Genomic DNA, 144179 nt, shown 5'->3' with positions numbered 1-144179 from the left:
ACCCTAGCCTTTCAGTATACAGTATTTATTTGCTGTATCCTGACCAATTTGTTGTCCCTTGAAATTATTCGTTTTAACGAGATGTTGGTCATAACGCAGCATTTGTGCGTTTACATGTAATACTCTTACCCTTGGATAACGCACATACACTCACTGTCAACACCGTTGGCGTTCAGCCACTGAGCATTGTGCTGGTGCACAGTATTGTATTGAAACCAATCTCGGCTATTTATTATTTTATATTTATGTCTGTGTATACAGTTTATACCGATTTTGTTGGTTATTCCTTCGATTATGGATCATACGTTTTGGGATGATATATCTCAAACCGAGTAATTAACCAATTAGGTACATGCCTGATACTGTATCATATCCAGGGTACTTTATGGTAGCGTGGATTAGTTTCGTGACATGACCTTTGTCAAATTTCTAATTACAAGACTTTGGTACATTCTCGCCTAAAAGTGTTTAGTAATCAAATATATGAATTTTTCTGTAAATGAAAGGTTTGAGTACTAATTGGTGATAGGTAGCAGAAATACGGCTTTGCTTTGCGTAAAGCTTAATCGTACCAATGTGAAGTATATCAAGCACACAAACAAAGCAGAAGAAAAAAATACAAAGATAAAAATATGAATTGTTAATGTGTGCTTCTTAATTTGATTGGATAAAAATCAATTTTTTAAAAAAAATCCTCTTTGTACAACCCTTTTAATGCCAATAGCTCTTGTCTGGGAAATACAGACGAAACATCGACTTCAGGCCATAGACACGACGAGTATTTGACAACGTTTTTCTTCGCTCGGTCTTGATTTAAGCTTATATTCTAGCTGAATTTTTTTTACCACTGGCTTGTCACATCATGAGAGTCCAAAGTGAGCATTCGTTATAGGGAGAAGTTGTTTCTAGAAAGATTCGTCCCAACAAGTAATAACTATTTGTACTTAAAAATTCTGGGAAGTGAAGAATTTGAGATCAACGATTTTTTGGCTCAAAGAGTATGATGGAAAATATAGACTACATATATATACACGCAGTGAAAAGACGATTGTTTTGCAAAGGAGCTTGTTAGTCACTTGGAGGAGTAGTGTTTGGAGGGTGATGTCATGCAAGCATACGAAAATACAATGATGGATACAAAAGAATTTTGACAGCTTAGACCAGGGGTGCTCAAGCCGGGGGCAGCATCCGGACCACGAACGAGTTCTTTCCCGCCCTCAGGGCAAATTAAAACAACACAGAAATTTGGCCCGTGAACAGTAATTATATTAAAGAAATGTGTTTGTGGCCCTCAAGTGGTCTTAGAAAATGCAATCCGGTCCTTGGCCTGAAAAGGTTGTGCACCCCTTGCTGATATATCTTCTCAAAATATGATTGGGGCCAAAAAGTAAAACCGAACAAACTGAGATGAAAAACAGAGACAATCAGAAAATGTACAGTTGGGTAAAGTAAGAGTTTTGCAAAAAAAATGTTAATAGGTTATTTGAAAAGGAAAATATTAATACTTTTCAACTTTGACGAAATGTATCAGATGTTGAAAGATTTAACAAAAATCTGAAGACAATAATGTGGAAGTATATCTCTCAAAATGGAAAAATGATTTACCCTTTTACCAAAGCTAACTGTTGTATACAATAATACTCATCACGCATCCATTATTATTGTCACTATATGACAGGCAAGAAAACATGTACAAAGTTTAAAATATGTAGAAAACAAAAAATAATGAACACTGAAAAGTATTTATTTGTGAAATATAAAGTATGTGATGAATCATTTGTCATTTTGTTGACAATCAGCAACAAAATATATTCGAATAAATTAATGATGTAGCAAAAGTACACCTCTATTCCAGTGATGATCGAAGTTTAGTACTTAAACTGGAGACATTTACGTGTACAATGAGGGGACACCATCATATCAGAAAGCGAAGGAGTTTACACATACACCGCATGCGATTTTTTCCCCCCCTGAATCCAGATGTAAACAAGAAGTGAATCAAACGTGTAAGTTATAAAGTGAAATGGTGCACTTGAAAAATGTGTTACGGTGACTTTAATAAAGAGAACATTCTGTATTGTTATAAATGAGATCATATAAAAATGACTAAACTTTGTATATCCCTTCTATATTTGTCTCTGATGGCTTTCTCTCAAATTCAGACCCACAAATCTAGTATTTATCGAGTGGAAATATTGCCATTCTTACCTGTATCAATCAAAACTGAACAACGTGATCTATGTCTAAATCATCGTCAGTGACACCTTCCGGTTTGGTGACGTTATGTCATCTACAAAAGAAGTCAATTGCTGGATTATGTTTTATTTTCAGTTTGTCTATTATTAGTCTCGTTTTAGGGTTTCACAAAAGAAGTAAATGCAAAACGTGTAAAAGGTGAAGTCTAAAAAAATTCTAAATGCTGAGATCACGCTGTGTGAACAAAATGAAAGCCAATAAGGTAGTACAATCTAATAATATATGTGGTGACAGGTGGTGACAGGAGGTGACAGGTGGTGACAGGTGGTGGTATAACTGCAGTTGGTATCATGTTCATCTGAATAAACAGTAAAGTCATCATGCATATCATTTCTTTGATTCAGAGATTTATTTTATCTTAAAATTTCAACTCCAGTTCTTTTAAATTACAACCGTGCCTTTTTCAGGCATTGTATCCATCTAGTTGTAAACACTGTAACATATCCTTTTGTGTATTTATAACTTTTTCTGTCAAACAGAAAAATTTCATGTTGATTAATTTAAGATAACACCAATTTATATATTTTTTAAAATTAATATTGCAAAGTAGATTGCCCTATTGTGTCGTCTCCTGAGATGTACAGCATTAATACTGCCTACATGAAATCGGGTTGCATCGGTTGAAGCGTGTTACCTTCTCTGTCTCAGTTACTTTAACAGGTGTCATGCAGTCTTTTTTCTCACCCATGCGACAGAGAAATCTACCTGTTTTGCGAACCTTACTTTTCCTATCTCAGTCTGGTTGTTGTTGTTGTATGATTTAACGCCATTGTTCAGCACAAGATAGGATATACATGGCGGCCAGTATAAATGGTGGAGGAAGAATCAGGGACAACACTGGAAGGAACCAACGACTCACGAGAAGATAATGAGTGGTGTAAAGCGCACACCGTTACGGATTACTGCCATCTCACCTCTGTCGGCGTGGGTTCGAGTCTCGGATTCGGCCAATGTGGGTATGTGAAAAATATTGCCAGTAGCTTCTCGTGGATTGATGTTTCTTTCCGGGGTTTTCATGGGTTCTTCCATCACCATTAATATTGGCCGCCATGTATATCCTATATTGTGCTGAAAAATGGCGTTAAAATCTACAACAACAACAACAACAACTATAGAACGATTTCCAAATTAGAAATGATGAAAGTTAAAACTTAACCGTATAAAAGATATTAATTGTTTGTTGTCAATTCCATATGACATCTATCGATTAAATGTGATAATACAGTACTAATATACAAATGATTTTGTGTTTCTATTTTCTGTGTATAGAACTAGTGTACTTAGGGTTGACAGCTCACCCGTTGCCCTCATTAATATATTCGTTTTAATGCACCGTATATACAAAAGCACGTGGCTCGAGACGCTCATTGCGCAATACTTCCAACACATAATAATTATAATTTTTTTCTAAATTTTCTTTTTCCTTTTCTTAGAACGGCATATATAGCTAGATTACATAGATAATTATTCAGCTTTTTATAAAAGATTGCAAAACCAGATGACCTTTATATAGAGTGAGAAGGAATAAAAGTACCTGATAAATACTGTGTTTTGGGTCTGCTAAATACCTTTCAAAGATGCAGGGTTATTTTAATGTAGTTGGAAAAAAATTGGGTGAGAAAAGGAATCTATCTTGGTGTTTGTACCAAGACAAGGAAATCCCAGTCGCGGAGTTCCACTATTTATATATCTCCTTCACTGGGATTTCCTTTCTCGATCCAAACCCCAACATAGATTCTACTATTCTATAGCTCTGTCTCCAGAATTCAATATTTCATACTCATTTATGGATATATCAAATTAATTGTCCAATTTTCTGATATCGTCTACTGGTATCTGACATATATTAAACCAATTAACTTGTCCGTTTAAACTCTTTTTTGATGGTCTATCTACATGATGACATGGAGTATCTGAGATAGATTATATGGCATAGACAAAGAGCACCTGATCTCTCTATTTTTACCTTGACACAATAGTTTTTTTTATTAATTGCTAGTGTAAATTTATTTACGAGATTTATTTGTGTGATTTTCTTTTAAGTAAGTGAAATGTCAAATGGCAATACTGTCAGATATTCAGTATTTATTTTCGCTTTTTTTCAGCCTAAATTTGATCTGCAAAATGTCAAACAATCATTCAATGACATAATCAAAATTTCCATGTTCATTTTTCATAGGCACACTTCCTTGTTAAACATTCTATACTCAACATCCCTGCCATGTTAATCTTGTTGCAAGTCTTGATTGTCACGTATACCTGCACTTTCAGAGAACCGAATGACGATTGTTGTTTTTAATAATGATTTTGTTTGAATATGGTTAAATGTCATTAACAAGTGCAGAAAATATTGATTCATAATGTTATAAAATATGTACCTTTATAAATATGTATTAGATAAGGTTCTGACGCTTTTGACGATAATTCTGTTTTTATTCATTGCAGACATTCTACTCGATTCTGGACTAGTTTGACTAGCTTCAATGGAACTTATTATAGAATCGGTTGATCTATTATGCAGGATGTCGGTTTTGATCCTGTCTTATTTAGCAAGAGTCAGTCGAATTGCACACTTTGCTCTTTGCGATCCCGGGCGTCAGCCAGCTTTGGAGCTTGTATGTACCGCCCCGCTTCTAGAAAAAGTACTTACTTAATTTAGATTTAATTGGTTTTTGCACATCCGTGCATGTATCACTGTTTTATTCCTACAAGGTAGGCTATTTAATTGCTCCTGGGGAAAGGAATTAGAGCCACTTCCTCCATGATTCTATGTGCTCAAGGAGCACTGTTTAATTGAAGCCGTCAGGCAGTGGGACTAAGATTAGTCCGTAACTGTCTGAATGGAGGGCTTGAAGGCGAGTGGGAATAGACCCAGCACACACTCAGCCTATTCAGCCGCCACTACTTAGCTGCGTTTAGGTATGCATGATTGTAAATGGACTCAGCACACACTCATATGTTGGTACTGAATTTCCAATAGTAATAAGGGCGTGCACTGCACACTATTTGTTTTTGACGTGTGGCCGTGGCGGGAGGAGATGGTGGAAAGGCGGATCCAAGGTCACATGTTGGTGCTCCTAGATTTGAGGGTATGGGGTCCAAATTGTCGTCCTACTCAATTTTGAAAAACAAAACTGTGCTGTTTTGAATTAGAATTTCGCTTAGGAGAGGTATCTTAGGTGACAGTTTTTAGTGAAGTTTGCCACCTTGTGTGGCTGGTCCTGATGGTCTTGGACTTTTGAGACCACCATATATGTAGGATTCGGTTTTTAGGGTCTTACGTGTCTAAATTATCTTTGTTTCATTTGCAGCCTTCTGCTGCTGGGCCTGATGGTCGTTGGTGTTTTAGACCACTTTATAGATGCTAATTTGAGGTCTTTCTTTCCTAAAGTTGTTTATTGGTTTGGCACTTTGTACGGCGGGCCCTGATGGTCTTGGGTGTTGGACCACCTTATATGCTCTATCTTCCTTTATTATAGTGAATTGGGAGGGTTGTCGCCTTGGTATTACGTAAAGTCAGTCCGGATCTCGATTAGTCACTTCAATTAAACATCTTAATTTAAATGTCATGGGAGTCCCTAATTACAAGGGCATGAATGTTCAAAAGTATTCTAGCTGCGATCATAGAGGCTTCTTTCTCAGGAGATTTGAGGAGCATCGTCTTTAAAATGCCGTGTAATCTAAAGTAGTCTCACAGCATTGCTCTGGTACCGATTTAGTTTCATGATCACTGTACTCTATTAAGCAATATAATCGAATGAATGAATGAATCGTGAAGAGAGAACACATGAGCTAAATATAGAGCACAAAAATATCCTGAGAGCAGGATTCCAACTGCAAACTTCTTTATCTGAAATACATTAAGACTTAATAACACAATGAAATTCTTTATAGACTATCATGCGTTGTCTTTACTGAGGTATAACCTTGGCATACAAAAGTACCTAGTTGATGTTGGCTATTCATGAGTGATTATTGATTAAAGATCACCCAGTATACAGAAATCTCCAGATGACGTTGGTTATTTTAGTACGATGATTGATTAAAGAAGAGTGAGAATAAAGAATTTATGCAAATTGTGTTGATTATTCGTGAACCATGTAAATTCGGCAAGTATCTTCATTTTTATTATCAATCACATAGTTTTCTTCTGTTTTAATGAATTTTTTATTTAGACAATGCATCACATTTCGTCACGAAATGAACGAAATGAACTGAACGATAGAACTGACCAAATATTTACTCTTCCAAAAATCTTATGTATACTCTCCAGACAATGATCGAAACACAGTCTAAGGATATTAACTTTTCTAATGAAAGATACAAGGTGAAAATCCTCTGACGTCCACCAATCAAATACGGCAACCCTTTTCTCTGTCAGACATTGAAAGCCACTTCTTGCTGCAAATATAAATCCCAGTTTGTTTGCGATGGCTAATAACTTTCATTACGGTCTGGTAATTGCAAATCATAATAAACATTTGTTATTTTAGAGATAATATTGGGTTTTTCCTAGCATAACTAAGGTTTTGACCGGCCTGTGTTGTCTGACGTCAGAATTGCACATTTGTTGCCAGAAGTCGATATCTATTGAAGTCATCAACAGAAACATATTTCTTTCTCAGTTTTCAATGTTATAAATGTTTAATACTCGTCAGGAAAATAAGCTTAGAAGGAAAGATATGTGTCTTACAAATATCGATAACAATAACACCAACATGCACTGTAATGATGATGGCCATGAGTGGGCATGAATTATGTATGTATGTATGTATGTATGTATGTATGTATGTATGTATGTATAAAAATTATGTCGAACATCAAGGATTATTCTTTATCCTTTGATCAATAATATATTAATAGATTTTCTGCCCGAAAAATCATTGGAGCTATTTTAGGAGCATTCAAGTCATAAGTATTCCTATTGTTTGAGAAAACAATTGTAAATTAGGTTAAAGAATGATATTCTCACTGAACCTGCGACTTAATTCTTTTGAAATCATGTTTTACCGAGATGTGGAGCTTTAAGAAACGTGTTTGAAGTTTAAGCATGGTATGCACTGTAGGAGAAACGTTGTTATTGTTGTTATGGGGTTTAACGCCATTTTTCAGTACAAGATAGGCTATGCATGGCGGCCGGTATTAATGGTGGAGGAAGAACCAGGGAAAACCCCGGAAAGAACCACCGACCCACGCGAAGCTACCGGCAAGCCTTCTCACATATCCATATTGGCCGAGCCCGAGACTCGAACCCACGCAGACAGAGGTGAGATGGCAGTGATCCGTGACGGAGGGCGCTTTAGACCACTCGGCCACTCGGGGCCCCGTAGGAGAAACGTAAGTTATGACTTTGTTGCTTTCTTATTTTGTTACCTGTCAGTGACATTAAGAAGCAGAATGGTATTTTGTCTTCAAAATTTGTTCTGTCACACAAAGCAAGCGTTCATTTTGTAGTCAATTACATTTTAATTGACGGGGAAATTAATCAGGCATTCCTTCTGTTTATTACTTAAGAGGTTAGGGTTAGGTCTGGTCGGCCTGGTGTCAGGATAATGTGACTTGGTGGGACATCATGTCACATGTCTGCCGCATGATGACCCAGTGCTAGACATTACTATAAACTGCCACACTGCAGACATCGTGGCAATATGACTGATTTTTTTTTAAAGCTACGTTAAAAATTCAAATCACACATTCACACCTTCTGTTTATTATTACTTTGTTTGCTACGCACGTACGCTCTACATAAGTGCTTCGGTGCTTATGGTATATTTTGATTCAAAGGGCGTTTATTACTTCTCGCCTATAAACATGGGTGTATCTCTTCAGAGGCGGGACACAATTTTTGGTTTCAAAATCAACACTCATATCAAGGCAAATGAGCGAAACCCGGATGCGATTAACCACTGATTTCATCTGACATCTACCGGAATAATTTGTGGGTTATTCCATCTTCCTAAATGGTTACCAACGTGAATAATGCGTAGTTTGGGAAAACACGTTTCTCCTCGACTTCAATCACGCCTTGTATGCGACTGTATGGTTAAATTATCATTGGGGTTAAAAGATACCAAAACAACAACAACAACAACCTCACCCAAAAACAACCCCTACAAGCATCATTGTGAACATCAAATAATATATATGGAAACTTATACTTAGTATTGTTCCCTTCATATTAGCAATGTCAAAATCTTTGATTTTCATATCATTTCTTCATAACAATTTTTATTTCTCAGCGTCACAGTCCGAGTTAAGTAATACATTTTCTTCCTAAAAGTTTGAAACTATAGCTATATGTAAAAATAAATGAAGTTCTTGTACACGTATCAATAGTTTTACAATTTATTTCTCATGTCTTTATTATGTGTCAGAGTTTCAATGATTTGAAAAAAGTTCATCCAGTTGCATTTTCCAGATATTATTTCATTTTCCTTTTTCGATGATTCTCGTTATCGAAAATAACACTGTTTGTTGCACGGTCAATATCAATCGTGTGACATAGTCAACAGTAGAAGTTTGGATGCTACTTCTAATAGTATCATTCAACTCACAATGATTGGATATTGTTTTGGATTTAGATTTTTTTAAACGTAGCTTTAACGATTTTTTTTCAGTCATACCGCTACAATATCTGCTTGTTTTGTTTTGTTTGTTTGTTTGTTTATTTTGTTTGTTTTGTTTGTTTGTTTGTTTTGTTTGTTTGTTTTGTTTTGTTTGTTTTGTTTGTTTGGCTTGTTTGTTTCTTTGTTATGGTACCAAACAAACGTTAATATACGTTTTGTCATTTTTAAATTTGCTGGTGCCCCTTACTAAATACATTTATTGTGCTTATATATTAGATTTCACTTTCATGGTCAGGTTAAGTAATCATTTGATCTACATTCGTACACTTGTGCTGCGCATTGGTAACTAGACAATAGCACCATATTTGATCTACCTTGTAACTATCTTTCTGAGCTGTTATACAGGATGCACATTACAGTAGGTCTAAAACGGTCTTGTGGCTTTTGTTAACAGTGCAATGTAACCTTTCCCTGGGTAAGGTGCTAGGGAACTATTTCCACTCCTTTAGAAAGTTTGAAAAGAGACTGTTTTGTTTCATAGGTAAATTCAGAACAAGAGTTACATCATTTTCAACAAGTTATAATAAATAAAGATGAAATAATCAATGTACAAATTTAAATGCGTGCTGATGACTATGACTTTGTTCCACTGCACGGTAAAAACAGAGTACAACTTAAAATATTGTGTTCCAAAATAAAGTTAACTGGCCCATGTTTTTATTCTTTGCATACGAAGGTGACATCAAATCTGCATTACTGACTTTTAAGAAATTAAAGAAAAAGTATAGTGTCAGATTTTACGGATATTGGTAATTCCGTAGCTGTTAAATGAGTTAAGAACTTCATTCAGTACGAGACAACACATCGTGAAGATAAGATGTCGGGGGGGGGGGGGGAGTTGTAATAGTTTGCTGTGTTGTCTGCACTGCAACTACTCTAAACAGAACGAATGTCTTAGAACAGTTCACACATTTGTCGGAACTCTGGTTGATTGATACATAAAGGCTTTAATGACATATATATAACCACCATTATACCGTGTTGACTTTGATATGACTTTGATATGACCACTATATTATACCATGTTGATTTTGATATGACCATTATGTTATATGATGTTGACATTGACGACCACTATATTATACCATGTTGATTTTGATATGACCACTATGTTATATGATGCTGACTTTGACGACCACTATAGTATACAATGTTGACTTTTTATATGACTACTATAGTATACAATGTTGACTTGTATATGACTACTATAGTATACCTTGTTGACTTGTATATGACCACTATATTATACAATGTTGACTTGTACATGACTAGTATAGTATACCTTGTTGACTTGTATATGACTACTATATTATACAATGTTGACTTGTATATCGCTACTATAGAATACCTTGTTGACACTGATATGACCCCTATATCAATTCATGCATCAACTGTCAGCTTTAAACCTTGCCTTTCCAAGAGAAGAATAAATGGAAATGGCTATGTGACTATTCTGTATGTTGACACTATGAAGACTTTGTGAGTGGAAGTGTGATTTTGATGTGATTTAGCAAGTTTTAAGTTGTTCCCTTGCAAGCTAATTCATTCAACGTAGTTTGCATTTCACGTTGATTGCTCCTGTTATAAAATGCTATCAAAACCTTCTGATTAAGCATTCGAATATCAGAATGCCTATTTTCCTTTCGAATATTCTCTAAAAGGTAGTCAAATTCGAATGTTCGTGTATTTGTTTCAGTTCTAACCATAAGTATATAAAACAACTGCAGCATTGTTCATACGATTATTGTTCATTAAAAAGGATTTATTCAAAATATCGATCAGCACTTGTTGAACATATAGCATAGTTTTCAGAGTCTGAGATTCAATGCTTATTTATAAATGCATTCTTAAAGTTTTATTTTTTTTCTTCTTCCAAATTTCATTTCATTTTGCATGCTTCCCTTTATCGCACATAATAATGTTTGCGGTACGGTAGGCATAATTTCTGGTATAAGTTTGTATTAAAGCCATATTTATTGGTGTGATATATATATATATATATATATATATATATATATATATATATATATATATATATATATATATATATATATATATATTAACATTCAGAACATCACCTGTACGTAATAATCACATCATATACCGACATCATCTCTTTTGCCACACAACAAAAGTTTACAGTCTGGTACTTTAGCATCAGTAAAGTCCTTACTTTAGCACGATATATGTGGAATAAAATATAGGGTACCCGGCTAATACTCGAAGTTAAATAGTGTGGCTCAAGGTTAAAGAAACGGAAAGGACCAGGTAAAACAAAACTAAACTAAACTAACTCTTTAAAACAGTGGCACCAAAGACATTATGCATAACGTCAAGACCCTTTATATTAAGAAACACTATCAAACAATATTAGATGCAATTATTGTGTCCTGTCGAAACATATGTTCGACGTTCTTTTACCCTGATCTAGTACCTATGGAGACATAATAAGAGATAGAAAAATATCATAATGCAAGCAGCTCGCTTGGTTTCACGCAGCTGAACAACATAGGAAAGTTGATAGCAACATAGGGAAATATATATTAAATTCCTGCATACAATGAAATGCTTCGTTTCCCATGAATATATCTGAGAGCGGATATGTCCGTCAATCATTGATTTTGATTATTGTTATATTTGCATGTACATTACACGCTTATCTCGTTACTTATGGGGTGATATTGTATATACCGTGATCTGTGTTATAGATTTCGCTGGCGATACAGTACATACTGCGATACAGAACTACGTATGACGATACAAACTCTTGCCCTGTCCGTTTCTTTTATTATGCCTGCAATGTCTGTATGTATGTATGTATGTATGTATGTATGTATGTATGTATGTATGTGTGTGTGTGTGTATGTATGTGTGTATGTGTGTGTGTGTATGTATATATGTATGTATGTATGTATGTGTATATATATATATATATATATATATATATATATATATATATATATATATATATATATATATATATATATATATATATATATAAAATGATCATTTTGAAAATTCTTCATGGTACTAATTGAACAATGTGTTGGTAATTATTTGACAATTAAGCCGAAAATATTTCCAGATGAAGGCGTTAAGTGCAGCTGAGGATCCTGCGTTTAAGAATTCGTCTACTACTTTGGTTTTAGGAAAACTTTATTTCTGTTTTGACATTAAATTCACAAACCATTTTTCATACCTGTATTTGTATTGACAAGAATATAAATGTTCAAAATGATTCTGTCGATTTTGCATAGCTGTGTTACTTCAATATTTTGTTGTTGTTAAAGGCTTTGACGTCATTTTTCAGCACATGATAGGCTATACATGGCCGCTAGTATTAATGGTGGAGAAAGAATCCGGGAAAACCCCGGAAAGAACCACCGACCCACGAGAAGCTACTGGCAAGCTTTCTCACAAGCCCACATTGGCTGAATCCGAGACTCGAACCCACGCAGACAGAAGTGAGATGGCAGAGATGGCAGTAACGGAGAGCGATTTAGACCACTTGGGCACTCGGGGCCCCTCAATATTTTGTTACTGAGACTGGTGGCTTGTTCTACTTAGTAAGAGAACTGGACTGATAACTAATGTCTACCAGATGGATAATAATATCAGTCCCGAAATCATTAATGTTTCCAAGAACAGGCAGCATGATCCGCGTATTCTTTATTTTCTCAAGTATAATTCATGTATAACGTGATACGTCACCTTAAAGTGCTATTACATCGATATATTGTCACCATCCCAGTACAATATGTCTTGGGATAATTCGGCAGTATCACATATATTGCTGCAGGATATCGTACCAGATATTATGGCGACAATATGCATTAGTGTTCATGTCCCTTCTGCGTGGATAGTTGTGTGTTCCACTGACGTTTTAGTCAAGGTCATAGCATATGAAGGTACAGGTTATATGCAAGTTCACTAAAGAAACACTTATTATTTATTCTCTCTCTCTCTCTCTCTCTCTCTCTCTCTCTCGTAGCTTGCACATAGGCAAAGTTTAAATTAGAGATTTTAGATGTAAATGTTGTTTTCCTCAGTCATTTAAAATTAACAGGTGCATCTTTCACTGAGCATGTTGAATCTTGATTTATGTACGGAATAAATTTGCATATCACTGAGACTTAAATCTTAAATACCTGTATTTCTAAATCTTAAAGAGGAAAGGCATCCCGAAAAATATTCTAAGAGTCTGAGAACATGGGTTCAAAAACGCAGTTAAATGGCATGTGCCCGTTTATTTGCTGGCTGCTCCTCTACAAGTACATTGACTATCTGTGCAATTTTTAATACGTACTCCTCTTTGACTGGAAAATTGTATGGTCATTCCAACAAATATAATAAGTGAGTTTGTGCTGTAAATGTACTAGTTTCTGCGAAACCCTTTCCTTTTAACTATGTTTGATCAGTAATAAATTTTTGTAGTGACTCTTTCTAGAATAGACCTGTCATTTTCTTACATTTTCTCATTGGTCATAAAAGATCAGATCGAGAAACAAGGAAAATAATGTCCGCAAAAATAAGTTTACTAAAAGCAGTTTCAAATTCATAAATTCATAGCCACTGCCATAAAACATATACCTAGAAAAGTTCATTCAACTATGACAATAATTATACGAGTCAAGATGGGTGTTTCCTTTTCAAATCACTAAATTCAATTATATACATTTTTCTTTTCTTGGTGACGTCTTAGAGATTGATGGGGAAAAAAAGTTTAATTTCTGCTTACTTCTGCTTGTCATGGATAGCTCAACAAAACAGGTCTGAGCCAACCCAAATAAGAATAGTGGATATGCATTAAAATATGCCCATAAGGTTAGATACAATCCGTTCATGCATTGAATATTACTGCGGCAGAACCCAAACACTGTACCAACACGCCTGGTTAATTGTTGCTTTCCACAGTGACTGAACATTATTAGAATGTCTTAGGCGTCAGTCAAGATGAAATCTACAGGTTATGGTTGATAAATTGTTCCCACCCGCTATGAGTTTTAACTGAAAAAGCACCGCCCATTTGTTCGTCTGCTATGGCGGAAGGAATCGTATGCCGTGTCATACACCTATAGAATTGTTTTTATAATTCTTTTCGGATACTTGTTGGAAGAAAATCTACACAAATGGTGAGTAAATAGTTCTCTTTTTAAAAGGCATCGCATAACGGATACGAGTTTTGGCAATTTGCTTTTTTGGTTATTAGTGTGTCCTCGAAGTAGATTTTCTTCTAACAGCTATAAAACACCATACGTCATGAAGAATACAACCAGATGTTTTAACAGAGATACTATCTCGTCGTGTTGAAACGAATTTTCAACTTGTGCATTCTTACTGATATAACGTTTTAACTATAAAGAAGCGTTGTTTAGTTGTCTGTCCAACGTATTTTATAATAAACATTAAATTAGTCATCCTAATTATATTGGACATAAAAGCTATACATAGCGGCCAGTATAGCCTGTGAAGGAAGAATCTGGCAAAACCCCCGAAAGAACAACAGACCCTTGGGAATCTACTGGCAAATTTTCTCATATATCCTTATTAACCAAGCCCAAGACTCGAACCAACGAGATGGCTGTGATCGGTAAAGGCGAACGCTTTAGACCACTAGGCAACCCGGAACCCCAGAGCAGCGCTTAATTTTATATTTTAACAATTTGACGAATATTCTATAAAAATCACTTATTCATACTATCGTCGCTTTTTCTGCAGGAAAGACGAAGCACCCGTTGATGAATGAACACAGTTATGTTATTTGTATTAAATGTTTTGCGTTGATCTAATGTTATCTGATACATGCTGTTCCACGAATAGTTTGACCTTTCAGTTCAGATTTTAATTGTAAGAAAGTACCTTGTGCTAGAATATGGATCATACCATACGTCGTGGTTGTTAACAATCCATTTTTTTCACGAGACAAGGATGGGATGGAGCAGGGCTAAGCATGGAATACTGGACCCCCGATACATCATTTGTCTGCATAGACATTTGACAGCTAGTTGGTGTAATGGTGTATTTTTCCCCTATATCTGTTCCATGCTTCTCCTCAATGAGAGAAACTGGTTCGGTACTCACTATACACTACCTAATCCAAGTTTGGCGTATGCTACGTAACATAGATCGGTTTTATTTTAGGATAAACCACATTTGTTTAACAATAGCTTATACAACCAACACAGCCGATTTTTTAGAAAAAAATTAAAAAATAAACAAACCCATTTTCTTATTATTCCTTAGATGGATTGGAAGCACCAGGTTTCTCTCAACAGCCTTCTCCGCGCTCTTTTATTGGTGAGTAACTGATCTTTAAAGGTACGCATTTCACATGTTACCAACAATGCAATGTTTTGTTGTGTTACTATAACTATACAGTTTTCACACACAAGTTTTCACCTATTAAATTTCTAGAAAGCAAGGCCTATGTCCTGCATAAAGTCCTATTGGTGAACGAGCGTCAATATTGTATACAGAATTTACACACACACACACACACACACACACACACACATATATATATATATATATATATATATATATATATATATATATATATATATATATATATATATATATATATATATATATGAGAGAGAGAGATCAGCGCGAGGTAAATAATAAAGTTTGTGCACGTTTCAACCTAAAAACATGGTCTTCCTCATCAGACAATATAACAAACACAAATACACGTAAGACACACCGACGCAAAGAGTGACACCCACAGAACAAGACATACTGTATTTAAATTTTGGCACTGAGAAATAATGCTATCCAGAATAAAGCAGCCTAACTACAGGGAAAAAGGAAAAGAAAAACACAAAGAAATAACTACTCTTGTACTTTATTATTTTACCCACGCCGATCTCAAGCTTTTATGTTAATATGTAATACATGTTTTTATATTGCTAGTTAGCATTCCCATTTTCTTTCGAGCATCTTAGGAATTTGGCATCTATCCAAGTCTAGGTCATTGTCTACGTCATTTTCCTTTTAATTTTCACTGTCATCCTCTACAATCAGATTATTACTCCATACTCAAAGAAGAGGATAAATTTATTTCGACATTTATCAAGTAATCTCTTCATTCTGTCATAACATGTTTTCGAAGAATAAATTCGACTTGTGTTATGGAACGCCACTAGAAAGTTCACATCATTGTGTGATTGTTCCACATCAAAGACTGTCAATAAATGTTGCACACGTTTAGCCTTTTTTTTCTCTGAGGATATAGGCATTAGCCCTACCACCAGGGGTTAGGCGTAGATTTAGAGGGGCATCGAGTGCTTTAGTAAAAATAATAAACTTTACTGTATACAAACGCTATTGATTGCTTATTTTATGGAACATGAAGCATCTGCTTCAAGCTTGAACACATTATTTTAACCCTTGTTTCTAATTAATATCGACTGAGTCCGGCAACTGAAGATGCCGTTACATTGTCAAATTGTGACCAATAATAATTTTCAGACTCGTGTTTTTTCTTACAAGTACGATTGTTTGTTAGTCGCAAGTAGTGGACAAAAATCCGATACGGCATCCAAAACTACCGAACTCTATGTAACTATTAGAGAAAACATTTGTCAGTAGTTTTTAAAAAGAACTTGATGTTAATCTAAACTTTAGATTACGTTTACGTCTCCAATTTAATAATTGTTAAAGCATGATATTATTTTACATTATTGTATATTATTATTGCATATTATTATTACATATATTTCAGATTCAATATATACATGCAGTACCACAGACGGGTAGGTACATAATATTGACGTTCAGAACATTGTACGCATTCGTTTTCGTTCAACTTTTTACGCTTTCCTTTTCCGCTCGCATAGCAACCAAAAAAAGACAATCAGAGATGATACGTTTAAATGCCGATAAACCTAAAAAAAATTAATTATTGTGCAATCTGCGTTTTAACTTTCATGCCGGTAAAATGACGATCTAACTTTCTTGTATTGCTAAATGTAAGAAGTACATATGGAGGATCCTGTTTTTTAAGAGAAATAACACGTTTCCCGGATAAAACAGCGGTAATGGAAACAATTGTGTTATATCGGCAATCGATAATGAAAAAAAGGACAAAAATCTATGATTTTCCCCACAAAATGCTAACTGATATCACAGTTTGTTATTTATATATTTAATTTTGTATTATTTGTTGGATTTTCCTAGCATACATTTTATACATGTGTATTTTGTATTTGACCTTGACCAAAATCAAGTTCATGATGTACCTGACCAGTGACATTTATTTTGTAGACAACATAATACGTAGCTAATATTTCTCTATGAGTGTATTACATATTCAGGCCACTATCAATGGAGGTAAACATGTTTATGGTCTTGATTCTGATCATAGAAACTTCTAGAATGGAAATTTCCATTACGTGACAGACCATTTCAGAAAATGGTAATTGCAACCTAGGTCAAGTAGAGGGGTTTTACCGAAGGATTGTTCATTCTTGCCTTCACGCAGAATCAGCCTTATTGTTGTATTCGGTTTTTTATTTCTATTTATTCAGATTATTATGCACTGAAATTACAAAGTTCTTTAAAAAAATTTGGGACTGGAACATTTATTAAGAATTGTAGTGAATTCAAACAAGAACATTTTCGAAAATATTATTGAGATACATTAAAATAATGTTAGCGCATCATCACATTCCAGTGTACTGGCACATTAGCACATTTGAGACTACAGGCACATCAGCCCATTCAATATTGGAATATATTTGGAATACCGCTGGAATTCAATTGGAACTTTCTACATTTAGACCTGTGATAGGACTTTTCGAACTATTTGGAATTTATTTCACAATATTGAAAGTTCTTTTTAAATTTTCACTTTGTATTCAAATGAAAGAAATTATTTGCTGAATTGTACAAAATTTATTTGTTTTTGTCTCTTTTCCTTCTACTTAGTTTAAGACCATAAAATTGTAACACAGGTACAGAAACTAATTAGTTAATGCAATTCATGTTCACATTCGCTTTCAACGTACAATCTATAATACTTTTAGATTTACAACCATCCTTATGAAAGTATATAAGCCACGATTAACTAAATTTCTCACTGTCAAACACATTTAAACCACATACCCATAAACTAATATCACTACTACTACTACCACTACTACTACTACCACTACTACTATGTTTTGAGAGTATTGGCTTAGATGAGGCTGCAGCAAGGATTTTTTTCAACTACAGAAGAGTAATTGACTGAGGGTAATATATGAATTTTGCTGATTAATATAATTTTGTATCGGCAGGAATTAAAAGAAAATATTTTTTTAAATTTTTTTTGTGACTATTAATTTACTGGTGACCTTTAGCTGTTATAGTACAGAGACAACAGTCAGTGAATATTGAAATGCATAAAAATACAAAAAACAAGTCGCAGCGAAAGTTAAACAAAATTAACGTATTTTCATTAATAAATCAAATACCTATATGGCTCGAAATGACCATGACCAAAAAAATTGCCAATTTTGAGAAATAATTTTTGTTCTTTTTCTAATCAAGTTATGACCTCAAAACATTTTATCTAAAGAAAAATACTTATACGAAAACAACAGACGAACGGGAAGACAGACATGTATTTATGTTGCTAATTTGGTACATTCTCGAGCAGTCTCTGAATGCAGAACACCGGAAAACAGACGTCAGGCACCAGGCAAGCCGTGGAATCCATAATATAACCCTCGCTCACACGTGAAAGTGGTGTAACATTTAAGCTATGACACTTTCTAGCAATTTAACCAATCAGATAGTATCATCATTTGGGATATTTCTGTGATTATCGAAACCGAACCTCTATGTATAGATAACATTACAATAAGAAAAGATTTCGTTTCCAAGACATGGTCTTGATTTGAGTATAGAACGAATGACACTAACTTCTAACATGCAACGTGAACTCGTGATCAAAGTTATATATACATATATTTTCTTAATAAAAATACTGGCTTTAAAAAAGAAAGCCAAACAGAGGAAGATTGAAATTTAACACATGTAGCTAATTAATAGCTAAAATGGAATGTAAGATCACTATATATTTGTTTCATTCCTATTATTTTATGATTACAATGGAAATATTTTATTTATGTGAAATCCCAAAAGGTTAATTATAAACAGAAACTGGACTCTACTTTTGCCGTTGCTTTAACAGTTACATTTAAAAAAACGTATTTTTCAAAATCCCTTTTGTATGATTCCAGCGGTTTTAATAATTATTATACTTGCACCACACCTGGAAAATGAAATTGGTTGTTTTACATAAAATTTTCGAAGTCATACGAAATTTAGAATACAGTCCAAGATTCTACATAGTAACCATATTTACCCCTGTGTAACGAGCATCCAACCGGCAGATCAGGGTCTATGCACGCAGATGATAGGCTGATAAATGCGGTAGTCGAACTAATTTCGATTCCACTGATTGAAATTTCTCAGTAAGATCGAACACAATTCATGATTATATATATATATATATATATATATATATATATATATATATATATATATATATATATATATATATATATATATATATATATATATATGTGTGTGTGTGTGCAATTTACGAGGAATTCAAAAAGCATCATCACTGTTTGTTTCCGGATCATCCCTCATCATCCTGGACGCTATAATTATATTTATATGGAAGATCCGAATATGTAGGAATATGTAGAGGAGAATAAACAATCAAAATGTACCCAATTTTGTGTTGAGATGTAAATGATTTCCGCTTAAAATGTTTGTCTGTATGGTCTGTGACATTTAACCGCTTGAAAGTTGGTTCAGCTATGGGCATGTGGCAACAAGATAATCTTCTTGCCCAGCTGGAATATTTTATTTACCTCAGATTAAATAGTTCAAAGTAATCAGCTTTCGGCATTTTCCCCGAATATATAGCATGGATCAAAATACGGAAATGGTTTGATTTTGATTGTGATTTAACTTTCTTGAGCATAAAAGTTAAAATATCACTATTCGCACATTGCTGTGTGGATTATGGTCCTCCCTTTCATTTATTTTCTTTTCATTTGCAGGTAACTATAAATGTGGATTAATAAACACATCAAGAATACTATCGACAACATTTACCTTGACTCCCAACAATGATACTGTTACCAAAGTTTATTATGTTAACCCCACCACCAATGCCAAAAGTTGTGAGGTAAACTTTGGAGGAACTATCTACAATGCTAGTCCAGTTTTCTATGTTGGCAACTTAACTTTGAATCCAGTCTGTGATTTCAGCTTCGTAAGTTATTTTATAATGTGTGCTATAATTTAACTTTTTTCTTTCATTTGTTTCTACTTGATGTATATATAACCGAAGCTGGAGCGACCACCCCCATTTCATTGTGCAGTGACACAGGAGAATATATTTGAATGTCGTCTGTTAATCTTTTGTTTGTTTGTTCGTCCTTCCGTTTAACCTCTGACATCCACATCAGGTAAGGCCATTCATCAACAAAGTCGCTAATTTAAATTCAAACCAGAATTAGATATTCGTTTTTTTATTACCAAACTTTAGTTCTTTTCATAACTTAAAACTGGCTTTGAGTCCATCATGTCAATTTAAGAACAAAATACAATGGCACAGGTTCGGCGCCTGAAGAACAGACCTTATCATTTTTCCAGGAAGGGATAATGTGAGTTTAGAATTTTCTTTGAAACCAGGATGTGTTTTTTCTTTACCTTGATATATTTTTTTTAATTAAGACAATGTATATAATTAGTAAATTTGATTTTTAAAATCAGGGTAAGAACGTCTTTGTTCAAGTTAATTAGGGACCGAAAAAGAAGTAAAACAATTCCAAGCCCCACCCCACCCCCGAAAATTAGATAGTGGGTTCCTAAATAATTATGTCCTTATATATCCTTCATGGAAAGAAAATTCGATAAGATAAAGTCACTTATCTCCAAAGATTTGAATGAATTGTGTGGTTTTTTCCCCTTTAGCGTAAGCCCAATGATTCTGAGTGCGTTTCGATGGTCACACATTGATGATTGTGTATCTGGGACTTCATATGGTCCCCTCTTGGTTTATACTAAGCTTAGGACTTTTATAAAATGTCACAAGGAGACTGAGACTTAAGGTAAATACTATCATGTTTAGGACTTAGCAAGATTTGATAAGCAATGTTTTACCATTTGTCCTCGATGAACCTCACGTACTTCATCCCTTTTCAAACTGTATAATGTATTAGTGGCATCTCGTGAATAATTGTGGCAGATTCCATGTGCTTTGATGCTGTGTTGAGAAAATGCAATTTGTAAACTCATTTTTCGGGGTGGGGGGAGTGCTGGGCTGGACTTGTTTGGGACTTTGCTAATAATGAATACTGTGGGGACAGGGGGCGAATATGCAAATTAGTCAGAAAATGTTTTTTTTTTTTTTGTTCAGAATTATTCAAAATGACTGTTTTGATGGTTACGAAATAATTGTTACAACTATACAACCGAAATTAAATCATACAATAATAATAATAATATATTAATTAATAACAATAAATAATACCTATGCGGTCTTTTTTGGCAGTACTCTACAGATGTTATGAACTTCTGAGATAGAGAGAGATAGAGAGGTTTAAGGTCAAGTTGTTTGCATTTGCAACATGCACAGTGGAGAGAATGTTGGTATACGTCTATGTTACCATCATGTGTTGTGACTGAAATTTCTTTGGATATTGTAATTGTGGAATTTTACCTGCTCTAAACACACAGCTTACCAAAATGACTACTCCCATGTGCTTGCAAAATCAGCCAGAATTAGTCCAAAATACATTGTCCTTAGCAGTTATTAAAATAGGGAAAAACGAATTATGTCCTACTAGACAATACTAGCATCTGAAAGTGAATTAATGAATTAGAAAATATATAAAATGTAAAAAGTTATCGGCTCTATTTTTACAAATTACCTTTGAAATCCAGGAAGTGAAAATGACCGGCGGAGCTAGCAATTTTTTTCATAGATGTACATGGAAAGAAGGCTAAGCTATATACTCCATAACCCAAAATACACACATCAATCATACACCAAAAATAAATATAATAAAACGTTATTTTAACAATACTTAATATATAGAAGGTCTATTTCCAACAACCAGTATAAGCAGCGAGGAAAAGCTGGGAAATTCTTTTTCTTTGAAAATCTATGCAAATACAAATCTGTAGAGTGCCATCATTGCTGTATATTACTATGCCACACAATCGTAACGACCTCGGTCTTTTCCGTTAAGTTAAGAAAGAGAACTCCGATGTATTTCGTAACCACTGAGAACTATATCCTGAACAACTTTCGTTTCACATGAGACAATACTGAAGTAGACAAATGTACAAATGGAATAATCCAGGCTTTTCCTATGGCCAAAAGCGAAGCTCAAGCAGTTCCGATTTTCAAAAAAAAGTATCCTCTTGAAAAAAGTAATTATATACCTGTCAGTATTTTTTTACCCATCATATCCAACCTGTCTGATAAATCAATTGAAACCCAGTTAGCATCAGTTTAAGAACATTTATAATCAACATTTGGGTGATTTTCCTTAAGGTCATGGATGCCAGACCACTCTGTTACGTTTGCTTTAAGACTGTAGGAAAGCTCTAAATGAAAAGAAATATATGTGTGCTGTTTTGATGAATTTATCCACGGCTTTTTATCTGTCTCCCTCATGATAATCTTTTCTGCAAATTAAGGCCTTATGGTATGTCAGATTACTCAGTATGACTCTTACTGAGCTATCTGTCAATAGAAAGCATCAAATTAAGTTGCAGGGTGTCTCAAATAGTTTTGGACTGAAATTCAATGTTAATACTTATGGTTCTTTATGTAACGATTCCGACGATAGCACTTTGACATTTTCCTCACCGATCTATAACTATCCTTCAATGGTAAAGACTGCCAGAGTAATATCTGTAAATAGTACCGCCACCAACAACCCTGGCCATGATGATGACAGCAAATGCTTGTGTTTATTGTTTGTGTATTTTTATTTACCTGTACATGTCTTATGTGTAGGGGGGGAGGGGGGCACGCCCCGTTTAACAACTTTCGGTAATTTATGGCATGATTTACATGATTGTATTCGCAAGAGGACAATTTATTTACAGTGTGCTTTACGTCTAACATAATGGAATGATATTTGGTTACAATGAAGAAACTATTTACATGAAAAATGGTAAAACTTTATAAAGGGGCATTCTGCCCCTATGGTGGGGCAACACGTCCCCTACGGGGCATTTTACCCCACAATGCATTCGTTATCTGTAAAAGTCTGTTAAACTACAGGGATACTATTGAACTTTAAAATCAAGTATTATTCCTATATGGACATTTTATATATGCCAAAGATGCTTAAACTTCATACTGTTGCATCATTCAAATTAGCACAGCAATACGGATAAGCAAAGCAGCTACAGCAATGCTCAAGTCTAAATAGTCCCTAAGTTCCATAGCTAATGAAGAAAAAGACAAAGCCCAAAAGGCGTGAATGTTCCTGTTGCATATTGAGGGTGGTGCCACATGATTCATGGCACCACCTGGAACATTCCTTGCACTGCGACCAGGTCTTCTATTAAGGGATCATCACTTCCTCCATATTCAAATTCGCAGTTTCCACAAATGTTGTCTTTATTATATGTTGCGTCTGCTAACAAAGCAAGATCATGTTTACCAGCTGACTTTGCACCCGAAGCGTTTCTTCCCGTTTCATGGTCCTCTATACAAGTTGTCTTCATAATCTTACATGGTTTTCTACCTATTTTTTTTTTTTTTGGTCCTCTCTACATGTCTGCTTCTTTTGCTTCTGCATTTATTTCTTTTCGAAACTTTGGTTTTATTCCATTTGCTCATATTTGCCTGTACAGTCCTATCACATTCGCCTTTTGTATTTGTTATCGTCCTTCTTTGCTTTTCAATAAGCATATTGTTATACGGTGATGATGTAAAGTTCATGGCTGATTCTGCCTTTCGCTTTCTTGTGCGCTGACTGGATATTCTAGGCTTTGGCGAAAGTTTAAGCAATATGTTCATAAATGCTGAATCGTCTGCACTTTTGCAATCGTTATGAGATACCCCCATGGTAGCACTTTCCGTTCTTCCAGCAAGAATAGCTTCGCCAAACATTTTCCGATTGTCTATCTCCTCGACGGTAGAGTGATGTGTTTGTTGATTGCTGTTGTTGAGTTTAATTATAGTAGCGTTCGCACAATTGTGCATGTGCCACTTTTTTCTGACTGCACCGCAGCCTGCTAGTTGTTCCTGGGGAAGGGGATGGTGCCACCTCCTCCAGGCTTTTATGGATTCAAGGAACCCTGATAGTTTGGCCTCAATCTGTGGGTCCATAAAGGTCCCTACAGTTGAATGGTTGGCTGTCATTAGTGGGAAGGAGAGCTCGGGAACGGTCCTGCTTGCTTTACATCGCTGGTTTCTTGTTGCATTTGCCTGGTGGGTGGGTTTTTTTTTTCTTTTTTTTTTCGAGATTTTTTTTTTCTTCTTCAAAATGTTCTAAAAGGAGGGGGGATGTTCTATGCTGTTTATAGAGGTTCTTAGTAGATATCATGTATGAAGAGAGATTTTCAAGGTTATTATGGGATTACTAGTCGAGGTGTTTAGGGTGTGTTTCCTACGTTATGTTATTTATAAGTTTTTAGATATTACCTCTTTAAGTTATTTATTAATTGATGTTTTTAGAGATTGAATGTTATTTATACTTTATTTAGCAAGAGACCGGAGTCCTAGCCGATTACACGGTTCGTTAAGGACATCTAGGACAGGAATCCTAGCTGATTACTCGGTTCGTTAAGGATATCTAGGACATCCGATTTTGCTGTTTCCTTAGTTTTTTATAGGTGCTTCGTAAGTGAATTATTTATTAATACTTTTATAAAACTGAATGATATGTTATGGTTTTTTATGTGGTGGCTTCTAAATTTATTTAGCTAGTTACTGGGTCTTTTGGTTTTGTGGGGATAGTAATTATATTTTGTTCCTAAGTCCTGCTGAGTCCATGAATTGATTTATATTTTTATATGCTGATTGTTTATTTTTATTAGAGTCCATAAGTAACTCTGGGTATGTGTGTGGTGATCCAATCTCTTTTTGGTTTTTGATAAATATTTTCCGAGCGGGTTGATATTTTGGGCATATATTGAATACGTGGTGTAGATCTTCGGTGGTGTGGCAGTTAAAGCAGTTAATGGTTGCTGGTTTGGGTCCTATAAACCTTCCAAAACTGCTTGCTAGTTTAGTTTTTCCAGTTATTATCCTGTTTATGGTTTTCTGTTCTAAATAGGTACCCTTAGGTAGCTGTATGTTCCTATCTACTTTTTTGGGGGGTTTCATGGTGCTTTTTACCTTTTGTGGAGGAGTTCCAAAAATCTTGCCATGTTTGGTTTATATATGTTTGTGCGAAGCTTATTGCTTCTGTAGAACTATAGTTAAGCTTGATAGAGTTTTGATCTCCTAGTTTGGTTTTTGCAACTTTGTCTGCTGTTTCGTTGCCAGAGATTCCAATGTGCGACGGTATCCACATGAGCTCGACTAATTGATGTGCCGTGGTGATATCGTCGATTAATTGGCATGCTCTGTCGAGGAATTGTTCCCTAGAGTGTGTATTGCGATTTTGGATCGATTTGATAACGCTTAGGGAATCGCTTATAATGACTGCTTTAGGTATTTGGTTGTCTTTGATCCATTGTAGTGATTCAAGTATAGCCCAGAATTCAGTGGTGTAAATGGAACAATAGTCAGGTAATCTGGATCCCGTTTGTATATTGAATTCAGGGATGACTATTGCTGCTGCTGTTCTTGGTGGGTTGTTTGTTTTTGATCCATCGGTATATATTTTAACATAGTCCGGGTATTTTTGGTTGATTTCGTTTACCAGTACAGGTTTTAGTAAGTTTTCTTGTCCTTCTTTATTGCCTAATTTGGTAGCTTCATTGTTAATCCTTGGTGGTTTTTGTAACCATGGTGATTTGCTCTGGTCTGTATTGTTTGTTACCTGTTTTTTTAGTAGAGGTATCTTTTCTCTTAGTTCAAGGATTACTTTGCCACTTGGTGTGATAGGTATGATTTTGGGTTTGAAGACAACTTTACACTTATTTATAGCTATTTTGGTGGGATGGTTGTCTGGGTGGGTATCTAATCGAATGGAGTATCGGAGGAGCAGTTCTTGCCTACGTAATTTTAAGGGTAGTTCTCCTGTTAGTGTTTGTAGTTCTTCTAATGATGTTGAGTGGAGTGTTCCTGTGCATAATAGCAAGGCTTTTCTCTGGATAGTGTCAAGTTTTTGTAGTACAGGCTGCTTAGCCGAGTTATATGCTTGGCAACCGTAATCCAGTTTTGATCTAATTAGGCTTTTATATATCGTGAGGAGGGTTTCCTGGTTGGATCCCCAGTCAGTCCCTGTGATGTTCCTGAGTAAATTGAGATCCTTGTTACAATTCTGGGTGAGTTGTTCAATGTGCTGTTTCCATGTGAGATGGTTGTCAAAGAACATTCCTAGGAATTTTACTACTGTTACGTATTTGATTAATTGATTTTGTATATAGAAGTTTGGATAGACTAGGTTGTTATATCGTTTGGGGGTGAATATGATTGCCACAGTTTTTTCATGAGATATTTTGAAACCCCATTTGTCCACCCATCTCCCTATGTTGTCTAGGCTCTGCTGGATTTCTTTAACTACTGTGTTATTGGCAGGATTTCCATTCCTCCATATGCCACTATCATCTGCAAATTGTGACAACTTTATTTTTGTGGAGGCTACATTGAGGTCAAGGTCGTTTACCATTAGGTTAAATAGTAACGGACTTATTACACTGCCTTGCGGTGTTCCATTTTCAAGTGAACATTCTTCCGAATGGGTGTTGCCTATTCTTGTGGTAATTCTCCTGCCTGTGAGGAAATCGCCAATCCAGTTGAACAAGCGTCCAGTTATTCCAAATTGGTTTAATTTGGCCATTAGTCCAGTGGTCCATACTAGGTCGAACGCTTTTTCTAGGTCTAAAAAAACCGCTATGAGGTTGCAATCGGTTTCCCTATGTGCGTTAAAAGCGAGTTTGATGTCTGTTTCCAATCTGAGAAGTTGGTCAGTGGTGGACCGTTTGTTCCGAAAGCCACATTGATTTATGGAGAGTAGGTTATTGGTTTCTAGGTGGTGTTTTAACCTATTTGCGTTTATTGTCTCCATTATTTTGCAAATATTGTTTGTAAGGGAGATGGGTCGGTACGAATTTATGTTGTTGGGATCTTTACCTAGCTTGGGGATTGGTATTACTATGGCCTGTTTCCATTTGGTGGGTAGTTGGCCTTTATCCCATATCCTATTAAAGAGTTTGATTATGGCTATTGTTATATTGATAGGTAGTTTTTTGTAGATAATGTAACCTAACTGATCCTTACCAGGGGATGTTTCGTTTTTGGATCGTAGGGCTATCTTCCATTCATGTACTGTGATGTCGCTATTTAGGTGAGATTCTTTTGTTCCTTGGTCTTGAAACATTTGAGATTGGATTCCCTCCATTAGTTTTTTGTGTTCTTGAAAGTTTTTGGTGTGATTATTGTTGCTACTCATGTTCGAAAAATGCTTCGCTAGGAGGTCTGCCTTATCTTTATTTGTTAAGGCATTTTTAATTTTTGGGGCTGAGGTAGTTGCTTTCCCTTTTATGGCTTTTATCTTGTCCCATATTTGTTCTGAGTTTGATTTTAGACTCAGTTTAGAGCAAAAGGTTTGCCATAGATTAATTTTAGCAGTTTTTATAGTTTGTTTTAGTGCTTTTCCTTTATCTTTATATTGCTGGAAGTAGATAGAATTTTTGGTGCGTTTATATTTATTTAAGGCCCTTTTTTGTCTTTATGTGCGATAGTGCACTGTTTAGTCCACCATGGTACAGGTTTTTTATTTTGGATATTAGTTGTCTTTGGTATGCATCGGTTAGCTGCTTCTATAATTGTGTCTGCTATGTTATCATAATACATGTCAATACTTGGGCTTTCTTGTTTGTTGATTATCAGGTGACTATGTATAAACTGAATTGTCTGTCTCTGGATTACCCGACCTATCCACAGTGGTCGTAGAACTACCAGTTAGCAGAAATTCAACCGTTTTGCTTGGTTCAGTCAATGTTTCTGCATTGTCAGAAGTGATCATAACGTTACTAAGCGAGTGTTCATCAACTGACCCATTTCCCTCATTCGATGTTTCTGTATCTGTATGCATTAACTATAGGAATAGCAAATGATTGTTTGTCAGCTGTCTTGTCCCATTGAACAGATGTTTCTGCATCATCCGACCCCTCTGGCATGTCCATGCAGCCAGTAACCGACAGGTGATCAGCTGTCTTATTTGATTCGATCAGTTGTGATGACATATGTAGTGCATGTTGACACGCATTAATAATAATAATAATAATAATAATAATAATGAGGACTTTGTATAGAGCCTAATCTTTAGAAGCTCTAAGCGCTTTACAACATTAGACAATACCTATAAGATAAAAAAACGTATATAATGATATGATTACAAACACAAACACCATGAAAATAGAAAACATAAAAAACATGCTGAGAATATTTAAGGTAGGAAACAGTATTAGGTCTTTAAGTTTGTTCTTGCAGTCGAAATAAGTGCGTTTTGAGAACACTCTTGAATGTGATCACCGTGTCTTTGTGTCTAAGTTCAGTGGGCAATTCATTCAACGTTACTGGGCCCTAGTATGCAAAAGAACGCTGTTTTTGTTTTCATAGTGGGAATAATGAGTATACGATTGTCAGAAGAGGAGCGTAAGAATCTTGCTGGTGCATACACATGGGTGAGGTCGGATAGGTATGTTGGACTAGAGTCCGTCAGTGAAACGTAGCACAGAGAAATAATTTTGTGTTTGATTCTGGATCGAATGGATAGCCAGTGTAGGATACAGAGCAGCGGGGAGGTCTATCTGATACTGGCTGATGTTCATCAGTTACCACAGAAGGAGCGAAATCGTCATCCGTGAACATATTTGAATTCAAAGGCCCAAGTCCGCAGGTTTCAAAACCAGTGACAGCTTTCTGTAAACTGACAGATCGGTTATATGCTGCAGAAAAAATTGTAGCAACTTCAAATGCACGTATTCGACTTCCTGGATTGCTTGTCATCCAGTGTCCAGACTCCAAATTGAAAGCACTTTTTAGTGACTTGAAAAATGTGACATCAAGAGGCTGGAGTCGATGTGTGCAATGGGGAGGAAAGGTTATAAACACAATCCCTTTCTCGCGTGCACAGAGAACAGCTTCCAACGTTTTATGGTTATGCCCATCAAGAAGAAGAATATGTGGAGAGTCCTTCGTACATTTTACAAAAGAAGTGAAATGTTCCAACCATTGCAAGAAAATATGACTGTCTGTCCACCCACTTGGGTTACACAAACCCAGTGCTCCGGCTGGTGCGGCATTCATCAGTGATGAAGCCATTCGTTTACGTGGGTAGATACATGCTGGTGATGCAAAGGTACAGGCCGCACTCATGGCACCTATTACAGTAATAGTTTGACAACCTTCACCGCTTGTAACTTTACCAACTGATCTAACACCTTTTGATGCAATCATGTTTACTGGCTTGTGGACAGTACTAATGCATGTTTCGTCCATGTTCCGTATTCTGAGACCATCAGCAAGTGTTAAGTCAAGAGATTCTTTACCTATTTGGTAAACATTAACTACCTGTGGCAGTTAATCCCACGGCTCTGCTGACACTGGTTGTCTCTGGGGTTCTAATGGTAGATTTGGATGCCTTTTCATAAAGCCTTTCAGCCAATCAATACCTGCTGCACTGCCTTGAAATGGATGATTTTTAATATTCAGTTTAACTGCTAATTCGTATGCCAAATGCTGTACGTCAATAGTGGTAAGTCCAAATAATGCCTTTTCCATGGACTGGATGTGCTCAACTAGAAGTAACTCATAATATCAGGCTTGAAAACAGTAGTCTTAGTTCCCAGTTTTGACACTCCAGGCTGCGAAGCCTTCAAATCTCTATGTCTGAGCAAAGTTTTAGCTGAAATTCCATAATTCCTGGCAGCAACTTTCGGTGAAGTTCCAGAATGAACTGCTTCAAGAGCAGCTTTTAGAGCTAGTGTCCCATAATTTCTCGATCAGTTTACCTTCTGTAAGTTCTCACCACCTGCAAAAAAAGTATAGACTAATTTTAGGCACATGAACGGTTAGTTAAAAAATGTTCAACATTTACACAATTATGGGGCAACACGAGCCCTGTAGAGGTTTTTTGCCCCTATCGTTCAGCATTGACAATTTAGCAATAGGCGGAATTAACAACTGCTGAGAATGATGAAATATTATATGTAATGCATCTCTACACTATGTTGTTTAAAAACATACGTATCTTGTTTTCTTTAGGTAGATCCAGTCAAAAATACTGCAAACAAATAGATTGAACACTTTTACAGGAATATGCCAAAAAACTAATATTCTTGCGTAAAAACCATGAGTGCGGCTACTTCCAACAATGGCTGCTATTTACAAGGCCTATGTAAGCTGGGCAAACTTGTTATATAAAACCAGTCCATTTTCTAGCGCAGGGGCGTCAGGATGGCTTGGGAGCGTTTTACTCCCCCCACCCCACCCTAGTATCAGGAGCCCTACTGTTTGCTCTTTTTATGTAAGGTGTAAGCTGAATGCAGCTTGCCGTTTAATTTGAACCTACATTTTTACCAATGATATTTGGCGGAGGGGGGGGGGGAGATGAAAGTATCTTAAATTGCTGCTTTAATTTATTCAATAATAAATTCACTTTTAATCAATGCCCATGAAAATGCTTTGCTTGCTCATGATTCAAGTTTGCGATGTGTATTTTGTCCAATTGTATTAATGTATTATGCCGTGATTGTATGTCTTGCAGATCATACATGTTGTAATGATTTATTTGTTTTGTGTAAAAAGCTCATTTGAACTTATGCTGAATTGTTGTTTTAAATCATGTAGACGTTAAATAAATCTTATCTTACCTTATTAAATTCATGTGGCGGAAATGGCCGAGCGATGTCCGGATCAATTACCTGATGGAAAATGCAGAGGATATTCCGATTGCATAAAACTTTGAAGCAGTTCACTTACCTTTTGTAAAAAGAAGGCAAACTGCTTGACAATTAATTACTCAAACTGAGATTTTGCCACATCAGAAAACTGCATATCACAGTAAATATTCTCGTTCAACCTAGCCTTCGCGTGGCTCTGCTAGATCTCCGCCAAGCAACGACCTGTACACAAATAAAATATAATAACGTAACATTATTTTCATCAGGATTAATAAAAGTTGAACAATTATTTAACCATACAGAACCATACTAAAGAGATATTTTTTGTTCTGATCTAGCTGTCAAGCTTCTTCAAAATTTAGTCCCGCCTTTGTTTTTAACTGACTTAATGGAATGACATATCTGAAAAATACTCAACGTCGTAAACATACAAGTATTTACGGATTAAACACCGAGTTGTAGATTACTATTACTGTAATAGTCAACATCGTTGTACCTGCGAGAGGACGTTTCGTTTTCGCGTGTAATGACTATGTAGAAGATATTTTTGGAGAATTTTGGCATAAGAAGAAATTTCATTGTAGCCCCAAATCACACACACACACACACACACACACACACACACACACACGGTAAATTTCCACACATAAACAGACTTTATTCTACTCTAAAGTATGCCTTCTGATTGGTCAGAGAGTATAATTTAGTCAAACAAAACTTCGAGTTCTCAGTTGCAAGTATTTTGCTTTATTCATTTTTAATCTTGGGGCAAGACAAGGTTTGGTAAGAAACAACTCCTCTAGTCCGAATCTGGCCCGGAAGTATGTATGTATGTATGTATGTATGTATGTATGTATGTATGTATGTATGCATGCATGCATGCATGCAAGCATGCATGCATGTACGTACGTACGTAGGTATGTGTGTGTATGTGTGCGTGCGTGCGTGCGTGTGTGTGTGTGTGTGTGTGTGTTTATGCCAAGTCATTTGGCGTTTTCATACAAGCTTTCAATTTTCGTAATATGGTAAGCATTTTACTGCTAGAATGTTCATGGACTAATTTAAGATAAAATACGAATCTATCAATACGGTCAACGGCTTTTTCATAATCAACAAAAATAATAGTGAGATATTCACTTCTAAACTCAGCGTATTCTTCACCTAGAATATTATTTTCACTGACCCAGTTGGCTAGTCTTTCATTTCAAATTGATTTAAATATTTTGCTGAGGACTGGCAAAAGGCTAATCCTTCTATAATTATCAAGCATATTTATATTCCCAATTTTGAGAACGGGTGCGATAGCAGCTGTTGTCCAGCACTTCGGAAAGTATCCGAGATCCAATAATATGTTGAAAATAGACACTGCACTTGTGTGCTTCATTCCATATATATTTCTTAGAGAAATGCTTTCATTATTTTCAATTGCTAGTGTAGTAAGATCAGTTAGACTCAAGTGAAATATTATTGGTTGACGAAAAGACTAAATCCTGTAGATACTTATGACATTCAAATATTTATTGACCTGAAAGTAATTAGTACATTGTTGTTGCAGTGATATCTTGTATACGACTAAACTTTCCAACAGCCTTATCTTCCTCATTTCGGAAAGCTGATAAAACTTTAGTAAATTCTCACCATAGTGATTAAACTCCATTCTGTACACGTTAGCCCTTCCTCTTAAATCTAAATCCCCAACATATACTATATTCATATCAACGATATCATTACTATTAAGTACAATATCATGAGCTTATGTCGAGGCATATACAATGAAATCTCCACCAATAATAAATATATGGTTTTGATTCATAACTCCATAATGCGTAGATTCAATTTCCATAACAGTAAACAAGTCTTCTGGTGCATGAATTGATGAGTGTTCATATATATATATATATATATATATATATATATATATATATATATATATATATATATATATATATATATATATATATATATTATGTAATAATATCACATCCTTATTCAGTAACGTTAATATGGTACTTTAGTAAGGCAGTGAAAATAATAACTCATGGAGTATGATGATATGATTTCTGTGCTAATTTTTTATACAGTAATATTCAGTGATTGTTTCGGTTTCTTCATTGGTTCGTTGCAAAATATTAACAGAATATTTGGTATATTCAAATCTGTCAATATATGGAACAGTAATCATTTTGCTTCCTATCTGCTGACTGATCTCTTGAGAATTTACTCGAATGATATTAGTCGGAATCTTGTATGAATCTGAGAGTTTCACGCGGAGAGAGTTTGGTCTACGCAACCAAATATTTGCGTTGACTTCGTGAGGTCAGCGACAAGCGAGAGTCGGACCAGTCCTATAGATCTGCTTGGAAACCTGGTAAATAGAGGACCCTTTGACAGGAAGTTCTTTTGCTAAAATCCTGGATGAATTATGTTAAGTGGTAACGTTCCCATATTTCAAGATTGAAGTACGATAATGCTGTTTTACTGTCGTCACAAAATGAGTTTTGTTGATGACGCATACCTCCGTTAATATAAATATTGTATATGTGTTTACTACGCTGCATTTGCCTTGAAATTAGTGTTCAACGTATTTGATACTTACAGTATTACATTTTACATTAAAAATTCATGTTTTACCAGAACCGTTGTGAAAGGCACCTATAGGTCAATCATATTTTCAACAGAATAAAATATAAGTGTGTGTGTGTGTGTGTGTGTGTGTGTGTGTGTGTGTGAAATATACGCGGTATTAATGCATGAATATCCAATTTATTTTAATCATACGCTAATTTGTTCCTGAATCGAAGCACAGAAGATTAAATTAATCTTCTCCCACCATTCAACTTATACACCATCCCATAACGTAAGGCTGTGGCTTTATTTATCATCCAGTCATAACAACTAGTCGAAGTGTTTGAGGAAATCAGAGCCGCTACAGTGTAACAAAATAAGTCGCTACTATTTCAGTATCTTTGGTGCTCTACGTTGCAATTAGTAATATTACGGGCAAAAAGTGCTTGGAAACGGATGCTGAAATATTTACAAATAAGTTCGATCTGAGGACAGTTTTCCTTAAAATTTATATTTTGCTAAAACAAGACAACGCACCAGAGACAATTAAGTGGTAGCTATTTGTCCAAACTAGTTTTCTTTGATAGGAACATCGCTCGATCATTTCCGTCAAGTCAAGTAATAACCGCAAATGTCGTTATAGGAATACATAAAGCTGATGCATTTTATGAGTTTCCTCTGGGGTAAGTAGACCACATATTTTGTGACAGAAAAAATGTCCACAAGGCTTCAATTGTGACTTTGTCTTCTTCTGCTGCCATAATGTGTCATATGAACAGAAGTAGTTTTGAATATAGTTCTCAATAGCTGAAGATGTCATCCAAGATTTCTTAATTGCCTTGATGGATATGGTCTATGTTGTATCGATTGTCAGAAATGGAAAAGCATTCTGACCACCTCAGCTATTTCAGCTAAAAATAAAAAAAAATAAAAATAAAAAGTCTTTTCCCCCCAAATGCCCTGGATATATTAGTGTAGTAATTTGCAGGAAAATGATATATAAAAAAAATCACTGGAAATTTCTCAGAAAGAAAGGAACCCACATCGGCTATTCATAGGCTTGAATTGACTGAGAATTTCCGAATGAAAAACATTACTCATGACTTCGTAACTTATTTCTTATTTAGCAGAGGTGATCCTAATGACAGCTGTTGGCATTCACTCCATGACATTCGAATTCATCTCGGCTATTTCTGCAAAATTAAAGTATGCCTCGGCATTCGTATCATCGAGGTAAATTTCACAGATTATACCGTGAAGGTATGTCGACAACTGCCATTCTGATCACGTGGACTATTTACGAAACAATGATTGACTAAGTTTCATATATCTGATACATTTGTTAATCACGCAGAAATAACTGAGATAGTTCTGAATGATGCGTCAGATATATCTCGGCGCATTAATTTACAAAAATTGTACATTTCGTTAGCCAGAATTTCTCCCAAAACTAAACCTCAATCTAGTATGCAATTGTAGGATTGACTGAGATGGTACGAATAGAAAAAATAATAAAATACAATGAATATTCGTAACACGTTGGTCAAAACTGTTTCGTAAATAGCCGAAGTGGTCAGAATGGGAAGTCTCGACTAAATTCAAGTTATCTGGAGGACTGACGGAGTTGCAAATAATTCCATCCATAATCCGTAGGATTGATCGAGTAGTTGCAAATGGAATGGTAAGATTGTAATGTGTTGCAATAAATTACATTTTTCACATGTTTTAAGATATGTTACCGGAACTGGCCGCAGTAAAATTGCAAGTTGGGCTCAACACACCTGCATTAGACAATGTTGACAAGGGACTTCCTAGAGAATCGAGCAGTGCTGCTCAAATATCGTAGGGAAACGATTAATTTCCTACTCCATTTACTCTTCTGAGTCATAAATTGCTCGTTTTTTTTTTCTTCTGGCAGGCAGTATAACTTGTGTACAGTTTTATGCCGCCTGTATTGATTCATTGATGTAAAATGTCAACGATTCATATCTATCGTAAATTTTAGAATTTTGTGCTTTTTATTTTTTTTTACAAGAAGAAATTGGTAAAATAAGTTTACATTTCCATTTTCAGCATGACCCAATTCTCACTTTTCAATGTATTTTCAGAATGACCCAATCCTGACTTTAAAATTCCGATCTTACGCTGTCGATGATGCCTACACGGCAACAGATAGATTCTTTACATACACATGTAACACGAGTGTTGATGCCTTAACAGCGATTACTCCCCTCACTGGGTAAACTACTTCGTGTGTGCCTACTGTGTATGTACTTGTGTGTAGAGGCAGGTGAATTATATGCCTGGTTAAATTGCATCCATTATTTAAATTTTCATCAATTGCATGAAGAATGACGGAATTTTTGAAACATGTGATGTACGAATATGTATGTATGTATGTATGTATGTATGTATGTATGTATGTATGTATGTATGTATGTATGTATGTATGTATGTAGATTTTTCATAATTTTGAAGTTATGTATATCAATATAATGAAATTATGTTTTTACTTTACGACAAAAAACGCACTAATGCCTGATTCAAAATGATACTGATAATATGTGCAGATTTTTATGTCCCGGAAAGATAATGGAAGTTCAAGAAAGGTAATCGATAGATATGCTAAACTGTCATTTTATTCGATAGACTACACTTCAGACAAGTTTCCTGTCGGTCTTTCTACGTGTGAATTAACTTACATAAGAATGTACAAGAACGTATGTAAATATATGATCTTTTAAAAATGCCAATATGAATTTGATACTACAGCCAACTTGTACCTCCGCCCATTGTTACACTCTCCACGACCTACTCAGCGACTCTAGAATACTGGGACGGTGCCAATACAGTTACCTCTGGGAACCTAGGAGACAACGTTCGATTGAGATTTACCTATTATCATTCTTCAAACAAAGGTAAATATAAGGTAACATTACATAGCATTTATATTTTTAGAAAAATCAAATAATGACAACAGCCTATGTTTACAATCCGTCCCCTTTGGCAAATGGATTGCCATGAAAGAAAAGCTTTCTTGCATTCACTTTAGTATAAAACCCACAAGTTGTATTAAGGGCATATACATGTACTTTGACCATTGCGAAGTTTTTCGTGTATTTGGATTCTTCTCCATCTTCTCTCCTCTTCCTCGTCATTCAACGGCCACCACAAACTATTGGTAATGTAAACTGTAACCACCTCCACCTTATCAGCATCATCGCTATCGTTATCAACAACACCATCTACAACAAATACAGCAAGATCGTCTTTCTATTATCCAGAGAAACATACACTGCATTTATATCTATCTAGGAAGGCTGTAATTTAGGACTAATTTTTTTTAGGATGAATTAAACATGCACTACTTTGCGGGACAGTTAGTCTTATAGTCTCATAGAACATATCTCGAAGTACTTAATTTTGTGCATACATACATACATACATACATTAAAAATAACATGGTTTCTAAAATGTTGGTATAAAGCAATTTGATATGCCAAAATATAACTTCTACATACGTGTTACAACAGGCTTGACGCCCGTATGCGGTAGGTGAAAACATACTGGTTTACTGATGTCCAATCATTCATCTTGCTTTACAAGTGTCCAATTACGTCACCATAAAATTTCTCAAAATGAATCTTGGAAAATCTTGGGAATACATTTCAACATAGCATTGGTTATACATATTTATTCTCATATGCCACCTATGTGTGGCCTGAGATTTTATTTCTTAATGAAGGTTTTGTTCTGTTCCATTCTTTAGATTTAAAACAAACATAATTGGCTCGAAGGATTTCCTTCGCTATCAAAGACAAAGGTCTAAGAGGATATAAACAGTCAATCACCTACTTCAATGAGCCAGACAGCGGTGTTTGATTTGTTAAATGCCAGTGATGACGTCAGTGTGCAATTATCAATACAGTTAGTATATCGAATTGGGATCGGCCCATGGTGCATTAATACGCATATATAAATATTGTTTCAACAGCGACTATTCATAGCGACCCGAGTATTCGGCAAAAATATCCGTCTTAATCAAACAGACTTAGCCTGAAAATAAAATAACAACATACTAATAGCTTCATCCACAAAACTAGGAAAATAATAAAACATAAAGATAGATTAGCAAGTACTTAGCCCAACCCTAAACCCAAACATAGAGAAACAAACAAACTGCAATAATCCTTAATCTAAATTTTTAAAAAAATAAAAAAATCTTTCTTAAATTAAAAAAAATTAACTAATTTTCTAGTACACCAGAATCCTACAACATGAAATTAAGGACACTAACATCTTTTCTACCGCAAGGTGACCGCAGATCATCTGTAGTACAACAAACACAACTGCACTAAGGCACAGCCTCTCCTCGAGGCACTAAAAGCAATTAGAACACCGAGATAAAAAATTAAAAAAAATAGAATATATAAGGTGGTCTAAAAAGTCCAAGACCATCAGGCCCCACTTCACAAGGCGGCAAAGTCTATCAAATAGGAAAACTTACTATAACCCAAAAATTAATACCTATAAGGTGGTCCAACCCCCGAGGAACATCAGGCCCGGCTGCACAATGCAGCAACCAAATTCCTAGCGAAACAAGTTAGGAGCCTAAACTTAAGAATATATTAGGTGGTCCAAACCCCAAGAACCATCAGGCCCAACTGCACAAAGCGGCGCACCATTAAGCCTGGGAAAGTTTAAATAACCATATACAAAATGGTGAACCCAAACCAAGAACCACCCCACCCAAATCAGACTCAACAGATAAAGTTTAAATAACCCTACAGACTATCACTAAGCGGTCTTTAAAAAAAAAACAACGGCACAAAATCTATCTCCTATAATCCGCCAAGACGACAATTCGTTAACCTTTTGGCAAGGGAGTCAAATAATTTATACCCTGGATAAACCAAGGTGCCTTCCTAGTGAACAGGCTCCTCCCTAACCGAACCTTCCTCCTCGCCACCGCCGGACATTAGAATAATAAACGCGCATAGCACATAATAAATACATGAAGGAAGAGGCACTTTTTCCTCCATGAACAATTAATTAACCCTCCACATGGGAATAAAAACCTAGGTGTCCCGATGTGACGTCATAGTGATGACCAATCGCTACTTGCGTCACATACTGCTTGGTTGACACCTAACGCAGCTAATGCAGACTGAACTCGAGTGTGTGCTGGGTCTATCCCCACTCGAGTATAGTCTTACATTCAGGTCGCTAGGGTCTATGAAGCCAGTCATATTGACCCAAGACCTGACGGCTCAGTTAAATAGTGCCTTTTATGCACATCAATGCCTGGGGGATGAGGCTCTTATTCCTTCGCCCTGAATTAATTAAATGGTCCGCTTATTGACATTAACCAGACGTACATGACAATATGGGCGAAAACGTCTATAATTTAAATAATGATGATGATGAGGCTGTCACTTTTATACTCTACAGATCAATTATGATTAATCATTAACGATATACAGATAGCGAGAAAAATATGTATAATCTCTGTTGTCTACCTGATTTGGACATGTTACACAATGTCATTCAAAATCCTTCTCTCTCTCTCTCTCTCTCTCTCTCTCTCTCTCTCATACGTAAGAGACAAAATAGGTGCAAATCTGTTGAGTGAGAGAGAAAAAGTGTTATGGCTTTGAAACTGAACTTATAGCCAGATAACCTACAAGAACCTAATTCATCGTAACAGTATGTGTACACCTTCCATGGGATTTTTCAACAGTGTTCACAGTATCAGTGATATGTAAAGTTGCAATAGCCTGTAGAGATACTTCTGGACCATGGTAAAGGGCGAAAATTAATATAAAAAACGAATGTAGTGGCGTTTTGCTTGTGTTATGCCACGATATATCTAGACCTTTGAATTTTTGTGAGATTTACAGACAAACCAACGAATGGAAATGAGAAAAGAGAGATGGAGATATTTTTAAAAAAGCATAATAATAACATAGATCAACTGTAAATAAATTTAAATTTGTTTGAATTACCTCTTGTTGGTTCGTCATTTCGCTTAGTTTAGATTCCCCATTCGTTTCAGTATACCCGCTGGTAAGTAAATGACTGTCTGTTCAGTGTTCAGTAAGTTAATCATACCTCGTTTGCAGTGGTCTGCATTTTTCATTTAAACCATCTTTCCATATTTAAATTATAAATGTCTCCTATATTTACTTGATCAATATCAATGAAAACAGAAGCTCGAAAAAAGAGAAAAGAAGAAACTTGTCATTTTACAAAGTGGACACACTGATCAGGAACGTGAAGAGTTCATTCACTCCTTAAAAACACAGTTGACATTCTTAACTCCATTGGAAATTATTGTATGTAAAATTTTATATGATATAAATAAATATATTTATAGTATATACGCTGTATCTTTGATATAACACTCGTATAAATTGTTCATTAAATGCGACTCGGTAAGCTTCGTTTCTTTTTAGTGCTTCGAAAAATTACAATCTCCTGATGTTATAGTTCAACGTTTCATATGTCAGTGATGGAAAATTTACAGCATACAGAGTTTCTTTTTTAATTTCATAAAAATTAACGAAGAAAATAAGTGAAGGATAGAAATCACAAATTGGATACGTCTGCCAAAATCATACTCATATATGTTATAAGCAAGTGGCGGAGGGTGTTTGGGGTTTTTCTTTCTTTTCTTTTCAGTTATTTCGTTGGTTTGTTGTTATTGTTTGTTTTTTTTTTGCGATGTGATGAAAGTTTGGTAATTTTTTGTCTTATGCAGTTGAGGTGTCGTCAGCTGTACGTTTATTGTGTTATTGTGACAGGTAAAGAACTGACTGAAATGTATTAAGGGCTTATTTACGCACGCAGTACAAAATAGTACAATTTTGACATGATGATAAGCATGTGCTGTGACGTCCATTGTGTTGTCATTGCGTTTACATAGTTTGTATTTATTTGCTAACCGTGGAAGCTATCTACAAATTTGTGTTTAATTATGGGTAGCGGTGCGGATCAAATAAATTCCTTTGCATGGCTAATTTGTGAATTATTCAGCATCGATATGCCGTTATCCCTATACAGTCATATAATATGGAACAGATCATGCAAATCGGTTTGTTGTGTGTATACTAGGAACATGCATTGAACCTTCGGTCGCTGTCTCTTCCCTTATGTCCTAGAAACATATTCACATTGCAATCAGAGAGCGACTCCTATATAAGAACCCATTACCACTAACCATTACCAATAGATAATTGATGTGTGTGTGTGTGTGTGAGAGAGAGAGAGAGAGAGAGAGATCGTCAGACGTTAAGGTAAAGGTTCATTGCGTGGCAACCATCTTTGTGCGAAAGACAAATGCATCCTTCATTCAACGCTGATATATATTACGTAAACGTGGACTCATTTATATTTAATATGAAAATACGTAATACGTCATATGTGATTAGTATTATCGTCAGATTAAAATACATGATGCATTTGAAAAAGTTTACATTATATTTCTGTTAGGTAGACATGACATAAATACACTTATTCATATAGATTTAAAGCCGCTATGAACAAAAGCGTTAATACTACAACTTCATTTCGTAAACTGTCTTTCTGCCTATTAGTCTGAATTCTCTGTCTTTTATTGTCATCTATAAACATAACATATGCACATTTTTATTTCTAGATTATCTAGATTATACGTGTGGAATTATTACTAACTGCATAGCTGCCGGTAATGCTGCTTACTCAGGCAACGTATCTTTCATTGGCACGAACGGGTAAGCTTCTCACGTTATGGACATCCATATGAACTATGAACGTACAGACAAACAGATAAGACAAACAGATAGAATGAAAAAAGAAAGAGGGATGGGCTTACAGTCTGACACAATGACACACACACTGTATGTATATATATATATATATATATATATATATATATATATATATATATATATATATATATATATATATAGATAGATAGATAGATAGATAGATAGAGAGAGAGAGAGAGAGAGAGAGAGAGAGAGAGAGAGAGAGATTGAAGTTGACGTAGCTTTATAGAAGGTTGAAAATAAATTAAAAGCATAAGACATAACTATTTCATTCATCGATATCGGCTTAAGTTCAAATGTAATCTCTGAATGAGACGTGATAATGTGTATGCTTACATGTCCTTTAGTCATTACTGAGATACAAAAATGCATCATTTAAGATTTAACAAAATATTTATAGGAACGGGTTATGTGTTGAACTTTTTCCAGATTAATTTCGTTATCGGGAAGAAGAAAAAAACACAACAACACATAAGATTGTCAGATTGGTTATGGCATATTTTCATTTTTCAGATGCCACATTTCTCAGGATATCATAGCTATCAACAGTGGATTCGTTTCGAATACAAGCCTTAGCAACAGTACTCATTACTATGCTATGACGCCATATTTTGACCTGCGCAGTTTCGAATCCACATCTATTCCTCCCCTGACAGTTTATGTACAGTGTGACGTCACGTATTATTACGGACCGTGTAGTTTTACAGTGAGTATATAAAATATATAAAATAGCCACATAGGTCTTTCGTGTAAAATAAAATATTGACCTAAATTCGTCAAGAGAGGTATTACGTAAACGTTTAATGCATATAATTTTTCTTAACGTCAGCACATTCACTTAGATAATATGAAGATCTTTATATCCTGTTTCCTGAAATAGATTATACAGTATTTCAAAACTTAAATTCTGACAAACGAATCCGTAAGGACAAGTTTGTGATTTAAACGGATTTTTTTTCGGGGAGCAAACTCAAGCCAGCTTTTGCTAACCAATCCGTGTTATTGACGAGTGAGACAATATTTCTTGCTGAATGATTTGAATCCAGACTAAAATTTAAGAGACCCAACATTTTTCCAAATATTTAAATGCTGCCGAATTTGATGGAATAGTGGTCTCCATTGAAAGAAAGGCTGTATTAATGCAGACAATTTTAAAAGAATGTATCTTTTTTTACAAAAATTTACTTTGCTGATCCAAGAACTGAAGTTTATTAACATTCATTTAAAGAGCATGTATAACCCATGTAAATAAATGTCACATGCACCAGCAAGAGTTTTTAAAGAGTACAAACATGATGCAATTGGGTGTAATTTTTAAAAAGTAAAGAAAATTGTAACTATTTCAGAACCACTGCAATGCTCGCAGAAAAAGGGACGTTTCTGAGGATCTCACTAGAACATCAAGAATGCGAACTATTATTATTATAAATGGCCGAGAGTCAGGTAGTTGTCTTACATTTTTTAAAACTTTTCTTTATATTTTTATACAATCTGATTTAGCCAAATCTCCAAAGACCTACTATGCAAGAGATCATAGAGGTACCCTAAGAGATGTTATGAAGACCTTGCTAATTTCCATAATTGTGTAACTTTTTATCATAAGAATGGATAGTAATTTTCCTACAGCTTTAAGCTTTTGTTTAAATTTATTGCAAACACATGTCGAACGGTTGATCCACTTTCAGAATCATAAATTTGAACTTTGATGGATTGATAACATGAATGGTGCTTCTCAGATTTGCATAATATTAGATTGATAACATGATTGGTGCTTCTCAGATTTGCATAATATGAGATTGATAACATGATTGGTGCTTCTCAGATTTGCATAATATGAGATTGATAACATGATTGGTGCTTCTCAGATTTGCATAATATGAGATTGATAACATGATTGGTGCTTCTCAGATTTGCATAATATGAAGATAGGTGCAGATCTTACATCAATCATTTTGCTTTTTATATGATAAAGTGAAACTATTGCTATTCAACCATTATTTAAAATAAATATTCTCGGTAGTTCTATGATTCAGCTGGAATACAATCTTCCATACGAGAGATGTTTTTGAATATAGCATGTTCTAAGTAAGTTTGTGTACGTTTCCAAAGTTCATACGATGACAGAACAAGGTGTCAGGTTAAAATGAGAAAACACTCTAAACACTTAGTCAATGAAGCAGTATTTTGTTTTCCTTCAGGAAAGTAATATTTGAAAGCGGGGTTCAGGCTAACAAGGTACAAGGAACAAGTAGCACATTAGTTAAGGAAATAGTTCATCTACTATGCACCGTTCCGGTGGTCTAGTGGTTAGAGCGTTCTCGAATGCGGTAGGTCGGGGTTCGAACCACGGACAAGTCATACCAAAGACTTATAAAAATGGTACTAACAGCTGACTCGCTTGGCGCTCAGCATTAAGAGGTTAGTGTGAAGACAAGTCAGCCAGGTGTCAGGATGATGTGACTGGGTGGGACTTGATGCAATATGTCTGCGGCATGATGTACTAGACATCACTATAAACTCTCACACTGCGGACATCGTAGCGATATGACTTAAAAATTGTTAAAGCTACGTTACAAATAAAAACACACACACACACACACACACACACACACACACACATCTACTATGCAGACATACCGTAGCGAAAAGGGCTTTATATGAAAACTCCTTTGATAGCCCATCTGTTTCAAGCTCTATATGATTATATAGTCGAATGTTTACTATATATATATATATATATATATATATATATATATATATATATATATATATATATATATATATAGTAAGTCACAGAAACATTTAATAAAGTATGTCAGAAAAGCATGTTGTTTAGGTGTATCAGGTAATGAATAGGTAGGACATGATTATATTCTGCTGAACTTTATCTACATCAATCATCTTATCGAAATTCATCTTTCTTCTTGTCATTTTGCTTTGCAGATAAGAAACCTACGATTCCACAGGACGAAAATACAACTGATAGATGCTTGGACAGCTTTACTTTTACTGGGACAATAAGCCTCCTTAGCACCTTAATTGCAATCTTCTTTGGTATAGGCATCTTGGTATATCTAAGTCTGAGGCGATTTCCGACCAAAGAGAAGATGGTTGGCGGTGAATTCACCACCCCTTTGCAATCCAAATCTTTTCCAAGTCTCCAGGCAGTGACTAAAGCCTCAAAAATGTAACAAAACTTCAGAATGAAGATACATTACAAATTTCAGAAGGATAATCTATTATATTCGGTGATACTACAAGAATGGGTTGGGATGTAATTCGATGGCCATCAAAGGAACGAAAACATTAATACTAAACTTCGCTAAATAAGCGGACAAACTTAATGCATGACTAACATTATAAAAGCCAGAACATGGTTTGCTTATAATGGGCCAGTCGGATGCTTTACCTGCTTTTTCTGCCACCCCACCCCCTTATTATTGTATGAATACAATTGGCCTCCGCTAGAGTGCACCGTGAAAAATGAGACAAAATAAGCCAAAGATTTGCTACCAGAATTGTCCCCTTGAGTCACAGTATCGAGACATGTTATTTAAAGAGGTTTGCATTGTAATTCTGGATGTTATATACCAAGTGCTTGTTAGAAAAGGCCGACGATGTACTGACTGGTTCATAACGCCATAAGGCTAATCTGTGCATATTTTTTTAATTCTGGGAATAATGTTTGCCGATTGTTTCTCCGTACGTATGTACGTCATTTCTGCCATAGATGTCACTTCTGAATTGTCACTACTTAAATTCCTAGACATTGTGCGAATCAGACATTTATACACACATATGCAGTTACGTATGAAAATACATGTATACAGTGTGCAATGCTGCCAGTAAGAAAGGATAGGGTAAGAGAATGAATTTGTGCGCATACCCATCATGCATTTACCCTGTTTGCAAATCAATTAAAACCAATGCTTGCAAATAAATTCATACTGCTTCAGCTGTTATAATATTATAGTTATGAAATAAAATCATATTTTAGCACTAGATGTAGGAGAATTTAGCTATTTGTTTATTTTTGCGTAAGAAAGACTGGAATAAATGTGTAGCAAACATACAATTTGATCTTGCTGCTGGTAAGATTTACAACGTGTCTGCAATTAACACTTTGCGAATATCTCAATGTTTGCTATTAGCACTTTGTGATTATTTCAATGTTTGCTACTAGCACTTTGTGATTATTTCAATGTTTGCTGTTAGCGCTTTGTTAATATTTCAATGTTTGCTATTAGCACTTTGTGAATATTTCAATGTTTGCTATTAGCACTTTGTGAATATCTCAATGTTTGCTATTAGCACTTTGTGATTATTTCAATGTTTGCTACTAGCACTTTGTGATTATTTCAATGTTTGCTGTTAGCGCTTTGTTAATATTTCAATGTTTGCTATTAGCACTTTGTGAATATTTCAATGTTTGCTATTAGCACTTTGTGAATATTTCAATGTTTGCTATTAGCACTTTGTGAATATTTCAAAGTTTGCTATTATGACTTTGTGAATATCTCAATATAGTATTTGGTCAAGCTACTGTGTCAAAAAGGACATTTTTCACGCGGATTTGTTAAATTTTTAATCCATATTCTTTTGACAAAAAGAATTGCAGACTCATAATTTAATCCGAACCAATCGGTAGTACAGATTGTCTTCACCAGATGATGTAAGCAAGATGTTTTCTTATTCCGAATCCTGTCTAGTGATCTGTATCGTTGCAGAGATTAATATTCCTTATATTTCAATTTATTTGCTGATGCCAATAAAATATTCTGCACAGATGCAAGAATAAATAATAGTGTGGGAATAGGATCCAGCAGCAACTGGTTAAACATCAATTGTGCATTGTAAAAGAATACAATTAACAATAGTCATGTTTAAAGTGTTTGCGTTTGTATTTAAGAATATCAAGTAATGTTGAATCAATCAACCTGGATTTATAATGAGCCTGTTTAATCAGAAATGCACAGATGACACCGGGTTTGATTGGAAAAAGCCCGAATTAAGTTCAGAATATTTTTTTCTGAATCCACAATTTACTTATCAGATGTTGACTGTGTCTGAAAAAAAATGCTCAACAATAATTTACTTACTTGGCTCAATGGCGTTTAAGATTAAAATTTCCTTGTTCGGCCGTTTATTTTAATATATAATATCTTTCTTTACCTTCAAAAATGTGCCAGGTTTATAATTTTGCACTTGCTATTAGTTTTACAATAGTGTATAAAAAAATAACATTATATAACTTACGGTTAGTTACACCAGAACTAGAAATAGCTCATGATAGCAGAAAAACAACAGGGTCTAAGATTTACCTCCAATTAACCACTTTTTTCCCCCAAACTAAAATGTAAAGTTCACTGCGTTCTGCTAACTGTTCAATCAAGAAGCTATAATATGGTCTAGTAACTAGAATGTGCATATTGCGTTTTAAAAATGTACAAATGTGCCCATTGTTTCGCTTGAACAAAATTTGTAATTTTGGAACATCCTTCTCGAGTTTATAAAATGTAGAAGTGTGCTTGTTTATGTTCTCATTGTTTCCTTGAAACAAGAATTGCTGCTCAGCAATCGTCCCAAACCCCCTTACAGAAGATGTTAATATAAATCTGGGAAAAGTAAAATATTGTGTGCTAGGAATTCTCGTTAGTTCTTTGAAACAATAGTTCTACAGATGTTAATATACATCTTCATAAGTATTACAAAGTATCACATCTATCCTAGCAGCTTATAACTATGTCATCAAGTGTTTTCAGCCTCATACAAGGAAAACAATGTTACCATTATCGTTAACTGTCTCTCTACGCACTGACGGCTGGCGAAGACCACACAGATTAGCATCGTTGATAAGCAATATACCTTCAACTATGCTGGACCACAGGGTAGTCCCGTTAGTAACCAAGGAGAACAATCCCAAAATCTTCTCGACAAAGTACTGTTCTACCTTTTACAAGTGCAATGCCAGTATGAGGAGTTCCAGTCTTTGACATTAGTAAGTCTGTTTTAGTTTAGGTTGATGATATGATATCTCGGTGGTGACGTGCCAGCACGTTCTTTGCTTTCTCGGTCTTCATCAATGCTGTTTTCAAAGAAAGTATCTACTATTTATCGAAACTAATATGGGGATGGATGGAAGAAAGGAAACATGAAATGCTAAGTACAAAGGTAATAGGCCGATCATTTAATCTTGAGGGTAGGGTTGCGGGATGTGTAGCTCGAGTTTTCTTTCTGAACTAGTCCAGTTTGTTTTCTTTTTATCTCAAGATGTTTTGTCTTTTTCAACTAATATACTGTATAGATTTATTCTCCCTCCCTCCCCCCCCCCAACGGAGCAGGAGAATTTTTAAATTTTTCCAACCCTTTCACCCCACAGGCCCATCCCTTTACCATCATCCAGTGTCATGTTTACCCCGACCCAGAGTAGCCCAGTTGAAACATGTATAATCAAGGTAATTCTGACAGGCCATTGTTTGATGTCGAACATTGCCGAAGGCTAGCACTAATCCGTTACGTAAGATTGTTGTGGCTAGAATAGAAGAACCGGACATCGGAGTTGCAAAGTCACAGACAGCCAATTATCACCTAGGTGTCGAAATGTTTCCTAGATCAAAAGAAATTGCCTGAAGAAGTGGGAGTGTCCTAACTTCTTTCCCCTGCAAACAGACAGACAGGTTGAACTGGCCGCTAAGACGATTGGACAGGGGCACAGCGCCACCCAATCAGAATCGAGATGGGGGGAGACCTTGATTTGGGTAGAATGATATCCCCGCGTTTTCCGGCAAAAGTTAGTTCGCTGAGAGAGATTACCCAGAGAAGAGGTTAGCGTAACTCCGTATAGCCATTCGTTATTGGCGGGAAATAAATCATAAAGAGAAAGAGGGCGAAAAGGAACTCGGAAGCTATATCACCACAGGAGAAGGCAATACAACGTAAGAAAAATAAACAGGGAAAGAGAACTATAGAGGCCGAAATAGAGAAAATACAAGAAGAAGAAGACTCAGAACTGGAAAGCGAGGGAGATGATATGGGACGAAATGAATCGGAACTGGAAACGGAAAATGACACGGAAATGGAGAAAGAGAACGTAATTACAACAACAACAACAGAATCGATACATACCATGAACACAGAGTCAGAGAGTACAATCCAAACAACAGTGACAAGTGCAGGGGAAACACAAAATAGTACAAATACATCAGAGGGGGGTGGGGAAACCAGTGCCCCTCCTACAGACATTTCACAAACAAGTTTATAACACAAGAATTATAATAATTTGTTAAATAATTTAGAATAATAAGGAAAAAGGGACACCCTGGAAGAGACAAGAATGGAAGGAAAAAACTTACAATTCTTGTCTATAAATATAAATGGTATAAATAGGGAAAAAATTTTTAAATTCCCTAAAGATCTAAATTATGATGTATTGTTAATACAAGAGACGCATAACGGTTTTAAAGACAATATAAAAATAATAATGGAAAGTTACCTAAATGGGATCTTATTAATTAGTGATTACGAACACACAGATATTAAAGGAGGGGTGGCAGTTCTAATCAAAAATAAAAAAGGTTTGACATGGGAAAGAATAGAAGTAGATAAGGTTTTTAACGGTAGGATGATACATATTACAATAGAGGATGTGCATATAATTAATGTAGCAGAGAGCTGTTGCCCATTCTTGAATGGTTATATAACAATATATTTTTAAGAAATAATGAAATGTCGGAAACGATGAAAGAAGGGATTATCATTTTAATATATAAAGGCAAAGGGGATAGGGAAGAACTAAAAAATTGGAGGCCCATCTCCCTCCTTAATACGGATTACAAAATATTAAGTAGAATCCTAAGCAATAGGCTAAAAAAGGGGATAGGTGGAATAATAAATGTAAATCAAACGTGTGGGCCCAAAAATAGGGACATACAAAATAACATATTAAGCATAACTGCAATTATAGAACATGTACAAAATAAGGGACAGAAAGCTGCTATGGTACTTTTTGATCAAGAAAAAGCTTTTGATAGAATAGAGCATATCTATATACAAAAAGTCCTGGAAAAATTTGGCTTCGGAGAACCTTTCCGGAAATGGACAAAAATTCTATATAATAACATTACTTCAAGAGTTCAAAATAACGGAGCCATGACAGAACAATTTGACATTAAAAGATCGGTGCGGCAAGGATGCTCACTATCAATGCTATTATACGTGATAGCAATTGAAATGCTCAGTATCAGTGTAAAACTAAACAAAGGAATTAAAGGTATAAATGTTCCAAATATCAAAGAGGAAGTGAAAATGTTACAACATGCAGATGATTGCACTAACTTTTTAGAGGACCCGAAATCCTTTGAGAACCTTATAAAGGAATATGAAAAATTTGGAAGAGCATCGGGGTCAAAAATAAATCATGATAAAACAGAAATTTTAGAGATAGGCAACTGGCGCGGTAGGCTTTCCAGCATACCAGCCCATATGTTTAAAGATACCGTTAAAGCACTTGGTGTGTACTTTGGCAAAAATGAAGAAAAGGAAAACTGTAAAAAAATGGAATGTGAGATAAAAAGAAATATCGATATCTGGGCACTTCTGCCGTTATGTTTAATGGAACGGGCACAGGTGGCCAAAACATATATGTATACAAATTTGAACTATATTATGAAGTCTACTAACATAAGTAACATAATTTTAAATAATATAGATAAACTTATAATTAAATATATATGGGATTTTAAATTACATTATGTTATAAAAGAAACATTATACAAGGCAAAAGAATCAGGGGGAATAGGGTTACCAAGCCCCATAATTTTAAAAGTTACCAATATATTAAATAGATTTAAACGACTGAGTGACGAACCTAAATTACCATGGGAGGGGATTTATATATATTGGTTTGGTTTTGTTTTGCGGAACAGGGAGGGAATATATAAAAATAACAAATTAATGAAACTTTTAGAAACACCTAGAAAATTTAAGAGTATAAGAGATCTATTAATGAAATATAGGGACACAAAAGAATTTTGGGACCAGGACGAAAAACTCTCATATAAATGGATTCGGAATGACATAACCAAAAATATACTAAGTAAAGTTGAACGAAAAAATTTATATGTGAACTGGAAAAAGGCATGGGGGCACTGGTCACAATTAGGATCTTTAAAAATACAAAGCCTCGCCTTCAAATACATGCATGATGCGTGGTTGACGGGAGAGGTTGCAGCGAGACGGCACATGGTCGGAGTACCACCTAAATGTCCGCTGTGTAAAATAGGAATATACAATAAAAAACACGTTATGTTACACTGTAAGGAAACAGAAGCTGATAGGAATAAAATAATTGATGAAATTAACTTAAAGAGTAAATTTAAACCACAATGTATATTATATCTTGATGGTGACTTTAGTAAAGCAACTTTATATAAAATTTCAAGTTTTATTGTTAATAATATTAAGAAATGTGGCCCAATTAAATTTTAACATAGGGAATACCTCAAGAGGGAAAGTACAGATAATGATGCCATGGGGCTATGTCACATGGCGCTACGCGAAGTGAACAGGCCCATGGCAGAATCTGGAAAGGAACCCCTCTTGTAAATAAATATATAAAAACTGAATCTCTATCCTTTCTATCACTAATATCTATAAAATTTTTTGGAATTGAAATTGAGTTTTAAACTTAAATTTAAATTTTAAAAAACTTACCTGAATTTTTTTTTTTTTTTTTTTTTTTTTTTTTCCCACTACGATTGAAACAATTTTGAGATATTTCTAATTAAAAGATAGACCTGCTCCACGGGGGAAAAGCATAATAATTAAAAAAAATGTGAACCCTTCATGGAGCTCAGTCTAATCTAACCAAGAAAGGTGATTTATCACATACATAAGAATCAATAAGATTCAAAAAATAAGGGGATATCACCTTTCTTCAAAATTCAAAACATATAAAAAGAACTTCCGTTATATAATATTACGGAATATAATAGGAAAACTCATGCACTACAAGAATCTGATCCAACAAGCTATCCCAACAAAAACACATTATAGCATACATAACCCATAGCACAAACATATAGCAAACATGGGATGTAGGAGACCCTAGCAAGGTCACAGAGGAAACGAAAAAGAGGAAGTTTAACCGAGAAGGATAATCAAAATCACTCTCGGAGATACTCCTCTATAGAAACACTAGGGATTGAATAAATACCCGAACTCCTAATTTCACGTCACAAAAACGATGAAATAATACACAACAACATATCTGGGGGAATACAAAAACACATAAATAATTTATGTAATTAGGAATGGGGGGGCATCTGTCTGGTGCCCCCAAAAAAAAAAAAAAAAGGAAATAAATCTTAGAGCGGGAAATTCTAAGTACAGAAAGCTTCAAAAGGAAGCTTTGAGGGACAGACCAGTTAAAGTTGGTCCCGTAGTCTCAGATAGAGAGACGGAGGAAAGGAGAAGAAAGGAGAAGAAGGTGAAGTTGAAGTCTGGGAGCGAAATTGGAGGAGATAATAGAGAGGGAAAGGAGAAGTTGAAGTCTGGGAGCGAAGTTGGAGGAGGAGATAGTAGAGAGGGAAACAGAGACAAAGGAGGAGTTAGAGGAACGGAACGAAGGAAGAATCAGCGGGAAGAAATAGATGAGTAGATGCAAGGACAGGGGGAAAATCGAACTCACACTGTAAATCACGGGATGAATTAGGCTGTCACTTGGTCGAGGGAAAGACGAGTGATTGGAAGTTATCGTTTTTAAATTATCACATTTATTAAATTGTTATTGATTGAATTTCATCTTCGTGTTCTCTATAATTTAACCGTCGGCATTGCTGACTGGGGGCTCAGAGCTGTAAATCTACATCGTCACTAATTTAACTTTCTAACCTAACGAGCCAGGGTGGAACTTTCATCATAATTTAATTAAATTATATTGGAAGAACCCCACCCCAGTACGTCAGAACGCCACATCCAGTAATTAAATGGTCGGTACCTATAGTAATAATAATAACAACAGCAGCAGCAACAACAACAACAATAATAATAATAATAATAATAATAATAATGTTTGTGTGCTTTGCTTTGGTTTGAGTCTGGAAAAGGACTTTGGTTTAGTTTGAATGCGGTGTCCTTGAGAAAATGGTGCAGTTGTTCCCAGGTTTTTAGTTCTCTTTTAATTTTTGATGCTGTACAGGATCGAACTTTTACCGTCATCATTTGAATGAGTTGACCTCTTGAGTTAGTAGGGAAGGGGGACAATTTTCGCTAAGTTCTGGATTCTACCCCAAAAACACTAACATTATTTGTTTGCATCGTGGTGCGCGTCAACGTTTTGGTTTGGTTGGTTTAAACCAGCTTTGGTTAAATTTGTTGATAACATGTCCGCCACCCCTGTAACAAATTAATATTGGTGTGCATCACAGATACTCAACATTTCTTTATTTTATGTATGCCCGTTTATTTTTCCTAATGGCTTTGCTTAGTGCTTGTTGATCAATGAAAACAAAGTGTCCTCCAAAGAAAACAGTACGACATTTATTTTCCATACAATAAATTCAATTCTAAAGACATTTCAATGAAACGTGGCATGTATATCATCAGAAGCAGTTTGATTCAGGCATCAAGGTTTTGAGCTTCAGTTCCCCGTTTTGGCCAAAAATGGAGCAAGGTGATCTGTTTCTTTTGTAACAGTTTTAATATGTAATCCTAGCATGATCACTGTGACAATAAATTAATCTGCCTTTCCTGCTAAATAATCTTTAAGTTTTATAATTTTCCATAAAAAATATGCATGTGTGTTCTGTAAAGATGCATATTAATTGTTGTTGTTTAGTTGATTGGGGGGGGGGATCAATGTTATCCATATGTATCTAATGACAAATCCATCCTTGACATCCGAGTCCTATTTTTAAAAAATATGAAACATAATTAAGAAACCAATTCTTTTTGAGTAAAATATGTTTCTTTAAGAATACTAACCAATCAAAATATCTTAGGAGAACTACTACTACCTTGCAAATCCAGCCCTCCCAGATAACACCTATAGCTAAGAGAAGCTAAAAGTTATTTGCCCACCTAGGTGACGTTCTGGAAAAGTGATCTCCCTTTGGTATAGGGAGGGTGTATGTGTATTATGACTGGGTAAGTATTCTCGAAGAAACATATTCCTAGGAGAATTTTGTTTCTTCTTTAAACACGCTACCCAATCATAATACTTTAGGCGAATAGGTAATAGGTGGAGGGAGATACATCCACATAGCCTGGAGATATATTATCCGCTCCCCAATGGTATGTGAGGCAGCTTCAAGATAACCCGACCGGAGGGGACTCCATCTGTCGAGGAGTGGCGAATCCGCGTCTTAAGAAGCTATCAACCTGGAAAGGTCACCTGTTGAACTGCGGTTATAGGTCCCACAAGATCAAATTGTGACTTTTGGGATGACAGATCCAGAAGATAAAAACTAAAGAATGTGGATTCCGATCTCCACCCCCCCCCCCCCGCCGAGACTGAATAATGGCAGCTAGAGAACAGTACCAGTCAAACTGAATGATTGTGGCAACTGCTCTAACATCTCTAGCCAAAATGCATAACAAGTTCTTTTCAGTTAGGTTATTTCTCGATATGCAGAGCAAATAGCCCACTTATCTATAACGAAATTGTCTGATAAATCTTCCTGTTCTTTTTTCAAAGGTAAAAATAGGCGTGATCTCCCTTGACGCAGAGGCTCTGTTCTATGAAGTTCTTACTTCAAAGCCCAAACTGGTCTTCAGGTGGCCTTGCGCTGAAGTGCTCAGACTTTACAATGGCTTCATAACAAAACTATGGTTATCCATGGACGGAACGTGTTCTTGGCGATGAAAGATGATGCTGTCATGAGTGAAACTGAATCGAAGCTTGGGTCTGCTGATAGGACATGTATTTCTCATTCTGCCGGCCATTGCTAATGCAATGAGGAATCTGGTTTTGCATAAAATCTGAGCCAAGTATGCCCTTGAAAAGTTGTTCAAAAGCTGTCTAGTTCAGTCAGGTTAGTACATAAAATAGTCACACAGCCAACGTTTTTGGTCGTGTATACTCAAAGATGGAGTGAATATCGGATAAGTTATTGTTTTGTGCGATATTCTGATGACGAAAAGTTTCAGCGATCGTGGAGCGGTAAACACTCATTGTACTCGGTGCCATCTTCCTCTAGTCGAAGAGTCAGAGGAGGAAATTAGGTATTTGCGGTAGAGATGCCTGGATAGGCATGATGTCTCCTTTGTACACCAATGTGTGAAACTTTGCCATTTGCCTTCAGAGTAGATAGCCTTCTTGCTTGAGTATTCTCTTTACGACTGTTTGATATGACCCAGACATGCAGGTTCAGTAGCTCTGGGTAGGTATGAAAAACCTGCAGTCGTGGTTGTTTGAGTAGATAGAGAAAATCCCACTGTTCCTGGAAGTCTCCATTGCGAGATTGATAAGATTGTTGACTCACGACTTCTCTCATCCAACTGGTGCAATGAGGACACTCGTATTCTCTTGCTTTCTGTATCATCATGGGAATCAGAAGTGTTGGAGGATTGGCGTACGTGTCCAGACCGTTCCAAGCTATCGATAGAACGTCCACTGTCCAGGGTTTGGGATCCGGGACTGGCGCAACAAACGATGGGAGTTTGCTATTCCACCAACGTTCAGTACCAACGTGCACATATCTAAATGAAAACCGAGGGATGGAAAGACCATTCCGTCTGTATTAGATCATTTTTCTGGGAAAATGAACCTCTAGTACATTTAGTCGTTCCGAAATATGACGAACTTGTATGTGGAATTATTGTCGACTGCACCACTTTAGAAAGTCCCACACTAGGACGTGGAGGTCTGGGGACTTGGTTCCGTCTTGACGTTTGAGATAAGTCACAACTGAAGAGTTGCCAGACAGAATGAGGAATTTTTCTATTAAATATTCCTGTCACCAGTGAAAGTCTTTAAAAATGGCCTTCATCCCTAGCATATTAATATGCAGATGCCGTTCCTGGAGACATTATGCTCAACTGGCTTCCCAAAAGGACGGCAGTTGGTGTGCTCCACAGACTTCCGTACTTGCATCCTTACAGAATGTGATCTTTGGCGGTTGTACTTGCATAGGTATACCCATTGTGAGCCAAGTTCGTTTGTCCCATTTTCGCAGATGGTACATCATTTGTGTGCAGATGGTGAGAGATTGTTCCAGGAGTAAACGTTAGGCATCCATTGAGACTAAAGAATCATCTCTAATGGGAGCAAATATAAGTGACCTATGACGACGAATTCGCTGCGGCGTTGAGCAAGCCATATAGGCGAAGAATTCCCGTGCAAATAGAGTTTTCCTTAAAAGTAAAGGGGCCACCATGGTTTGGGTTTTTAATGCCCGTTCTTGGGGGCAGACGTTTTATGTCTGCCTCTTTACTGAACTCCATACCTAGGTGAAAAAATTGTTGAGATGGTACTAAGTCAGATTTGTTCTTGTTTACAAGGTACCCCAGTTAGATAAGGAGTTTAACAAAGGTTATCATGTCGTGTTCTAACACACCTAATGTTTTTGCAGGATGTCGTCAGGTAATTAGATGTTGCCGTTGTAGAAATGGTCCAGAATTGCGTCATTACTCAGTTCATCAAACCAATGAAGGCCCAGTGACTGATGTTGAGTCCAAACGGGAGCGTTATGCATTGGTATACTATCTCGTTGTAGGCGAATCGCAGCAACTTCCTGGAAGCATTGTGAATAGGGACATAAAAATGTGCGTCTTTTTTAAGCCCACACTCTTTGACGGCATTCAAAATGCGCAGGGGTGTTTCAATTGAGTTCCAAGGGGTGTGAATGAATTGATTGAGGGCACATAGATCGATGACAGGATACAGGGTGCCGTTTGCCTTTGGGACCAAATACAGTATCCCCCCCCCCCCGAACTTGTATTTCGAATGAGTTCAACCGCCCTTTTCTGGAGAAGGTCGTTTATTTCTTACAGCTTTTAATGAGTCCATTTGGACGTAGCTGTTGACACCAGGGACAGAAGGATGCGTGTCTCGGAAACCACTTGTCGAGTCCATAGATCGTCGTGACAAATCTTGTCCTCTTCGGCAGCAAATAATTGGAGCCTTCCTCCTACCGGGATCGGAGGGAAGGACAGAGTGGACATGATGTCATTTTCTTGAGAGGTGGAGGCTATCGGGAGGAGAAACATTGGAGATAACGATAGGACCTTCTCTGTGCTTTATCCACTTTGGTTTGCGAGAACTATGGCTTTTTGATGGATACAGCTTCGATTGGACGAATTTCCAAATGTTTCTCTGTATGGTCCTTGCGTCCTTTTGTCCATTTTCCGGAATTCACTTTATCGACTGTTACGAGTATATGCTCTTAAAATAAGTAACAGAAAAGAGTGAAGACAGCAAGCGTTGTACAATTTAACAAATAATTTATTTCCCTATAATACAAAGTAAAAAATGAGAAAAAAGAAATTACAGTATTGCGAATCAAATCCAAAAATAATCCAAGAATTAAAGACACAAGTCCAAGTAATAAAAAGTCCTGAATAAAACTCAGTTCAAGTCCCGAAGAGATTTAAAATTAAAAGCAATGACGTGTCAGTTATGGCCTGCAAAGTGCTGATGTTTCAACAGTCCCTTGTTGAATCACAGAAATCTTATTCCCAGTTTCAATTCAGTATAAACTCCAATGAATATCTTTATCCAAGAATTTTTTCAGAGCACTGTTGTATTTCCAGAGAAAATAATCACTTGAATTCAATACTTTGAAGAAAATAAAATTCAGCCAAAACTGGTCACAACATAATACAACTTACAGTGCTAGATGTTAAAGTATGACTGGCTAAATCCTCACAGTCAGAAGATAGTTTTCTGCTTGACCTCATGTCACAGTTAGCATTTTCTGAAAACCATTACCTAATGGGGGGAAAAAAAACTTCTAGACTGATCTAATTAGTCTTGTTTATTTACAACACAATAGCAAATAAAATTCACTTAGGAATCTCCAAAAACCCTGACCCTGATCAACATATTTACTCGTTTGTTTACCTGAATAATAATCCTGATAATAAGCTCATACACATAGAGAATAATGAAGCTATTATTAGTTGTTTAAATAAAAACATAAAAAAGTCAATCAAGTCAAGCAGAAAAGAACTCGAGTTTGGACAAGGTCAAGTCCAGCAAACAATGTTACATTACAATAGCATGTGATGAAATAAAACAATTTAAAACTAACAAACAAACAATTAAATTAAATATACATAACGTGAACTTCAATCTGGCCGTTAAACAGAATGTTAGACAATAAAGTTTTGGCCTTATCGTGATTCTCAAGGAAAGCAGAGGAAGAGAGTACTGAGTTTAGTTCTGCCAATTACAAATTTGTAGCTGCAGTTAAGACATAGGCCAATGTGTGCTGAACGGTTCTGTTCAGCACTCGCTCATTCTTGAGACCGACTCACATACATGCCCTGAGGTATACAGAATGGGAGAGGACAAGCTATGCTCCACTGTTGGAAGATAGCCATAGAGACAAAGTCCAACAGAGAACCCAAGGCTACAATATTGCCTACTTGCTGCTCAGCGTCATCAAAGGCCACCCAATCCATAAGTATCAAGTGAGGCTTTGTCATCCCCAAAGCTGCGATATCATGGTCGACTGCTGGTGTTTACAAAGGAAATACCGGCGTACAGTAAATATAAAACCGCTGAGGAAATTCAGATGATAGTCACTTTTTTAAGAAGAAAATTTGGTCAATGCTTGGATCTTATAATTGATGGTGAAGGCAGTTCAAAATATATGTAATTCTCTCTGACTGTGGAAGTAATCTGAAGTTGGATTCTTTCTTTTTTGTCACTATTTCAATGGATGCTTAAGTCTGGTCCAGGCAGTTGATGGGGTGAGGATGAGGGCAGATCTCCGGAGGTAAAAGGCAGAAAACTTCTTCAATTGAGGCTTGGAAGATTGAATCTTCCAGTGCCATCGTAAAATCTAGAGCTGATGATGGCACATGAAAACAAGCATCATTGTCTTTGCTTGCACGAGGTGAGGCTAACGTCTCCTGTGATGCCTGAGACTTAGCTGGCAAAGTGTGTCAATGTCTGCCGCTTAATAAATTCATGGAGCACCATGAAATAGAAACTATGACTTCCAAGCGATTGCTGATTAAGGATCTCTTTTCGTGGCAAAAGGTCGAGAAATTTGCGAAGCCACAGCTGTTGGAACGTTGAACTAAGCTTTGCATCATAACAAATGAGTGTTTTGAGGCAGTATATGGGTTAGACTGGTCTCTGTAATTGCCTGCATAGGTCAGGTTCGATGTACTGGCTGCCAGGCTGTCGTCTGGTGACTCAGCCTGTATTAGATGTGGCTTTGGCCCCTCAGTATCCCTTGTATATGGCCTAGGCCGGTTGAAACGAAATAGGAGGATGTCGTACGATATGTTAGGTTGGTACGGGTTACGGGATATTTGATCCATGTAATCGGTTCGTTTATCTGCTGAGCGAGAGGAAACTTGGCTGCTTGTTTATTTCTTTCTCTTGCTGTTCAGCAATAGATATAGATTCGAACCTTGAGGTTGCAAAGCCGACAGAAGTCGCCAATAATGAAGAGTCCTGTGGTGGTGCTGCAGTGGTCTCTGATCATGTAGATTTTTGGCGCTTTGTGGCTTAAGGTCATTAGTTGACCTTTTCTCCCTTTTCCGCCAGATATTCTTGCACTGAGGATAGGTCAGCATGTAGAGTTATGATGTCTTTGTCCTTAACGGTGCATTTCTGCCCTATGCCCATAGTGTAATCTTAAGACAAACAGAACATACAAACCCGTGTAGCCCCGCACTCGTATATTAAAACACAATGTCGGAGCAGAGCTATACCTTAAAAACGTTAACCCGGAAAATAATAAAAGGCGGTCTAAGAAAGCAATGAAGCATACAAGTACAATATAATTGACAATACCACCAGTAGGAAGTTAGAAATTATAAAACCTGTAGATTTGTACCTGTTTTTGTTTGAAAAAAGGGTGGGCACAAAGCTATACAGAATGTTTTACCTTCTAATAGTGACAGCAGATGATCTAAATTACAACAATACCTGTAGGAAGGGCCAAGGGTAGCCTGAACTGGAAAACTCACCTGTATGTACCAGCAATAATGGAATTAATATACACAAGGATAACTATGATTCCAAGTATGTGTTTATTCTATTAGATATAGCTTTTCAAAGTTGCAATTTTTATTATTACATAAATACTTCATTTGTGATTAATTGTATATTCTGTATTGCACATCACTGACAATGACAAGCTAATGTACATTCATGCATAAAAGGCATTATGTCTGTCTATACATTTTTACTGAAGATAAAGAATAAGAATTATTCTCACTAAAAGATACGACAAATTCACACATTATCTGAAAGATAAGCATGTGATATAATTTGTGACAACATGGCATTGATTAAACTAATAGTGATATTTCATTATTGTAGAACTAGACCAACAGTATTCTAAACTGTGTATTAAAATGCACCATGATACCGTATATACTTGCTTATAAGTTGAGTAAAATTGCAAACAACAAAGACCCTGATCTGCTGTAGCATAATGTGCCTGTAGATCAGGGTATATGTTGTTCGTCCTACTGATTACTCCTAACAAACTGCACAGATCCAGATCTGCTGGTGCATTATTAGAGCATATATGAAACCTTGCATTATGCACATCTCACTACATAAAGCATACACTCAAAATTATGTAATAGCTTATCAGGGTCTATGCTGGTTATTAGAAATAATGTATACCATATATACTCACTTATGAAGTCCAACAGCAAACAACATAGACTCTAATCTGCCGTCACATAATATACCAGCTGATTAGGGTCTATAGTGTTTGTTCTTTTGATTTCTTCTAATAAACTGTTCAGACCCAGATCTTCAGGTGCATTATACAAAAGCATATCTGATTCTGTGCAGTTTGCAATTGGACTCAAACTGCAAGCATAGATGTTAAGTAGAACAAATAGTACAGACTCTGAATTGTGTGATTGTGTGATCTATGGCATTCACTTGAGATCATAAATAAGAATAAACAGCACAGACACTAACCTGCCAGCATATTATTCAACAATAAATCTTGGTCTACATATCTGGCAGTTAGGCTAATGCTAAACACTGGACACTGCTTCCATCTGGCCAAAAGAAAAGGTCATGCTAAGGAGTCTATCTTGAAAATTTTTGTGTTTTTGTGTGAGAATATTTGATCTTTATTTCAGATGACAAAGATTGTTTACATGTATTTACACAAGTTCACTTGCAAGCATCATGGAAATTAATGAGCTAGTCAGGTGTTATTTAATTAAACCTTGCATACTCTATTCTAGTAAAAAATTATTTACTATAATGTAAACAATTTACGCAAGTTTGGGAAAGATGCTAAATTCCCACAAACATATTATTCATGAAAACACATTCTACTATTGTGTCGCACTGAAAATGAACAAATGTTTTGAGAAAAAAACACAGTTCTAGTGACATTGTTTTACACTTCAATTACAATACATATGAAGACCTAAATGCAACAGTCTGAAGACTAGTTCAGTTAACCTTTAACCTTACCATACTGTAGACAATACATTATAATTATGAATAAAAATTCAACAGCACCAACTGAATCTTCCCCATAAACATTAAAATTATAAAGAGGCCAAAGTGAGTCTGACAATGCTCACCTTGTCTGAGGCCATTTAGACTAGTTCAGTTGTTCAGTTCACCTTTACTCTTATTGTTGCATCATATTCGAATAGTACATGATAATTTTGTATAACTTTACCAGTACTATCTAAACATTCCCCATAAACATTAAAATTATAAAGATGCCAAACTGGGTGTAACAATGCTCACCTGGCCTGTGAGACCAATCCACCACAAACATGTAGAGTGTGTCTTCATAATTAAAGGTGGTGAAAGTTAAACATGATATTAAAAGGAAACAGCAGTTCAAAGGTAAATTAAAAATTATGGCTAACACTATAAATGGAGAAAATTGTACCACAAAGGACATATTACAGCACTTAACATTTCTATACTTAGAAACTTCTATTCCTAGACAGACTGTGAATCAGAACTATTTATATGCATATGCAATTACCTATGAAAATATCTGAACCCTATGTAGTAGCATATGGAATTACCTATGAAAATATCTGAACCCAATGTAGTAGCATATGGAATTACCTATGAAAATATCTGAACCCTATGTAGTAGCATATGCAATTACCTATGAAAAGATTAGAACCCAATTAGTGGCATATGAAATTACCTATGAAAATACTTGAACCCAATGTAGTGGTAGGAATAAAAAAAATAAAGTATGGAAATTAATTTGTGTGCATATACATCAAAATGAAACACCATTTTCAAATCAACTAAAACACAACTTTTCAAAAATAAATCCATACTGCCTCAGCTGTTTTATGACTAGAGTTACCAGTATCTATTTTTGAGAAAAAAAAATTTTAGCACTTAGATTTAAGAGATATTACATCGCTATGCTTAATTTTACAAGAAAACTCAAAGAAATGAAAAAAGCAAATTATAAACTATACGTTGTTGCAATGCATGACACAAAGTTACTGTATTCCTTTGATGTATTATGTGTTACCTAACAATTCTGAAGATTGGTTACTTTTTGCCTGGTTTAAAACAATTATTACTACATTTATGCTCTTTCAGAATCAGTCAAAAAAGAAAGAAAGAGGAAACAGTAAAGGCATTATGATGTGGAAGAAATATCCCTGGCAACAACCTCCCTGTTGTGGAAAAAATGTAACTGACATTGTCGTGTTAATGGCATTATCTTGATCTGAGATATTTTTCACCAATTATGATCTTGTTTTTTCTCTCTCAAATGTTTAATCCATTTTTGCCTGTATAAATTGCCTAATCACTGGATCATATTAAGCATTTAATTCGGAAAAAAATATGCAGTATAAATTGCCTGCACCAGGTGCTGAAAGATGTTTACTTTTTCTGAACCTATGCACTGATGTTGTCTGTTACAGTTAATAAAATTTCTAATACTTTTTTGTTTTACTAATGCTAAGTGAAATATACTGCTGAGATTCAAAAGTACATAAATACTGCATGTTAAACAGTGCAGTCCCAGTTTGATAACAGATATTCTCACTGATGCTGTACACAGCAGAAGAATGAAACTATATATTATCCAGTAAAGAAATGGAGAAAAATGAGGTACGATGGATTTATCTTTGGCCTACACCAAGGTTGAGTATGGACTTTATTACAAGCACAAATCTTGAAAGAAAATAGGCATTATTTCCATTCTGGGAAAGTAACTCCTGGAATTTTAATTCCCAAAAAGCCTATTAATTTGTTGAGAGAGTTTTTCCAAAAATTAAAAGACAAAGGCCATAATTTTAAAAACAGCAGAAAAACCTGTAAATGCACTCATATTTATGCTAGATTTGTAAAATTTAATATTTTTCCCAAATATTTAAAATTTAAGTATCCTTCTCACCCAGGGTAGGGTTTGGAGGATTTGGGTTGATTGTCATCTGGTACTGTACGAGACAGATCTGTCCGTAATTCTGATAAACCTTCTAATTCAGAAACAATCAATCAAAAAATGTCATGATTATTAATTGTGCTAATACTTTGTACAAAATTATTGAAGTATTCTTTTTGGTACTTAGTGAACATCTGTGCTAAAGAATATTTATCATAAAAATAACTTTTAAAAAGTGGAGGCAAACTTACAATGGTTCATTTTAAGCACCAAATCAAAATGCTTGATTTTTGTTATAATACAGATCATTCAGATAGATCTCACTGTAAAGGAATTATCAGTGCATACAATTTTGACAAAAATCAAACTTCAAAATGTTAAAAACTCACAATCTCAGCACAGAAAAACTCTGAACTCTGAAACCTTATGTTTAGCATACTGTTACAAGTGTTCTCAGTTAAAATCCTCTTGATGTTTGGTATACATTGAAAAAAACTTAATGATGTTTACTACACTTTTAGAAGTATTCTCTGTTAAAATCCCCACAATGTCTGGTATACTTTTAATAGTGTTCTCCATTTAAATTAATCCCCATAATGTTGAGCATACTTTTAATAGTGTTCTCCATTCAAATTAATCCCCATAATGTTGAGCATACTTTTTAAAGTGTTCTCCAATTAAATTAATCCCCATAATGCTGAGCATGCTTTTAATGGTGTTCTCCATTTAAATTAATCCCTATAATGTTGAGCATACTTTTAATAGTGTTCTCCATTTAAATTAATCCCCATAATGTTGAGCATACTTTTAAAAGTGTTCTCCAATTAAATTAATCCCCATAATGTTGAGCATACTTTTAAAAGTATTCTCCAATTAAATTAATCCCCATAATGTTGAGCATACTTTTAATAGTGTTCTCCATTAACACATTAACCCCTAGAGGGTTTTGTCATTTTAGCCTGAAAATCGAGTAGGAAACATATTTTGAAAGCTATTTCTGAACAGATCCGAAAACAACAAATCCCAGGTGATCTTTCAATAACATACTGCCTAGTTGTGTTAGAAACATCGGTTTTCATTGGCTATTTGGCTTGCGTATGAGCAGAAGGGTAAAAGTTGGAGTTCTTTATTTTTCTTTTTTTGTTGTGCTAAATGGAGCCATTATTTTTGTATCAAGACCCCTCTTTATTCCAAAAACCCATCTTATCCTACTTTCTGCAAAGGTTCATCTGTCTGTTTGCAGTTCATACCAGTTTGCCTTAGATCTGAGACCAAAAAGTCTCAAATCCGGACACAAAATCGGATTCCGACCACAGGCGAATTTTGGGCAGAAAAAAATCAGGTCCAAAAATTAGTTTTTTTTATCTCTATTTTGTAGTGCAACTAGATATTCCAGATTATTTGGTATCACTGTAGAACTACATCTGTCTCCCTTTCTATAATACCATCCACTTTAGTGTATCATGCATGACCATGACGCTACAGAGCTCGGCAGTAAGCTACTACCTCCTGCCACATTAACTTGTCACTAGGGGTTAATGTGTTAAAATCCTCATGATGTTTGGTATACTTTTAATAGTGTTCTCAGATAAAATCTTCATGTTTTTTAGTATACTTTTCATAGTATTCTCCATTAAAAAACCCACATAAAATATTTAGTATACTTTTACAAGTGTTCTCAGTTTAAATCTTCAGGATACTTTTAACAGCATTCTCAGTTAAAACCCTTATAATGGTCATTATACTTTTAATATGGTTCTCAGTAAAAAATCTCACGATGTTTAGTATACTTTTAATAGTTCTCAGTAAAAAATCTCACATTGTTTAGTATCCTTTGAATAGTGTTCTCATTTAAAATCTTAGATTTGGTATTCTTTCAAAGTATTTTCCATTAAAAAACCTCATAATGCTCAGTATACTTTTAAATATGTTTTCACTTAAAATCGTCATAACATTTAGTAAACCTGAAGTGTTCCTTGTTAAAATCCTCATGAAGTGTTGCATACTTTTAATAGTGCTCTCAGTAAAAAATCTCACAATGTTTGGTATAATTTTAATAGTTGTCTCATTTAAATCCTCAGGTTTGGTATATTTTTCATAGTATTTTCCATTAAAAAAAGTCTTAATTCTTAGTATACTTTTAAACGTTTTCTCAGTAAAAAAAATCTCACAATGTTTAGTATACTTTTAATAGTCCTCAGATAAAATCTTCATGTTGTTTAGTATATTTTCAATAGTGTTCTCATTTAAAACCTCAGGTTTGGTATATTTTTCAGTATTCTCCATTAAAAGAAGTTTTAATACTTAGTATACTTTTAAATGTTCTCAGTTAAAATATTCATAATGTTTATTATACATTTAACAGTGTTCTAAACTAAAATCCTCAGAATACAAGCTCAGGATAATTGTTTGGTATACTTTTAACAGTATTCTCACAAAAAAAATCTTATGATGTTAGTATACTTTCAGAAGTGTTCGCAGTAAAAAAAATCTCATGATGTTTGTTATACTTTTATGAGTGTTATCAGTAAAAATCCTCATGATGTTTATTATACTTTTAAGAGTGTTATCAGTAAAAATCCTCATGATGTTTATTATAATTTTAATAGTGTTGTCAGTAAAAATTTCATGATGTTTATTATACTTTTAATAGTGTTATCAGTAAAAATCCTCAAGATGTTTATTATACTTTTATTATAGTGTTCTCAGTTAAAATTTTCCTGATTCTACTTTTGAAAATCCTTAGATAACAAGACAGAAATGAAGAAAATGTATTTAAAGGTGAGTAATACACATGCGCTTGTCTTTTTCCAGTTCCGATCCATGAGCATCACAGGATCCATACTTTACGTTATAAAATATTTGCTTTCTAAAGGAAGGCTGAAGGTTATAAATAATACCAGACACTGTATGTGACAAAAATGTTATGTTAAGTTTAATGCCAAATCACTGATGAAGACACTTTCAAATATGGGAAACAAATAATTTTGTGCCAGACTTTGATCTTTAGATGAGGCTAATTTTGTTTAAATTAATTTTTGTGTAATTTTAAGTTTCAAATGATTTGTCGATGACCAGGATTAAAAGTCCTATAGTAAATGTTATTATATTAACAGTTGTAGGGTTTTTTAATACCATTTTTCAGCACAAGATAGACTATACATGGTGGCCAGTATAACTGGTGGAAGAAGAACCCTGGCAAATCCTTGGAAGAACCACCGAGCCACGAGAAGCTACTGGCAGGCTTTCTCACATAGCCACGTTAGTCAAGCCTAAGACTCAAACCCACACAGACAGAGGTGAGATGGAAGTGATCAGGAATGGTGGGTGCTTTAGACCACTCGGTGACTCGGGGCCCCGATTTTCATTTTTACTGAATGTAATATTGCTATACAATTTGTACATGATGAGTTTTATTATGCCCAAGAACTTTTAACACTTTCATATTTTATGCAAAACTCAGTCATAGCTGTACAAGCTGTAAAACATGTCAACAGTACATGGCCATGTCAGTAAAGGACACGTTTACAAAGAACAGTTTTGTCATGTCCCTTGACTGTGCTATAAACATAAGCTGCACTGTATCTGTTTAAAGAAGTTAATTTATAGCCATGTGTTCTATGAATCAGTGCAACAGTCTGGAATTTCCACTGCACTGTGATGCCTGATACTTTTGATACCATTAATATCCACTATAATGTCAATTTTACCAACTACTTTGTTGAATTATGATAAAAATCATATCTGTGGATGTGAACAGATTATTATTATGACAAATAACTATCTGATTTAATAAAATATGCGGCACTTCTGTTTACAACAATACACTATCTGAAAGATAGGACCACTCTGGTGGCCTAGTGGTTAGAGCGTCTGCCCTGGATGTGGGAGGTCATGGGTTTGAACCCTGGCCGAGTCATACAAAACACTTCTAAAAATGATCCTAACAGCTGCCTTGCTAGGTGCTCAGCATTAAGAGGTTAGTGTTAGGACTGGTTGACCTGGTGTCAGGATAATGTAACTGGATGGGACATCAAGCTACATGTCGACTGCATGATGCCCCAGTGCTAGACATCACATTAAATTGCCACACTACAGATATTGTAGCGATATAACTGGAAAATTGTTAAAGCTATGTTACAAATCTAAATCACACACTGAAAGGTAAGAATATGGGTTTGAATCATGATATTTTCTAAGTACAGAACAAGGCAAAATGAGTTTAACTATACGTGTGAATTTTGACATAACAATAACATGCCTTCTATAACTTGACCTAATTAATAACTTTATATGAATAGACATTTGGAACAGTATACGAACCAAGTCAAAAGTCATTCCTGGTATATCAATTTATACTAAGATTTCATGCTGAATTAACCCAGCTGGTCTATACTCCACTTAGGTGACCTACCTCAAACAAACATCCTCTATTGTGTTACTTGCACAGCATAGTTTTAAAAAATCACAGAAATTACTTGATTGCTTGATTGTTAAAGAAAAATGCTACTGACGTCCAGAAGAGTTTGCATGCACAAAGTTTTCCAGGGAAAATGACATCATATTTTGCATTTAGTAAAGCTACAGGTTTCTGGTTAACTTACACTGAATGAAACATGCTTGCCTTGACAACATCAACATACATTTTCTACCGCTGTATGATATATGCAAACAATCCTAGCATTTACACTCTGATAAAGAACGCTGGACAAGTTATTCAGAAATCCCAAACAGAAAAACAACTGGATTTGTAAAGCCTAACAATGAAAGGTGATTCACAAAATGTACTTTCTTGTATCCCATAATATGACCATTATAAACATTATAAGACATTCAAAATTTTGAATCAGTGTTTTGAAAAAAAGCATTTTTAGAATATTTTTCATTTTTAAACGGATTAAAAGCATTTGTAGATTTACTCTTAAATAAAATGATATAATATTAAGCAAGAAGTTCAAATGCAGCAATTTAAAATGTGAGCAAACAATATATCTGAAGGCATTTTTCCAGCTCATGTGCATCACAAGGGACTTCATTTTTGTTCTGCCGAGGTTTCACTGATGTATCCAGATACTATCACTGAAGCTTTCTTGATAAATGAAGACTTTTTCTGTCCTAATACATTCATCTCTGCTGTTTGGGCATGCTCAGTGTAGCTTCCTTGATTATAAACGAGATTTCCTTGTCCTAATATATTCATCTCTGCTGTTTGGGCATGCTCACTATAGCTTCCTTGATATATCAACAAGATTTCCTTGTCCTAATATATTCATCTCTGCTGTTTGGGTATGCTCACTGTAGCTTCCTTGATATATCAACGAGATTTCCTTGTCCTAATATATTCATCTCTGCTGTTTGGGTATGCTCACTGCAGCTTCTTTGATATATCAACGAGATTTCCTGGTCCTAATATATTCATCTCTGCTGTTTGGGTATGCTCACTGTAGCTTCCTTGATATATCAACGAGATTTCCTTGTCCTAATATATTCATCTCTTCTGTTTGGGTATGCTCACTGTAGCTTCCTTGATTATAAACGAGATTTCCTGGTCCTAATATATTCATCTCTGCTGTTTGGGCATGCTCACTATAGCTTCCTTGATATATCAACGAGATTTCCTTGTCCTAATATATTCATCTCTGCTGTTTGGGTATGCTCACTGTAGCTTCCTTGATATATCAACGAGATTTCCTTGTCCTAATATATTCATCTCTGCTGTTTGGGTATGCTCACTGTAGCTTCCTTGATATATCAACGAGATTTCCTTGTCCTAATACATTCTTCTCTGCTGTTTGGCTATGCTCACTGTAGCTTCCTTGATTATAAACGAGATTTCCTTGTCCTAATATATTCATCTCTGCTGTTTGGGTATGCTCACTGTAGCTTCCTTGATATATCAATGAGATTTCCTTGTCCTAATACATTCTTCTCTGCTGTTTGGCTATGCTCACTGTAGCTTCCTTGATTATAAACGAGATTTCCTTGTCCTAATACATTCTTCTCTGCTGTTTGGGTATGCTCACTGCAGCTTCCTTGATATATCAACGAGATTTCCGTGTCCTAATATATTCATCTCTGCTGTTTGGCGATGCTCAGTGTAGCTTCCTTGATTATAAACGAGATTTCCTGGTCCTAATATATTCATCTCTGCTGTTTGGGTATGCTCAGTTGATGCTTCCAATTTTCAACATTTAAGAAGTTCCAATTATGCACCATTTGCATAATTTGAATAATGCTTAATTCATACATCTGGGTAATAATATCAAAGCCTAGGAACTTCAATAATGCTTCTTACTTGTGGGGATGACTGAAGAATGGGGCTTCACTTGTACTTCAGTAACACTTATATAGGAATGAACTAATACTTAGAGGTTACTCTATATAAGACCATATTTAGAGCTGGGAAATTAATTTTCTGTATGTTGTGTACTTTTTTATTTACTGTAACAAGGGCAAAAATTATTGCTTATTTTGTGCAATATTTATTTTTTGAGAAAGTATTTGAATTAGTAATTTACTTTAACCCAAATGATCTGTGCCCTAAAGATAGAATGAAACTCGCCTCTGCCACAAGACTGTATACATTTCATTTGTATAAATGGACAAGTTTCATATCTGGAACAAAACGTATGACTTATTTTCTGTTCAAAAATGTGCCATTAACTTGTCCAGGAATGGTCTGGAATGTAGCATGAATAGAATATATACGTCGATTCAAAACAATCGTTTCAAAACTCCATTGCAAAATAGCAAGTTTGTTGTTGGAAATGGCACTTTGTGATCTAGGCTCTCAGAAGGAAATCCATCGTCATTTGCTGTAACAGATTCCTGTAAAAAAAGAGCAGTGTTTCTATGTATTAACAAATGATATGCATAACCAATCATATTAATTTAATTAACCAGTTTTCAGGGCCAATATTCAACTGGATTCAAGAAAAAAAAGTGCCATAAATTGCAGTACATATCTTTTATTTTCTGTTCTTTTCGTTTCTTGGTAAAATATTACATGCATTTATCTCAGAATAATTTTAGAAGACATACACATATATCATACAGCATTCATGTTTATATTTGTGATACTGTTAAGATACAAGTAACATAATACCAGGTAGCTGTAATAATAAATGTAGTGGTTTTGATATATGTACCAATTAAATCAATCAACAGAATTAGGTCATCTAGAAACAAAATAAATTTACCCGAGGACAAAAGACAGTCTTAATTCACCCAGTATGTACAATGATTAACTCCATAAATAATGGACGTAACTTATCTGCTGCACATGACATCTCTAACGATGGCACTATCAGCTTAGTGTGTGGGTTTTAAAAACTGTAACATTAATGAAGCAGCAAATAATTAGAATGTTTTGAATGACCATTGAATTAGCTATTCTGAATAATACTGCTGTAGTGTCATCAATTTTTGTGGTTTTTGTTGTTGCCCCGAACCATGAATTTAAATCCCCAACAAACATTCCAAGAGATCAACACTGCTAAATCAAGGTCAATAACCTGGTAATTAAATACTAGCTTTTACATTTGTTTGTTTTATTTTTTCCTTTAACCTTATGAAACAAGAATTATAAATAATTTTATATTGTTTCGATGCACACGTTCAACAAGGTATCCGATAGCTGTAATTTTACACTCACTGCCTTAAATCGCTATGTGAGGTAAGTAAGGATAGAGAGAAAATAGAGAAAAAGCATAAGGTATTCAAACAATAGTAATACTGAAAATGAAAGAAAGAATAATACAAAATAACAGTATATCAAAATTAAATTTAATACTTATTCAAATCAATCCTTCATTTGAGTACAACTGTTGTTGGAATGTTTAAATCCTTCTGAAAGCATATTTCACTTTATCCATGCATTTTTAATCCAAAAGAACAACAATCCTGTAAAATACTATAACTATTTCTTGAATCACTATTAAAGAAGCACTATGTATATACACTAATTATAGCACAGTATTAAAGCTCACACTTCACAGATTTGTGGACAAAGCCACTGTAGCAACATTGTGTCAATCAAATTTCATGGTACTCACAAATGCTTCTCAGGTAAATAATCCCCAAATTGCTGAATTAAAAAAGTCCAGCTTTCTCAATATCACTGATAATTAGGTCCGATCTTTCACTCATTGTCACATGAATTTCAAATTATCCATTTAGCGTGAACTGGCTTGATTAATGATGTTGCAAGGTTTACTAATACTGTGCACTGATTGTCACCAGTAATATATTCTTTTTCCGTAATGGCATCCATGACCTGTTTAGCATACCACTCGTGGAAGTATGACTTTAATTCTTCTTTGTACTCTTTATTTAATGTCAAGTCTAGTGGTTGAAGTCGGTCAGTACATGAGGCAGGCACAAACATTAGCTGCCTGGTAAGCAAGCACCTGTGCTGTGTTTGCAGCTTCTGACAGGTTAGGAAGTCTAGGAACAGAAGGGGGGGGGTCTAAGTTGAATTTTACCTCTCTTAAGCCACTGTATTAACGCCATGATCATCAGAAAGTACTGATAGTGCAACCTGATGGACAGTGGTTTAAGTAAGAGATCATTCATATGTACTTTAATAACCAATTGGTTTAGTGTTGTTGGCTGCATCGGCTTCCTTTGATGTTGAGCACTCAAACGTAAACACAGTGAAAGTGATTAATCTTGACAGGTGTTTTATTTGTACTCATAGAGATGGAAATATTGTTTTAGTGTTGTTGGCTGCGTTGGCTTCAATTAATGTTATTCACTTGGTCGACAACACGGTGTAAGTATTGAACTTGGCAGGTCTTTGAGTTGTGCTCATACAGGTAGTAATATTGTTTTAAATATTAAATTGACCGCCAACTGTGTCAGCATAGTTTTGTTCTTTTGTATTCTTTATTTTGGGTGTTTGTAGAGGTAAAAACCGTGAAATTAAATAAATACTACTAAGCAAACTTTGACATATCTTTTTCTCTTTGATATTATCAGCACTGTGTTGGGGACTGCTCTAGTGGCCTAGTGGTTAAAGTGTCCGCCTCGGATGCAGGAGGCCATGGGTTTGATCCCCAGCCGAATCATACCAAAGACTTACAAAAATGGTACTAACAGCTCCCTGGCTAGGCGCTCAGCATTAAGAGGTTAGCGTCAGGACTGGTTGACCTGGTGTCAGGATAATGTGACTGGGTGGGACATCATGCTACATGTCTGCAGTCTGCGGCATGATGCCCAAGTGCTAGACATCACTATAAACTGCCACGCTGCAAACATCGTAGTGATATGACTGAAAAATTGTTAAAGCTACGTTAAAAATCATAATCACACACATTGTGTTGGGTTTTGACAAACGATTATGCAACAGTACAAATTTTCTGAACAACATATCTCCATTACTGCTTCCTTCGATGAAGGAAGAGTAAATCAGAATATGAATTTACCCGACTTTTACAATACAATGGCAGTAGAAGACATGAAATTTGTAGTGAATATTGTTTGGAGTGATCTGCTTGCAGACACCATTTAATCAATTGTAGTTACAAAATATTAAATATAGGTTAGTGGTATATCTGTATACCTAAAGGTCTTGGTTGCTGGACATGCTCAGCAAGTGGTCACTCATGATGGTGCATTTATAAAATAAAATTTATCCACACATAACAATTGTGGTCCCAATAGGCTGTAGCTGACACTAGAGGTCACTCAAAATATGTAATCATTTTGACGGTATTACTGTACTTTGCTGGATCCAAAATTTCACCAAATAAATGTCTGTTATAAACTGGATCCATTTCATAATGACATTATATGCTGAAAACTATCTGCAGCATCAGTGCTCAAAGAAATTTTTTTTATTCACAGGCCCCGGGCTGGAAACTTAAATAAACCCACAAGCCCTGACTGAAATTCCACAAGCATGGACTCCAATTTAAACAAAAAATTCCCCTTTTTTTAAAATTACTGTCACAAAATGTTGCAATAGCTACAGTTCGAATATATATATATATATATATATATATATATATATATATATATATATTCAGTATGGTTAAAAGGGGTTTGAATGTAATGCAAGTGTCATTGGTGTTCATCACTACACTCACTAGACACTGGAAGGTCCTTGTGTTCAAACTTCTCTGCTGGGATCTTTGAGTGAATCCTGTTCGGAACCGAGTTGACACATGTCAATGTGTTGTTTGAAATATGCGCAACGATTTAATAGCCCCCACTTACCTGTTTTTTTATTGTTTTTTATTTTTTGTTTCTTGCTAGCATGATTCACAAAGTAAAACTCTGTCAACCAAGAGTTCTGACATTTATTTTTGTTGGGCTTTGCTGATAGTTAATTGCTTCCTAAATCTGTTTCACATACGAATCACACTTGAACACTATTCTGACAACTGAAATGATCATGCTTTGAATTCTATATATGCAGTACAATCCAACTTCAAAGAAACTTTGCCACTGATCACAAACTTGTCAAAAATATAATACATATGGCTTAAACATTCTCATTCAAGGCAATGATATGTAAGAACTTTTGTTCTTGGACATGTATCGAGCAGCTCTTTGAGTTACCTATAATGGGTCGTTCCACCTCCTGATCCTACCTATGCAAGTTAGCACAATGGGCACACTCACTGCAGCCTTCAAACACATCTCACTAGCTACTGTCAGCCAATTAATTAATATGTGAAATGAAGGTTTATACCTGACCTCTTTGCCTTCAATTGCCACTATTTAAACTGTCCAAGGAATAGTTTTACATCAGCTCCAATCATGATTGTTTACCGTTTACACATGTTACATAATAACGGGCATATACTGAAAGTGGTGGTTTTTTTTAGAGAGGGGTGTTTGTTTTTTTCTTTTCTTCTTCCTTTTATATTTTGAAGATTAAAATTGTGTTTTCTCTAAATATGACCATGTCAGGGGTTTGGAAATACAAAATTGTATTTTAGCATGACAAGCCATGCTTCAATTTGATTTAAATCAGATCTCAATTTCATGTAGGACAATGACGATCTGATTTAGATTCTGCTGTGTTATGACAGGTATGTCAACATCTTGAAAATACATTTATACATTTCATCAGTGTGATCAAAGTTTCCTTGGGCAAATTAGAATATTTTTACAAGTCCAATGGGCACCTCACTTTGAATACAGGATGTGTCCAATCTAAAATTAGAGGTGCCCCAGGCATCAGGCTATCTGTTTTTTGAACACCAAGCATACAGATAAATATATTAAATCTATGCTCACCCATCAATTATGTGGCTTATTTGCTATCTATCCAGTATATTTATGATGCATGCATACTATAAAATTTTTGTATTATTAAATAAAATGTACATAATTTTATAATACGAATGTGTTTTATTAAGACCATTATGAAACCAATTTGGGAAATTACTTCTTGTTCCAATTTCATTAAGAATTAATACAAATTTACTCAGTAATTTAAATATTTGGCTCATTATCGCTCACAGAGATGGAAATTATTCAATGTCCTAAATTGCCAAGAAATAGGCATTAATATAAGATCCTCCAAATTGTAATGATATACATATTGCATTTACTGACTTTGTACTTCACCATACAGTGGAGGAAGACACACAGACAACAACAACAATACTGAATGATGTCCGAGTTCAGTACACTACATGTGCACGTTCTTTGCCTGTGCAAATGAAATGAGTTTGCACTTGATGTAATATTATTTTTTTGGATGGATTTTAAGTCATGAATTTGAAATTTTGGAAAAGTTAACATTCTCTGCCTTTATTGATTTGATTGCTCAATTGTTTCTACAGAGTATATCAGAAAAAACTATTAAATACAAAACTGGAAACAAGGGACATTGTTTAAATGGATCACTATGCAGAAAATACACATTACCATAAAAGGACCACTATTCAGAAGATACACTATAACATAAAAGGACCACTATGCAGACAATATACTCTAACATAAAAGGACCACCAGTATGCAGAAGATACACTCTAACATAAAAGGACCACTATTCAGAAGATACACTCTAACATAAAAGGACCACCAGTATGCAGAAGATACACTCTAACATAAAAGGACCACTATTCAGAAGATACACTCCAACATAAAAGGACCACTATGCAGAAAATCACTATAACATAAAAGGACCACTATGCAGAAGATAGACAATACCATAAAATGACCACTATGCAGAAATACACATTATCATAAAAGGACAACTGTGCAGAAAATACACTCTACCATAAAATGACCACTATGCAGAAAATACACATTTCCATAAAAGGACAACTATGCAGAAGATACACTCTAACATAAAAACTTGCTTCATGTTACTTGAGCTGCATTCACTGGCTATTTTCATTAAGTGGACACCTGTATATTATCAATAGAATGAGTCAGTCTCTTAAAGATCACTAATAAACAAGTTTTACATGAAGGAAACTTCTTACCCGACACTTGGATATGAAGTTCAATAATCCTAATGATAATTTTCTGCTGGACTGTAGGAGTTCTTGAAGGCTGAAAAGATGAAAAATACTCGGATATACTAGGTACATGTAATTCTCTAGTGTCATATTGGAACAAATGCTTAAACCAATTACCTACCAAAAACAAAATATTGTTTGCTAAGATAAATTTATTTAAAACAGGAACACCCAGTGAAAACCATCTGGAAGACTCAATTTAGCATCTGCTAAAATAGCCTGCTTTTGTAAAATCCATGCTTTCTGCATACCATGAAGTCACATGATCAATAGATGATGTCACTTTTCACCTAGGTTAATTAGAGCTATATGAACTCAGGGAGAGATTAGATGTGAAATGGCCTACAGATACTTATGATGTCTCTTATTAAAAAACTTAAAAAGAAAACTTGTTACACAATTTTAACAAAAGGCATATCCCATAATTCAGGCATGACCTTTGGAACAGGTTTTTCTTATACAGCAAGCAAGATACGTTCACTGTCTCCTAAGACCTTTTGATCACAATATTTGCCGTACATCTGTAAATGTCCAGCAGTAATGTATAGAGTTTCTAAATACAAAACAAACAAGCCAAATTTACCTTTTAATGGAATTTTTTTCTCTCCAAGAAATGTGCTCAAAATGGGCCAGTGGAAAGATATAAAGCTTTTTGCATCTACATCAATCACATACCTTGCCCACACAATTTTAATTAAATTTTCCAACTAGTGTGGGACAAGAAGCAATGATGAACTAAATTTTCAAAATACCCCCTTTTCTAGATATAATTTAAAATTTCCCTAAAAGTGGACCATAGAAAAAAAAAGTAAATCCTTATTGTGCATCTACATAAATGGGGTAGTCAAATATATCCACCCTCTCGGACAAATATGTCCCCACCCCCCAATGAAGTTACCCAGTAGCTAATATAACAATGTGCTACCATGAAGTAAAATGAGTATTCTTAAACATAAACTATTCATTGAGGTTATCTCTTAATTTCTTTTTTTTTCTTTTTACCTAGCCATGGGCAGCTCCAAATTAAGCAAAGCCTGTTGACTTGAAACAATTGTTTTGATGTATGTCAGCAATTACAAGGTGACAATTTGATAATTCTTAATAATATACCTTGCAGAGATTTCCTTAACATGTATATTTCAAAAAGTACCCATCTCTAATTTTATTTATTTTTTAAAAGTGGACCAAATGAACCAAACATTTATCACCCACAAGCACTGCTTGTCATCGACTGTTGTTTAGATGTTTATAAAGCAAAGAGGTCAATTAATTCTGCTGAACAATAACCATGCTTAATCCATGGTACGTAATGAGTGCAATGCTGAACAATAACCATGCTTAATCCATGGTACGTAATGAGTGCAATGCTGAACAATAACCATGCTTAATCCATGGTATGTAATGAGTGCAATGCTGAACAATAACCATGCTTAATCCATGGTATGTAATGTGTGCAAGGCTGAACAATAACCATGCTTAATCCATGGTACGTAATGAGTGCAATGCTGAACAATAACCATGCTTAATCCATGGTATGTAATGAGTGCAAGGCTGAACAATAACCATGCTTAATCCATGGTATGTAATGAGTGCAAGGATAAACAATAACCATGCTTAATCCATGGTATGTAATGAGTGCAAGGATGATAGGTTTGTTTTCTTGCACTAGTCAAACCAACCCTTTGATGCATTGTTTAATGTAGGTATATGACACCTATGGCCCATGACCTGTTTTTACCTGCTTATTTACTTCATAGGGCATGTATTTAAAAATAGCTTATCTGGACTACACTGTGGAGGAAAACTACACATCGCCGGTAGAATGGGATAAAGTAGGGATCATGGTTTCCAAATAAAATTGAGATAATACCATTTTTGTTGTCTTTAATCAAAGCCATAATTATTATACTTGCTTAAAATGTCTAATGACATCCATACACTGACAAAAATTCATTTTTTGTGAATCAAATCAACACAACAAAAAAACCCAACAAAAAACAAGGTTGGTTATGGCAAATGTAATGCACGATTTTCAAATTTTGCACTGGTTCTTGGGTCCAAATTTTTTTCTTATTGTGAATCCTATGATCTGTTATGTATGTATAATTTATATTATGTGCTTGACTTTTGTCCATGATTGAGGTTTGTGAATGGATTTTTTGCATATCTGTTTACTTCGTTTATTTCTTGTTTCCAACACTTATACTGGCTAGCTTTTATATGAGCCACTTTTCCTGTATGACAAGGTTTCAGTGACAAGTCCAGAGCTGCCAACCCTCCAGACTCACAATTAGTGAAAAGAGGGGTAGAAATTAGTGAATTTTTAACACAGTCAGTGAAAAATTATACCAAGAAACTTAGGGGTGCACGATAATATCAAATACCGGTATATTGTGGTATTAGACCGACGATACAATAATCGCGATATAACTTTTTTATTATCGATATTGTGCGATACTGATGTAAATTTTTATAAGAAGCTGCAAGCGAACACTTATTACTTTAAATTAATATTAGCCATATTTCACTACTTATAATAGTTTCCGATTGACATGTTAAGTTTTCTGGCGGAACAACTAGTCTAGCGTACCACATAAACAAGCACCATCCTGAGAAATGTGGTAATTACAAGATGACAGCCAACAGATCATCGATCCCTGCTACTGCGAGTTCGCCATGTAAAGATATTTCCGATCTTTCGAAAGCTAAAACGTCAAAGCCAATCCAGATAACCTTACCAGTGCTCATCGGTGTGAAATACCCCTCGCATTCCTCTCCTGCTTTACATGTAACTGACAAGGTGTGCAGATTTGTAATAAAGGACAAAATTCCATAGTGAATAATGGAGTTGCCAGAGTTTAGAGACCTTCTCATACACTTCATCCCTGATATAATGTTCCAGGTAGAAAGATGTTTGCAGAGGTGATCATTCCTCAAAATATGCTCAAGTCAAGGCACTGGTAACAGAAGACCTACAAAATGCTGAGAAGGTTGCATTGACAACTGATAGTTGGATGTCGAGGTCAACTGAATCATATCTGACAGTCACGTCAACTCACATTAATAAAGCTGAGAAACTACATGTATGTTCTTCAAACTCGGCCCATGTATGAAGGGTACAGAGGTGATAATACAGCTACTGTGATTCATGAGGCCCTCAGTGAATGGGAAATAACAGCCTATCCCCATACTACCTATTGTATCAGATAATGCATTAAACATGGACAAGGCATGGACTCATTTAGGATGTAACTTTCACATCAAGTGTTATGCACATACAATTAATTTTGCTGCACAAAAGTGTCTTAAATCAGACACATTGAAATTCTCCTTAGCAGGATTTGTGGAATAGTTGGGTTCTTCCACTGAAGTACAAATGCAGCAGCTAAACTGAGAAGCCAGTATGAACTGCTGGGTCTACCAGATCATAAGTTTATAGCTGATGTGCCCACTAGATGGAACAGTACTTTTATGACATGATTTCAAGGTTTCTTGAAATGCAGGGTGCAGTAATTGCCATTTTGAGATCAAAAGATCTTGCTAAAATGAAAGAGAAAGATTGTCAGATGATGACATTTGCCTGGCAGATCAGGTAATGGTTTGTCTAAAACCTCTTAAAGTGGTGATGACCACTCTTTGTGCTGAGTCAGTTCCAACAATTTCTGTTATCATGCCTCTTCATCGCAAACTTTTTGACAGCATTTTCTGACACAGCAATGATGACTCTCTAGTAATAGCTCAGATGAAAAGGGCTATGGTTGATGATCTTCAGGATAGATACACTCATCAAGAAAAAACTCTCACCACTGATGCTGCCATGGATCCATGTTTTAAAGCCTTACCTTTCGTAAGGGATGCATGAAGGAATGAAATCTTTACCAAAGTTTTGCAGAATGCATCAGCAATCATTGCTAGAGTGAATGCTAAACAAGACACTAAACACTCACCTGTGGGTGCTAGTGGACAGTCAGCACTGCCACAGCTAACTGAGTAGTTATGTGTGTCTGCCAATTTGGCTGCTAAGGATGCTCAACCAGTTTGCAAGAAGCTCAAGTCAGACATTGGTCAGAGTGATATGGTAGATAAAGGTACCTGTTGTTCTGGCATGCAAGAACTTCTTGGTGATGTCTACATAACTGGTGTTGAAACTTCAAAAATACAAATGAGAGAACCAGAAGAAGAGCTTAAGAACTATAGAGTGTTTCAGTCAATTCCCTTGAACTCAAGTCTTCTTCAATGGTGGAAAAATCACAAGCAGAGATTTCCTAGATTAGCTAAGCTTGCTAAATCCTTATTGTGCATCCCTGCAACAAGTGTCCCTTCTGAGAGGGTGTTTTCCACTGCAGGAGATATAGCAAATGTACAGTGTTCAGCCCTAAAACCAAATCATTTTGTAGCTCTTATCTTCTTAAAAAAAACGTGATTTTCAAGGCAGCCCAGTTTGAACTACACAGGGTAAAGTGACAATGAAGAGACCAATCTGCAGTTTTATGCACTTTATGTTTATCAAAAAGTAAACCACAAACTGTGAACTATTCAGACAAAAGACTTTAATTGTAACTCTTTATTTCTGTGTTAGATTTTATTCATTTTCTCTACTGTATTTTAATTATGTAATTAAATAATTTTAAGCAATATTTGTACAGCTTGTGTTCATTTTATTTCAATAAATTACCAGTAATATGTAACTCTTTCTTAAATCAATATATTGCAATAATATTGCAATATTTATCTTAATACTGTAATATATTGCAATATGATTTTTTAATTCAATACCCACCCTTTAATGACACTAGCTCGTTTAACTTTGATGGTCAGTACTGCATTATATGAAAATCCCCAAATAAAACTATAACATATTATTTACATTGATTACATGTAAAAATTTATTTGCAGCCAGATTTACTGATATACACAAACTTCACACTATTTGTCATGATATGATGCTGTGGCAGACTTGTACTTCCTCAATTAGGCTATGGTAAATTTGTTTTCAAAACAGTTCAGGCTTCTTGCCCGCTGGTTAATCTTGGTGACTAAAACTGTTGCAAATTTTCAATACCTACGGAGGCACTAAAGTTCATCTTATTTTTCTGAAAAATAGGAAATGCTTTTTCACTGTCAATTGCTGCTGATCTCCAACTGAAAAAGGCAGGTAATATTCAACAAGAAAACTCAAACAATGCTTCAGTATTGGGAACTTGCAGGACTCAAGTTGGTGGCTTCACGTATTCCAGAGCTGAAATCTGCTGTGGGTGCTCTTAGTTTTCCCAGTATCTATATGCTTTTTGTTAGCAGTGTGCTTTTTCATACTGTTCTGCCACATGCCCAGATATATTTTTATATAGTACATGTATGACAGGTAAACTGTAAGCAACGATACAAGTTCCTGTGTACATTCCCAATTCTAAATTTCGCTTCACACTACTGTGCAAAAAGCATAATGTCTATCAATGTTTCATGACTGAATGCAAGGCCAATTTTTGGTGTACTCTTATCTACAATTCACTTTTTGTGCAGAACATATCTTTTCCATTGGAAGTGAAAACATTACAAGTGTAGTGTAGCTTAATTACAGAACGGTATTAATCCAGAAGATAAAATGTCAAATGATTAACGATTAGTGGTGTCGGTGCATGCACAGCAAAATATGAACTCAAGCAAATTATGATATATGCTAATTTTTAATATCTGAAAAAGCTGTCTTCATTTAGTGTTTGTTTAAAATTTTTTACAGTTGCTATGAGTATGTACATGTGCCATTTGTTTTTAAAAATCAGTCAGACCCCAGTTTTGTTTATGAGCATTTGTAAAACTTCTGTTCTAAATATAGATTATATACTTTACAATGCTTACTACAGGGCAAAATGTAACTACTGGATATAGGTCTACTAACATCGCGACTAGCAAATATAGGACCTTTATCAGGATTAAAGTGACCACTGATGCTACTGACTAGCAGCAGCAGGGAGGGTGAACAGACCACTTGCTTTAAAGTCCATTTATGAAAATAAAACTCCATACAAAAAAAATGAAAAAATATAAGGTCAATAACACGAAACCAAAGCCTTTAACTAAAAACTGAGACTTCTCTAATTAGGTTAGTTTATTTTGTTACTTCAATTTTGTTGTTCGTGTTTTTCTGAATTTTAATACATTCTGCACCATTTTGTATAATATTATTTGTCTCAATAGTTATTTTGAAAATCTGGCGAGATAATCTTCAGCATTTTTCATGACCTTGTCATTATTGTCAGTGTTATTTTTTTTGATCATAATATCTTTTCAGCTCTCTGTATTTTGTACCACCATATGGCACACAACTGTGTTTCACCTCTAACCCCAACGCCATACTTCAAAAAAGGGTTTGGTCCATAACTCCCTCTTCATACACTTTTTAAGTGAAGTCCACAGAATTTGTTTATGCAGGCTTTTTTTTTATACAGGGAATTGTAGAATTTATCATAAGCCATTTGCATTTATTCTTTGTTTGAATATATATATATATTTGTTTTATTTATAATATGGAAGAATTTGAGAGTTTATCTACAAACGAACTGTATAAATCTAGAACTGATCTTGATAGAAGAACCCAACTTGCAGAGGTGAGCTCTGGTTGATCCAACAGAAACTATGATTAAAAGTATTCATGGTGCCAAGAAAGAATTTAGCAAAGATGGTGCATCTCATGTGTGGTCAACATTCAGAATTATGCACAACACCAGAGGTGTTATTGATGCTACAATGAATGACCAATGAGCTGTGATGATTATTAATTATCTCAATAATCAAAGATACTTTTTCAGGGTAAAATTAATTGTGGGATTAGACGATACTTGGATTATCTGTGACAAACATGACCCTGTCCGTCTTCACACTGTAAATATTGTTACATTAAATAAAAATGCCAAACCAAGAATGTTGACTGGTATTGACATACAGTATGAAAGAGCATATCCTGTGACCCCAGTTATTTATGCAACATATTTGCTGAATGATAAACCCTGCGTTAGTGATTTCAAACCAATGACATTTTTGAAAATAAATTGTGTAGCCGAGCGAGTAATGAAACATTTTACAAATGCAATATGTGGAAATGGTTTAATGGATCTATGATGTAAAAAAATATACAAATGGGCTGAATCAGTCAAGGATAAAGGAGCTACAATAAACAATGTTGCTGAATTAGAAAAGAAATTAAAATTCCCAATAACAGAAGAAAAACAATAACAGGAGAGATTTTCTATGAATCGACATATAAACTGAAAGGAATTCTGATAAATCTTATTGATCATATTGAGCAAGCGTGGACATTCGCTATAACAATATTTCCATGAAATCGAACTGTTAAATTTTATCAAGGAGATATATTTAATTTTAATAACGAAATAAGTAAAAGTGACCCTGTATTAGTATGGTTATTTCTGAGTTCTGAAGAAAATCACAAAGAATTAATAAAACCTGATAGAAGTATCTGCACTGAAGAAAATAAGTTGATCAGTTTGTAAGACCTAATGGTGAGATTTATCTAACAGAATCTCTCCACAAAGAAATGAAAAATCTTGCGCTGAAATATACCATCGATCATGAAAAGTTGCTCAGTAATTGTTTTACGATTCCATCAATCGCGGCTCATTTTGTTGGAGAAAAAAATTTGTGGAAACCTAAGAGGTTTGATTTTCTTGATGATATAATACTGAGTTGTGTCGAATACAGACACGGCGGATTATGGAATACCAGATACGATTATAAAGATGTTATCTCGGATGATATAGATGCATGTTATCCCTGACGTTTTCTTGGAATGGGAGAGTGTTCTAAGTATTTTGAGCGATTTGGACATCCAACACACGAAATGACCAGAGTATCGATAAACTTACCATTACCAGATTTTGACATGACTGGATTCACTTGATTGAGTCATTTAAGTTTGCTGTAAATCTTCATCCAATTTGTTATGTCTGGTTTGGCAAACACTTTTCAGAAAAACAATGGGCTTCAACAGTATTATTACAGTACATGCTTGATGTAAAAATACTCTTATCGTTAACAGTAAGTGAAGAAATTATGTCATATAGTCTGCAAAATCAAGTCTGGTTACCACAGCAAAAGAAATAGTCTGATGATTAAAATCCTGATATAACCGATTTTGAGAATAAAATCGCAAAAGATCTTGGCAGAAAAATAATTTGTAAATTTACCCAAGGAGGATCATATGATCCTAAATGACATTGTGCAAGATGAATTACAGATGATCCTAAACTAGATTTTATAATTACCGATACAACGAAGAAAAATATGTGCATAAGTCAAGAAACAGTTTTCTTGCCAAATGGAACTAAATTAGGCACAATTGTGAGTTATACTGATGGTAAGTACCCGCAATATACTCATTTAAGATCTTAATGCTTGCGTATGTTTTGATAAATTTATTATCGATGATAAACAGATTTTCTGATACCTCAGATTCATTTTATATCAATAAAAAATATGCAGGATTGTTAGAACAATTACATATAGGCGCTTATGCACCATGGGGTGAATGGAGAACAAAACAAGAAAAGATATTGAGTTATTCAGAATCTGCCGACATTGAAATAAAAAATATTTATTACAAAAATAATCAAATATAAAATTATCATCAGCACCATCGGTATATGATCCTGTAGCTAGACATAAGACTGTTTATCTCAATGGACCAGGAAGTTCTGGTAAAACAACATGTGTGATTGAATTATTTTGTCAGAGTTCTTCAAACTATTGTTGATATAGTTGTTTTAACACAATACACATAGACTTGCCAGAGAAATTAACGAAAATATTTACTGATGACTGAATGAAACAAACTTTGTCCCTATTAAATTACTGGCAAATATACCAAAACTCTACTTGAAAATACCCCACAGCAGATAAAAAACAGAAATCCACAGGTTTGGATGAGAATCGAGAATATGATTTGCAAAAAAAGAAACATAAAACTGCTACAGCAAGCGAATAAGTCCACTGATATGTGACTGCCCCAACTCAAGTTTCATGAAGTTCACTGACAAAATAACTACCCTGATTCAAGTTTTAAGATGTCCACTGACAAGGTAACTGCTCTGATTCAAGTTTTAAAATGTCCAGTGATGATGTAACTACCCTGATCCAAGTTTCAAGACGAAATAAGCAATCAAGAGAGCTATACATTCCTGTGTTGTCTTGGTCTGTGTGCTTTATCCAGAGAAATAAAAAGCAGCAAAGAAGACAAGATGCTTTTGGAAGACACCAAATCTTGCCTATATATATATATATATATATATTCAGTAATTATTCAGACAGAGAGAATTCGTCAACACACAAGGTGATCAATACTGGGAAATGATGGAAAGAAAGTGTCTGATGTAGGTCACACTATTTTCTTTGATGTGGTGAAGATGTACTTCACAGGATATATGCTCATATTCATTTTGAGTGAGCAACAGGTTCATGTACGAGCAACAGGGTTATCAAAGGTGTATACAGTCAATGAAGTATACAAAGATTGGTCACAGTGACTTACTTTTGACATCATGGTATTGTACTTTTCAGGATATAACCACAAATTAAGCATGACTACGACCAACAGTGTCCTATAAGCTCATGTGAAATATAGGTCATAATGACCTACTTTTGAAATTGTGGTTTAGTCCTCCATTAAATCTACACACAGATGTTCTCATGACTACAAGATGGGTCCTAAAAGCTGATCTAAATGTTTAAAGTGCATATTACCACTGGAGTGAGAAAAGTAGATCAGTGATCTACTTTGGGTATGGCTGTCTGGTACTCCACATAATGGATGTGTAATTCTATTTTTATGACTGTACAAACAGAAGCACCCAAGAAATAGATCTAATACCAAAAAGCATGATCACTGTAGCACAAAAAGCAGGTCACAGTGACATACATTTGGCATGCTGGTATAGCAATCCCTGTGCTGTAGGCAAATTGAAGTTTCATGAGTGTACTAACACTATGGCTTTAGAAACTGACTTAAATGTTTTCTGAGTTTATTATACATAAAAAGTATGCCACAGTGACCTGTTTCTAATAAGGTCGTGTATTAGACCTCAGGCTGCATGCACAAATCAATTTTCATGACTACAGTGAGAACAGTGTCTGAGAAAAATGACTTAAATATAATGTTATTGGTGCGACCCACTACAACTTACACTGACAGTGTAAGCATTCAATGCAAATGAGCTAAATGAGAGAGAGAGAGGAGAGAGAGATAGAGAAGGATGGGTTACAATAGAAAGTCCCAATTAAAGGCTTGTGGGTATATCTACTTGCTCAGCAAAGACACTCAAAGCTGAATGATCCCAAAAATGATAACTTAAGAAAAATCTAATATACAATCAACTTACTTTTCTGGTCTACCTAAACCTTTCTCCTTTATTCTTTCACATACTTCTTTGTTGAGGCTTGTATGAAATAAGGGTAATCCAAAGTAGCAGTCCAGCAGTGTCCATTCTGCTTCAATGAATTTCTTCTTTGATTGAGTGCCAAGATCTAGACTCATTCTTTGTGGACTCTCCTGCTGCAGGAAATCTATTTCAGAAGCTAGAATTTCAGCAGATGCATCATCTTTCACCCCATTCTTGGGCTCATCTAGTCCATTACTACCATCTGCTGAATGCTCACTTCCCGGAAGATGAAAACTTGTCACATCCAAATCGGGATCTGATATATTTTCTGACGAAAAAACGTGTGCATCATTTGTACCTAACAAGTCATGCTCCTCATCTTCACGTTTCCATATTGTTCTAGACTCTCTGCCAGTGTTAAGAATGGTGATGAAGCCACAAATGTGTTCAAGATCCACTTGACTAGCCAAATTCTGTATGGCACTGTGTTTATGGTAGGGCTGCTTGAGATAAGCATTTTCTGAAAATAAATTGGTGAGAAAAGTATCATAAAAAGCTCTGATGGATTTCTTTTTATTTAAGTGTTGAAAATCAGCAAAGATGAATATAATAGATTTTACTTTGAGAATTACCAAACCTGAGTGAGAATGACTTAATGTACATTATTCTCTCAACAACACTGAGAAATATTTACAATTTGATTCCTAAATGTTAAATTTACTTCTTAAAAAAAATTGATTCACACTAAACCTAGCTATGGTTTTTATTAATTACTAGCCTTGTCCGAAGCTCTGTGATGTTGTTGAGGTTTATGTTAGATTCATATTTATGGTATCTTAGAAGGAAAGCAAACCTTTTTGTAAATTATGTTTCTCCAATAATGCTCACCTGATCTCAGTACATTGGGATAATTTCATAATCCAACCAGCATGGAAAGATGACAATCTTTCTGTCCTTATAAAGGGAAGCAACTCTTATAGGTTAACTCCCCAGTATACCCACTACGTGGTTAGTATTATACTTACATGAAACCTGTTTTACTTGGGCGACTTCTTTAAGGATGCTTGCACAGTGAAAAAGGGTGGGAAGGATTGTCTGTAATGTGTTCAGGTAAGTATTACTTGAGAAAGATAAGTTACTTAAAAATTTGCTTTCTCCATCATATACATTAGTTGATCACATTGCATTAGGAGAACCGAAAGGTAAAAGAAGGAGGAAATGCTGAGCATACTACCTCTACCAATGTCATCCATTATTGCTATACTGAAAAAATGACCTTCTCCTAATATCAGATTAGCACACCAAGAGATGATTGTTACACCTGCATGGGGGATTCAGGCAAATCCATTGCAAGTGGCAAATTTCATGCCTGGATTTATTTGGTTTTCACTGATGCAACTACCACTAACCCAATGAGATTCAGTTCTCTCCTTAGTGAAGCCATGTCGCACAAATGGAAGCTAGAGAAGGATGAGCCAGTCAGTTTACTATATTGAACTGGGACATTATGTAGAAGGCCAGGTTCATGGAAGTGGCTTGTATTTCATGAGCCGAAATTTTCATTAGAGTTGTTGTTGTTGTTGTAGGGTTTAACACCATTTTTCAGCACACGATAGGCTACACATGGCGCCCAGTATTAATGGTGGAGGAAGAACCCGAGAAATCCATGGAAAGAACCACCGACCCTCGAGAAGCTACTGGCAAGCTTTCTCACATACCCACATTGGCCAATCCGAGACTCAAACCTACACAGAGAGAGGTGAGATGGCAGTGATCCGTAATGGACAGCGCTTCAGACCACTCGGACACTTGGGGCCCCTTTCATTAGAGTACCTGATCCTGTGAGAATTCAGAGTATGCTCATTTAATGACTCCCTTTGGACAAGTAGATAGCGGTTGTGGGGCTATGTCTAGCATTCCTGCCTTCTAATGCAGGAATAGGCTTTTACTGTTGATACAGATATTGTCAATGAATCTCAGGTAACATCTGAGGGTACATATCAGGTCCTGCAGCTTTGCTGCTCTTGAGAGGTTGATCAAAGAGAGGGAGCAAATAGTTATTTACTGGCCAACTAGTGACAGCAGCCTGTCCTTAAAATGAAAACCATATTGAGTCATTAGAATGATAGAATAGTCTGAATGGAACTGGATTTAGTTTGGATCTATGGATATTGTAAGTAGCTCACTCAAATTTGTATGGTGATGTTAGCATTATCATCAAATGCAACATGTGTGATAGCTGCTTCAGAGACAGGTGAAAATGGTAGCTCAAACTTAGGCATGTTTGGCCATGTCAAAACTCAGGATATTTTCCATTTGGAAAGACTGTGTATGAGTGTGGTCCAAATATGTTAATTTCATAGCAAGTAGGCGATTTCCTTGTTGCAACCAACATCATTTTTTTCCATGAAGTATGAACGTGTCTAAAATAATGGAACAGTATCCCTTGATTGTGATAGGGGCTAACTTCTCGTCTAAAAAGAAAACATAAAAGAAGTTCACCATCGAGGAATGGCTGCTGATAGTGGTGTCATGTCATTAATGCAACACCAGTCATTAACAACACATTATTTCTTGTTGTATGTCCTCACAGTGCAGTTGTTTCTCTGGACATGGATGGAACAGTGGGGAACATGAAAGCGATCTTGATGATAGTGATCTTCACTGCTTGAGCAGAGTGGAGTTTGCTATTGTTAGTTTTGGAATGTAATCAGAACTGATTGAGTGTACCTACATTACCTCCCAGCTCAATGAAAGATCATTGATGACCTTTGCTTCTGGGGTTAGGTAGAAAAGAAGGTCAAGCATTGGATGACCCAAACAGGGCAAAGACCTAATGGATTGATGGATAATTCTGTATGAAGCAGTCGTCCTTTCCTTGATAATGAGTTGACCAGGACATTTGCTGAACTTGATACTGAGAAAATGGTCTGGTGATTGTTCCCCTCTTTTGCAAATGAAGTGTCCAACATTGTGAGGACTATGTTTCCATGGGTATGTTCCACCTAATTGGTTGTTGTTGTCATTGTTATAGGGTTTAACACCATTTTTCAGCACAAGATAGACTACACATGAGGGCCAGTATAAATGGTGGAGGAAGAATTTGGGCGAAAACCCCGGAAAGAACTACTAACCTACGAAAAGCTACTGGTAAGCTTCTCACGTACCCACACTGGCCTAGCCTGCAACTTGAACCAACACAGACAGAGGTGAGATGGCAGTGGTCCATATGATGAGTGCTTTAGACCACTTGGCCACTCATCGCCCCCCACCAAAAACGGAAGGCACAGAGAATGGTTTTCACTCCAAGACGTTCATATTAAGAGCCTACTCTTGTGGGGTCCACAATGCAGTGACCATCTAAAGTCTATTGGTGTTCCCAAACTGAGAAACTGGCATTGTAACAGGTCCAAAACTGCAGTGAATAGTCCATTCCTTCTAGGATGCATGAACGATACCTTCAATGTATTTTGGAGGAAGACAACAAGTTGATATGATCAAGTGGTTCCATACCAAGAGAGACAAAATGTTGAGAAAGGATAAAGTCCAACTTCTCTGCATGGATTATCCACCATATAATGAGGGAAGTAAAGGTGTCCATGTTGTAAACTAAAAATCAAACTTACCAAATGTTTTTGAGTTGTATTGTGCATGAATATTGCTATTTCTGCAGCGGTAATCCTGATCTCTTAGTGAAGACTTAGACTGGGGCCATATGAATCAGTGTATGGAAATACATACTGAACGACCATGTACTTATTATGTACATTACAAGGCAAACACACATACCATCTGAATCTTGAAACGGGGATGAATAATTTGGATGAGTCTGCTTAGAGCTATTGCAGGTCTCAATTTGCTTTTGGACATCATAATCAGAAATGTTGTAGAAAAGAAAACACTGAAGAGTTTCTGTATTGCTGACATCCATTCCACTGTCAGTTTGGCATGTTCCAGCATTTCCATTTCATCCCGTTCATCAATGAAAAGACTGTTCTCCTTTTATACATCCTGAGTCCAGAGATACAGCCTTCCATATGGAAATGATGACGAAGTAACATCAGCATGTATCATCATTCTGCCCATTGGATATACTGTAGTAGAAACACATTACAAAATGCTGATCCAGCACGGCTGGAATGGCTCAGTTGGATGACTCCATAAGTAATGCCAGTTCACTATGGATTTCATTGGAATGGTTGGTATTGCCGTGCAGTCTGTCTCGACAGCCATTTTGCTCGCCACTTGGAGATAACAGACTCCTTACCACTATAATCATATATAAATCATTTGTATGGCTAAACAAATTGTTTGGCACTTGGAATGGCATACCACAGATGATGTGCCTCAAGGTTCAGCTGGCTGGTGCGGTATGGTCATTACAGCCAGATACTGGTCAAATTGCAAACCTTTGCATTCAACTTGTTTCTTAATATTTTTATGCAAGGATGGGGTAAATTATGTTTGTACACGCTCATGCTTCACTGGCTGGGATGATACTGATTTCCAGCCCTTATGATTCATGGATGTCATCCCTTTATTGGTGAGATCTTAGGTTTGTTCCCAATGGGATTGCGACATATAAATGCCATTTCTACTCATCAATGTATCAACAACCAAGCCTTTAAATTAAACTGATCTCATGGAATTCCAATGTTTGAATGATATCATATGTGCTTTCTACTGTATTTATGTAGTATGTTCTAGTGGTGTGTCTGCATATGCATGGTGGTGGGGTAGATGGGGTGAAAAGGGCATCTTAACATCACCCATGAGACTAATTAATGACTGTACTGTATTCATGGATATAGTATCTTCTGGTGCTGTTTCTCCATCTGCATGGGGGTGGGGGGAATGCATCTCAACATCAACCATATGACTAATCAACAAATTCTATTGTATTTATGGACACAATATAATTCTAGTGCTGTTTCTGCCTCTCCATGGGGATGTTGGAAGGCATCTTATTCTACTTCATTCATTGATCAGTAAATTCTGACTCTGTTCTGTGTATTCATTGAGGGTGGAGAGGGCACCTCAACATCACCCATGAGACTAATGAATGATTCTCCTGCATTCACAGATACATTATGTTTTGGTGCTGTTTCTGCATCTGCATGAGGGGTGAGGTGTAGAGTGCATCTTGACATACCCCGAGACCAATCAATGATTTGGATGTGAGGTGTAAGTTGAAAGTCTTGGTCCAATGTATTGGAGCATGCTAGACTTTGTGGCCCTGCAGATGCTTTTATGAAACATTGGACCAAGTACTTATGACCAAACTGCACGCACATATTTTTGTGTCCACAAGCAATTTTATGTTTAGGCATGCCTTGTGTCCATTTTCCCTGACCTTAAATCATTTACACTTCTTGCACTTGATTACAATCTCTGTAATGAAGAAAAGAAACAAACGCTATCATACAACAAATATATATAAATTAAAATAAATATAAACCATGCTATTAAAATGACTTAGAAGTGTAATAGTTTAAAGTGCCTGAAAAATGTATCCTGTAAAACTGAATGTTACCAATCAAAATCAAATCTAATAACAGCAAATGATACAATACCTGCAAAATATCTGAATAATTTCAATGGCATTCATAATAAAATGTTATATGCACCACATAAATCAAACATTTTCACTAAATATACCACTTCAATAAAAAAAAAGTGGATGGCTGAATTTAAATATAGAAAAAAAATGAATTCTTTAAGCTCCATGCTTACAGTGTTAAGTGAAAATGACAACTGGTTATATCTGGGAATATCTAGCACAAGGGTCTCAAACTCAAATGAGGCCAATGAAGACTAGTACATTGGCCTAAGGGCTGCATCAGTGATTCCTTTTGTTGCAGTGAAAGTGGCTCATATTAAAGGTAGCCTGTTGAAATGTTGGAAACAAGAAGTAAATTATGTAACAATTTGAATTTTCATCAAAACTGCCTGGCTGTGAAGAAAAATTTGCCCTATTATTTTATAAAATTCCGGGTGTCATTGAGGGCTGCAGGAAATAACTCTAAGGACTGCATATTTGACACCCCTGATCTGGCTGGCAGAAAGGGGAGTTAACCTGTAAGAGCAGCTTCCCTATATATAGTTCATCCAATTGGAACACCTCGTGGCTTTCCTATAAAATTCCATTTTGTAAGTGCTTTGGAAGAGTGACCCCATATAAATTGGCAAAATTTTTGGGAAATGGCAGAGAACATTCTCAGATACCATAGCACAATAGAAAAATTAGGACAACATCAAAAAAGCATTACTGTAGTATTTTCAAGGCTTTTTCCAATCACTATAGAAAGGTCTGACCACATTCCAATTGCAGTTCTCGTCATTTTAAGACATCAACCAGACACACATATTCCTGAAATCTGGATGTTTAAAAAAATCATGACTGTGAATTTTAGAAGATAGTGAAGTAACAATATATATATATATATATATATATATATATATATATATGAATGAGTGATGATATAAACCATATAATTCATTAATTCATTCCTGGTTATAACAAATATGTCTTTATTGAACAAATTTCCCTCTTACCTTGGGATTTGTTATACAAAGGATTCACAGTATGCTATAACACATAGTTGTATGTACACAATATGAAGTTATTACTCACCATTTTCAACACCAAGTGGGAATGGCACATGGACTATTTTACCTTTAGACTGCCAGCCATGGGCCTGCAAAATCAGACAGATGAGCAACATCTATAAAGTAAGTAAAAAGCTTTTATACAAGGATGCTCAGTGATAAATTTGGTCAAAATAGATCTGATTTATATTGAGAAGATGTTAATGCCAATTAATAATGGATGCTGGTCATTAGGGCAATGCACAATGGATAAAAATATCATACCGTTAGCTAACTTAGCATTATGGCCAAGCAAACTAATTAAGTAACTGACAAAAACAGCCTAAATAACAACAAGAACTGTGGAAAAATACGCTGTACCAAATCATTATAATAACTCGTTTCAAATTCATATGGCTGTTAAAACTGGACGAAAAAAACGATTTGGTTTCATGCAAGTTTGACTGACATCAAAATACAATGTTAATATCAAGATGATACAAACAACCAAACTTCTAGTTGTCATCACTCAAAAGACTTACTCATATCTATGACCCTGGAAAATGTGTACTACCACAGATAGAAACCAAACATATGGGACTGTAGTGATATATTATAAGTTCAACTACATTTTTTATTTTTAAAACTTATAGCTAGCTTAAATTTGTCACCACAAATTTTGTTTCATTTTCACATTAGCTCTCCAACACCTGGATATATGTACAATATCATCCAAGACTAGATGGAAAGTAATAAGACTCCCTTGATAGACTACTGCACTACTGGCCAAAAAGAATTTCCAGGAATCTAAGATCAGATCATTTCTACTTTTTTACCGCTGAGTGGTGAAGCCATCTCTGACATCAACAAGATTTTCAAGATGGCCCCCATGGCAGCCACTATGAAACAGCATAAAAAATCTGGTAATTGAAGATTTTCTCAATATTTAATCTTGCAAAGAACCTACAAGATTTGCAGATTTATTGAGGAAATCACATATTTCAAAACATTACCTGAATTATTCTGTATCCGTGGTAATATAAACAAACTATTAATTTACTAGATTAACAAACAATGTGCTATTCCATAAAAATATCATATTTTGGATCAAAACTATTGAGAAAAAGTCTTTACTTTAAACATGCTAAAAATTTAACAATGAAACATACAGCATTATTTTAAAAAAATTGAGGCTGCAACCACTGTAATCTAAACAACTGTGAACACAGACATGTTGCTGACAAAGGATGGAATGTACTAGCTATTCTGCACGAGACATGTGATTGGCGGTGGGCATGATTAACTGTTAAGTTCAGAAAAGGTTTTAAATTAGTGCATTAAGGCCTGGTCCATTTAAACATACATGGTACTCAGGGAAGTCAGTAACTGTAAAATATATGCCTGGGAACGCAAATTACTTAAAGAGTTAAATACGAAAATAATACAAAATCTAAACTGTATCCATGACTGACTACTTAACGCTGGTGTCTTTTACCATAATAGCCCTAACTTTAAAAATATGCTCTTTGTTTTATGAATATCTGAATGAGTAATAAAGTTTTATCTTTAATTTTAGAGTACTGATAATGTACAAGAAAATTACAGCACTAGCCAGGAAAACATTTTACAGTATCAATGGAAGTGCTTAATACTCCTAGGTAAGTAAACTACAGAAGGAAACAGTATTTCACATTCCTCCAAAAATTATCATGAAGATTAGAAGATATTTTAAATTAGTAAATTAACTTTAAAAATATGATTGTTTTCTTTACCTGAACCAGAACAGCAGAGTGTGTGAGGGCATCATTCAGCGTGAGAAGAACATTAGAGGTTGCGATTACTGCTGGGTCATGACCCCAGGTTGTGACTAGGAGGCGGTCATATTCCTACAAAAGGAAATTAAGGAACTCAGCCATCTTTCTTTAAATCTGATTTATAACTGACAAAATAAAAACAATAAAAAGATGTATTCAAATAAAAACAATTAAGTCATTTGAGCATATTGTTAAAAGTGCTTGAGGTTAACAACACAAAATGTTAATGTTGTTAATGGAATAATCAGGTCACTGCAAATGAACATTTGATCTTTCGTTCAAATTATTCTATGTTGCTCTTTATTTTCACCATTGGTCAAATACATGCATTTGAAACCTCAACCAAGACATCATCTTATGTATTCACATATAATACATGTACAAAAAATTTATTAATGAAATTTCAGCAGGCACTAAAATATTAACGCAGATTAACATTTGGTGAGAGTCAACGTAAAAAGTTTGATTTTTATATGATGTGCTACACTAATGTGTTGGACAGATTTATGTCTACTATCATGTTAGGTCAAAATTTGTCTGTTACCAATGAAAGATTTTGGAAGAGATCTCTATAAAAATCACACCTTATTCTTATCAACAGTTTTGATGGTAACAAAGTCTAGAATTTGTTCATACTGTATATATTTAATTTAAAATGTATATAAGAAAATGACTGATAAACATTTACTTCCTCATAAAATGACCTGAGGAAATACATTTACCCTCTACTGAAATATATTTATTATAATTCTAATGAAGGTGTTTCTTATGATAGCTTTAAAAGGAATATCTTTTCTACTAATTCCAAAACAGCTGTTATTTCCTTCACAAATGATAGTAACCATCTATACTATCAGTATAAAAGAATAGGTAACAATTATTAAATTATTAATACGGATGTGCCACCTAAAGGGCTTGTCATCTATTTACAACTATACTCATCAGCCCTATCACAACGTATACAGGTGGGATGACTGAACATCATCACCAAAATGTAACCAGTGTCATACTGTATTGTTCCCAATTCTCTGTACATTATTTTTTCATTATTTTGCAAAATGAACAAGTAATGAAAGGTAAAACACCAATGAACTTTTAGCAATTTTTCAGAGGACCACACCAAGAACAATTCAATTTTAGATTCTTCACTTGATTTTATCTCATCATTTGCATCATTGCTATCTGGATTCGTTGTTGTTGTTGTAGGGTTTAACGCCATTTTTCAGCACACGATAGGCTATACATGGCGGCCAGTATCAATGGTGGAGGAAGAACCCAGGAAAACCCCGGAAAGAACCACCGACCCACGAGAAGCTACTGGCAAGCTTTCTCACATACCCACATTGGCAGAATCCGAGACTCGAACCCACGCAGTCAGAGGTGAGATGGCAGTGATCCGTAACGGACAGCGCTTTAGACCACTCGGCCACTCGGGGCCCCATCTGGATTCGTCTAATTGTTTAAACATGACATTGTTGCATTTATCATACAAACGTTATGCAATACAGTACAGCAAAAGATAAGACTCTTTACTCACATATAAAGAGGCAGAAAACAAAATATACTAAAGTGCAAAAATTCAAAAGTTTCTGTGGAATGTTGTCTCAACTGTAAACTGCTACCAGAAAATGAATGAAAGCTCTAATACAAAAATCTATAAAAAAATCACTTTTTAAACAAAAACAGTGTTTCTTTAATATAAGGCACATCAATATAACAGCCATAAGGCACATCAATATAACACAGTCCATTTTATAAGCACATAAATATAACACAGTCCATTTTATAAGTCAAATCAGTGTAACACAGTCCATTTTATAAGTCAAATCAATATAACACAGTCCATTTTATAAGGCACATCAGTATAACAGTCCATTTTATAAGTCACATCAGTCCATTTTATAAGGTACATCAGTATAACACAGTCCATTTTATAAGTCACATCAGTCCATTTTATAAGGCACATCAGTATAACACAGTCCATTTTATAAGTCACATCAGTCCATTTTATAAGGCACATCAGTATAACACAGTCCATTTTATAAGGCACATCAGTATAACACAGTCCATTTTATAAATCACATCAGTATAACACAGTCCATTTTATAAGGCACATCAGTATAACACAGTCCATTTTATAAGGCACATCAGTATAACACAGTCCATTTTATAAATCACATCAGTATAACACAGCCCATTTTATAAGGCAGATAAGTTGATGGATCCCATTATATAACTGTAATACTGTATATTAACACTATAACACAATGTCACCTGTAATACAGAACATTTTTAATGTTCTAGTGAACATCATTAAAGTTAAAAATCCATGTTTCTATTAGTACAATATTTCAGTTCATGTAAAGACTAAATATTATGCCATAATCTATGCAAATGAGAGAAAAAAAACAAAACATATTTTAAAAATATCTTTCTACTGATTACCAGAAATACACTGGGAAGCCGCTGAAGTCTGTAACCCTTAACAAGAAGAAGTGAAGGTGGGCCACAATTAGTGAGATGGTAAATGTAAAGCTTGAACCACACAGAGTTGACCTAAAATATGAATGAAAGAAATTATTATAAATCTATATTCAAGAGAAATGAAAAATTTGAAAAGAAACTACATAAGAATAAAAGAGGAAATGATTTTGACTCTTTAAGGAAGATCATTTAAAGGTGGGAAAATATATTTAATTAGTGGCATATCATGAAACAGATGATGCACCACAGTGGCTAAAAAATAATGTACATGCCAAACTTTACAGAGGTGTGATATGTATAATGGATGGTAGGTTGGACAAAAATGCATACTATACGCCCTACTCTGTCCAAATGGGGCATAAAAATAACTGTTCTGAAACGCTAGACACTTAACAATAGACGTAATTGACTTATTAAAGAAAGTGACCTACTGGAGTTTGCAATGTAGCTATCTCCAGGAAAGTGTGCAAGTTGATAATTTATCACCAGAAATGAAGAGAATGGACTGTCTTAGTTTCAAAATGACTCATGCCAAATAATAAGACAATCCATCAAGGGGTTTAGGAAATATATGAAAAATATAAAAACTGTATCCAAAATCTTAACAATAATAAATTTTTTATCATTGTAACATTGAGCTAAGGTCAAAAGGAAGAGTGTGAGTCACAGAATGAATTGTCTTTGCTTTATAATGATTCATATACAAGCATAATGAAAATCTAACAAGGTCTGTGGAAATTTCAATACTGTATATGCAAATGAAAAACTTAATCATTGTTGTCAACAACAATGCTGTTGCCACTGGCATAAGAAAAAAGGCTGCTTTACTTTTTCAAACTACATCACAAACTGGATGCAAGTGTAATAAAATAAAACAAAAAACTTCAGTACAATAATTAATTTAGGGTATGGATGGACATAGAAACATATATGCACAAATTCACCAAGAAGACCTCTTTGTTAAGTATCCATCAATGCAGGACCAACAAAAACTCGTCTGTTCTATTCAGCATCTCTTAAAATGAACGTCTCCCTGCACTGTTCATCTTTTCCTAAGATTCTAGCTCTGCAGATATGTTCACTTCTATCACATCCTTGGATGCACTCATATAAATGCAGCTGTACACTACATGTTTGATTTGTTAATTATATATCATAAAACATTGAAATTAGTGATGCTTCCTCAAGTAGCACACTCATGTAGAAAAATATTCCTGTTTCAACAAAAAATCTTTTTACATCAATTTCAGAAAACATCAATTGATTTTTTACACCCATAATAACATCAATTGGTTTTTTACATTCCTAAGGCCAAACAAAAAATATTGTGTTTCCCATTGCACTGGTTTTAAAATTAGGGAAGGCAGGTCTTTTCTTTTTTTAAAAATATTATATAATTTAATGTAATGTTTTGTGATTTTTTTTTAATGTGGGAGAAACAGTGCTAGGGCCTGCAATAAGAAACAGGGATGGCTTTTTAACCAGAAAGACAATTTTATTTGTTTGCTCTAACATCAATATGTTTTTGTAAACCAATAAGATCAATTTTTTTGAACACTGATAACAAATTTTTTTCACACGCATAATATCAATAAATTATTTTTACACCCGTGACATCAATTTAATTATCTAGTATGCAATAAGTATTCTTATATTTATAAAAATACATCAACAAGTACAGTCAAACCTACTCTAATTTTCACCTTCATAGAGTGGTCACCTGATCTCAATGACCTTTCCAATTTTCCCCATGAAATTTCCTTAATTCGAGTCAGGTATTAAACAGCTGCTGATTGTCCAACCAATGGCCAAGTGGTGATTTCAGACTGTTTACAGCAGTAACTCCACTGTGCAATGCAGTGTTTGATTTCTCAAGAAAGATTTTATTAGGTAGAGACATGTCATGTAAATTGATGAGCAAACATGTAGTATTTTACTTATATTTATTGCCCTCAAGTCAAACTGTGCAACTTTAAATAGCTAATCTCTTCATTGTGTTTTTTATATATACTGATTTTGAATAAAGCCACAACATTGTTTAGATATTAGTTGTATAAATTAATTCTCGAGGTAAATAGTCATTGTTATAGCACACCTTTGACAGGGTGCAGATGTGTTGATCACCATACTAAATGTATTCATCAGCAAAAGATTAATTTGAGCTAGGTTTATGTTGAATTTGGTTTAATTTGTCAAATTTTATGCATTCAACAATTTCTGTCAGTAATTACTGCATAATAATAGTATGGGAATTAAGCCGGTGGCAAGCTCTTTCAAAACAATGTTTATAATGAACAATTTCAAAAGCAATGCTTGATATACTGTACTGGGAATCACAAAATAAATTGTATGCTAATTCTCTTGAAGTAGAATTACCTCAATAAAATATGGGATAAGCTTCAGAATGTTCCATAATCCAAAAGGACTTTCTAGGTAGAATATAAAAGTTGTAAGAGCCAAACCCAATTAACATGGCTAATGTTCTTTTTTCCCCAAAGTTTCAATTCAATTCTTTACTTTTCTAGAGCATCACATGCTTTACAGAATTATTTTGTACAAACATTGGGCATGGCAGGTATTGCTAATGGAACAATAATATAAAACAGGCTAAATTTCAGTCACAAATTTGGTACAAATAACAATAATATAACACAGGCTAAATTTCAGTCACAAATTTGGTACAAATAACAATAATATAACACAGGCTAAATTTCAGTCACAAATTTGGTACAAATAACAATAATATAACACAGGCTAAATTTCAGTCACAAATTTGATACAAATAACAATAATATAACACAGGCTAAATTTCAGTCACAAATTTGGTACAAATAACAATAATATAACACAGGCTAAATTTCAGTCACAAATTTGGTACAAATAACAATAATATAACACAGGCTAAATTTCAGTCACAAATTTGGTACAAATAACAATAATATAACACAGGCTAAATTTCAGTCACAAATTTGGTACAAATAACAATAATATAACACAGGCTAAATTTCAGTCACAAATTTGGTACAAATAACAATCGGTTACAATATATGTAAGGAATATTACACTAGTGAAAATACTAATGGTCAGAGTGTTTTCTCAGCTAAACTGCTATATAATGATATTTTTCATAAACTACAAATGATTATTTTTCTTGCTGAGTTTAGAAGTTCCACACATTTAAACATAGCTGGATGTTCCCAACTCTATTAACCAATTAGTGACATTTTAAAGTGTGATATATTTCTAACATACTAATATAAAAAGGATTCATTACAACAATTTGATACCCAGAACAACTGCAATGACTTGCCATACAAATCCCACTGCTCTGCACTCTGCAATCCAACCTACCGACCCACCCAACCACCTTGACAGTGGTGCAGGGGACATAATTCAAAGTAAGACATGTGTGATGCAAATTTCAGCTATGTTTGCATGTGTGATGTGTAGTCAAAGAGTCAAAAATATATTTGAAACTGTCATTGTAACTGAAACTAGATGAGATTTTTTTTAAAGCAAAAATCATGCCCCCACCATAAACTAATGTCATGTGGCAATGGTACTGAACGGAAAGAAAAAGAAAAATCTAATAAGGTCAATAAAGTAACATTTTATTGGAAGTGCAATGGAGAAAGTCCCTGATTATTTTAAGTTTTGATTTTAGTATTCCTCTTGTAAAATGGAAATAGTTCATGCAGTTTATGCAGTGCACAGAAAATTCAAGTTTTGCAAAAATTAGGGCAAGTTTGATATTTGTCCAAAAGACACTCCAGGAGGCTGAAATTATTACCAAGAATAAATATAAAATACGATCAAATATAAATATAAAATAAATCGCTTCTTGTAAACAACTGCAGATTATCAACAACTAGGTTCAAAACAATGTAGAACAATCTTGAAATGTTCCTGTAATGGCATGAAAATATAATAAATTAATCTGTGCAAGTAAACGAAAATTGATGTGGAGTTGAATTTGTCCGCCTCAAATAGAAAGTAAACTGGGTAACTATACCAATCAAATGATTCCACTGTCTTGAATAGAAACAATATGTCTGAAGGCAAGGCTCATTGAAACTACCTTATTTCATAAGCAGTAATCAGACCTAATCCTGCAAGAGCTTAGAGTATGTGGATCTATTAATCCATTTTAGCCACTGGGACAAAATTTGTGGGGGTTGCATCTCTTTCATATCTTAACTGATAGGAAGATACTTTGATGGGCACCACCAACATATTACAAGCACTTCAGAGAGCAGCTGAGCAAACTGGGTTCAGCAGCTTTGCCTCTTTCAATGGGCTGATCAAAGAGAGCAGGTGAATGGTTATTGTTTTGATTGCCCCCAGACAGAAACCTGTTCTAAGGGCTGAAATCAGGTTCCATCGTTAGTATAACTGAATTGTTGTAATGAAACTGTGTGTAGTTCAAATCCGTGGACAGCTCATGGTGATCATTCATCCTGCATGCCGAAATTAAGTTTTTAAAATAACAGCGTCAGTAAGATCAGCGACAAGGGTTCAAACTGGGATAAATTCAGCCACAAAATGCCCCTGGAGAAGTTACTTTCAAATGACAAGGTACTGGATAGGTTAAAACTGGACAACAGGTTGAAAAGATCCTTGTTGTGTCTTTGCCATGATGTCTGTACCTGTTGGAAATCATGGAACATTAGCCCTTGATCAAAACAGGGGCTAACTTCTTGTCTCAAAGAAGAAACGAAAGAAGATAGCCAACTGAGCAATGGAGGCCAAGAGTGGTGTGGCATCATTAACCTAACACAAGTAGATGAAAACAAGCCACTTGACTCATAAGCCTTCAAAGTGGAGGGCCTTCTAGCTGCTGTGATCCTCTAAAATTGCCAAACTCATTTTTGCACAAGGTACCAGTAATTTTGATCTCAGACCCCTTTTAGGGACCTGAAGTGTACACACTGATAATGGCTCTGCTGTTGCAAAGGGTCAACATAACCACCAAGTTTCATGAAATTCCACCCCATGATTCAGTAGAAGATACAGTAAAGGACAGATGGCAGGACAGATGGATGGATGAATGAATGGGCAGACAGACATATGGAAGGTATCACAAATCTGGGATGCTTCTTTAATAGTGAGGGAACAATAAGTTATGATTCTCACCTCAGGTATAGGTGGCCCTAAATGCTGTGGTGTACAACTACTGACTGGTCTGATCTCATAACTTAAAGGTGCCATGGATACCATCAAGCTGTAAAAAAAGGACAAAAAAAAATCAATAAAGAATCAATAACTGAAAACAAAAATCTGTTCTAGACCACTCCGGTGGCCTAGTGGTTACAGCGTCCGCCTCAGAAGTGGGAGGTCGTGGGTTTGATCCTTGGCCGAGTCATACCAAAGACTTACAAAAATGGTACTAACAGCTGCCTCGCTTGGTGCTCAGCATTAAGAGGTTAGTGTTAGGACTGGTTGGCCTGGTGTCAGGATAATGTGACTGGGTGGGACATCATGCTACATGTCTGCGGCATGATGCCCCAGTGCTAGACATCACTATAAACTGTCACACTGCAGACATCGTAGCGATATGACTGAAAAATTGTTAAAGTTACGTTAAAAATCCAAATCACACACAAAATCTGTTTCAGAGCAACAAACAAAGGAAAAAAGACTGTTTCTGTTTCAATTGATTTATAAATACAATCTTTAAAAATATACTGCAATGAGAGAGTTTAATAAATTAAACTCAAGAGGGCTTCTTTGTAACTTAAATTTGTAACATTTCAAAGATTGTTTCACATTTTCTTTGGTGCATTTCTTTAATGTACAAAGAACTAAAATCAATATTAGTCAAGGGCAATTGAACTGCATACTGCCACTGAACCTGATATAGGGATACAAAAATAATTACTTTTCTCTTTCTGGATAATTCATGTACAAATTAAAATTAAAATGTTTTCCTGAATATCGTCCAGAAAATTAATATCTTTATTGTGATGACCTAGTAAGTATCAACATGCCCCACAAGTGCAATGTCTAGATGGATAAAACAGGTTGTATTACATGTGCCGGGGAAAAATATGCAACTGAATAAAACTGAATTATGAACAACTCGCAAAACTTGCATGACAGAGATGTTGACTGCTTTATCAGAAATAAATGAAAACCTGGTTTATTTTACTGTAAAGGAAAAATCAAAGTTAATAACCCATATATCTATTCAAATAGTTTTATCACACAAGTTAATATACTTAAGTGAGAATGGGAATTCATGTGCATGAACACTTTTGTTTCCCCTTTTTTACACTCTCTCCTGCAGTGAAGAAAAGCCTGCAATCAATGATAAGACAGCTTGACGTAATGCTGATGATCATTGATTTACAGTCATCAAAGCGATTAATTATTAATTCAACTGTCTCAAATTACAAAAAGTTGTTTTCCCATTCTCATTACCTTTAAGAATAATGTGGCTCGCTTTGTTTTGAACTGCTTGAACATGATTTGTTGAGCAATTCAACTTATTTTGTTGCTGCTAAATGACAACAGCTTCAGTTAATACACTTGATAATTAGGGTAATCACAGCCGTTTTATGGACAGATGAAGGACTGCTTAACTGCCAGTTTTTGAGTACACGTAAAACATACTTTTGTTTATGTTCCAACTTATTTTTTTTAATTTTTTCTTGGCATAAAAGAAATTGATTGTTGTCCAGAAATTTTGTGAAATATCTAAAATTATTGCAACTTTTGAAAATATGGTGTCCTAAAAACTGAAGACTGACTGATCTAATTAATATTGGTATTTCCCTTATGAACAGCAAAGTAGCACGAACAGACACATAGAAAATGCATCTAACTGTGATCTATGATCCGTCCTGTATGTCTGAAATTATTAGTAAAATGAACTGTGCATATTGAGATACTATACAGTAAAATACATATTATGGGGAGGCAATTAATTTGCCAGAAAGGATGGAAATGTATTAAATACATGAAGAGAGAAGTTTCAGATTTATTCCAAAAGTTCTCATGACTGTTATGTACCTGTAGTTCTTGTTAAGAACTCTTGCTCTGGCAGCAGGTTCAAGGCTAAGCAGACTCTCACAGCGGATCAGATCCAGTGGGCATCGGCTTCCAGACTCTGAATCTGGGCTCAAGTTCTTGTTTCGAAGGAAACAGATAGTGTCCCGCAAAGTAAGGGCATGTATGAAGTATCGTTTTGCCTCCCCTTCTGCTTCTGACCCAACCTAGAAAAAGATAATGGATTTCTAGTCACAATAAAAAAAAGTGTTGGTATCTCCACCCTTTAAATGATAATGTAAGAACTCAGTAATCCTGGAACATATGTACATGTCTACACAAGAACAGTGTAGATATATGTCCTACACCGCTCTCCTGAGAAGTTGCAAAATAACATCACCTGTAACATAAGCTGAAACAGAATAACAAGGGAGTTTCAAATTTTGGCCAATACTAACAGTGTGTATGTGTGTGTGTAACTGCTTGCAACTACTGTTGATATACATGTATCCAAATTATAATCACAAGAAACCACATTAAAAGATAAAATTAAGAAATAAATTTCACTTGTCGAGACTTGACATTTATTGCATAAAGGGTTGCCACCAGTAGGCATTTATCAGCATTTTCACTGAACAATAATTTGTTTCAAGCTATGTGATGTGATTTTGATTTTTAACGTAGCTTTAACAATTTTTCAGTTATATCGTTATAATGTCTGCAATGTGGCAGTTTATAGTGATGTCTAGCACTGGGGCATCATACCACAGACATGTAGCATGATGTCCCAACCAGTCACTTATCCTGACACCAGGCCGACCAGTCCTAACACTAACCTCTTAATGCTGAGCGCCAAGCAAAGCAGCTGTTAGTACCATTTTTGTAAGTATCTGGTATGACTCGGCCTAGGATCGAACCCACTACCCCTTGCATCCGAGGTGGATGCTCTAACCACTAGGCCACTGGAGTGGTCTTCATGTTATGTTATGGACTAATACAAGATAAAATATTAAAAATTATTAGCTCATTCACATAATCCTGGTTGTTTGAAATCAATACCTTGATGGCAGAAGAATACAGACTTAGTGCTGAAAAGGGCAACATTACCTTATTTCTACTGAGACAAATTAAGTCTGTCAAGTCATTGTTAAATGCAAACAATACTTTCTGATTCAGCATTATGATAACAAACATGCTGAAACAATTGTTTTTAGTTATTCTGACTTATTACCACAGCCTTACACATCCTTATGTCTTGCCATTCTCTGAGTCAGCATTGTGACATGACCCTATCCAATTAGGCCATTGATTTCTCAACAGAATTTGCAAATTTCATGATCACGATTTCTGTGCATTAACCACCATTTTCAATGATAAAATGAATGATATTTCAAGCTTTCATTTACTAATTTTAATCAGGAATTTTTCACATTAATCAAACACTCCCTTGCTTGCCTTTTCTATAAAAGAAAACGGATCCTAAATGCCCCGATTATAAGCATGTGTGTGAGTTATCTCAGTGCACTAATAAGATGGACTGGTGTATAATGTTCTACCATTGATATTCTTTTGCTGATGCATTTTAACTCTTACACATTTTTCTTTCCACAAGACAGTAGTCATTTACATTCATAATCAATTACAATATGATCTCTATACCTGTAAAAAATAATGAAAAAGTAAATCATCCAGTTTTACTATTTTGAAATAACCACATGGAGTGTAATTTTGTGGAGAAAAAAAACTATATATATATCACACATAAAAAATGCCTAATCAGCTGCAGGGTCATTTCTTGAATGTGTGATTGCAGCAATCTTCATTTCCAAAACAACTGCACAAAAAACTGACTGAAGGAATGAAAATCAAGCATATGTTTTATGGACTTGAAGCCAAATCAAGCATGTTTTATGGACTGAAGACAAATCAAACATAATATTTTACTGACTGAAGCCAAATCAAGCATATATTTTATTGACAGAAGGCATGAAAGTCAGACATAATATTTTCTGGACTGATTGCATGAAAATCAGGGATAATATTTTCAGGCCCTGTTTTAGTTATTTATTCAATTCCTTTTATAATTTAGCCCTCCCACTATTAAATAAATGATGGAATGAATTTATCTCCTTAATTTTCAGTTCTAGAAAAGACCATGCAACTGAACCAGTGCTGATTATTAAAATTATTAATCTTAAGATCAGAGCTAAAAACCAAAACCTGATGATGAAGATTCCAATGGGTCTGATGGGAAATCACAAATTTTCTAAAGACTTAAGACTTAAGAAACAATGATCTAATTGTGATGAAAACCTTATTCTTCCTTCCTTAACCAGAAATTAAAGCACCAGCGCAAATATTATTTTCTTGCAACTACAAAAAGTGATATCCACAAAATAAATAAACTCATGATATGTACCTTTCTAATTTAATATAATTCAAGTAATACCTTTTCCAACTCTGATATAAAACTGTCCAAAGACTCATCACTAAGTTTCCCAACTTCAAACATGGTTACAGCATGACTCTTCAATCCCTGAAAAAAGACACGAGGAATTACATAAATTCCGAGTGACTCTTCAATCCCTGAAAAAAGACATGAGGAATTACATAAACTCTGAGTGATTCTTCAGTCCCTGAAAAAAGACACGAGGAATTACATAAATTCTGATATATATGCAAATGCAAAGATGCTGCCTGGATTTGACTGAATGGGGGATTTCTCCCCTCATCATCAAAAAAACATTTGGGGGGGGGGTGTAGAAAAAAGGTGGGGAGCGGGATTGCCACAGATCATTATTTACCCAACACTTAAATATCTTTCTTCTGTTTGGTCTCTATAAAAAATCAAGATCCGAGTCTCCCCCCTTGCTGTAAAACTTGAATTTGTTGATGGTTCCTCATCTTAATCTGTTCCTTATCTGTTTACAGTGTCATGTATTGAGAACCTCCTTTCACAGTCTGCCATCTGAATCAGCATATGTCATGTTTCTCAGCTCCACTAAGGCATGGCCAATAACAGTCAAGTCAAAATCAATAACTAATAAACATTCACTATTTTGTTGGGGTCCTTACTTTAGGGATTTTGAGACTGTTACAGATTACAATATACCTGCTGACCCACACCCCAAAAAATGAAAACAATACGACCCTTCTCCAACAATCCATTAATTTAAATACTAATGAAAGTAGAATATTTACAAGCCTTGATTTGTGACTATCCAATTAACCTTTATAAATGTGCTTGATTTTTTTCCAGGGTTGATACTATTAAACATTGCTCAGTACATGACTGTTGTTGTTGTTGCTAGTGAAAGTATCATCAATGATATAAACTGATGTGTGTGACCTTCAACTGACCAATGAAGTTGGGACTAAATTTGTACTTTTACCAAGCTACCCACTCCAATACAATGTCACTGCATTGTGCTTATCCCAAAGATTAATTTACCTAATTTCCTGAGGTCCCTTTCTTTCAATGCCTTGGAGGGGAGCATAACCCCATGGCTATAATCAATGCTGCTCCCCAACCCCACCATGTACAATTTGATCAATGGAAGTTTTCATGAAGGTAAAAAGTTTATATTTCAGGATAACAGTTATCCTAAATTTCCCAAATGTACTAAAAAAATAGAATCAGTGAATGAACTGAACACTGTCACATTTGCCAAAGATTAACTGGTAAATTCCCCATTCATCTCCAAACAACTAGCACATAAGTTTCATTAAGGGCTATTCATACTTACAGGTGACAGGTTCCCCATCATCAGGAATGCTGTTAAGGTAGAGTCAAACAGAAAAGCAATTCTCTTGGATGCACCAGACTGACCAATCTCTGTATCTGACATAGAAGAATATTTGAAATATCTTAAATTATTCTTATTTGAAACATAACTGATGCATACAGTAAATCATAATTATTCTGATGATCCCTGAAAATTCTCAGGGAATATATCAAAGAAATCAAACATATACCCACTGCTTTTGGAGTCACTATGTCTCCAAATCCTATCCACAATCTCCCTCCTATACTTCCACACTCATTGACAAGCACTGTTAATTTTTGCACCTAGATATTCTGATGTTGTTGTTGTTGTTGTGGGGTTTAACGCCATTTTTCAGCACGCGATAGGCTATACATGGCGGCCAGTATTAATGGTGGAGGAAGAACCCGGTAAAGCACCGGAAAGAACCACCGACCCACAAGAAGCTACTGGCAAGCTTTCTCACATACCCACATTGGCTGAATCCTAGACTCGAACCGCCGCAGACAGAGGTGAGATGGCAGTGATCCGTAACGAAGAGCGCTTTAGACAACTCGGCCACTCAGGGCCTAGATATTCTGACTGTATTCTACTATTATAATCTTTACCTCTCTCATGTTGGATAGACTTTATACATAAATACCTCTTCCTCAATAACTCGCACACAGTGAGGTCCACAAACATAGAAATCACTATAACCTTGGGCCTGAGTTCATCACAGACCTCCAAAATATTAAGATGTGGATGTCATCCCCATTGGACTGCAAGAAATCGGGGGGGGGGGGGGGTCTGTTCGATGTCTGAATACTTGTTTCCTAATTGGGAATGATTGTCAATAATGAGATTTTTGTAATGAAGTTGTTTGCTTTTTAAAATTGCCATTATTTTCATGATATCCATCCTCTTAAAGAATGTTAACAACATTATTCCAGGTTTTTTTAACAACAATCATGCATACATGAAAACACTGGCTATTAGGTAACTACTTTTCATTGTTAAGATTAACAATTCTTTTATAATAAAAAAAAATTTGGACATTTTTCTTTTATGACACAACCATCAACTTCAAAATGTGACTTTGTTTTCATTGTTCTATTAATAAAGTACAGATGCTGTAATTCACTGGAAGTAATGGTGAAACAAAATCTCAGTACCAATTCAGGAATTTTATCTTGACTACAAACTCTGGAACTCACTTCTCAATAGTGAACTATATCTGTGAAACAGCCCATTATTTGCCAAGTATTCATTTTACTTGGTTGACTTTCTGTCTTTGATCACATTTGTCAATGAGTAGGCTAATTTACGACAGTTTAATTAACTAACTTACCTAAGTTTAATTAACTAACTTACCTAATAATAGTAGTAACAATGTTCCATTGATCAACTGAAATGAGTTGACCTGACACAAAATGACTGCCAACTCTTGTGCAGGTAAAATTTGAATGCATTTTAACTTTTCTTTTATTCCATCCCCTTTTTTATATCATACAAACAATGTAATTCATGTGATGATAAAAGCAGGTCTGCTTTTAAATGAGTGTAACAATACAAATACTTTCTGAAGTCAGTTATCAAAACATAGTCAACAATTAATTAGGTTCTCACAGAAATGCTCACGGATATAACTGTGATACTAGATTTATCATGTTGGAATATTAGAGGTCATAATGCATTTATGATGATTACAATGAAACTGAATTAAAAAAGGAAAACATAAATTTCACTCGACAAAATTTATCTAATTGGTATTTATTATTAAAGTGATCCCATCAGCAGACATTAGTGACATTTTTATTTATAACAATTTTGTTAAATTTTGCACTGCGACTGTTAACTGAAAAGAAAATTTAACAAAATAAACATTTTCTAATCAAGCTTGAGAATTTCATGATGCTGAATCATATTTCTGGAATTAAAACCCATTCAATGATAAAACTAGTGATATATCAAGATTTTATCTGCCAATTTTGATCACGATTTCTTTACACTAAAAAAATTAGGGCCAATTTACAAGTGTATTTGCAAGTTATCCTGGCATGACTTATTGAAGTAGTGGCGTATATAGTCTCAAAGATTTAAGGGCTGTTATATTTAAACATATATGATACCCAGGGAAAGTAGTTTTTTTTAAATAAAAAAACATATGCCAGAATACTCTGATTTCACAGAGTTCATATTAAAATGATAAGAAAATTCTAAATTGCATCTATTGGTGATTACCCCAATTGAAAAGTGCCTTCCCTGGATCCCAAGTATGTTTTAATAGAACAGCCCTAAGTAAAATCAAACTATTCACATTTATTTTAATTTTCAACAAAGAACTGAGAAAGCAAATGACCCTTTCCAAACTAAGGATTCTATTAACATCTGGTCGCCATGTTGGAGAACAAGGGAATGTTTTTCAACAAAAATTCAATGTGACTGAAATTTTTCTTTATACAAATTTTTCAAAAGAGGCTGACTTGACCTGTTTGTCATTGACACGTGTACATATCAAGGATACTGAGTTCTTAGATCAATAAAATAACTAAAAGACCAATGAAATTCGGTTGGGTCGCTTCAGCCCTCCAACATGTAAAAGTAAACAACTCACAGTGAACTACTTACAATGGGAAAAGGTCTATAAAGCATCTCAAGGCATACCTATGGCAGTGTCAGGACTGCCCAGGATGTCCAGATCTGTGCTGCTTGGTGTTGACAGACTGGTAAGGTCTGCTGACTGACTGCTAGTGCTTCCAACCTCCAACAGATCATCTCGCCAGCCTAGTAGCAACTGGTCCTGGGAAGGCCTAAATGGTACATCATTTAAATCATTTTTATAATGAAAATCTATCTCTTGCACTCTCTAAATCCACAATGTGACTAATGAATGATAAATGTTTTAAAGTAGTGGATGTTGGTATGAGAGAGAGAGAGAGAGGGAGACAGAGAGAGAGACAGAGAGAGGGAGGGAGGATCACAATTTGGAGAAATTTATCAGACAGGTTAATTGATTGTTTTTGTATACTTAAATGAGACTACCCTAAATTCTTCTATCATTTTGCAGATTACTTGCTAGCATTTATTCTGTAAATGTAATTGACTATTTGTAACATACTTATATCTGACATGGATGTCAACTGAAGTAAAAATAAAATGAAAAAAAAAAAAATAATCATTTTTGAGCCTTTTTCTTAAGATAATTTTGGTGTTAACTCAAATGTCATTAAAAAAAGAAACATCCACTGAATTACTGGCTACTTTATTCACTGGATTTGTGATACGACTTAACATAAACCTAGGAGAAAGCTGGCTCACTTTTTTGACGCTGGTTTTACGGTACGCCATGAAGGATGAAGTTCCTCATCACTGTTTTCAACACCCTTCTTCTTGGCAAATCCCAGGCGACAATACATGGAGACAGCATTCTGGGAAAAACAAAAGCCCAAAATTTTACTATTTACAAGATTCTTCCTCAATTATAAAAACAAACAGAGACGACAACTCCTAGCTTTATAGAACCATCATATTTTACATGGTGATTTCAACATTATTTTAAGCATACTGACAGGGGAGCAACATCGGCTTGGTAGTTTGCAGTTCGCATGTTGAATGTTCACCAGGGTTGGATTCCTGCTATTGGAATAGTCTGCATTGACATTTATGGCATATTCTTTAGCAAGGCATATCCCCCACCCACACCTTGGAACAGTATAACCTTCAATTGATTCTGTGCCATAAAACACACAACCCACACATGTTCATCTGAGTGCTCATTTCTCTGAACATAAAAAGAGCTCACATCAACACATCAGAATAATATAAACAATAGATTTAGCATTTTAAAAAAACTTTAAAATTCATTCAGTCTGTAAGGTGACAGGGCAAAGTTTTGGCCTCTTACAGAAATACTCAACTGAAATTACTGAAAAAGATATATCTTATGTATACATAATGTGTATCCAACTGTGAATATCACAGACCAAGACCCAGAATCTCATAATGTGCTGGCAGATCAGAGTTTACTTTCTTTACAGCTTGGTGGTTACATTTGTATGTAAATATGATGGTAACTTCAGTCAGTCTGCTTAAAAACACACATACAACTATGACATAATGCAAACTTGTTCTGGTCTACATTTGTCCAACCTCAGTTTTTCCAGCACTTTTTATTATGTGCTGATGTTTGCACATAACATCTGAAATTGTACTGTCCTAAAAGGTGCAAGGGCACAGTCTGGAGAAAACACTGTACAATAATTCTTAAAAAATTTGTATAGTTAACACATGCAGATTTGATGAAATGCTGACTTACCTTGACTAACTGTAGATCAATCTGAAGAAGACTCGACAACTGAAAAATATTAATTAGCATATTTTAATGCAAATATAGTGCAGTTGTCAGATATAACATGTTTTTGCACACATATATTATGTAAACGTAAAACACATTATAAATTGTAGTAGCTGATTCAATATGCCATTAATAACACCATTATAATGTTATGAATATTTAAGTATCTATACTTTGTGCAAAATTTTCAGATCTGCAATCACTTCTACTCACAGGTCAAAGCATGCATGTGTGTGTGTGTGTTTGTGTGTGTATGTGTGTGTGAAGCCCCTAAAGCTCCTGCATTATGGCGACCCAAAGGTTCTTATTAAAACAAAACAGACTCATTCAGTAAGCAGTGTGTTCTGCTCTACTATTTACATTTATCTGTTTATTTCTGCCATTAATTCAAACATTCCCCTAAAAGTAATATGTGCTTGTAGGTCTATTTCATTGAAGTGGTGGGCGTAAAAAGTTCCCTCATCAATTTTGTACATCCGCCTTTAAATTATGTGGACATTGTCAAACCTGCAAAGCAGTCTTTGATTGGATAAAACTACCTTGCAGAAAAACTTTCAACCAATCAGACTTTGGAACACGAATAGGGTTTGTGAGGCTGCAGAAGAGTATCATTATCCACTTCATAGAAATTTACAAATTTCAGATTAATTCTCAAGCTGAGAATCATAGATATGGTGCCATGCTAAAACACAATCAGCGTATAACTAAAGGTTGCCAGTGTACTTAAATTTACCATGCCATCACATCATCACAGATTTCTCAGAGATTTGCAAGAATCACAAGAGTAACCATTTTGACTCTATTAGCTGCAGCAATTGTAACAGGCATGTGTTTTCTCCATGGAAAGAGATTTCCATGGAAAAAACACATACCTGTTACAAACTGCTGCAGCAACTTGCGTCTAATTTCAATGAATTAATTGAATTTCTCAGTTTATTAATACTGATCAGTGAACTAGAAAAGTGGTTTAATGAAACAGAGATGCCCCTTAACAGTGCTTAAAGTTGGTTTAACATTTCATGCCCCATCACTGTAGTTGGGCACAGAAATAACAGAACTCTGTTTCAGAACCAAAAAGCAAAATGAATGCTGAGATTTAACATTTTACTGGTAATGCCTTTTTGAGCTCTTTGCTTGTTTCCAGCAGTAAAGCTGTACAAATTATAACCTCTCTGTTAAAAAATAAGGCTGTATCTATTTTGTTTCAAACAAATGTTCCTAAGCAAGTAAAAGTTATTGGCAAAATATACTCTCAAAATCAGCAAGTAATGATTTGACTGAAACAGAAGAAGAAAAAAACAAGTAAAAATTTACATAAAAATCTAAAGTAGAGCTTATATTAAAATTATAATGGATTGAAAGCATTATCTCAAGAATAATTCTGAAGGATAAATGTGAATGTTATTTGAAACCAGTTGGAATAATGTTAACTATCTTTCAGATGCTGGGCATCTTGAAAAAAAAATGTAATTAATACAGAATAACAAGTAACTTCATTCAAAAAAGCACATTATTGACAAGTATTCTCAACTCAATTATAAAATGAGTTACCACCCATTTAACAGCAGATTTACAGACACGCCCTGTCCCGCAGGTTGCTCAATGTTCAGTTAGTGGAAATGCATCACTTATTTTTGGGAGGTATCAGTAACTCGCACCCTTGTTTATAGTGCAGTCAGTCCATATTTTTGGACACTGTTGTGCGAGAGTTATTGAGGAAGAAGTGTATACACAGTGTGTGCATGTGTGTCACAGAATGTTCTGTATGGTGTTAGCAAAGTTGGAGAGTCCTTAACTTGCTTTAAGAGTGTATTTGTTTATATATAAAGCTGTTGTTGTTGGTTGATTGATTGATTGACTGATTTTATTTTTAATGGCGCATCAGCACTGTAAGGCTATTTAGCACCAAACAAAATGTTATATGTATATGTTGCTGTTGGATTTTCAACATCGAATTCAATCCAAACAGAAGACAATACATTCCTTGATAAAGTAGTATAAAGCATGACTGAGATAATTTGTCTGAGATAACCAGACTGAGATATGAAAAGTAAGATTAGCAAAACAAGTAGATTTCTCTAACACATGGGTGAGAAATTACTGTCCTAGAAAAGGAAAGCAAGGCAACATTGACAAGTACTGTATTACTGTCCTAGAAAAGGAAAGCAAGGCAACATTGACAAGTACTGTATTACTGTCATAGAAAAGAAAGCAAGGCAACATTGACAAGTACTGTATTACTGTCCTAGAAAAGGAAAGCAAGGCAACATTGACAAGTACTGTATTACTGTCCTAGAAAAGGAAAGCAAGGCAACATTGACAAGTACTGTATTACTGTCCTAGAAAAGGAAAGCAAGGCAACATTGACAAGTACTGTATTACTGTCCTAGAAAAGGAAAGCAAGGCAACATTGACAAGTACTGTATTACTGTCCTAGAAAAGGAAAGCAAGGCAACATTGACAAGTACTGTATTACTGTCCTAGAAAAGGAAAGCAAGGCAACATTGACAAGTACTGTATTACTGTCCTAGAAAAGGAAAGCAAGGCAACATTGACAAGTACTGTATTACTGTCATAGAAAAGAAAGCAAGGCAACATTGACAAGTACTGTATTACTGTCATAGAAAAGGAAAGCAAGGCAACATTGACAAGTACTGTATTACTGTCCTAGAAAAGGAAAGCAAGGCAACATTGACAAGTACTGTATTACTGTCCTAGAAAAGGAAAGCAAGGCAACATTGACAAGTACTGTATTACTGTCCTAGAAAAGGAAAGCAAGGCAACATTGACAAGTACTGTATTACTGTCATAGAAAAGAAAGCAAGGCAACATTGACAAGTACTGTATTACTGTCCTAGAAAAGGAAAGCAAGGCAACATTGACAAGTACTGTATTACTGTCCTAGAAAAGGAAAGCAAGGCAACATTGACAAGTACTGTATTACTGTCCTAGAAAAGGAAAGCAAGGCAACATTGACAAGTACTGTATTACTGTCCTAGAAAAGGAAAGCAAGGCAACATTGACAAGTACTGTATTACTGTCCTAGAAAAGGAAAGCAAGGCAACATTGACAAGTACTGTATTACTGTCCTAGAAAAGGAAAGCAAGGCAACATTGACAAGTACTGTATTACTGTCCTAGAAAAGGAAAGCAAGGCAACATTGACAAGTACTGTATTACTGTCCTAGAAAAGGAAAGCAAGGCAACATTGACAAGTACTGTATTACTGTCCTAGAAAAGGAAAGCAAGGCAACATTGACAAGTACTGTATTACTGTCCTAGAAAAGGAAAGCAAGGCAACATTGACAAGTACTGTATTACTGTCCTAGAAAAGGAAAGCAAGGCAACATTGACAAGTACTGTATTACTGTCCTAGAAAAGGAAAGCAAGGCAACATTGACAAGTACTGTATTACTGTCATAGAAAAGAAAGCAAGGCAACATTGACAAGTACTGTATTACTGTCCTAGAAAAGGAAAGCAAGGCAACATTGACAAGTACTGTATTACTGTCCTAGAAAAGGAAAGCAAGGCAACATTGACAAGTACTGTATTACTGTCCTAGAAAAGGAAAGCAAGGCAACATTGACAAGTACTGTATTACTGTCCTAGAAAAGGAAAGCAAGGCAACATTGACAAGTATTGTATTACTGTCATAGAAAAGGAAAGCAAGGCAACATTGACAAGTACTGTATTACTGTCCTAGAAAAGGAAAGCAAGGCAACATTGACAAGTACTGTATTACTGTCCTAGAAAAGGAAAGCAAGGCAACATTGACAAGTACTGTATTACTGTCCTAGAAAAGGAAAGCAAGGCAACATTGACAAGTACTGTATTACTGTCCTAGAAAAGGAAAGCAAGGCAACATTGACAAGTATTGTATTACTGTCATAGAAAAGGAAAGCAAGGCAACATTGACAAGTACTGTATTACTGTCCTAGAAAAGGAAAGCAAGGCAACATTGACAAGTACTGTATTACTGTCCTAGAAAAGGAAAGCAAGGCAACATTGACAAGTACTGTATTACTGTCCTAGAAAAGGAAAGCAAGGCAACATTGACAAGTACTGTATTACTGTCCTAGAAAAGGAAAGCAAGGCAACATTGACAAGTATTGTATTACTGTCATAGAAAAGGAAAGCAAGGCAACATTGACAAGTACTGTATTACTGTCCTAGAAAAGGAAAGCAAGGCAACATTGACAAGTACTGTATTACTGTCCTAGAAAAGGAAAGCAAGGCAACATTGACAAGTACTGTATTACTGTCCTAGAAAAGGAAAGCAAGGCAACATTGACAAGTATTGTATTACTGTCATAGAAAAGGAAAGCAAGGCAACATTGACAAGTATTGTATTACTGTCCTAGAAAAGGAAAGCAAGGCAACATTGACAAGTACTGTATTACTATCATAGAAAAGGAAAGCAAGGCAACATTGACAAGTACTGTATTACTGTCCTAGAAAAGGAAAGCAAGGCAACATTGACAAGTACTGTATTACTGCTATTAAAATAAAACTTCAACCAGTTCTCCATAAATTCTGAGATCAAGGAATTACTTTTCAAAAAAGTTTACATTACAAATGTCACTAACTCATTTAACATTTTTTGTGATCAAATACAACAGCTTGGAAGTAAATAATTTCCAGCAAGTCAACAGAATTTAGGATGATGCAATTGCCAGTGGTTTGATTAAATGACCAAAACTAAGTGTCAGTTTATGTCAGTTTAACTTCAAATTTACCTCAGCAACTGTTGTGTGTTCATCAATTGAGACAAATATTTTATATAGGAGGGTCTCGAAGTAATCTCCTAGTACTCTATTCATTACAAAACCTTCTAGAGGTGGCACTGAAAAAGAGGAAGTATAAAAATTTGAGTTTAATGGTGGCTCAAGTCTTGCAACAATAGTGTCAATATTTCCACCACAATGCTGAGAATGAAACACTGGGACGTCATAGTTATCTTCCCCTTTTATGCAAATAAAGAGCATGTCATAAACATGAAGGCTGAATATAAAGAAACAAATTTTAAACCATTCTAAGTGGATTTTTGACTGACCTGTTCAAGTTTGTAGATTTAATTGTGGACAAACCCATAAAATCACTTGCAGCTGTTTTCAGAAGCAACAATAGTTACCTGCATGACTTACCATCCAGACTGCAACCCAAAATTTGTAATGCCAAATGCATAACAAAATCTATCTGGCCTCCTGTTGTAAATTGTATACAAAGTCTGTAATTGCATTTTTGTATATTTGACCCCTTTACACTCTTCATTCCCATATATCCTAAGGGAGATACTAAAATCCATACTCTTCTTGCAAATGGTTATTAAATTAACAAGTTATATACTAGGTTTGGTGAATTTCCATTCAACAGTTTCATAAGAGATAGGGACAGACAGATAAATTGGTGGGGGTATCCAAATAACCACCTACACCTATATGAAAGTGTGGGGATAACTTGATTGGGCTTGGAATGGGTGAGAGGCTGAAAAAATAGATCAGATTTTAGTGTACAGTTGTCAAATTAATGAATTTTTCTACTACAGGTAAGACAGACTGTCAACTGAAATTTGATGGGTGGGTGTTTAATAAAGTATCTTCCAACCCTTGTCCAACCATCTATACTCCTGGACAACACTCTAAAAAAATCAGTTGCTCTTATTATGATGTTTTCAAACCCTTTTCGAACATATTTACCTATTATACAATCTTCATCATTAATTGGAACATCTAGATATACAAGGCCTTTACGATACAGACCTGAAATCATAAAAGCATTAGGTCATAATCATGTACATGTTTACAAATGTGTTTGTTTAAAGTATCTGCAATATTGTCATTTATCTGTAACTTTTTCAGAAACAGCAGCAGTAATTTTGTCAAAGAATTTATGGAAATACAGAATACATAACTTCAGATATTTCCCAATATATGTAGAGCATGAGCTTGACAACGAAAAAGGAATTTTTTAAAAAATCAACAGAAAATTGATTTGAGAAGTTAACAAAGTATTGAATGACTTGTTTGTCAGTCAGATGTTGTTATTATGCAATAAAAATTCCAGTCAAATCTGCTACTACACCACTTCCTCAATAACTCACTATCAATGGGAGGGTGTGAAACAGCGTGACTAAAATTCTGACTTACTGAGGTTGCTGGAAACTTTTTTGATGTATGAGAATTATAATCTCCTCTGTCCTACACCAACAGTCATATAATGAATTTTATTACTAATGGATATTAGATCAGTCAATGAAAGTTACTAAACTGATAACAGACATTTAATATAAACCAGTCAACAAGCAGTACTCACAGATTCAGGCATCCATTAATTGCCCTCTCTCAGCATCAAAGTGCATGTATTCAATGTAAGCAAATGAAACTATTAAAACCAAAGCTTAATAGTTAGAATAACACCTGACTACCAGAGCCAAACCTATCAAATGATTTATATTGGTTGATTACTCAAGATAGCAATTGTAATGCCACCATACACGCTGTAAATATGACAATGACAACAAAACTATGTTTGATAGAACTAAGAAACATTCAAATGATGATCAAAACTATGCCATTCTGAGGAATAAGTTGAAAATTGGTTTTCCATGTTTGCTACGGAGGCCACACCACTGCAATAGGAACCACACTGTACATAACTTTAGTAGATTATGTACTGAGAAATATTCCTACCAAGTTTGGTACTGGTTACTTTACAATAATGATTGTCTCTAAAGTTATTGCAAATAAGCATACGATGTATGATCTTAAAGTCCATATCCCTTGCAGTTTGTGGACCACAGTCTATCAACGTGTCTATGACAGCCTTTTCCAGTGCTGCACAAACTATTAAAACCAAAGCTTAATAGTTAGAATAACACCTGACTACCAGAGCCAAACCTATCAAATGATTTATATTGGTTGATTACTCAAGATAGCAATTGTAATGCCACCATACACGCTGTAAATATGACAATGACAACAAAACTATGTTTGATAGAACTAAGAAACATTCAAATGACGATCAAAACTATGCCATTCTGAGGAATAAGTTGAAAATTGGTTTTCCATGTTTGCTACGGAGGCCACACCACTGCAATAGGAACCACACTGTACATAACTTTAGTAGATTATGTACTGAGAAATATTCCTACCAAGTTTGGTTGAAACTGGCTTGGTTGTTCTAGAGAAAGTCAAAAACAGATTTTTCACCTGGTTGAAAGAAGCAATACTGTTGCTATGGAAACAACTAAAACAAACTTTTGATAGAGCATATTTGCAGGAACTTTCTTACCAAGCTCGAATAAACAAAATGACTGCATCATTTGGAGAAGCTGAAAATGCATTTCTATATGGCTGGTATGAAAGCCAAATCTATATTAAAGAATCCACCCCCATACAGTTTTGGTAAAGCATGTGTTAAGAAATAGTCTAACTAAGTGTGATGGAAATAGTCATATCTGTTCTTGAGAAGAAGTCAAAATTAGGTTTTCCAAATCGTTACTAAGTCATTGGGTAGCCACCCTAGATACAATTTGGCACAACATGCTATAACATATGTTACGATAATGTCTATCGAAATTGCCTACCATTCTGGAGAGTTGAAGACAGGTTGTCCATAAGGTAATGCACGCCATAGCATTGCTAACAGGAAGCCTTGACAAAAATGTGATAAAGCATGTCATAAGAAACCGTTTTAAAGAATAAATTGAGAAAGTTTCTCCATCTGGTTACTTTACAATAATGATTCTCTCTAAAGTTATTGCAAATAAGCATACGATGTATGATCTTAAAGTCCATATCCCTTGCAGTTTGTGGACCACAGTCTATCAACGTGTCTATGACAGCCTTTTCCAGTGCTGCACAAATCTGAAAATGATACATGTAAATAAATTAAAGAAACTTTGCTGTCATCTCTGACAAATGCCCAATTTAGACCCAAAAAAAATCCTACCAATCTACCAAATTCATCTTGAAACTTTTGCACAAAGTTTTACGTCAACCCAGTGATGAAATACAAATGTTACAATAAAAAACGGTCTACAAATAAAAAAATCTACAAAAAATTCTTGAATGCCACTGCTGTATGTTACCGTCTATTTTCTTTCCTTTCAAAAACATCTCTCTATATTACTGGTAGATTGTTAATGCATTAATGCCTATTGGAAACTTGAATTTTAGGACATGAAATTAAAAAAAAAACATTAAATGACAAATATTTTTTCAGGTAACTTTTATCAATTTGTTAAGTCATTTGTGTTTTGATTAGGAAACTTAAATGGCAGTGGTTAAGCACAAACCCCATAATTGCATTCATTCATTTGCGTTGCAATCAGAAAATTTGAATAGTAGTGATCATGTGTACAACACCTTAACCACTGTGCTACAGCATCTTTGCTAGCCAAGGTTCCGATATGATAGCTCTATCTAGACCTTGGCAGATCAAGAAGATATACTGGTGCTTTGTCCTATCAATATCTACTGGATTTCATGAGTTGCCTCCCGTAGTTGGGAATGCCTACTAACCATTTATGTGGTGCATTGTACATCGGCTGAAAATGTTGGGGGCAACTCAGTTTTGACTGGATGTGGTGGCTTGCTGCCACATCCAATAAAATTCAGAGATTCGAAGTACAGAAATATCTGCTCGATAAGCCAAGGTGTAGATAGGGTTATCACATCTGAATCTTGGCTAGCCAAGATGGAGCTACAGTGGCTCCCTTAAAAGTGATAGACAAAAGAATAAACTATATAATAATGATGAGTGAACATTTCAGGACCAAAATAAAATGGCCATTATGAAAAAAAGAATTTTCTGTTGTTTAAATTTATATCTCTGTTAATAATGCTGCCAGAAAATACCTTCAAAAAAGAAAATATAGTTTTCTTTAATTATAAAGAATAATAAAAATATTATAACACACTGTATGGTAATCTACCTTAATGTCATCTTCAGTGATATATCCAGTATTTACAATCCACCAAGGTTCTATTTGAAGTGTTTCAACTGGTTGCGTTGGTAACAAATCACGAGGTGATTTTTTCCGGAAGAATTTCTGCAAGAGTGACAGGGAGATTATCATACACAAGCAACAATTCAGTAACACATGTACAATAAGATCTGTTTTCTAGCATTAAAATGCATCATATACCAAATTTAATTCCCATTAGTGTAATCAATAAGGCCACTGGGCTAAAATAAACAACCAAAAGCGATACACATGCTAAACAAGAGTCCCTAGAAGGAACAGATACTCTAATGACTGGACAAAAATGTCCAAGAACACAAGTCCATTTCTTCTTTCTAACTGATGGGTTGAAGTGATCTTTGGCCATTTGATTCTTAAGCTTCTCTGAATCTTCAGTGGAAACATTTGTATGGTTTGGCAAAGCAACATTTGGTAGAACTTTTTCAAAAGCACTCTGCCTTAAACTGGTGGGCCAAAGTACCAACAATCATAATATCTCTGTGTCATTTAATTTTGTGCAGACTGAAATCAATTTGCTTACCTGCAACATAAAATATGTATGAGTCAACAATTGGGAATATCTTTACTGTATACTTATAATGCCATTATCTTTAAAATAATGCTTGCAAATCAGGTTTCCAAATGAAAGTGCTATCCATTCATATGTTGACAATGACAATGAAAATGGGTTTATATCCCAAAATCATTAGGCTGTCTTTGTATTCTCAAAGTTGTGGGTTTGAATAGGGCAATTACTTAAAAACCAATCTGGACAACAGTAGCCTTGATCTTGGACCCTAAACCCCTTAATATACACTCAAGCTTGCACCTTAAAGAGCAACCTGTCAGCAAAAAATGCTGAAACTACCTGAAGATGAACAGGAAAGCTACTTATTAATGCACAGATGGTTAGTTGTCAGACATTATGACTGCCAGACATGGTCATATCAGAATACATGATGCTACAGTGTGACTATTAACAAAGTGTTGCCTCTGTATAGAAGGGAAAGTGTTTACCATTCAATACATACTGAGCATGTTTTCATAAATAATCTGTAGTAACACTAACTGTCAATGAATCCAAGTAATTATATTGTTATAAATACAGTTAAGTAATGGATGCCTTGTATATATTCCACTCATTAATAGGTGGTTGTTTCCACATTGTCATTGGGGACCTTGGTGTACTGTGCTGAGTGGCTGATGCGTTTGTCTTTACTGGTCACTGCCATATCCTCACCTGTCTGTTGGCTTGCGTCTCTGGCTCAGCCTATAGGCATATTTAAGAAAGCTTACCAGTGGCTTCCCATGAGTTAGTGGTTCTTCCTAGGTTTTCCTGGTTCTTACTCCATCAGTTTCACTGGCCTCGATGTATAGCCTACCATGTGCTGGAAAACTGTGTTAACCCCATAACAACATATTGCTGCCATTTCTGAGCGTGCAGAGTTTGAACTTATTGCTGTGACCTCAGTAGAATTCAAATCTAGGTAATTTTTATTTCTAGTTAGGCAAACAGAGCTCACAACAGACCTTTAGGATAAAGAATCATTGACTCTTCAGTAATTGAACTCAAGAGTCCCAAGCCTATTTCTGAGAATACCTCACTTTCCAAACCACAGAAAGGAAAATGAAAAAGTATGTGATCGTTATGCAATTAGATATTTGAATTGAACACTCAGCTGTGTAAGACCACATGAAAAAGAAAATATTTTAGTAGTTGTCAAAACAAATTACATCATACTGCATTCTACCAACGGCAAACTAGTTTTTCAAATGAGCCAGTTTCTTTATTTTTTACTGTTCTTTGACTTAACAAATCTATGGATGACATTCTGTTTATCAAAGTCTTCTTCAAGTACAGAATTCTCCTCTATTATTCTTATTAATTTCTTCCCCATTTCTTTGTACAGAACTGTACCGCTTTGCAATCAAGATTTTCACACCAATTTCAAGAGGTGCTGTCCTTTTTGCACAGTAATGGCAATCCTCAACAACAATTAAATGATGTGGTTTAAATTTGTGATAAAGCCAAGTCAGTATTACATTTTGTCTCAAATTGTTATATCTTCACTGTATGCTTTTACATATAAATAAAATTTCACAAATATATGGCCAACATAAAAAAACATACACAATTAAATCAAAACTAAAACTTATATATGTGTAATCTGGTGTGTCTAATTCATTAAAAAATATATACATTATCTAAAGGTAAAGAAAGAAAATCCTGGCTCAAAAGAAAATTGTACCCCACCCCTCAATTAAAATTTAATGGTCACTACTTTAGAGTAAAGAATTAGCTACATGTATACTAACTGTTGCATACATTGTCATCTAAACACTTTAACTAAAGTGAGATGACTCGGCTCATGCTGAATTTCAAGAGCATGTGGATGAAAATGGGAAGTGTTCACACTGAAGATACACCACTGACAGGCAGGGAAACTTGATAGTTGAATGCCAACAACTGAGCAAATAAACGTCACACATACACATTGACTCAACAAGCAATAAAATATTTTGTGGACAAGAGAAATTATGTAAAATTTAAACAGCATACAACTACACTCCTGAAAATTTATGAATGATGCTTGTCATGTAAGGGAACACAAATGTTTAACATGTAACATATGTTAGTAGATAACTGAATTTTTTTTTTTTTAATCTGAAATTTTTATAAAATTTGATTTGGCCCAATTATCTTTCATAAAATTCTAATCAGCGGCCATATTTTGCATACGTGACATGTGCCAGATAGAAAATTATATGTTCATAATATAAACAGAATCATTTTTGTAATATTTGTAATTAACTTGTGACACATACAACTATGGTCTAAAAATATTAAAAAAATTTAAAATGAATTTGTCACGAAAAAAGAAAACATGCTTCATATATCATCAAAGTCGTAAAAAGTACCAGCATAGTGGAAAAGTACTCTGGTAAATACCGTGGGGAAAATAGCATAATAATAAATACAGGTATGAAAATAGCATAATAATAAATACAGGTAATACCATGCACTGCTGTAGTGGTCATCACCATTATCACTGGAAAGCAAATTTTGCATTAATTAAAAAAAATATTCCTAGAATATGTTCCCTGAAAACATTAATCTTAAGAATATAAGCTTATCATCTCCTAAATACAGCCCTCCTAAAAGACAAAAATTCATCTTTCTCATCTATATTATATAGACACAGGGCAATAACTCTTGCTCACTACCTCCCCAGGTAGTGTGGAGCATTATGAATGGGATATTTTCATTATGGGGGCAATATGATGGTACTAAAGCAATATGATCAGGTAAATATTCTATAAAAAATAATTTATTAAACAATTTGCTTTTCTCCTTTGAACAAGCTGCCTGATCAAAATAATATTAGGAAAATGGGTGATAGGAAGAGAAAATGTTGAGCATCCTACCACTACTATGGGTAACCTTCGAGGGAAGAAGTCTGGATTCCCCATATGAATGATAACCGACTCTATTAACCTTGAGCAGCACAACTGGAATCGGCATGGCTTACATCTGGGAAAAAGAAATGAATGAAATCTTCTTACCAAATTGAAATTTTGCATGAATCCAGCTAGAGCTATGGAGCATCCAACCGAAGGCTGTGTTGATGTCAGTTGGGTCTGGTAGCCATCTGTGTAAACTTAGAGTGGAACAACCAGATCCAAAATGTGTCGCTGTGGAGCCAAAATGATGTAGGTAAGAACTCAAGTAGGTCAACTATACATTCTAGCCAATAGCCTCACTGTCTCAGGTAGAAACACTGTGGTCAAATTCAAGGCTTGCAGAGATTTGCCTAATCTCAAGAGCAGAGATTTTCCAAAGGCAACTCTATTCTAATGAGATGTCAGTATGTATTATCCACATTAGGCACAATGAGATTTTCCAAAGGCAACTCTATTCTAATGAGATGTCAGTATGTATTACCCACATTAGGCACAATGACAGGGGTTATATTCTCTTTCCAAGGCTTGACTGGAAGAAAGATGCTTTCAATTTCACAAATTGACTCCGTTCACTTCAGAAAAACATGAGAGGATGGACTGGATGTTTAAATGCCTCGTGGTAGGTGTCAGCTCAGGCGAGAGGTCATATGATGACTTTCTGATTGCCCACTGATGGCATATAATTTTTGGTGATGAAACCAGGTTGTGTCACAATAACTACAGAACCATCTGACTGAAACTGGCAATACAGAGTGCATGTAACTCACTGACTGCACGCCAAAGTAAACATTATCAGAAAAGAGGTTCTGTATCAAGAGGAGTTTCAGCAAGGCCCTAAATACGGGCTACAATTTGAATGAATTCAGTTCGAATCAAGGAAAGATTCCACTTGAGAAAAACAGTGTGATATAGACGTATTCAGATCAAAGCTGAGAGGTCTTTGTCATGAAGATGATGGAAAATAAATGGAACCAACTTCATCCCCGTGAACAGCCAAAGAAAAAACCCAGCTACTTGTCAGATTAAGGCTCTCAGTGAAATGATGTTATTGTCTTTTTGCCTGTGCCATTTCTCCACGGTCGAAGGATTAATCTGTATATTCTGTAGGGCTTTACTGACAACAGCAAGCATGAACGAGAATTTGGTCTGGACAAGGATGAAACACTTGAGTCTGTTTGAGAAGATTTGGACTGGCAGGCAAATGTGATGAAAGACCAATGGATGGATGGACCATTATGTAGAGTGAATCTGGCCCTTCTTTTGCAGAGACTATGCCAATACAATGAGTCTGCCAAAAATATGTTTATTCTGGATGTTGTGATACATGAAAAAATGATGGAATTCCCAGACTTGATAATAGCTTTCATCTCCAAGATATTGATGTGGAAACCAGCATCTTCCAGATTCCACTGGCTGCTGAAATGGCTACCATTTATCCAAGAATGATAATACATTGCTTCTTACCATGGTCCTGAAATCTAGCTGTATTGAAAAAGGATACCACTAAGATAGCAAGATGATCTGCAAAAGGTGCATGTACATCAGACGACTAAGGGTGATAAGGTCCACTGCTGCACTGAACAATCAGTGGAGTTGAACAACCTAGTTTCCCAAAACTTACATTCAACAAAAAGTGAACTCATATGGGTAAGAATTACCTTGGAAGAGCGACATTGGTTCATCAACTCTATGTACTGATTCCTCCCAATTCCTAACAGGCGCAAACCTGTTAAAAAGAACACGTTTATAAAATGAATAAAATACAAACATTAAGTGGTAAATATTCGTTCATTTACAGAAACAATGAAACCCATTTCTGAAGCCCCATTTTGATTAGAATACCTGAAAAAATGGAGACAACTCCCACTAACAACTGGAATGTGTTACAAGTTTCACTTAATTTTAGCTTAACATGCCTTAAAGCTTCCATCTTGTTCTTTCTTGTGTGTCCTTTATGTTGGAGATCAATATGCAATACTATTTTTGAACAACCACTTTCACACTGCCTACTACTGAATCTAACATAATGCCGAAATGAATACCCATTTTTACTATCTGAACATCCTTAGCCTGTATCTGAATATTCATCGTGATGGCGTTAACAAATATTTACCATTGTCACAATCAACTAAACGTGAACTTCAAACAAATTCCTTAAACAAATGCAACCTACCTAATTTGTACATAGACGTCTTCCGTCTTCTAGGCTAATTAATTATTAAGATAAAAAACTTTTCAATGACAAAAACAGAGTCAAAGACATTTTAAAACACACTTTAAAGAGGTTTACAGTAGCTGCAAAATGGATCTCTTCATTCCAATAAGAGTTCTACACAGATTTGTCTATCACCAATTTTTAATTAGCAATTTGAAAATAACTGCTGATAAAAAAAATGGAGCTGAGTACGTTCTTAAGGTTGAGAACACTCTTGAATGGGGGTCTTGATCAGGTGAGCTTTTCTGAATCTGAACTGCTCTTTGTGCTGAACCATCACAGTCATAACTTTTTAAAATTGACATCCATATATAAATGTCTGTACACACACACAAATCAATACCCTTTAAATTTTAAACCTGTCATTCAGGGTTAAGCAATTAAAAACTTGTTTTGGCAATTTAAACTTCTGAGCAGAAAATTGGAGAACAGAAACATTATTACAATGATAAAATGAGACTGAAACTATTGAGTCAGAGCCTCACAATACAGTGAATAGGATAGTGGCTCATTTATTTATCTATTAATTTTGTCAGCTTTAAAATGATGATGAAAAAGGATTTTTTTGCATGTTCTTCCGGTCCATTTTCATCATATGAATTTCTCAATCTGTGTGATAACTCTGCAAACAAATAATGTTTGCTATCTATTAGACAAAAGAGCAAGTGTTTGCGCTTCAGATGATTTATCTGCTTTATTGAGACTTACAAATATTGCAGTATTCATTATTTTCTGTCCCCCACCCCTGTTTGTACTTCGGTGATTTATCAACTTTATTTAGATTGACAAATATTTCATTTGCCTTTTTTATGTCCTCATCATTTCTATACAGTACTGTGTAGTTGTCCCCAAGGTTTATGCTGCATCACCAGCTTCGCAGGACAACAGTTGTGTAAAAGTAAATGAATAAATAAATAATAAGTATATATAAATGGTACAACTAATATCTGAATGCCGATTTCGGATCGGAACAATATTTACCACAAGGTATTCTTACCTGAATATTCATTTCAGCACTAAGCCTATTAATACTTCCTACATTTGATGACTTATGGTCTGATATCTTACGACTAATTTGACCCCAAGGGTCGAAAGCCAGATAAGTGTTATTCCCTCCCGTAATAACAAACCTTCAAATTTCTGTATGTGATTATCACCTTTCTGACTGTAGAAGCAGCTTGTGATTGTGTAAATATGGAAGAGAAGAAACTGATAAAGAAGCACATATACTAAATATGAATTATATATTAATTTCATACTTACAATCTGCTGCGGTGAAGTTTGGCAGCGAGTCATAACTCTTTTCCTGGGTCATAATATCAACCATCATATTAGTGTAATAGATGAATGGTGTTACCCGCAGCCCCTTGACCACCACATCCGACAGGTGATATGGATATAACATGAGGTGCTCCTGGCTGTATTGCATGACATTCTCATAATATTTACGTTCATCTGACACAACGGATTTCACTGTAAAAACAAATCACACTTTTTTTACAGTGTCAATCAACTAGCACTTCTTGAAAAGAGTAGAAATTCATTCAACAAATTGACTGCAATGATTTACTTGTCTAATCAGTGACATGTTGCCGTGATTTAATACACCCTGATGAGGGTAAAATTCAAACGATTTTACTTTCAACAGAGCATGGTATTATTCCCTGCAATTTAATTGGATAATGACTGAGAGCGTTTCAGGTAGTTGGGTAAATGGCTTATAGAAAATGGGATCACAGACTAAATATAGTAATCAAACTGCATGTAGCTGATTAGTAAACAGTCTGAAAATACTGTATGCTTTTGAGCTATGTGATTGTATGTTTTGTGTTGATGACACCTCGGCAGTAATGTGAACTCTACAAAGATCAAAATACTGTAACATCTACTCTTGAAAATAAATTTTATTTTAATTAAACTTCAGTATATAAAATTTGACATTAACTTAAATTTTCTAGAGAAAACAAGTTTACCTATGTTTAACTTATAGCGAAGTTGGTTCTTGACACTGAACTGAATAATTGCCTTCTCGTATTCTTTTTGGGAGTTACCAAGAACCTAAAAAGAAATGTATAGCATATAAACACACAGAAAGAGAATAGGGTCATACAAATTGTATACTCTTAAATGGTAAATTGCATTTTCTTTGCGAGTAACCAAGAACCTATACAGAAATGTATAGCATATAAATACACAGAAAGAGAAAAGGGTAATAATTTTTTTTTTTTACAATGTTAGATGGTAAATAATTCTCAATTTTATCTATTAAAATGGTAATTTAAACACTGTCCCTCCTTGGGGATGTATCCAGGATCTGAAAAATGTCTTGTTGGATAAACTCAACCTCCTGGCACATAGCACCATATATGGTAACAAATATCTTCATTAGACAGGTGCAGATTAAAGACTCAGATTACAAACTAACCTCCTAGAGCTGAATCTATCTTACCTTGCAGGGATGAATCTAGGATTCTAAAACTTGATGTCATCCATTCATTCTCTCTTAATTTGTGTAGATGGAGTTAAGGTCAAAGGAAAAAATCTAAAAGTATGAAAATCTGACCTCTGACCCACACCCACTTCTCTCTTAATCAGGAGTTCTATCCTTGTTCCTGTTTTGTGTCATCTGTTTGTCCTCATGAAACATCATGCTAACTAAGATTTAACTACTATGGGATTCAGGACTTCATTCAGTAAGGCTAGTGTTAGTTGTTGTCAGACACGTGCTATGCTATCAACCCTACTGGACAAGCTGTGGCAGAATGGCACTAGATGACAAAAGCTAACAGTCAACAGGGGTCATGCTACCAGCCGAAGTGGGCGACTAAGTTGCCTAAAAAATTTAAACTTCACCTTCACCAGGTTAGTTCCAGTGTTATGTTATAGCTCAATTTGAAATGTAGGCTTCAAGCCATCAAATAGTTGGCGTTGAAATCAATTGTGCCAACAAACTCTTGCACTTACACATCCATGTGTTATGATATCTGATTGACCATTAACCCTTTCCCAAGAAAGTTAACAACTATTACTGTCCAATTTCTACAATGTATCCTTTGATCAGATGATAAATACATCCAAACTTATGTTTCAAAACTTAAACTTATGTAAATGGCAACTTGTGCTTTAAGAAGAACATTTGTAACATGAATATTTTAACTGCCATATGTATATTATTTTTCTCATAAAAATCAGTTTGGAACCATAAGTGAACCTGTCATGGGGAAATAATGGTAGACATTGCTGAGTCTGGGAAGTACCGCTTTATTAGACTGTATCTTTTCGTAAACCAGTGGGTAAATATATTCAGGAAAATACACAATTCAAAGAAAGCAGAGTCTAAATAATAAATTACAAAAGCTTTAGCTTTAAATGCTATTATGTAGGTCAGAAACATACAGAAAATGCAATGTTTTGGAATTTGAGAGATGCTGTAAGGTCAAGGTTGTATTCTGAGTTCACTCATTTTTGTGAAAATACGAACAAACAAAAACAGCAAAGCAAATACTATTTATTATTTTAACCAGTGCCTAATATTAGACAAATAATAAAACTTTATATCTGCAATCCTATCAATGGACTATTGTAACGAAGCTATAAAGTGAATAGTTGCATTAAGAAAACCCTTTCTCTAAAAATAGATGCACCTGTATGTTGGCTGTGTCGATTCGGTTTGAAAAAAGTTTTTAGTTCATTCATATACTGACTTTAATTCTTCAGGTACGGTAAAGTTTTATCAATGACAAAGAAATTAGGAAGAACAGTATGATCTGAAAAAAGACGTGCATCTGCTCTCATGTACATAGCACAGGAGTTTTTTCAAACAAGTTTAGAAATCTTTTCAACTGCCATTTCAAAGTGAAAAACTTAAAAGTAAAAGGAAAAATTCTTAATTAAGGGTAGTTGATTAAGCATTAGTACTAACTTGCAATTACAATAACGTAATCTAGTTACTCAGTTGTTGTTGTTGTTGTTGTTGTAGGGTTTAACGCCATTTTTCAGCACACGATAGGCTATACATGGCAGCCAGTATTAATGGTGGAGGAAGAACCCGAGAAATCCGCGGAAAGAACCACCGACCCTCGAGAAGCTACTGGCAAGCTTTCTCACATACCCACATTGGCCAAATCCGAGACTCGAACCCACGCAGACAGAGGTGAGATGGCAGTGATCTGTAACGGAGAGTGCTTTAGACCACTCGGCCACTCGGGGCCCCTAGTTACTCAGTTAAAATTCATTACAATGTATAGCTTTCATTCTCTTTTTAAGTGTTATTGCCAAAATACACTGAATATGGTTTTTAAACATGCAACAAATGTGTTTATAATGTAGACAGAACTCAGAAATTTTCTACTTAAAAATGCAGTTATTGCTTAAAACTGATGTTAAATGCAAATATGCAAACTGGGAAATAGAGGGCATAATTCAAATAAGAGAATGAAAACAACACACACACACACATGCACATACATATATATATATATATATATATATATATATATATATATATATATATATATATATATATATATATATATATATATATATATATTTCCCTAAAATTCAAGTCTAGCTTGACCCCAGAGTCAAGAGAGGTCACACACCATGAGCAGTGCATGAAAATTTTGTTTCAGCACAAACATACTGGAAAACCCGTTATGAGAGACTGCCCCTCCTGCCAACTGAAACCAGTCTCTCAAGACAGGTGGTCTCTCAGTAGATTTGTACAAAAAGACCAGTTTCCAAGGTCAAGTTTCAGAACAATTTAAAGAAAAATAACCACAACCACTGTACCTATATTCTATTCTTTATTAATAGTTCTTGCTAAAATATTGTATGAATTCATCTAAAAACTAAAATATAAAGCAATAAAGAGATACTTCTATCGTTAAACATGAAATCACACATCTGAAGATCATTCATTTTAGCACATGAAATCGTTTCCGATTTACTCCTTTTCCTTTATAACAACCCCAATTTGTTTGACTTTTGAACCACTTTCTTGCGAGTGGTCGGCTCTTTTTCACTTCTTTCAGTTACAATAATGATTTTCTCCAGCCTTAAAATTTGTCTCTTTTTAGTTGGAGTTTCATCCATTGTTATTACAGTTCTAGGTGTTAATATCATTAGTGCTTGTAATATTGAATGTACAAACGGTTTTAACTGGGCTTCGGGAAAATATGAACAAACTATACATGTGCATTGCATATCTAATAATTAATGAAATAAAAAGAAACAATTATCACATCACAATTTACTCAGAGACAAAAGTCATCAGCTTCATTCAAAGAAGACATACTGGGATTAACTCTATAAACAACGTGTGTAACCTGGTCACACTGACTTGAATAGACAACAGCTCTGTGATTGGTATGTAATCACTTAACATCGAGGGAAAAAACAACGAACATCACAAGTCTTGAACACTATCAACTGAATCCCGCAAATGATTCTCTCTTGCTGGTTTACTAGATAATGACCTTATTCAACCCCAGGCAATACAGATTAATTCTAAAGACAAACAATATACAGTACGCAATCACAATGTCAATTTCGGACTGTAGCATCTATCACCGTTAGCCACATTCCTTTTGCTTGTGTTTATTTATTTTTCTTATCTCTATGTTTGTTTTGATCAGAACAATTGTTATTAATCCAGCGGTCAATGTAACAATTGATTATATATAGGTCAGGGGTGTCTGTCTATGTTCTTGTGATGTGGTCTTTCATGTCGATGCTGGGTCCTACTCACACATATGATCTACGATAAAGCCAGCACACATGCTAAGCACAGAAATAATTAGTCTGGTTCCCTGCTTCATATGCTCCCTGCATTGCTCTGTCCTATATGAATAGCAAAGAATCCATGAAGCATACGAAGCAAGGAACCAGACTAGGGAACAATCTACATCTACTTTAGTCTGGTTTACAACAGAAACTATAAAACACTATAAAGCATACCTACAAAATTTCAGATATCAGTAGCCAGCCTATTTGCTTTTTAAGAACGGTATGACCGATACATATTACAGGTGTTTAACAAAGGTCAGCGGAGTTTATCCTCATTTTTGCTATGTGGTTATTCTTAGCAGTGTCAAAATGCATATTCTGCCAAGACATTGCAGTCTCTGGTCATGTTCAAGTGGTGGTCGCTCACGACAGAGCATTTAAATAATAAAATCGATTCGTGCATTATGATTGTAGTTGGAAATGACAGGTGGTCGCTCATAGAAACGTTGCTCATAACAGTTTTTACTGTAGTAACTCTGACATAGAGATTTGGAGAACCTTAGTTGATACAACAGTTACTGTAAATATACAAGTTTTCTACATGTGGCTCCCATAACCATTGGGTTGTAAAAGCAGCACTCACTTTGTTTTTCACATTGAAAATCCTTTTGATGGAGCCATAAATTTAATACATGTACTTCTTGAAGTAGAGTTCTACATCTTTAATTAATTTTTTTATCTTAATCTCATAGTTTGTTCTTCCTACGTAACAACCCTTTCCTTGAGCTATGAGTGATACTTCTCAGTGGCAAGGAACCAAACATGGTTATTTGATCTTGCCGCACATCATGTGTTCAGTTGCCACCCTTAATAGATTTCACAAATTGGATGATCAAAGCCCAAGGTCCGTCTCTACATAAGCACACACCCCCACATATAACATGGTATTTACAATGACTAGACCAAAATGATTTTACCAGGCAACAGTTTTGGCAAACTTTTGTTCTATTTACTTGATATTTTGATACAAAATGAGCACTTCTTTTATTTACAATTTGACAACCACAAAATACTTTTGTGTGCTGTTCAGTGTGAACCTACAACAAAGTAGTTCAGGTTTATACACATTTAATAAAATTTCCCTTTTATCAGGTACCCAGGTAACTGATCATTAAGATCCATGATAAAACTGTACCGATTAATCGGCCATACTCATATCAGGATGATTATTAGAACAATCGGTATAATCCGTATCGGCAGAAATAATTGGTGCTGATGTAAACAAATTTCCAAAATATAAATTCAATCATAACATTCATCTTGACATGTCTTGAATTTTAAATCAGAATTACATAGTGGAAATTAAGGAATAAACATTTGATTTGGGGGTTAATTGAAAGACAATATATTCTTAAAAGTAAATACTTTTTACCACACTTGCAATAAACTACCGCTGATCGTCTGCACACAACAAATTATCAATACCATTCATGCAATCATCCCAATCACAGCAGCCAACCAGAAATGAGGCCTCATGTAGCTGTTGAACTTCCAGCATACACATTAGCAGATAGCTAGGCAGATTAGATAGGTAGCAAAATTTCCAACTACTACGAAACTATGACTTACTATAGTTAATCTGTTATTTAGCCAGACCTACAATGCTGCTAATCAAAGAATAGCGGTCACACGCTGAAGCAGCTGAACGCTGACAAATATTATGCAGCATTGATATTGGCATGCCAGCGCTAACAACGTTACCCCTGGATACCCCAGCTGCTAAGCTACTTCAGCGTGCGACTCACAGCCTGGTGTGTGCATCCATCCAGCCACATGGACAACTTAGTAGTAACTTACTTGATTTAACATTGTTTCAAGAGCATGAAACGATTGCATTATTAATATTGACTAGCGATTGTCCACTACTAAATATACTACCAAGCCTATGCATAATGTCAAACTTGAAACACTCATGTTTAGTTAGGAATTACCTCAAAGTAAATTTAGTTGACAAGTCCAAAGCAAATTTGCACACTTTGCAAATCATGCATTTCCAGAGGTGGAAAGGATTCTAAAAACTATGCAACATCAAATCATGTCCAGCACTTGTGCTGCAAGCACATCGTCGAACATGGCCTGTTTCTGGCAGTTAAAAAAGAAAAGGATGCTGCGCAGTTAACCTCAGCAGCTGCAGCAAAGCCTCGTACTCTGACTAGCCATTTGCATTTGACGGCCCGAGAGCTATTCGTTGGCACAAAGCTATTGCAGAGTTCATGGCAGTAGATGTGCAATCACTTTACGCTGTTGAAGACATTTGATTTTGACATCTTATGGCCAAGGCAGAATGTAGCCCTGAGTCTTATGGAACACTGGCTGATGCAAGACTTTCAGCAGAAACAGGTGACTTTTAGCACCAAAGCCTCTCGATGAATCACACACAGGAGAATATCTGGCAAGAAACTGGACAAATTATGTGAGGAATACAACATTTCCAAAACTCATATGATCCATGTTCTTCCATGTGACAGAGGTGCAAATGTGGTTAAAGCAACGCATCTGGCTGAAATCGACAGCATCAGCTATGTTGCACGCACACACCGCAGCTTGTTGTCAGTGATGGCATTCTGTCACAACAACCTGTGAAAGATGTTTTGGCGATCTCGCGATCCATGGTCAGCAAGTTCCAGCACTCCCTCCTGGCACAACAGCAGCTCGAAGAGCAGCAGGAAAATTTGGTGCTGCCTATAAGAAACTCATCCAGGATGTCCAGACACACAAGTCTACATACAATATGTTGGTTTCATTATATGAACAAAAGCAAATCTTGTGGGCTTAAGCTACTCACTATGACATGCCTAGCCTAACAGCCCAACAGTGGGTCTTGATTAACAATATTGTGGACACGTTAGGCCAATTTGCGGTCATTACCAAGTAAGTAAGTGAGAGCCAAACATCAATATCCATCATTCTTCCTATGATGAAAATGCCCCAAATGTTGGCTTGAGAGCATGAAGCAAGTCAAGGTATTCAGACAATGCGCCATAATATGATGACTTCACTGACCATATGCTTTGCTGATGTTACCAGCAACAAGAAGTTTGTCTTGGCCACCATCTTGGATCCAAGATTCAAACATCGCCTATTCAGCAAAGAATTACTTGTGACCAGATCCAAAGAATGGCTTGGATCAGAATGCTGACAAGCAGGAGGAACCCCAGACCAAAAACAAAAAAGGAAAAATTGCAACTGAAACAAACGACATTGGGCCATCTCTGGGATTTGTTTTCTGTGGCCTGTGATGAACCTGTCCATACCATCAACAATAATCAAACCATGTGGATGATGCCATTGACGTGATGCTTGAATTGTATCTGGCCAGCCCTCTGTTGCCATGAGAAGAAGACATATACGGCTGGTGGAACACTCACAGGTTTCAGTTCCCCTACTTAGCTAAATTAGCTAGACACAATTTGTCTGCACCAGCTTCAAGCATTCCTAGCGAGCAGCTGTTAAGTAGCACAGGCTAGATTTTTTTGGATTGCCCTGTATTGTTACTTGGCAAGAAGGGAGAAATGTTACTCTTGCTTAAACACAATGTACCTCAACTAGGCTTTCAGTATTAGCTGCAGCCAGCATAATTTGACTTCTAACTTTAGTCTTAAAGCATGCATATTATTAATTTTAATTATTACTGGGCTATCGTTATTAATATTTTTTAGTCATTTAAGGAAATCTAGTAATGGCGACCTGCATCAATGAACGCAAGTTCAAAGATTAGCTTCATACATTTTCATTCATTTATATCTTGAATTGGCAAAACATAAGTTTTATCAGTGTTAGTTTTAAAGTTTTTAAAGTTTTATGTTTGTGTGATCGTTGTTTTCTATAAATAGTAATGTACTTCTTATCTGGGTTCTGCTTCAATTGCCGCATAAACAACCATGTTATAACTCACATGGCAAAATACCTGCTTGCATTACACTAATAGGTTATGTTTCTGAACCAGTCATTGTTATAAAAAAAATAATGAAATAATCGGTCTCATAATCGGTATCAGGAATTTTAATAATCGGCTATATGCGGTATCTGCATAATCGGCAAAAAGTACAGCTTTACTTGGTGTGCCTTTATTATGGTATGTCAAATGTAGACAGATCATATCATCAAGGGGTGTCAACAAAAAATGTATAAATCATTAGGAAATATATTGAAAAATTGCATTTTCTTTCGATAACCAGTCAAACTAACAGTTTACAAAATAATAACAAACATTTCAAATATGATTTTTTCAGACTTTGTCATTATACTCCAATGCTGTATTATTGCAGGCTCTATTTTATCAGGGCATAAAGGATTTTCCAATAAATTTTGGATCTCTAGCAGTTGTTTACAGACATAAAGCTGTAGCCAGTAAGGACACAAATATAGCACAATTTACTCTAATATGTAAAAAAAAAATTATAAGTTTAAATTGAAAAAGAATGAACATCACTTTTTTGTAAAGTGCACACAATTCTGTTGATGATAATGTACAAAAATCCAACTGAAATTACTATACCAGCATTGGCTTTCAATATGAAATATATTCAGTGTATCGTCTTAAGTTTGATGATTATAGGTCATATATGCCAATATTAACATATATGTCCTTACAAGGTTAAGGTTGCAATTTCATTCCATGGTAGCCAATATGGCTCCAAACTGAAAAAATGTTGCTTATGATCATACTTCTTGTACATAAATACAATAACAGTTAAGCTTTCTTAAAATTAGTAATATTTAAATAATATTAATAATAAAAATAATAATAATGATATTAATAATTTTTGGTATATTTATATTTCTTTGCCCACATTGCATTTAAAATTCATATGTAGTTAAATAATAATTGTATTTAATCTGTAATGTTGTTATTCATGGATTTCCACTTTAGTTACATTTGTGTGTTTGATTTGATCATTGGATCCTTTCATATATTGTGAAAATATTCTGCCAGTACAAGCGTATACAATCGTACTCATAGCCAAGTTGCAATTTATGTTTATTATAATATGTGTGTGCTACCATACCCAAGTTAGGCAAATACCGCAATAATATAGAGTTCTTCCCCATTGGTATGTCAGTCTAGGTCAGCCACCATATGCTGTTTAATTTACATTTACGTGCTTTGATTGACAAAGATTTTTTTACAGGAATAGAAGGATGGAAAGTCACTAAAACTTTTCGAATTATAAGTAAGCAGGAACACCACAATAGTTTTTAATATGTACCAATAAGAACAGTAAGTACCGTGATAATACAGTGTTCCGGGCTACTTCATCATTGTTAAACTTATCGGTCATTTAATTCGGCATAATTATATTGAAAACTAGTCTTTATCTTTGGTTAATTTGTTCATCAGTATTGTTTACAATATAAATACACTTTTCAAATATGATTTTGCATGGCTGTCTGGCTTGGCATTTAACAGCAGAACCTAAATATTAGGTAATGATTACTTGGTACTCTATACAGGAAAACCTGTCTTGAGAGACCACTGCTATGAGAGACCATGTTCTCTATGCACTTATTTATTGATCATATAGTGTTATGACCTGTTATGAGAGACCATTATCTTTTGGCAGAAGAAGTGGTCTTTCAAGAAAGTTCTAGTCCTACAATGCAAGACACATCACCCGATATGTTTTTTGCTGGAGGGAGGGTGATGGGTCTTACTGCCTAAATAACAGCGCTGTGTAGCGTGTTTTGTTGTTGACTAACAGTATAACGAAAGTCAACTTTTCAAAAATATCACACACAAGTGGCAACCAATAACAATGCTTTCCTAAAAAGTGAAGTCATAATATATTTGTCAGACTTTACATACCCTGATGTCTTTTCTCTAATAAATTCAAATTCTCACAAAAGAAATGGACCTATTTTCAAGTTTCGTTGGCCTACATTTCAGTTGGCTTGAAGGCCAGGAATGTCGAAATCAGGTTAAGTTGAAATATTATTCTTTAACGAAACAAATAAAAATATATTATGTCTATTGGAACTGCAAAGCAATGGTTCGTTTTGTTCAATAAACATATCCGCCATATGAACCTACTTAAACATACTTCTGCATACCTTGACTACCATCACATTGCAACAAATTCAAATGAATGTCAATGGAACATGAAAATGCATTCATTTGCTAGTGTCATATTTTCATTCTGCCAGGATAAAGACAGCACAGTAAGTATATTAATTACACATAAATTAGTGGAAGAGTATCAATATATGCTGCCAAATGTGTGAGATATTCCTGAAACTTTGACTACTCGTTCCGATGTCAGCGACATCGGAACACGCTATACAAGGCTGTTATTTGGATAGTAACACGTAGCACTAAAACAAAACCAACATGTACTATGTCTTACATTGTAGGACTAGATAGGTTCTGATGTAATTAAATGTAATTTTTTTTTACTAATGTCAGTACTGACGAATGAGGACGTGTTTATTTTGAAATAAATTTAAGTCCAATCTGAATAAAATCACGTTATTGAAAATAAAAGATTTTAAAATTATAAGACCGATAAAGATGCCTCATCATTTGCGGCTACGAATGGTGGAAGTCAATACAGGAAGTGGGGTGGTACTGATGTTGACCATTATGTGCTTACTTGTTTTATATTTGCCGGTAATTTGACCCAAGGGTGGTTTTGACGTATGTGGGTCTCAACGTCGGAGTTCATTTTCTTGCATTTAAAATAGATCTCAAACACTTATCGCATGACAGATCATCATTTTCAACTAGATTCAGATACACGTTTATCTTGCCACTGCTATATCACGTTCATGTTTCATTCGAAATGTTTCGGGCTTTTCTGTAATGTTTATATATTCTCATAAACCCTGAGATCTTTCGAATAATTTTCAATCCGAAACAGAGATATGAACTTTGCTCTGAATGGATGCTCTAAAAAATGAACCAATAAAATCATTTGGAACATAACCGTCATTGGAAGCTATTTGTTGAAAGATGGCGACAAGTGGATAAACATTGTGAAATTCTACAAAGTTTTCCTTTAAGTTCAACTTCATTTTAGTATCAAGTAATTTTTGTACGATTTACATTGTTGCTATATTGAATTATCAAGCACAAGATAATTATATTACCTTATAAAGGAATGTATTTATCATAGTTTGCATGCTAACAAAGTGCATAAAAAATAATGCATTCTTTGACTCTTGGGGGTCTTTTTATTTTTAGTCCTACATTGTAAGCCCTCGACCCTGATATTTATGGTTTGGGCGTTCAGGTCTTGCTGCTTAAATGACAGCGCTGTGTAGCATGTTTTGATGTCGACTAACATCGTAACGAAAGTCGCATTTTCAGGAATATCTCTCACTTGGCAGCTCATAAACCGCTTTTCTACAAATTAAAGTCATAATGTTTTCGTCAGAGTGTACTTACTCTGATACCTTTTTTCTGATAGGTTCAGATTTTCACACAAACATATGTACATTGGAACATACTACACAGCACTGTGATTTGGGCAGTAAAACCTCAATGCCAAAATGCCAAAAACATAAAATATCAGGGCCAGGGCTTACATTGTAGGACTAGGAGTCTTTTGAGATTTTAATGAATTTAGCCTTTCATGACAAATTCAGAATAATTGTTTTACAAACATGTGTCTCTATATGTGTCTGAAAACAATAGATTATCTTCACTTAATCACAATTACTTGGGTCTCAGAAGTTTGACGTTTTGTCCTTATTAAACTGACAAAAAGTTATTAATGAAAAGAGGTATGGGGTGCTTTCAGTATTTTATTTAAATTATTATAGAATACCCACCCAGGCTCGATTTTGGTTGGAAGTTAAATTAGTGAAAGATGGATGTAAAGCTCCAAGCAATGTTGATGGTTAAATGGTTGAATATACAAAAAAAAAGTGAAATTCAGTAAATAATAATTTAATGATAATTCAATAATCAAATGATTAAAATTTCCTAAGTACTCTCCTTCCGCTCGACCTTGTGATAGCCTATTGCATCATTTGATTAGTAGTGTGAGATAGCTTTCTACCTGTCTTTGTATTCTACTCATCTGTGTATTTTTCTCTCCTATTCTTCCTATTTTTTCTCCTCTTCCGTCCAACTTTCTCCAAATTCCTTCTCTCTACTGACTCCTCAATACTCCTCATTCTCCACTTTCTCCTCCTAGACTCCTTTTCCCCTCCTCCTCAACTCTCTATTATGACTAGACTTGTTGACTCCGACTGCTTTGCTAGTCTTATTTCCATCTCCCCTCTTTGAGACTCGAGACCTCTCTGAACTAGAAGTTCTGTCCCCCAAAAAGCTTCCAGTATGAAGCTTTGTCATTCCTTAACATCTCCTCTCCAAGTTTTACTGCCAAATTATGAGTGGCTCTCGCAGAGTAACCCTATATTGCTCAGCAATCTTCCTAGGTGAGACTAAATTTTCGCTTGCTAGTTAGAAGTTATAATTTGGATCGAAATTGTTATCACACCCTCTGTCTCAATTCCGATTGAATAGGATAACGTATTTGTCCTTTGTTTGAGATCATCCCAGAAGTTTCGTTTGTAACTGGCATTTAAGTTTTACTTAACATTGGTCAAAAGTAAATGTGGTTCAGAACATCAAGGCTGCTTCTAGGTTAGACATGACACCTTTGCAGTGCTCAAAAAAAGATTAAGACACAGGCTTTAAAAGAATTACAGGATCAGACTACAAATCCACTTGCTTAAAGTGTCCATTCTCATTATTGTACCCTGTACAAGTAGTCTTCTTATCTTACCACTTACATGAATACTGCAAAAATCTTCAGATGATAATTAATTGAAGTGTTTACAAAAATAAAGTTAGAGAGCCAGTTTTTCAAAGTTCTGCTGGTTGATTAGCTTATTTTCCCTAGTGTTTACTTTCTGAATAGCCACAAAACACATGCCAAAAAATGTGTGGAGGCTTTTTTTCGTAACTTATATTTTCTTTACCAAAAATAGACCGCTCCATGGCCTAGTGGTTAGAGCATCTGCCTCAGATGTGAGAGGCAGTGGGTTCAGTCCCTGGTCGAGTCATACCAAAGACTTGCAAAAATGGTACTACCAGTTGCCTCACTTGGCACTCAGCATTAAGAGGTTAGTGTTAGTACTGGTAGGCCTGGTGTCAGGATAATGTGACTCGGTAGGACATCATGCTACATGTATGTGGCATGATGCCCCAGTGCTAGACATCAACTGTCACACTGCAGACATTGTAGCAATATGACTGAAAAATTGTTAAAGCTACGTTAAAAATCCAAATCACATACACACACACACTTTACCAAAATCGAATTATTGCCCCAGGGTCTGTGCTATAGACATTCACTCTCACACCACATGGTTTATGTTGCAGAGTGTCAGCACATGATACCTTAAAAACAGATTATGTTAATCCTTGACCAGAAGTATGAAAACAAGAGACTGGCAACAGCAGCTATTTTTAACTATTATCCTCCAAGACCTGATCAAATAAAACATTACCATCTGAGTTTAGTGGAATAGTTAATTAGGTGTTACATATTTTTGAGGCAGTAAGTCAGTGTTTTGTCAGTTAATAATTAAGTTTTAATAACAGTACAGTGGAATAAATTACTGTTGTTGGGTACAATTTTGTTGTATAGTTTTCTCAAACAAAAAGTCTTTTTTACATTTTTATTTTTATTTTTATAAATAGTTAGTTTGAGGGGAAACCAGTTAATTATGGAAGGAAAAAACACTAGACTAACACTGAAGCAGCAGCAAATCCAGAACAGAAAATGAGATGTACATTTACTAATTAGGTATATCAATGTTGTTTGTTTCTTTTTATTTTATATTGTTTGAATGGGAATTTTTAATAGTAAATTTGACAAGTATATGGCTGCCACATTGATTTTTGGATAAAATGTACTATTTCAGGATCCCTGATATTTATATTTATGTATATAAACGTATATCTGCATGTGAGAAGGAGAAAACAATAATAATTTATAATAATCCTGCAATACAGCATAGCTTGTCTTTTATCTTTTCCCAAAAAGGAAAATGATACAGTTTAACTTTTTCAGCAATAAGGCATCCATTATGAAACAAATTTTAATATTCTTAGATCCTAAATTGAAAATGGGTGAGCTTATTGATAGAAGACAAGTGACAGAAGGAGTATTTCACCAGTATGACAGTGGAGGCAAAGGCGAGTTAACCCCATTGGAAGTGCAGCAGCTTCATGGAGACTTACGAATGGGTGGTATAAGTTATGAACAGGTAAATTTAACTCCATGAATTTCACTTCACGTTAATGGGGGCAGGAATATCATATGACTGGAATGTTATGCTTATCTAGGTCTTAAATAATTAATGAAAAGATAAATAATACCCTCTGGTATTCAGTATACCTATCATGTAAAAATCAAATTGTCACATGGGATATTTAATCCATCCATGCTATTTCCACCACAGAACTGGCATAGTGAGCATCATGACTAGCCATGTCAAGACTCATAGTGGATGGATTAAGTTTTATTACCCCTGTTGTAAGATTACAGTAATATAACTACATAACGGTGATCACCTACTACATACTTGTCAGCTGTACTAAGTAGTCAGTGTAGAATACTTTTAAGCTGTTCATTATGCAGTTTTAAATATTTGAAGCCTCATGTAACAAATGTACTAACAGGTGGTTATTACTACAGATCCAGGATAATTAGTTTTAAGCAAAGTATTGTATGAAATGTTTTAGGTACATACCAAAATTATGTGATTTCAATTACTGTGGCTATTTGAAATATGATCTTGCTTTAAGAAAATGAAAATACACATGAGTATATGTAAAAAAAACAACAGAAGGATTAGCCATTCAATTAATTGTATCTGTTCTATTCGTGTCTTCAGAAGTCGGTCAGTTGTAGGTATAGTTTGGTAGCATGATTGACTGTATCACAGCATACAGTACTCAGCCCAGATGCCAGCATAAGCAGATTATGATGTAACAATGCACTGTAAAAATGGGGTTGTCAATATGAACAAAGGATCGTTTGTGTAATAGATTGATTCTAATGCATTGCTTAGTCAAGTTTGTGGCTTCCTTTCGTTCTCCCTTTTAATTTATCCAGTCCAAATCCATGATTGTATGTACAAATTAAATAACCAAAAAGTCTGTCGCCAAAAAAATCGCCAGATGGGATATTTTTGTTGCCAGTAAGGGAAAAAAAATCGCAATTTGTGACATTGGCGAAGCACAGGATGATCCCTGGATGATATGAAAAGGAAAAAAGTCATTGAAGCAGCCTGGAGCATAATTGCATGGATTATTCATTGTGACCCTTATTTTACTGAATTGTGTAAAATTTTGTATTGTAAGTTTATTTCTTTAATTCTCATTATGCTAGAATTATCACACTAAACTGAACTATTAGTCTTTACTGGTGCCTCATCCTTACAATAGAGAGGGTCACTGTGACCTATATTTAACATTTTACTGGCTTACCTTGTTTTCTCATTTACCTTTTGAACATATAGAGTTTTTTGCACCCTTAATACAGAATGCTGTGCTTAGAGTCATGAAATTTGGTGAAGGGATGCATACTGACAAGCACTGTACCTTATCAAAAGTAGGTTGTTGTGACCCATATTTGATACTTCTTTGACTTCCGTTAAATTTTCTGTTTAAAGTTTATTTCTCAAGCTGTGTTCATGCATGAAAGATATTGATTATCTGCATTTCTATTAGCACCACACTCTTACAACAAAACAAAAGGTTACTGTAACCTACATTTCACATTTTCTTAGATCTGGTTAGGTTTTTGTATTCAGCTCATGACCAGATTAGGTTCTTTGCATCCTATATAGTAGATACAGTTTTACTAGGAATCTTGAAACATTCATGAAGATATGCATCTTAATGTGTACTGCCTTACCATCACAACAGTAGGACAATGTGACCTGTATTTCAGGTTCATGGACTTTGGTTGAATTTTATATTTTAATTGTTTGTGCGAAATTCATTAAACTGAATCTCTGTATATATCACCATTTTTTCCAACATCTGTACAGAAAATCATTGTGACTGCATTCAACATTTTACTGGCTTAGGTTAAATGC

At 35.2% G+C, this 144179-nt stretch overlaps 2 protein-coding genes and 1 long non-coding RNA gene across 3 annotated transcripts; 2 read left to right on the top strand and 1 right to left on the bottom strand.

The window, feature by feature from the left end:
* The first annotated feature begins 13797 nt into the window (after nt 1–13797).
* Nucleotides 13798–45310, top strand: LOC149772720 (uncharacterized). The gene is made up of 10 exons (XM_089947435.1): nt 13798–14014; nt 15126–15179; nt 16606–16636; nt 19943–20157; nt 35609–35739; nt 36273–36418; nt 41158–41251; nt 41822–42014; nt 42655–42751; nt 44252–45310. The coding sequence occupies exons 1-10, from the start codon at nt 14012–14014 to the stop codon at nt 44497–44499; spliced, it is 1212 nt and encodes a 403-aa protein (XP_089803561.1). The 5' UTR covers nt 13798–14011; the 3' UTR covers nt 44500–45310.
* Nucleotides 45311–59504: 14194 nt separating this feature from the next.
* On the bottom strand, nt 59505–138894 carry LOC149772719 (protein FAM91A1-like). Its single transcript, XM_089947442.1, has 21 exons — nt 138710–138894; nt 128306–128390; nt 127596–127805; nt 125776–125843; nt 120626–120742; nt 119465–119555; nt 117387–117449; nt 116427–116533; nt 111652–111690; nt 110655–110764; nt 110001–110146; nt 107337–107431; nt 106040–106126; nt 103615–103817; nt 101737–101824; nt 96565–96675; nt 94078–94191; nt 92352–92415; nt 85718–86237; nt 75294–75363; nt 59505–69675 (listed from the first exon to the last, which is right to left on the bottom strand). The coding sequence occupies exons 1-21, from the start codon at nt 138779–138781 to the stop codon at nt 69562–69564; spliced, it is 2574 nt and encodes an 857-aa protein (XP_089803568.1). The 5' UTR covers nt 138782–138894; the 3' UTR covers nt 59505–69561.
* Nucleotides 138895–139056: 162 nt separating this feature from the next.
* LOC149772718 (uncharacterized) lies at nt 139057–142336 on the top strand. Its single transcript, XR_016417608.1, has 3 exons — nt 139057–139141; nt 141772–141877; nt 142186–142336. It is a non-coding gene; the product is annotated as an uncharacterized LOC149772718 (long non-coding RNA).
* Nucleotides 142337–144179: the final 1843 nt, after the last annotated feature.

Source organism: Sinohyriopsis cumingii, unplaced genomic scaffold (genome assembly GCF_028554795.1).
Source record: "Sinohyriopsis cumingii isolate HCF-2022 unplaced genomic scaffold, ASM2855479v2 utg001196l, whole genome shotgun sequence".
In the NCBI taxonomy this organism is placed as follows: Eukaryota; Metazoa; Mollusca; class Bivalvia; order Unionida; family Unionidae; genus Sinohyriopsis; species Sinohyriopsis cumingii.
The sequence above is the reverse complement of the archived record's forward strand: the minus strand, read 5'-3'. Positions and strand labels throughout refer to the sequence as shown.

What these genes read in the sequence shown, in the direction of transcription:
- LOC149772719 (XM_089947442.1), bottom strand. Translation starts at nt 138,781, where the DNA reads ATGAACTCCGACGTTGAGACCCACATACGTCAAAACCACCCTTGGGTC. An exon ending in AACACACAACAGTTGCTGAG is followed by an intron (nt 111,691 to 116,426) that starts GTAAATTTGAAG and finishes AATATTTTTCAG; the next exon opens with TTGTCGAGTCTTCTTCAGAT. An exon ending in TTATATCAGAGTTGGAAAAG is followed by an intron (nt 103,818 to 106,039) that starts GTATTACTTGAA and finishes ATCTTTTTCTAG; the next exon opens with GTTGGGTCAGAAGCAGAAGG.
- LOC149772720 (XM_089947435.1), top strand. An exon ending in GCGATTACTCCCCTCACTGG is followed by an intron (nt 35,740 to 36,272) that starts GTAAACTACTTC and finishes TTGATACTACAG; the next exon opens with CCAACTTGTACCTCCGCCCA. An exon ending in TCTTTCATTGGCACGAACGG is followed by an intron (nt 41,252 to 41,821) that starts GTAAGCTTCTCA and finishes TTCATTTTTCAG; the next exon opens with ATGCCACATTTCTCAGGATA.